The sequence below is a fragment of the Sinohyriopsis cumingii genome, chromosome 11, assembly GCF_028554795.1.
Source record: "Sinohyriopsis cumingii isolate HCF-2022 chromosome 11, ASM2855479v2, whole genome shotgun sequence".
Lineage (NCBI taxonomy): Eukaryota > Metazoa > Mollusca > Bivalvia > Unionida > Unionidae > Sinohyriopsis > Sinohyriopsis cumingii.
In genome coordinates this window covers 92,023,559-92,167,737 of record NC_142971.1, presented here as the reverse complement: position 1 = coordinate 92,167,737, position 144,179 = coordinate 92,023,559, and the positions used below count along the sequence as shown (strand labels likewise).

General features: G+C 34.9%; 4 protein-coding genes across 4 annotated transcripts; 3 read left to right on the top strand and 1 right to left on the bottom strand.

Moving 5' to 3' along the window:
* The first annotated feature begins 6,099 nt into the window (after positions 1–6,099).
* LOC149789002 (uncharacterized) lies at positions 6,100–18,592 on the top strand. Its single transcript, XM_089975158.1, has 3 exons — positions 6,100–6,170; positions 10,480–10,610; positions 13,245–18,592. The coding sequence occupies exons 2-3, from the start codon at positions 10,505–10,507 to the stop codon at positions 13,742–13,744; spliced, it is 606 nt and encodes a 201-aa protein (XP_089831284.1). The 5' UTR covers positions 6,100–6,170; positions 10,480–10,504; the 3' UTR covers positions 13,745–18,592.
* A 21,011-nt stretch (positions 18,593–39,603) lies between these two features.
* On the top strand, positions 39,604–42,505 carry LOC149789001 (uncharacterized). The gene has a single exon (XM_089975156.1). The coding sequence runs from the start codon at positions 39,934–39,936 to the stop codon at positions 42,130–42,132; it is 2,199 nt and encodes a 732-aa protein (XP_089831282.1). The 5' UTR covers positions 39,604–39,933; the 3' UTR covers positions 42,133–42,505.
* Positions 42,506–53,807: 11,302 nt separating this feature from the next.
* LOC149789000 (protection of telomeres protein 1-like) lies at positions 53,808–112,172 on the bottom strand. The gene is made up of 14 exons (XM_089975157.1): positions 112,087–112,172; positions 107,309–107,477; positions 105,912–106,023; positions 104,565–104,704; positions 99,212–99,355; positions 90,435–90,536; positions 89,859–89,932; positions 81,628–81,763; positions 78,844–79,510; positions 71,779–71,941; positions 64,830–64,901; positions 62,806–62,894; positions 58,203–58,303; positions 53,808–54,230 (listed from the first exon to the last, which is right to left on the bottom strand). Exons 2-14 carry the CDS (start codon positions 107,315–107,317, stop codon positions 54,042–54,044), a joined length of 1,998 nt encoding a protein of 665 aa, XP_089831283.1. The 5' UTR covers positions 107,318–107,477; positions 112,087–112,172; the 3' UTR covers positions 53,808–54,041.
* A 229-nt stretch (positions 112,173–112,401) lies between these two features.
* On the top strand, positions 112,402–141,889 carry LOC149788999 (uncharacterized). The gene is made up of 11 exons (XM_089975155.1): positions 112,402–112,579; positions 121,209–121,331; positions 124,586–124,636; positions 126,608–126,710; positions 129,794–129,899; positions 130,107–130,162; positions 135,884–136,065; positions 137,468–137,562; positions 139,152–139,352; positions 139,812–139,927; positions 140,594–141,889. Exons 1-11 carry the CDS (start codon positions 112,414–112,416, stop codon positions 140,844–140,846), a joined length of 1,452 nt encoding a protein of 483 aa, XP_089831281.1. The 5' UTR covers positions 112,402–112,413; the 3' UTR covers positions 140,847–141,889.
* The last annotated feature ends 2,290 nt before the right edge of the window (positions 141,890–144,179 follow it).

The window sequence follows — 144,179 nt, the reverse complement described above, 5'->3', positions numbered from 1 at the left end:
GGTTTTCAATGGTGTTGCATTAATGATGATATGTTGTAGTAATTCTGATGACGACATTATTATTATTTGTTAAGTCCTTCTAAATCATTCGAAAATTGTGACAGTCGTTGCCTCATTGTAAATCTTAATCACTTCTGTGAACTCAGTATCTGATATTATTCCATCGCTAAGTCCTGATGATATCAACGAAGATAATTTGGATTATGCTAGCGACGCTGTATGCAACTTTATTGTATATTCGTGTAGTTTATTTTCGCTTTACGTGGATATTTCTTTTTGCAATTATATTAAGAATACCAGCAATTCCTGTTACAACTGAGACGCCGTTACCCATTTCTGCCATCAATGCTGGTACTATTACATATGTAGCTGACAATGCAGCGATGACCGTTACAGTTCCAGCTATGACACGTATGCGGTATTTTTTATTTTTTGTACTGTATACACATCAATGGTATTTTTTAGTTGCCGCTGCCACTCGCGTACTTGATTTACCTGTAATATTGAACGCCGATTGGGGAGTTCATTATATTTTAAGTAAGTGGTAATTTAGCAACTAATTCAAGACGCCAGTAGTACAACAAACCTAAGTTTTTCCTCAGGTTCCACCACAAATGTTTTCTCGTCGTTATGCTCCAACATCGCAAACATAGATCCGGAAGATCCAGTTAGTAGATAAGGCCGTGAAATTGTAGTAGATATCGTAAATGTTGTAACGCCGAGTACTGAGAATCTGAATATACCGGTAAACCCAGAACGATGATTGATGGATTGATTGAGTGGGTCCCATAATGATAATCCAGACGCTACTGTATATACTACACTGACGGTAAAAAAATTATGTCAGAGAGTTTAATGTCGACGACAGCTGGCTTTCCAAAGAAATCATCAACGATTCCATTCATTCTTTTGCGATATTTCAAATATGTGTTTACGTGAATAGAAAATTCACATCTAAATCTGGTCATTTCATCATTGATTGTCATCAACGAGGTCATCATCGGGATGTTGCTGTTGTCGACATATTTCTTCGTTGCAGCGTCATCGTTTGATTCTGGTTCTTAACACCAGTAAACTTATTATTAGCCATATTGAGAGAACCAGTCAATGTATCACCAGCGGATAGTAAACGATCGTCAATCTCAGTTCTGACAGTTTCGTTGTTGCTGTCTACGTATATTTTTGTTGCCACATCATCGTCTGATTTTGGTTCTCTCATATTGATAATTGTATCTCTGCTCATGGCGAGATCTCCATACATAATATCTCCAATTATTCTGATGCGTCCAACAATCTCTCCCATGAGTATTAAGACTGATTCCTCTGATTTTTTAATTTTACCATTTTTAGCAAACACCAGTAAGTTATCTTCGGTTGCATCTGAAACCCGCAGAATAACATCTGTCAACTGGATATTACTCGTCTTTAACCGTCCTTCTTTATTCTAATAAACAACGACTTTATTTTGGTCCACATTTGCGAGACTCAAAAGATCAGCGAGTTCATTCTTGACCTCGTTAAGAGTTGCATATTTGGATAAGTCGCCTTGTGGCTTGAGACTTCGAGTAGATCTTCCGTAAATATCTACTATTATACTTTAAGATCTATTTAAAATGTTGGATAACGTGGTATACTCGTGCATTAATTTATGAGGTGGTATTAGGGATCTTGACACAGCCTCGAGTACAGCAATTACTTCACGTCCACATATTAGCGGATATGCTATTGCCTGTGTTGGTAATGTTGAATACCAGATTGCAGGAATACTACATATTACAGTGCTCACATATTTTAAGCATTCTTTTCGTCGTGTCAACCCATACAAATCGAAATAAACAATTCCACCTGGATCAATCGCGTATGCAACCCAATGATTTCCTGGCCCAGAACTTCCATCGAGATTACTGATACCAGTTTTAACATTGTTAGGCTTGAAAGGTAATTGATCACGCATAAAAACACCTCTGAAATATTTTATATTTTATCGCGCAGCAGCATCATGTAAATCAAAATTGGACATAGGAAGAATCAACGAAGTGTCTCTGGAAGTTTTAAACCTTTTCCGTACCTTTTCCTGGCAGTCTTAGACCTTTCCTTTTTTTGAAGTTTTTATTCTGTGATCTGTTGTTTTCTTTCATGCCATCCAAGCAGCAGTTCCAACAGCACCAAGTGCAGCTGATTTTGCAACAGCTGGGGCTTCAGCGGCTACCAACGCTGGTATAGCTGCGAGAAATGGAAATATACCACCCATCTTAGCGATGTCTTTAATGGCGTCCGCAGAAAGATTAAACCGTACGCCTGTCTTTGATCGTTTGGCTTCATTAAAGTGCCTGAGTTGACGCTCTGACAAAGATAGTTTATTTGGACTATGTGCGATCTGTTCTTTTTTTGTGATATTTTCATTCCACAGTTCTCTTTTTATACTGATTGTTGATTTTAATCTGACCAGGAGTCAGAGTAACGCTAACATGATGATATTACATTATAATATCATCATGAGTGATTTAGTTACAGGTTACCTGTTTTCTAACGGGGCATCATGAACTCTCATTGGTCCACCAACACCTTCAAGCAGCATTGTTTTGTATGAGAGTATGACAGCGATTGCTCTATAATCAGTAACATCGGCTGGTAGTGCACTTACTCGAGATCGAAAATGTATATCAACGACTGAATATCGAAACAAATCTATATGTTCCAGAAAGAAGTAGTAGATCGGATGCAACGTCGTGAAATCCCGCTGAGATATTTGCAAACCAGAATCAACATTCTGATCACGCCCCATGAATGTCATCAAATGATGACAAGCACGTGCTACGTGATTATTTAAAAAATCCAGCAACACTTCTTTATACTGTTCTTGATGGTCATTTATCCTTACAGAAACTTCACTAACCGCAAGTGGGTCAAATACAAAATGATTTTGTATTTGAGAATCTCGTCGTCATATATCTTGAAAAGTCATAAATATATGTCGTCGTGCTGAAACTCCCTGCTCCCTGTTGTGATGCGATCTGCCATGCAAATGTGCCAACAGTTGTACTCGTGATCGAGTCTGTAGTCATTGTCAACCATAATAACGTTGATTTACCGCCGATGTCCATAAAAGAGAACAGCCGTTGTTCTTCTTTGAGTGGTGGTGACATTACTGGCATCCACAAGTAAAGTTTTGTCAGTGTCAAATTTCTATGAAGTGCCAAGGTTGCAGCTGGATTAACTCCTTCGGCGTACCAGATATCATCGTTGTCCATGGATTTTAGAACGAGAACAACTGTATGTTTCGCCCCGAAGATAACTTTTCGAACATTTCTGCAGAAACCAAAGATATCTGACAGTGGTATTGCACAACTAAATCTCCATTGAGCATCAATTTGATTTTTACGTGCTGAGAATCCCAGATTAAAATCTGCATTTACAAAGAATAAACCTTCAACACCGGCGGCGTCAGCAGTAACTTTATTTGGTCTCCGAAGAGTATGAGGTCGGCCATCAGCGCGATCAGTGTTATCTTTTGCAAACATCACTGACGGACAAGCAGACCATGAATAATCATCGATGTATCGGGATAACCCCAATATCGTCGTGGCAACATCAACATCATTATGACAAACCTCAATTTCCCGACCATCAATAGTATATCGTATCTGTTAAATAACGCTATAATTCTGTTATTTACAAATCCATCCTGCGCATTACCATAAGGATTACAATCGGTTTTAACAAGTCTACGATTAATTTCAAAGAATGGCTCAGCGGGCAATAACTATCTGCTTGTATCGTGATTTTGTAGTTCGATTCGACTACGTTGGTTTGGTTCTCGTGCTTCATAAGAATAATATTGATAATCACGCACAGTCTCATCCTTGAGTACTGGTGCGTCCATGTCAAATGCTGTATCAGATATACGTTTGAACATTTTATTATAATTGTTATCGTCTAACACGAAAACCACTTCCTGCTATCAGACTAGCAGTTATATATTTTTATTTTTCTGATAAGGGTACATCAGCCTACTCTGCTAGTTTTTTGATTTGCAGCTTGATTTATTATTTTACTAACATTTACAGGCATAACTTCAGTGCTGGGCAATTTTATTGGCTGAGGTTTTCGTCGCATTAATCGTGCTGTCTATCGTTGATTGTTGAGAATGCTTTACCGGCAACATCACCAATACCTTTATCACGAACAACCAACACCAATACCTTTATCACGAACAACGTTAATAGCTTTCATTCCCAATTGTTTTGTAATCAATATTGCTTTTGGGGCTATCCTTCTAAATAGACCCTGAACAACATCACCGAGTCCATCACTAAAGATCGCTTTGTATGTTGGTAATCGCGAATTTATCACCCTGACCATTACAGGTCCACGTTGAGCATTATGTTTGATCATCTTATTTTAGCCATTGTATCTAATCTCATACCTCAATCATTGTGTAATAATCGGGCCTGATCAACTCCGTAATCAAAAATAAAATAACAGAATAGGTTAATCCAATTAGAGAAATCTCGATCTGTCAGAGGCTTCGTTTTGGCGTTAATGACCTTGTAATTTTTTTTTTCGTAGGAAGCTTTATTTTCACAAATGGACCCTTCTAAACCTGCTTCTCGTTTTAGAATTTTCTAAGGTAAGAATGAAGGCTTCGTCTAGAACTCAAAACCAAGTAAACATGTTTACACACAAATAATAATAATCTTAATATATAATCTACAAACATAGACAAAAATTAGCTATGTAATATGTCGTTTATAATAAAAAAAATACATTAGTCAGGTAGGCCCAAACTCCTACCCTCAATTATGGACAAGGGTCAATCACACAATACACATTAAATACACATGACATATAATCACTGATTACTGATTATTCCAGGCCTTGTTACATTGAATCCAGACTTGATTAATCCAGGGTTTGTTATAATGAATGAAAGTTGTAATGTATTCTCCTTAAGTTGTTACTGGGATTATCTGACATTGTATCCTAGAGGACACAGTCGAGAAACACGTATGGACTCCATCTTCTGGTATAGTCATCAATCCATACCCTTTTCCTCAGCCGGTTGGTACGAACAAAGACAAGTCATGATGGTCAAGCTTTGTCATGAAGTTATTTTATTGTTAGCAGCCTCAGTTATCTTTATTTTTTTACTTTTTTACTTCACATTTGAATAGTTGCAGAAACCTGACACATCTTTAGTTTAGGTCCCCCTTGTCCTATATGTAAGACTTCGACGCTGATATTTATATTTTGGACGTCGCCCAAAACATAAATATCAGCGTTGAGATCTTACATGTAGGACTGAGGTCCCCCATCTTGCATATGAAATGCATTATTGTCAAAATCGCTTGTCACAAATTTATTTATTGCCTTATTATTCACGTATTTTCTCTGCAAAACTAATTGTAAAATTATCTCTATTAACATCCTCCATTGCAAAAGCGCACGTAGAACTGATACAAAACCACTTACTTACTGGCTTACTTACTTATGTTCGATTTCCGAAGTGTGCGACAATTCGGTCATGTACGTCGAATTACAAAACCAGCGGTTCGGTCTATTTATATCGCTTGACACGATCTCGCAATTTCTTGAGAAAGAGCGCAACAACTCGGGATTCCGTATTGTTGCGTTATTCCAGTTGGAGCTCAATACACATATGAAGTATGGCCAAGCTGTATACTTGAAGACATATGAAGTATGGCCAAGCTGTATACTTGATAACCCATATTACACACACCATTCATATTCTAAAATAAAGGGAATTAAAAGTTCTTATAGTAATACCTAAGATATACAAGGTCCTTTTAAATGGCCAGTATAACAAGTGAGAAAAACGGAGGAAATTCTTTATCATAAAAAATCTAACCTATTCAAAATACGAAACTCTATAGCGCTACGAATTCGAATGGTAGCGTGCAAGATGGGGAGCATAAGTATAAGGGAACCAGGCTAATGTTAAGTGTAATAACTGGAGTTCCTTTGCCTTTTCTGTGACTTTACAAAACGTATTCTGGTTTGTGGAAGGAACAGCGTACCAGACTACTTCAATTTTATTGCATAATAGGATTCGACTTACCGGACTACGTTAATTTACTGCGTAAATGGGTTGGAATATCTCTGTGAACCAGTCTCTAATGTCAAAACAAAAACAAAAACAGTTGAGAAAGGTATGTATAGTTGTATAGTCATATTTGTATATTTATACGCACATTGTCAGTTGTTAATCACGAAGAATACTCCTCAGTCTTTAATAGAAACTTTGAAATGAAATGATTCGTATTTATTTTGTTCACATGATTCAGATTAAATCTCACTTTGGCGTCAGTCCGCGATTACAGGGGCTCTTATCGTTGCTTACAATTTACCTGTCATACATGTAGTATATAATAAAGTACATATATGACAGGTAAATTGTAAACAACGCTACGAGCCCCTATTAGTCCTACATGTAAGACCTCGATGCTGATATTTATGTTTTGGCGTCATCGGGACATAGCACTAAAACAAAAATAACGTGTTATGTCTTACATTGTAGGACTAGCGCACCTGTGTTACTTACAGTAAGGATTTTCGCTCAAACGTCAAGTGTAATTTGGGCATGTGTGTATTCGTCCTCACAACTAGACTCATTCTCAGAAAAACAAAATATACAGTAGCGCATCAAAATCCTTAGTCAGTTCTGTTAATGTCCGCTCTAGCTTCAGAGGTAATGTTAGTAATCAACCAGGGAACATAGTTCTTGACGTTAGGTCGAAAAGAACCACAAGAACAATGTCTAGTGTTTCGCCCAACAACACCCGAATAGTTCTGGTGCTCTGTCACACATTGTATGAAAACCTGACTTTATAGATCACACCTTTGCCAAGTTTGTGATAGTGGTGTTCCAAAACAACTATCTTTTAAATCAGGTTTTATTATTAGAGACGTTGCTTATATTAATTTGCAAATATTGAATTCTGGGATTTTCTGGGTTAGAAATGTGGACACATCTCGATGCTGAACCAATAAGTCCCCACTGGAAGATTAATGAATAGGTAGATACATTTTTTTCCCCCTCTTTTTTGGGGCAAGAGGATGGTGAACTTAACGACAGCTAGTTTGTTTCTTTTATTCATTTTATTGAATCTAGATTGTCAATAACAATTTATACATGTAAACATATACATGTAGAAAACCTGTTACTACTTGATTTCTACATGCAGAAAGCCTGTTACTACTTGATTTCTACATGCAGAAAGCCTGTTACTACTTGATTTCTACATGCAGAAAGCCTGTTACTACTTGATTTCTACATGCAGAAAGCCTGTTACTACTTGATTTCTACAGGCTTGGTCGAGACATATGTATATTAAGAGTAACAATAGTTTAAAGTCAGACATTTGGTTGGGATCAAGATGGTGGTCATCAGGGTCTAGGCTCTAGTAGCCCTGTCATTTTATTTTCTTTTAATGGACTTTAGACAGAATATCAATAGAAAAAAATTAATATTACTAGATGCCATCTTAATCATACAAAAGCCTGGCATTTAATCATAATAACATAAGCCAGGGTCCAAGCTGTATCCTAATAGTTTGGCAAAATGAACTTGCTCCATGCTAGAATGGGGTACATTTGATGAAAATAGAGTGAAGTGGGCACAGAAAGTTTAAAATAGTGGATATTAACTATTATTGATCTGATTTTGAAATGTTATTGAAAGGTTTAAAAAATAGTAAAAGTTTTCTTATTTTCCTTCACCAGTGTTGTTATAAAGAAGACATCAACCTTGAAAATCATAAACATCTTTTAAAACAGAATCCCTCATGTCAGTATGATAAAATGTTGGGTAATGTGGTGGTGGGTTTTTATTTTTGATGGTGGTTATTGATGTCTAGAGGATGACTGACCGTGGTGTTATAGCCCAGACTGGGTGAATATTAAAGTATGAAATTAAGGGATGGAATAAAAAATGAAGATATGAACAGAGATATAAAATAGAACAACATGAGCCCCCTGTATACAGAACAATTTAATAAATTAGAAAAAATAAAATTTTACAAGACCGAGTGTAGGATGCACCTATACCAGAAAAATAACTCAGAGGCCTAAAATGCAATTAGCAGTTCTGTTTTACATAAACATGGCAAATTTCATCTTGAAATCGAGTGAGTGACCAATATTTTAATTGTCTGGCATTTCTTCATGACCTGATAACTGTTTGCTGGTGACTCTCCAGAATCTCCATACATGTAGCTAGCTGGTTGGTTTGACTTGTTCTCTCTGGCCTACTCATGCACTGCCTTTAGTGGCCTCTCCCAGTCATGTAATCGTTTATCCTGGTTGTCCACTGTTACATTCAGTTATGAAATCTCTTACATTAGTCGTAGAAGCTATTTTGCCTTTTTGCTTTGGGATTCGCTCTTTTGTACCTTAAGCAGAACTGTCTCCTTACAACCCTGGTTATGTTTTTTCTCACAGACATCTCTTGGATAAACTTTATGAAGGTTTTGCCTTCCCCTGGAGTACTTACAGTTGATGATAGAGTAAGACAGTTAACATCAAATGCTATGAATTTGAAAGAGGAGGAGTGCTTACAGTTGATGATAGAGTAAGACAGTTCACATCAAATGCTATGAATTTGAAAGTGGAGGAGTGCTTACAGTTGTGGAGGAGTGCTTACAGTTGATGATCGAGAGTACAACAGTTAAGACTAAATATTGTTTATATTTTTTTAATGAAAAATGTCCATCTTACATGAGTAGAAATTTGTGAAATTTTTGATTATCACCATTTTACCACTAGAAGCAGTAAATTTAATTTTGTTATTTTTGTATTTGTTAGAAATATAGTTTTGACAACTTTCATACATAACACCATATATGATTAGAATGGATTAACTAGTTTTATCAAGAACAATTCAGAACTAGATAATTTCAAATTGTCCATTAAGTCATAGCTTTTGAAATAAAGCAAATAAAGAAATTAGAGTTCAGTTATATTTTTTTTAAATGAATAGATTTTTATGATATTTTTAATTTAGAAATTTAGAAACCTTGATCCCTCAAAACCCCATTGGAATTAAGTTTTTATAAACTTGTATGGGTCATCTTGGGTGGGTCACGTGTCGATCGTGTTTTTATTTTTGTATGTATGTATGTATGTATGTACAGTGTCAGTAGTATTAGATTGTTATTTGTATTATTTTTGTTATTTTTAATTCTACTTTATTATTATTATTATTATTATTATTATTATAAACACTTCCAAATAAACACACAAAAATATCAAAATTAAACAGTTCATTTTCACTATTTTTTCCAACATTTACAGCTCCAAAACAAGGCTACTACCATTTTTCTGTTGATTGAGTTTTAGAAGTGCCTGTGTTAGAAATTTAATGATAAAATATGATGTGAAGTATGTATTCCATCATTGTGTACATATTAATCAGTACATGGATATTCATGGTTTAAGTATACAGATATATTATTTCTTTAATTAGTTATTTCCTAAGAATCTTTAAGAAATTTCAACAAGGTTTAGATGACAAAAAGTTTAATTGTGGATTGTTGATAATTTTATTTTAAAAAATCTCCTGCAGTTGACTGCATTGGAAATACAAATATGCTACATTTTCATTTATCACATGTAGTTAGACTTAATATCATATTTTATCAGTCAGCTGTTCATTTGGCTGATTTTTGTTTTGTGTGCAAGATATTTTGCCCTTCATGAGTTTATTAAATCTTTTTAGGGGTAATTGAACTAATTGACTAAGATGATCAATCCAGCTAAAGGTTGCTAATAAAAGCCATGCATCAAATGGTGCATTCACTGTGCATATTAAAATGGTAATAGATTCAACTAACGTTGGTATGTGTTTTCTTCTGCCAATTGATCATGAATAAAAGTCAGTCTATGCATTACCGGTATATTATAACATTTTATTGAATGAGTCATGCCAGAGGTTTATACCCTTTATATATATATATATATATATATATATATATATATATATATATATATATATATATATGGCAGCATCTCAGAGTTTTTGGCATACAGACACAAAATCCTGCTGTTTACATTAGCTTTTTAATTTCCTATCTTGTACCAAAAGTTGGACATGTATAACGACCTGTCATATCTAAAACAGAAGCCGTGACGATATTCTAGTTATTACAGTTGAAGAAGCTCACATTTTTATGTTGTGCATATTCTGGTAATTACAATGCACTTAGAGAAATGTTGGCAGAATGATACCCACCCACACCCACCCCATTTCCGTCTTGGACATATCCAGGTGGTTAACCATGCACATACAGAGATGTCTGGAATTTAAGATTTATATTATACAACTAATTGCAAAGATATACAGTTTACTGATCTTAATATGATCAATTTGTTACATTCAAGTAAGCAAAACGGTGAAAGGTGATTTGTTCATATTTTTTTATTACACTTCTAAGAGTTGTCTACCTTTTCTTTTTACTTCAGGTGACACATATTCCCATGCAAGATAATGAATAATGTGAAAGTAGACAGTCATGCCACAGTTATGCTCAGGTCATTTGCATTTGTGACAATTTTGCCTCCTCTTTGTGCAGGAGTCAGTGTGGAAACTGAAGGTTTGTTTTGTGGTCATTCTCTAATGGCTTATTCTCCATTACATGTGAAATTTCAGGCTTCAGAAATCAGAAAACTGACACTTTTAACTTGTAATTTATATTCTCCATCATTTGAAGATAACTAGGTAAAATTTGGTCAGTCCCAGATTGTATTATGTTGTGTTATGGCTAATGGTAAGAGGTATGAAACAAGTAACCCAGAATTTTCAAGCATATCCTTGAAGTAAGATATTGTTATATAGAAATAGTTTTGATAATTAAATTGTATACAAATATTACTTTTGTTTACAGGAACCTGTTGAAGTGTTAAACACAATCTTTATTGAATTCAGTGGATTTCAAGTTAACATTGTTTTGATTTAAACATATGTCCATATTTTGTTTAAAATTACTGCAAATACTACTAAATATAAGGAAAAAAATTCATTTTTGAATGTTTCTCCAACACCAAGATATATTTTTTTTTAAATTCAGTTGTGATAATGGTGTGATGATTTGTACTGTTAGAATATGCCTGAAACTCGTAAATTACACCCAGTTAGACTTGTAAGGTACAAAGTAAATGATTACCATTTTGAAAACTGATTACCATTTTGAAAACTGTTAAACTGTGCATTTGGATATTCTATTTTATTTTACATCACACACAATTACTATGCTTTCACAGTATATGCATCATCAGTAACGTTTCTTTAAAAACAATGTACCATTTGGCTTATACAAAATGGGAGTTGACAATATTTTTAATTATGGTTTAAATTCTAATTTTGACACTACAGTTAATTGCATGTCTCTTTTTGAACTGATGCGACGTTGAAATGAAAGCAAATTTTGAATAACATTTTGGCTAAATTACTAAGTGTAGATCAGTATTAATGAGAAGATATAAATTTACAGTTTTGCTCAAAATATAAGGCAGTGGTTGAATGAGTAAGACATAACTTTTCACACTTAGTAATGAATGAGCCTAGTAAATGATTCATTAAGTGAATTGTTGCTGATATTTTGTTTAAATAAAGGAAATCAAATACAGCGGTCACAAAAGTTGCAGGCTTTGATTTAAGTAATTGAATACTGTGAACACATTTTAAAATGACAAGGAAAAGAAGATTTCAGTAAGAGCTATCGAATAGCTTTAAAACCTTCTCCCACATTGTTTGATTTTCATACTCATAATTTAATTCCTTTTCATGTAGAGATCATCCAGTTCATCTGTCCGTTGGTTTGTTGGTTTGACAGGTTTCTATCTTCATTCTTAGTGTCTTTTTGCAGATTTTAACTACAGTTCAATTTTTAAACACTGTTTTAGTCAGGTATCATACAGGAAGGAAGGGTTGCTTCACTGGGCTTAATATTACAACTAAATTTACTGACTGGTTGTGGAATCCCTTGCAATATTATGTAGGGGTAGAACAATTGTGAAAATCCATGGTTGTCCCTGCTTTAAAAAACTGGTTTCCTGGCAGATCTTTCTTATTTTTCTGGTAAATTGCTGCAGTTGTCCCAAGATCTCTAAAAATTATTCAACATGTTTTTATATATATATATATATATATATATATATATATATATATATATATATATATATATATATATATATATTACACAATACTTTTAACTCACCATCAGTCCTGCTAGTGGAAAGTGCCAAACATGTCAACACACTTATTTAAATGTTTGAGATCAACCAAAAAAAAAGATTGTATTTTCCTTAATTTAGATGGTGTTCTGTAGTCCAGTAAATCAGCCCCATAACTTACAATGGTATTGATGGATACTGGAATTGGTGTCTTGTTTTCCAGTAGCTTTATAGTAATTGGCTTCCCTGACCAGAAACAAATATTTTATATTTATCTTAGTTTACATAATTATGGTGAACAATATCATTAATGTGATATTATTATTCCTCTGTCTTAACTCTCAGGTAAATGTAAACTTTCCTCATGGGATTTTTGTTTAGTCATTACCCTACAAGCCAATATAGTATGCAACAATAGTTGCGATTGTTTGTATTCTTTATATTTGCCATATTCCTTAGCTAAAGTTATCCAGCATAAACAGCTGTCACATTACTCTAAAGGAAGTTTCTAACAAATGGAAAAGTGTATTACTAGGTCATAGGCATTCAGTTTATTAAGCTAAAGATGACAGATACTGCTACCTTATGTTGGTGTGTTGATAAAAGATGAGCATTCACTAGTCTTGTTTCTTTAAGGGTTCACCCCCAGGAGCTTGTAATATGGACTGTATTACATAATTTGATAAGGAGAGTCTGACCTGTGTAGATTAGTATGACTTCTTTGAGATAGGAATTGCCCCTCACTCAGGCACCCTGCGAAAGGTACCCAAAGGGACAATTTAATGATCAAACGTGTAATGCTGGAAAAATTATAAAATTCCATTAGAACTTTGAACATGGTACTTCTTTATACTAATTTTTTATATCACAATGGGGATTTCACATTTGGGAAAATGGATGACTTTTATTATTTTATTTGGTTGTTCTGGGCTTCTGGGCAATGGCTTTTTCTACTCCTGCTATTTATAAAGAATATTCCAAAAAATAATGATCACAGTCATGTTTGACAGATACTTACTGAAAAAATGGATGACGAAATATTAATTTGTTTTCAGGTATTTTTGGAGCATCTTCATTCATCAAGGACCATGCAGACTTACTAGTCCTAGCTTCTGTTACTGCATTTGCTCTTCTTTCAATTGTGATTCTTTTCCTGTGTGGTGGATGTACAGATATTGAGGTGGGCACAGACACACATCCTGCTTGTGGTGCCAGTCGCTCCAAAAGAGATTACAGTAGCATAGGTATGGGTGGTAGAACAGTTGTTACAGAGATATATGATCCTAATGGTCAGCAGGCCCCACTGCCTTATTCACTGAGTCCTCAGACGTTTAACACAGCTAACACATTCGTTGGTTATGAAAGCAGCACCCAAAGTGCACAAGCTTACCAACTAGGCAGTAATGTAAGACCCACTGCCCAAAGTGCACAATATTACCAGGCAGCCAGGCTTGGCCCAGGATCACATCATCCAGCTAGTGAGAGTGAAACTCCACCGCCATCTTACAATGAAACAGTGGGTGTATCCAGGTCAAATCAGAACTATGGCTTCTGAAATAGTATTGACATGAATATTTTGCTTCCAGTGTTGTCATTGTTTGATTTCATTTTTTTGTTGTTGCATACAATCCTGTTTTGTAAAGATCTTATACTGAAGTCCATAGGATTTATATACAATTTATTAAAGACCTTAATACAGCCATGTTTGTAAAGATCTTATATTAAAGTCCTTAGGACTTAAAATCCTGTTCAGAAAGTTCTTACAAATAATCTTGATTGTAAAGATTTTATTCTAAAGTCCTTAGGACCTGCACATGATCCTGTTTGTAAAGAACTAGTACTAAAGTCATTAGAATTTATATGCAGTTTTACTAGAGTTCTAAAACACTTTAATACAATCCTGTTTATAAAGATTTTATAGTAAAGTCCTTAGGACTTGTATATAACCTTATTCGTAAAGATATTCCAATAAAGTCCATAGGTCTTGTATATAACCTTATTTGTAAAGATCTCATACTAAAGTCCATATATTAAAGTGCAAATTGATTGTTTTTTCTACTTTTAAATGAAAAATAATTGCAAACTTAATGTGAATAAGCATGTTGTGATTATCCTTGAAAGAACTATTGATTTATTCCTCCATTACTGGCAAGTGGCAACCAGTTTATCCCACCTCCTTGCAAAAATAGTTTCATTGAATATGTTGATGTATTGGTAATTATAAATAAATCAAGTGTAACAATTCTCATAGGCAGGTTTTTGGTCCACATTTAAAAATTTAAAAAAATATGATTGAATATTAGAGGATTTAAATTTGACCGTGTATGTATGTAGAGTCCCTGGCTCGGAAATGTGTTAAAATGAGATTGGGACTGTCAGTACTAAAATTCTGAGAAAACCTCTCTGTTAACATGATTCTTCTAAGAATTTAAATGTCTCTAATATGTAATAAAAGACTAGTAATGAAATGGATGTGTAATCAGTTGGTATGCTTTCTTTTGGTATTGTACATGTGAACTGTGGCAATTTTCTTGAAAGAAAATTTTTAAAATGTTGTATCAGCAGTGAGTTACACTGTTTGCATTAATCTTTATGTACCCTCATTTGCATAGAAAATATTTCTTTTAATAAAACTTTTGTACAATTTAAGAAACAAAATGCTTTTAATAAAAATGACCCAAATTCTAAATAATAGTTAATTCCAAGCAATACTTTTAAAGTTTTTAAAAGCCCAGAGTTACTGTAGATTCTGCCTATTTTAGTCTGCTTTATGGAACCTTTTCAAGTTTATGCTTTGCCATGCTAAACTGTGTAGTATGTGCAATCCCTCCTGCCAGGCAGCTGCTTGTGGCAATGCTGTTGGGGAAAAGACAAGGTGCTAAGTAAATTTGATTGTCAACAGTTAAAGGTCAGACATGAAGAAAATCTGCAATAAGTTTATTTTTGTGCATTTTGTTTAGCAATATTATTACAATACCTAGTCTTTGGTTTAATTTGTTTCCACAAAAATTCCACTAATTTTTGGCTAAAGATAGTAAAGTGTTAGTGTCCAAAATTACTGAATGCATTATCTCCCTTCACCTAGCCTCAGTTTGCGATTATGTATGTATGCATGTATAGAGTTTTAATGGCATGTCAGCACAATGCTGGCTATAATGTACACCTTAAATGTTTTTAAAATGTTAAGATAAAAATAGCAAAATCTTTAAGAAGCTTTTGCAAATAAGCATACACATGTGTTTCTGGAAGATATGTGGCATCATTCCAGAACAAGCTACACATTCATTTTGATACAGGAAAATGATGTCAACCAGTTGTCTGTCTGGCCCTCCACATGTCTTACCAGCCATTAACATTTGGTTCTCTACCCCATATCTTTGTAATGGTTGGAGAGATTATTAAGAAACTGCCCAGATATAAGATCACTCCAAATGAAAATGTAATTCTTGTATGCTCATCAGGAGTGTTACCTTCAAACCATTCAGGACTTAATTAGACTTTAGCTAGATATTTATCATGTACAAGCAGTGTGTCACATACCACAATCACAGGCAAGGAAGAAAATATAAATCGGTGACCTCTGTTCATGTACAAGTATAACTTTGTAATTACTGAAGATATTTTAAGGACTTTAGCCTCGTGTGTGTATATATATATATATATATATATATATATATATATATATATATATATATATATAAATAATGGTTTGATACTGTGTCTTGTGTATTCAGTTATATGTCATGTCTCAAGGTCAAGGATAAAGTAAGTCAGTTGCCTGTTTCATTTCCCATGCTGTCAGTTTTGAACCTATTGAGATATTTTAATAAAACCTTACCCAGGTACATATCCTATTATAAAGCTCAGATGTTAATGCATGTAGAGGGGAAAGGTCACTAGATAGGGAATATCTTGTACATTCTGCAGTACATTTATGTATTTTAACTCTTACTTTTCTCCAGTGACCTAGAGGTTAGAGTGTCTGCCTCGGATGCAGGAGGCCATGTGTTCAAACCCACATCGAGTCATACCAAAGACTGATAAAAATGGTACCTGTCATTCGGCATTAAGAGGATAGTGTTAGAACTGGTTGGCCTGGTGTCAGGATAATGTGATTGGGTGGGACTTGATGCCACATGTCTGTGGCATGATGCCCCAGTGCTAGACATCACTATAAACTGCCACACTGCAGACATCATAGTGATATGACTGAACATTTTTTAAAGCTATGTTAAAAATCCAGATCACATACTCACACTTTTCTGATTAATGATAGAGCAGTGAAAGCAGAACATATACGTTAGAACATGCCACAAGATTACTTTTGGTATGGGTTGACATTTAAAGAGGTTTCTCCTGTCCACCCACCCCCACTCCATTATGATATGACACAAATACAGTTTGTACTCAAAGAGATATTGTTCATAATGTTTATTGAAATTATGAACTTGATACTGAGGTAACACATTTGAATGCATTTATATATAAACTATCCAATATAATTTAGTGAGGTAGCACATTTCAATGCATTTTTATATAAACTATCTAATATAATTTTATTAGAACAACAAATATTGGGTTTTGAAGTATGGAGCATTCAGTATGGATGTATTAAATTGAAACGGATGGATGGGTTTGGTTTTACACTGCACAAGCACAACAAGGCCACACAGCGCCAGTAGAATAGTAAAAATAAAAATCTGTTATTTTGGAGTTTATTATATAAATAAAAAAATTCAAAATACATAAAAAAGCAACTATTAGGCAATACAAAAGAAATTAAATGTTCCAGAAGGTACACATTTTGCGCAAAGTATTTCAAATGGTGGGGAAAATGGTGCACTGGTAAAAAAATCACTCATGTTTAAAGATGAGTAAATAAACTATACTTTATTGTACAATATCTAGTATTAGAGATGTAAAAAAAAAAAGCCATTTCATATTATTCAAATGAGAGTTTGATTGTGTGCAGGTTGGAAGGTGACACAGTCAATCAAAAAGTGTTTTACCCTAAAGGGTTCATCACAAGAGATATAATCAGGTGGGTACCCACCCTTCGAGATGAAGAAGTGAGTTATGCAATTCTAAGACATGCAATGACACTTCATCCTTATGGACTTGCCTGTAGGTGGGGTACTATTCACCTAAAGCAGGTTTGACTAAATGAAGCTGTTAAGAATGGCATCATTCCATGATACTAATCACTTATTATTATTAAATAAAACTTAGTAAATGAAGATTTAAAGTCACTATAGGGAATTTAAAAATTGGAAGATTGGAGGGATAATGTCGTTTTTGCAGCACAGTCTTCTTTTTCATTACCTTCAATGTTAACATAACTAGATGGCCAATAGAAAATAATTTTAAACAAACTTCCATATAGTATTTCACCTTTAATAACCATGCAGCTTTCTATTTATGATTGTTAAATGTTTATGAGGGTAATGAGAAATTTGTTTCCTTCAAATCAGAGAATTAATTTTAATTTCTGATATAAAGATAAGTATTATGTATATTTGATTCAATTATATTTAATCTAATATATATTTATTTCAATTTAATTGTTTGTCAGTTTTTTTATTTTATTTTTCATAACATGCTATGTATTGTAAATTTATTTACTGGAGATGATACTTTTTCCAGAAAATAGTTTGACCTTGACTGTTCATTTTGTAAACACCCGGTGTTGATCTAGATCCTGACCTTGATTCAAAATTAGTAGCAACCACGTAAATAAGTTCTGTTTTTCTTTTAAAATGATTGGTTGTTGTCGAGGTCATGATGGGTCTACAATGTTCAAGATGTAAACAATTTTTTTAATTTTTTATTTCTTAGAGTAAATGATTGGTTTTTGTCAGGGTCACAGAGGGTGTACAAGCTTTTTAACAATAATTTTGATGAGGTTCTGGATCATTATCACATGACCTCCCTTTTTGCATTTTAGAATATGATATAACCTTTGTTTTGGAGAGATATTCTCATTAGTTGGGCTTTTTCTTTACACTGGAAGGTGTTGTGTCATTTGGAGTTATTTCAAAATACTTGGATTTGAAAGGATTAATTCTTTTTTCTGGAAAATACATTTGCTCATATGAAATTGTTGAACAAGGACAGCTTTTATTAAAATTTATTCAGATTTCCAAAACCGGAGTGATATTTCTTGTTTCTGCAAGGAACTGTATACTAAAACACACTACAGGTTATAGAATACATCATCGTATTCTATCTTGGATTCTTCATTGGGACTTGAACTTGAAATCATTAGGACATTTTATTCTTAAGACTTATAAAATTTTATTTGTGGATTATTCTTGAATTATTTTTGGATTTGATAACTGTAAGTTTATATTTTTCCATGTTTACAGTATTTTTCCAGGGAAATAAATTATTATATTTTTTCAAAGCTTTTTGTTTTCACTCTTTCTTGTGTTACTGTTTATCTGAGCCTAAACGCATAAAAATTTACTAAAAGTTGTTTTGCAATTTTGTTTTAAAATTGGAGGGCTTGTACATTGTATAGAGAGGTAACAAACATAGCTTTAAACCACCTGGTACTCTTTTGATAAAGTCATGCTTGTAAGTACATTTAAGGCCTGTAAGAACAATTCCAGTAGTTAGCAATGTTGCTACATGTAATGTGCAATATCTGACAGTTTTGACCATAGATAAGTAGTGTACATTTACTGTTTATACTGTATATGGGAAACACATTCTCATATGTAGGGATGTAATTAACATTGAAACCCATATTTTGTGATAACAAGCAAACACACCTAACAAACTTTTCATTTATATTTGTAGATTTCAACTTTATTACATTTTCCCATGCCACTCAGCTTTTGGATTTAAATGTATTTCATTTATTTGCCATTTATACTCCCATATAATTCAAGTCCAACTGCAAATTACGCATACATAAATCTGCAATTGGATAATAATCAAGCAGATCTGGGTCTGTGCTGATTGTTAGGAGTAATTAGTAGAACAATCAGCATTGATCTGTTGGTGCATTATATATCAGCAGATCAGGATCTGTGTTGTTTCAACTTGGACTTGACATAATAACAAGTATAGATCGTTTAAACAATGTAATTCCATTCATACTTTGCTATGAACCAGTGATGTATCTATACAACTTTGTTATCGAGTTGTCGATCTGCATTGCACACTTGTTGTACTGAGCTTTCATTTATAAAATAAGAGATTATGATTTTGAAAGCTTAATATTAAAGATGTATTTTTATCTTGTCTGCCTAAACAAGGTAAGATGTAGAAATCACTTTTGCCAACACTGACAGTGACAGTGGCATTGTTATTATCATTGTCAACATTAACAGTGACAGTGGCTTTGTCATCATCATTATCAACAGTGGCATTGTCATTATCAACATTGATGGTGACAGTGACAGTTGCATTATCATCTTTGTCAATATTGACAGAGGCATTGTCATCATCATTATCAACATTGACAGTAACAATGGCATTGTCATCATCATTGTCAACATTGACAGTGGCAGTGTCAACATTGACAGTGGGATTGCCATCATTTTCAGTGTTGACAGTAACAGTGTCATTGTCAACATTGACAGTGACATTGGCTTTGTCTTCATCATTATCAACATTGGCAGTGACAGTGGCATTGTCAACAGTGATAGTGGCATTGGCATTGTCATTATCAATATTGGCAGTGACAGTCACATTGTCATCATTGTCAACATTGAGAGTGGCATTGTCATCATCATTGTCAACATTAATGTTTTGTGTTACGGTGTTTGCAAGTCAGATAAGGTTGGGGAAAGGATACATCAGTACATAAACACATGAGATTCCAGGTCCCATGGAACACTTGCTATCTCAATTTACTGTCATATGAAATATAACTGTAATTTCATTGTTTGTTTTAAGGAATATAATACCAAGTTTATTGACTGAGTATTAAGAAATACTGGGTATGTGTTCATGTGCTACTGAACAGCTTGCCATTTAATGTTAAAGAATCAAATTCTCTCACTGTATGTACTTTTACACATCCCTCATGCTTCAACTGTGTGTTAATTAAGAATTAAATATTTTGTTTCCTTTTAACTTGTGTTAAATAATGTATGGATTATAATGTATTACATATTTGTATTGTTGAGAAAGTCTCAAGAGTGAATAGTTTAGTACCGATTGACTTATTTTCTAAAAATCAAACATTTTTAAAAGTTATTATTATTTTTTATTACATTTATTATTATTATTGTTATTATTATTATTATTATTATTATTGCTGGCATGGGCATTGTTTGTCAGAGTTTCAGTATGTCTCAAAATTCTTTAAATAACCTATGATTTTAATTGAAAAGATCATATTAATGTTTGTTGGATAAACAGCTGATTGTTGTGTTGACTACTTGAGACAATTTTGCTTGTACTAGCTTTGACTCCAAGCTATGAAATTCAGTGTATGCAATTACCTCATTGTATACTGTATAAAGACTGAATGTCCTGCATATTTATTGTAAGCATTCAGTTTGTTCTTAAAATTATGAAATAGTGTTAGACCTGGAGATCTGTATTTTTCATTCATTCATGTAGAATTATATTTTAATCAGTATTGAATATGTCATCCCACCTTTTGTCAGTATAGGATTACATAGATACATTTTATGTACTTCTACCATAAATCTAGATTAATCTTTACAGTTTAACCAATGTCATCAATTAAGTGGAATGATAGCAAAAAATGTCAGCACCAGTTGATACACATAACTGTTTATTAAGGGATTTATATTTACTGATATTATTTGTTATTTGCAGAATTTTTGAAAGCTACTGATATATGTGCCTAACTACATGTAATTGTATTAACTTTTGACTTCTAGTTTATCAAAAATGCTGCACATTCAAGAGTAAAGACTATATCTTTCTGGTAGCTTGTGCTGGTCATCTATGCACATTCAAGAGTAAAGACTATATCTTTCTGGTAGCTTGTGCTGGTCATCTATGCACATTCAAGAGTAAAGACTATATCTTTCTGGTAGCTTGTGCTGGTCATCTATGCACATTCAAGAGTAAAGACTATATCTTTCTGGTAGCTTGTGCTGGTCATCTATGCACATTCAAGAGTAAAGACTATATCTTTCTGGTAGCTTGTGCTGGTCATCTATGCACATTCAAGAGTAAAGACTATATCTTTCTGGTAGCTTGTGCTGGTCATCTATGCACATTCAAGAGTAAAGACTATATCTTTCTGGTAGCTTGTGCTGGTCATCTATGCACATTCAAGAGTAAAGACTATATCTTTCTGGTAGCTTGTGCTGGTCATCTATGCACATTCAAGAGTAAAGACTATATCTTTCTGGTAGCTTGTGCTGGTCATCTATGCACATTCAAGAGTAAAGACTATATCTTTCTGGTAGCTTGTGCTGGTCATCTATGCACATTCAAGAGTAAAGACTATATCTTTCTGGTAGCTTGTGCTGGTCATCTATGCACATTCAAGAGTAAAGACTATATCTTTCTGGTAGCTTGTGCTGGTCATCTATGCACATTCAAGAGTAAAGACTATATCTTTCTGGTAGCTTGTGCTGGTCATCTATGCACATTCAAGAGTAAAGACTATATCTTTCTGGTAGCTTGTGCTGGTCATCTATGCACATTCAAGAGTAAAGACTATATCTTTCTGGTAGCTTGTGCTGGTCATCTATGCACATTCAAGAGTAAAGACTATATCTTTCTGGTAGCTTGTGCTGGTCATCTATGCACATTCAAGAGTAAAGACTATATCTTTCTGGTAGCTTGTGCTGGTCATCTATGCACATTCAAGAGTAAAGACTATATCTTTCTGGTAGCTTGTGCTGGTCATCTATGCACATTCAAGAGTAAAGACTATATCTTTCTGGTAGCTTGTGCTGGTCATCTATGCACATTCAAGAGTAAAGACTATATCTTTCTGGTAGCTTGTGCTGGTCATCTATGCACATTCAAGAGTAAAGACTATATCTTTCTGGTAGCTTGTGCTGGTCATCTATGCACATTCAAGAGTAAAGACTATATCTTTCTGGTAGCTTGTGCTGGTCATCTATGCACATTCAAGAGTAAAGACTATATCTTTCTGGTAGCTTGTGCTGGTCATCTATGCACATTCAAGAGTAAATACTATATCTTTCTGGTAGCTTGTGCTGGTCATCTATGCACATTCAAGAGTAAAGACTATATCTTTCTGGTAGCTTGTGCTGGTCATCTATGCACATTCAAGAGTAAAGACTATATCTTTCTGGTAGCTTGTGCTGGTCATCTATGCACATTCAAGAGTAAAGACTATATCTTTCTGGTAGCTTGTGCTGGTCATCTATGCACATTCAAGAGTAAATACTATATCTTTCTGGTAGCTTGTGCTGGTCATCTATGCACATTCAAGAGTAAAGACTATATCTTTCTGGTAGCTTGTGCTGGTCATCTATGCACATTCAAGAGTAAAGACTATATCTTTCTGGTAGCTTGTGCTGGTCATCTATGCACATTCAAGAGTAAAGACTATATCTTTCTGGTAGCTTGTGCTGGTCATCTATGCACATTCAAGAGTAAAGACCATATCTTTCTGGTAGCTTGTGCTGGTCATCTATGCACATTCAAGAGTAAAGACCATATCTTTCTGGTAGCTTGTGCTGGTCATCTATGCACATTCAAGAGTAAAGACTATATCTTTCTGGTAGCTTGTGCTGGTCATCTATGCACATTCAAGAGTAAAGACTATATCTTTCTGGTAGCTTGTGCTGGTCATCTATGCACATTCAAGAGTAAAGACCATATCTTTCTGGTAGCTTGTGCTGGTCATCTATGCACATTCAAGAGTAAAGACCATATCTTTCTGGTAGCTTGTGCTGGTCATCTATGCACATTCAAGAGTAAAGACTATATCTTTCTGGTAGCTTGTGCTGGTCATCTATGCAGTGAAATCTTTGAGTAATGTAGACCTTAAGTAATGCCTCGTAAAAATACACTGACTTTATTTTATGAAATGTTTTGTCAATTTTTTTTTAATGAGATGATTTTTTGTAAAAAAATTCTTTTATAAACATCAGATTAGATGGTGTATGAAATTCAGTTTTTAAATTATTAAGTTTACATCTATCATCATGACTCTACACTTCTTTCTGTGAGAATTCAACAGGAAACCAAAAGGTCATGGGTTCAGATTCTACCATTCAATAAGTTTGTATCAGCTACTGCGGTGTGTCGTTTGGCAAGGCATTTTTTTCCAGTTAGCCAAATTGCAAAAAAAAAAAAAATTGAATGAAACTTGTTGCTTATTTTATATTAACAAATTTCATTGATGAATTGGTTGGGTGCTCACTTATATTTACAAGATCACTGATGGTTTGATTGGGTGTTCATTTATATTCACGAGATCATTATTGACTTAAAACTAATTATTCTTCAATATTTTCGCCCCAGTTAAATACACTGTAAAGGGACTACTACAGCTTCCTGTCAACTCCCATACCCCCAACTCACACTACATTTATTTTTGTGTGACCATCAGTTTTGCCACCTACCATACCCACCACTACAGTCACACTACGTTCATTCTTGTGTGACCATCAGCTTTGCCACCTCCCATATCCCTACTACATTCACACTACATTCATTTTTGTGTGACCATCAGTTTTGCCACCTACCATACCCACCACTAGTCACACTATGTTCATTCTTGTGTGACCATCAGCTTTGCCACCTCCCATATCCCTACTACATTCACACTACATTCATTCTTGTGTGATCATCAGCTTCCTGTCATCTCCCATACTGCCTACTACATTCACACTACATTCATTATTGTGTGACCATAATCTTAATCATTGTGATGTGTATACAAGGATTACAATTATGATGTAATGAAATTAGAAACTAATGGATGCCCCATTTATACCTTAATTAATGTTGCCACAACATGTTCATTACTCAGTCACAAGTTTCTGAAGATTCCACTGCATCACAGAAATAAGATGTAACAATGAACTTTCTCATTTTCTATCTCCCTCTGTCCTGATTACAGTAGTTTTACTTCAGAAAGTTAATGTAGTTATTGGTAATACTGAATCATTCTCATAATAATTGTTATTAGAAGTTCCTAATTGTTGTTGATTACATTAAATTTTTTACATGCCTGGTTTCTTTTGCTCTGTTCTATGCTCTAGTGATAAGCAACAAATTAGTTTATAGATTCATGTACATGTGATAAAAATGTGAGACTGGGCCTCATTAATAGTTTGAGTGAATAACCTTGATAATGGTATATAAAAATCAACATTCTACTGTATAGCAATATAATAATCAACATTCTACTGTATAGCAATATAATAATCAACATTCTACTGTATAGCAATATAATAATCAACATTCTACTGTATAGCAATATAATAATCAACATTCTACTGTATAGCAATATAATGTAAATATTTTATCCTTCATAAGTCATTATGTCTTGCTTATTTGTCCGCTTTTATCTGTGTTTACTGGCTTTTTTTGTTTCTTTTAGGTCAGCATTGTTTACCAACTATTCTAAATTTACATACATACATACATACATACATACATACATACATAAATACATACATACATACATGTATATATATATATATATATATATATATATATATATATATATATATATATATATATATATATATATATATATATATATATATATATATATATGTTACATTTTATTTATAAAGAGATCTGAACATTACTCTGACTAATGGTTTTTATTTTAAGTTGATTTAGTTTTAAACTCCCTAATGAATCAGTATTAAAGCTTTGATAATTTTTGCATACCATTCTTTTGGATTTGCTTTCATTTGTCATCTTTTTTATTTTTAATATTTTTTTACATTATTAAAGCTAAGAATTGACAATTTTACATTCTTTCAAGTTTAGTTTATCATAGTTTATTCTACCTCCAAATACATGGGCCTCTGGTAGTCACGCTGTCTGTTGCTCACCTTTGAATATCACTCATACATATAACCTCTATCTGCATGAGTTCGAGTCTTGGCTCAATCAAAGTGAGTGGGTGAGAAAGCCTGCCAGTAGCTTTCTCGGTGGTTGGTAGTTCTTGCTGGGGTTTACCCTGGTTCTTCCTTAACAAAGTACACTGCCTACCATGGATAGCTTATGTGTGGAAAAATGGTGTTAAACTCCACTAAACATAAAACCCAGACATTTTCAGATACATATATGCATCAGTCTTTCTGAAAAGACTGTGTACATGAATGCTTGAGTATTTAGACAGAGGAATGTAATCATAAAATAGTATATTTGTGGCATTACCACTTTAAAGGTTCAAAACGTGATTTATTGAGTAAAAGAGATAAAAGTATGGTAACAGTATATATCTGATCTTGCATAGAAACTATGCACTCTTTTTATTGGTAAAGTTTCTGTTACATATTTGTATTGTGTTTATTGTAAGAATAACCAAGAAATTATTGTTTTTTTGTGAAGACCTTTCTATAAAGCATAATGTTTTTAGGTTGCTGTGGAAATAGTTTTTGTTTTCTGTTTTATTCATATAAAGACAATACAATAATTCACATATTTTTAGTGAACTTACGGTATGGTCAAGCATCAATTGTGCATCATCCAATCCAATAGTTCATATTTCTGAGTTCAGCCAAACTAGGAATATTTCTGATCATCAAAATCTCAAATGATTAGATAATTTTGTATCGGAATGGCTGAATATTTTTCCTCAATTCAGAAAGTTTATTTTTAACAGGGTTGTGATCAAACTTGGTAAATAGGTCCATAAAATCTTGGCTGAGTATGATAATTCGCGAATATTAATCATGTGACCTTGCATCAGATTGTGCTTGTAATCACTCTAGCATCGATATTTCTGGGTAGATTTTGTCACACTTGCTTAATAGCCTTACATTATTATCAAGAGGTTGGAGGAGAATGATCATGAGCTGGATCTACATGTATCAATGATGTAAAAGTTGTCAAATCAGATTAATTATGAGCAAGACGGAAGCATGTTAAGAATATGACCTTGCATTTGATTGGTTGAGCATTTTACCTTGAGAGAAAAATTTTCTGCATAGATTTTGGTCAGCCTTCTTAATTAGGTTAATATAAACAAGGCATTTGATGAGTTTTATTATGAGCAAAGGCATATATCACAATGCTCTTGGACAGGGTAGATGATAGGTTCAGGGGTGGAGTTAGGTTGCGAGAGTGCAAAATATTGCAAAATAGCCTAAAGGCAAAATATCTAAAAGTTCCCTTAATCAGATTAAGCTATTTTTGTGTGTGTCTTGTGTTCACAAATAATGTATCCAAGTATCGGTTTGTTTACATATTAAATATGTGTTTAAAAAACACTCTATTAAAAACATATTTCATGTCTAACTGTATTTTGTTTTGTTGCAGATATTTATTACAAAAAGCAATGTTTGTATGTTTGGCTAAACAGTATCCAACATTTCATCATATTGTCATATTAGAGTGCCAGAAATGTGTGATATAAGTTATCAAATATATTGTGAGTTACTTTATGATATTTCATATATTTAGTGCCATTATTCACAAATTATTTTAAATGTGTATTTTGTATTTTTATATTTTAATAAAACATTTTAAAACAAAAAATAATGTACATTCCTCCGGAAACACTTGGACATTCTGTCCTTAATAGCAAAGAAACCCATGATCTGAAAATAACCATCTCCCAAATCTGGTACTCGATCCAGCTTGTTCATTTGGAGGGAAAAGAACCTGCAACCTACTGGTCATGAGACTAATGCCTTAACCACTGAACCACCATATCACCTGACATAGTGATCTCAGTAGATTCTCAAGTTATGAGTCTAGTGGCAGGGTTCCAGGAGGCTAAGGACAAGCATAGGGCTCCATACTGATTTTACACATTCACAACCCTGTGTAATGTCAGGTAAGTATATATATATATATATATATATATATATATATATATATATATATATATATATATATATATTAAGTGTGGGGTTCTCAGCAGCTTAAAACTTATGAATCGGGGTAATATTCCCCTTGGAGCAGTGAAAGATCCAAGACACTTGGACTTCTTGTTTGAAAGATGGGGGGGGGGGGGCACAATTTATGTCAAATCGACACCGCTGTAAAAATCTGAATAGTAAATAGCAGGTTTGTAATCGGTCTCGGGATTTACAGAAAATAGTTGTACTACTGTTTTCCTATTGTTTGTAACGGTGATGTTTCGATGAGAGATTGACATAAAATGGTACAAAATTGAAAAATCCTGATACCATTTGTCATTTTCCTCATTGCTGTAAGATGTAGAAGTACGCAGCATTATCCACGCATGTGTCTGACTAAAGCATGCTCAGATCTGACAGAGCACAGCAGCAGTACTTCTGTTGTATATGTTACTATTATCAGAAGAAAAAAATGTCGTGTAAAGTTGTATCAGAAAGAACAATAGATTGCACAACTTGAAATTCTACGAAAACACGGTATACTCCATTGGGGATAGGGGTGGGAAGAGGTTCACGAACGAAACGTCCAGTGACACTTTTCAGAAACTACAATAGCTGTATAGTGTCGTTGCCTGTAAAATGTTCTTGAATCTCTCATCCCACCCCACCCACCTCCAAAAAAGATCTTTAAACAACTTTGGGGACGAAGTAAATTCTTTACACGGCATGTGTTTGAAACGAAAAGTAAATATTATGCGCATTTCAACATCGTAACATGGTTAACGTATATACTCGTGTATAAGCCCGTTCGCTTATAAGCCGACCCCCAAACTGAACCGGTATAAACACTAAAAAGTGCATGACCCGCATATAGGCCGACTTACAATTCCGATGCATCTCAAGATGCACGAGGTAAGTTCTAAATGCATTTATTTAGGTCAACTTGTATTTAAAATAATTACACGTATTCTTATATTGAGTTTGGAGTGCATAATTATTAAAAGGAAATAGTATAAACTTTTTTGAAAAGTAATTTATTTAATTTTCTGTTTTCTTATAAAGATACAGAAATAATGCTTCGAAAATTATGCCAATGTCTTAAAAGCTGAGTTGTAGTTTGCTTTGATGTAAGCGACCTTACAACATACCTGTCAACTTTCACGCCGGGAGGAAAAAACAAACTCCCAATTTTGTTGGTCGCTCCACGCTTACCTCCCGATTACATAATATGTTCCAATATTTGTAGAGAACTCCTGATTATTACATGATGTCTTCGAGATTTATTTCTTCTAAACAAGAAAAATCATACATGTTCTGTTGTATCACCTGTGAATTATTGTTGTGACGAAATAATTATTTTAGTATAATGCATTCGCGTCTTCACTAAACAGAATGTTAAGTTTAAACATTATTCACGTAAGTTAATGATTATTTTCACCTCTACTATAATATAAAATTAAAAAATAAACCAGAACAAAAAGAAAGACGAACATAATAGACACCGAAACATCAAACTTTCCATCGTGTGGAAAGTTATGTTTGTTCAGCTAAAACACAAAAATAAAATTGATTGATGTTGATCTTAGTTGATCTCTTGAGAATTTTAGCCTTTATTATTACCACTCTTCGTAAATATGTACATTATAATGGTTATTTGCTTGCACAAAATAAATGTGCGTACCTTTTTTGTAAATATAACCTCAATTTGTAGGATCGCTTATATCATTGAAAATGAGTAACTCGTAAGTGCGTGATTCAAAGTAAATAAAACAGTTATTAAGGCATAGCTGAAATGTTATCTGTAAGAATGCAATTTGGTAGAAACGATGAATAAAGCAAAATAAAGCAAAATCTGCATCATTGTTTGGGAATAAGTAAGTATTTAAGTGACGCTACGCACGCTTTGCACTGCGTAAGTACTGTCCATTATAGTTCAGGATGGTCTCCCTGGTAAACTCAACCGGCTGTATTTACCTTTATTTAACTTTGTGTTAGAGAAATGAGAAAATATGCACATGCAAAGTAATAACAAAACCAATCGTAGTACTTTATAACAGTTTAATAATTATCAGGTCACCGAAAATTACGCTTTTACATGCCAATACTTAGGGCACGGAAAAAATTATTGTTTTGTTCCCCAAGAGTTATAGCCGTTACAGTAGTTAACAAAAAAAAACTAAAAACTGTCAAGTTTAGACATTGGCCCTCGGATAAGCCGACCCCCCTTCTTCCAAGCCTTTATTTTGTTCTAAATTATTCAGGTTATACGCGAGTATATACGGTATGCACAGTTGATATGGTTCTGAAAGGGTCTTCATAGGTGTCGCTGAGTACATAAAAAGGACACAAACTTAGAGATACTGCAGTTGAAAGTGTTATCTTACTAACTTTTGAAGGATGTCTGATCTCGATAAAGCTTTCTGATACGTCCAAACAAACCACACTTACACAACCGTTTCAGACCGCTCTGGACAGTGGCCTAGTAGTTGGAACATACGCGTCGGATACAGGAGGCCGCGGATTCAAATCCAGAACGAGTCATACCAACGACCGATAAAAATGGTACTAGCAGCTGCCTCGCCTGTCGTTTGGCATTAAGAGGTTAGTGTTAGGACTGGTCGGCGTGGTGTCAGGATAATGTGACTGGGTGGGACATCATGATACGTGTCTGCGGCATGATGTCCCAGTGCTAGACATCACTATAAACTGTCACACTGCATACATAGTAACGAAATGACTAAAAAAGTATTAAAGTTACGTTAAAAATCCAAATCACTCATTCCCTTACTCACACAAGTTTTAGTGCAAGTTTCATCTTTTTGCTCCCATTATAATATAATATTCTCTTCCATAGACATGTAGATATTAAAATTTGACCTTGATGCCAGCTTTTTGTATGAATGTGCGTATGTGTTCGATAAAGTATTTAAATAATAATAATGATAATAATAATGATTAAAAACAGCTAGTAATAAGAAGTCTCGATTTGTTACAAGCGTATATAATTTTGTTTTCAATATTCCCACTCGAAATATTGTGTTGGTTGTCGTCAGCACACATGCTCTACACACGTAAATAATTTCGAGAATATGGAAGCAAAACAAAGCCTTCCCTTCAATTAGATATTGCTTTGCAATATTGAATGCTCGTGTTGCATGTAATAACACCTTAGTGATAACTGGATTTAATTCAGCATAGTAGTCAAAGTGTGCATTACGTGTTGTAACAGTCGATAACAAGGGAGCGAGTGGTTAAGCGAGTATTCATTGGTGGGCGGAGGGAGGGGGTGGCGATATCTTATCCTGTGCAACCTATGGGACCTGAGCGGACTGGTCACTCTTAGATCTGTTCAACTTGTGGATTTTTCTTGAGCTTTGGCCAGTTTATAACGCTATTTGCTTTTGTGTTATTATTTCAGTTTAGTTAGTGGTATAGTGTTTGTACTAGGTCTGCTATTAATTAGCTTCATATTACAAGTTGTAACACCTTCATTTCTCAAATACATTGCTTATAGTCTGAAATATCCATTTGTATTTGAACCATAACGTGTTGATTTGAGGTTGATAGAAATTGAGACAATCAACCCAAGAAAGGACCGGTTCAGTCTTTGTCGTATCATGCCATACTTGCTTAAGACTTGTGGCATATAAGTTTAATATACGAGACAGCTATCAGTTAGTGTAATGACGTATAGCGCGACAAAAAGTGTACATAATAAGTCTCAAAGTTGTTAAAATTATATAGCTTTGTTGTTGAATAATCTGTATATCGCCATATTCAAGAACTATCTTTTTTTAAATCATTTTTGTTACAATTGGTCGATTTATTTTGGCACGTGTTTGGCAAGGATTTATATGTGTCAAAATAAATGTATCATTACTATGATCAGCATTATTGCCAGAACTCTTGCAAACTGATACAGTTTTATCGATTGAGCGTTATTTAAACAGGATGGTCCGTTGAACATTTAAGTTTTGGTATTGACAACTGCTTGTCTAGGTAACCAAAACATATGGCAAGTAAAACTCTGTCTCCAAAAGAAAACTTGGATGGGACAAAGGAAAACGGTCCTCTGGACAATAGCACCGGAAATGAGAAATCTGGGAGCTTGAAGTGGAAACCAATGAAATGTCAAAAGACTTACGCAAGCCACGGAAACACATGCCCTGTATGTCGGAAGAGTTTTGAAAACTCTAAAATATTACCATGCCGACATCCTTTCTGTAAAAGCTGTATGAACAATGAAATCGAAAAACTAACTAAGACACTTATCTTAACGACATAAACTTTTGAATACCCTTTCTGTAAAGAATCAATGCGTTCTCCTGTGCATTATCGAAATCCGTCAGAGTATACTTCTCGGTTATTGACAAATTCTAATTTTATTCCTGGCAGTAAAGTCGACTGCAACTCCTGCAAAACGCAGAATGTCAAGACTGCTGTCTGTGAATTCTGCATCGACTGCAGGCAGTTAGTATGCAGAACTTGCATGGACCTCCATAAGCTCTTTAATATAATGAAAAATCATAAAATGATTGAAGATGGATTCTGTCTTGAAAAATGTTTCATTTGTTTCCATATATATGTTAACCAGCGAATGTGAAATGCATGTTGGAAATAATGTATGCTGGAAATCAATGTAAGCTCTTTTGTAGAGACCACATCGTTCTCTGCTGTTCAAGCTGTAAACAGCAACATCGCGCTGCAGAGCCGTACTGAGCCTTGAAGACGCAGCTTTGGGTACAAAAACTGGTCCAGTGATTAAAGAGACGGAGGACATAAACGTTCACAAGTGAAGACTCGAGTAGAAGAGAGTATGTAAAACATCGACCGACAAAAGACAGAAATACTGGAGTCCATTAAACAACTTCGAGTTAATATCAACACAACATTGGACAATCTAGAGAAAGACGTCGAAAACGAGTTGGAGAATACTCATCAATCAGCTACAAGTGAGCTTAACCAATATTTCCAGCAATGCTTAAAACTCACTGCAGCCATCGAGACTTCTCAGAAGATGTTTTCTGGGTTCATTGAGACTGCAAATGAAACCGAGCTTTTCACTTACTGGATGAGAATTTCTTGTGAAATTCAAAATTACAAAATACGGCTTGAAGAAGTAATGGTGAACACTCATTTAGTGAAGCTGGACTTCCAAGCCAACGACGTTATTAGCAGAACCATAAGGACTGCAGATTCACTGGGTACTTAAACGTCTTTAGCATACTCATGTCAGGAATTCATGATCTGTCCAGTTTTATTCACTGGAACAACGAATTTTTCACTGAATTCAATGCTAAAGTTATCGGATACAAGCACACCTGCAAAATAACTGGCACATCATTTATTCCCGATGGTAGGGTGGTTATTGTAGACTATGGGAATAGGCGGGTAAAACTTTTCAATTACGATCTCAAGGGTAGGCTTGAAAAGACAGGCAATAAAGTACACACCAATTATTACACTTATGTTTCGTCCTTAAAGTTAATGGCGGGCCCTAAAGATGTCACAGTGGTTAATCCTTCAACTCTTGTATTAACCCTTCCAGAAGTACAAGACATAATGTTCATCACAGGTGGAAAGACTCTAGCACATAAAGAAAAAATAAAGACGGAAGGAAACTGCCACGGTCTTACTTGCACAGAAGAAAGTCTTATTGTCACTCTACCTTCGAAAAGAATACCAGTTCTGCATGTACTTGATTATAAAGGTACCATTGTAGATAGGTGGTATCCAAGAACAGGCAATGTCGATCCCAGTGTCCGTTTTCTTGCCAAGCCATACTATCTGAAATTGGGTTCCGACGGCCGAAAACTCTACATATCCGATCTGAGCAATGGCATCATTTGCATGGAAATGTCGGGTAACACACTCTTCACCGTTAACGACAGGAGATTCCGTATCCTAGAAGGGATTGCTGTCCACCCTCAAGGCAATGTATTCGTGTCAGACTACATGCAACAAGCAGTTTTCCAAATGGTCCCTGATGGGTAAGCCGTAGGGACCCTCATTGGCAAAGAGAAGCGGCTCCATAAACCTGTCTCCATCTGCTACAGTTGCATCACCAACATCCTGTTGCTATCCGAGCAGGAGGGAGATTCGATCAAATGTTTCAAGGTCGCATGATAATAATTAACTCTGATGTGGAAAGATAATTTTCTTATCATTTGCTTTCGGGAGGAATTACTGATTTATATTTTGCCTGCATAGATTCTTATAATCGCTGCTGTGAAAATAACTCAGATTGATGCAAAAAGACGAACTAAAACTATCTTGCAATAGATGTTTCACTGATCAGGCGTGTGTGAAATATACAACAGTATTCACTTGTATGTAAACATTACTGGTGATGTGACGGGTATAAATTTTGTAACAATATGGAGGCATTGAAGAAGTGTTTTTAATGCCCTGTTCAAATTAAGACTGGTGGAAATAAGAATACTTTATTATTTGCTACATTTGTTTAAAAAGCCACTAGTGTAACTCTCATTTGCACAACTCGCCATAAATTTCTATTTTATGTTCCAACATTGCTGCGTTGGATGAAACAAATCCGATACTTTAAATTCTGCCTTCAATTTTGTGGGAAACAATTTTATTTTTCTTCAACCTGTTTGACTTTTTACCTATAGACGCCAAAATCTACGAAGCTTAGTCATATTAGGACTTGTTATTCCGTATTTTTATTTTAAAAAGCACGTTTTCCTTCGTGCAGTCCCTCTGAGCTTTACCTTGGACTTTTTAAGCCCAGAATCAATATACAGTCGTCTTCCTTGTTTTAAATACATAACATCTAACAAATATACACAACACAGTAGTTTTGTGGAAATCGTTTTCCTTCTTTCAGTCTTCGCGACTTTTGGTCTTTTGCCCACCAAATGAATGTGTTTTTCTTGTCTCAGTTTGCAAGCCGTTCACACGGTTTGGTCATAATAGGTGATAAAGATATTGTGTGGAAACCGTTTTTCCTCATTCAGTCCCTGTAAGTTTGACCTTTGACATTTTGAGTCCAAAATCGGTAGGTTTCCATTTTTCACTTCTAGCAGCCTACTCGAATTTGTATAAGGGTTGAAGCTGGAGAATTCGGTTTATTGTGCGGAAAGCAGACGGAAGGATCGAATGAAATCATATGGTTGTAAGATGGGATTACAAAATACTGAAAAAGTTGAAATCATTTTAAAGGTATTATCAATGGATTACAAATCTGTCGAGATTTAAAACTTTTACGCAATATCACACATTAATTCCTTATCCGAGATTAAAAGAAATGGTATGCTGCACATTATATAAATAATGGAAAAACGTTGTGGAATTTTGCACTTAAAAGACTAAAGTTTTTTTTGTGACGTGTGTCGGATATTTTGTGAAAGCTGTCTGAGAGATATAAAGACCGTAAAAGAATACCTTTAATATGTATGCATATTTTGGTGGGATTGTGGAAGGAATGTTTAGTGTTGATAGAACACTTTGATATTCAAAAGGTTAAACTAAATGTTACTAAGGGTACAAGTTTGAGGTGTAATAAGCATATAATTTAAACCCGAAACAAGCTTGTCCATAAAGAGTGATAAATTGTTTTCGTTTAGAATTCTCGAATATTAATTTCTTTCCCCGATGTTCTGAGCGTGGGTAGTTTTTGCAATCTATCCTAGTGAGTTACAACTCTGATAATTTATATGTCTTCTTCTAATCATCAAATTGATCATTGTCATCATCTACTTCTTTGTTTTCATCACAAATTCTTTGATTATTACGCCAAGCGTAGCCTTTGGGTTTGTAGCAATGTTCCAGATTGAGCATATTCACCTGTCAGATATTGCACATAATTGCAACCAATTAATAAAATATATAGGTTATGATTCTTGAATTTTAGTTCAAAGTGAGTTTTATTCTGCGCGATGTCACAACACTTTCTAATTTTACACACTCGTTATTTTAAAAGAAAAAATATGTATAAACATTTGAATACGCAGTTCTTTTATCTTATGTATACTCTGAATATAGCGCGCTTTTTGTTTATTTCTCGACAAGAAGAATCATAATAAAAACTAATCTCAGATCTGAATGACAAGAAACATGTGTTGCCCTTGTTACAGGGAGATGCGAAGATTTGTTTACCCAAGGCAAGTCATGTTCACTGAGGGCAAATCATAGGTGGGATATGACTTGTTGCAAGTGAACGAATCTTATCTCCCCATAATAATGGCAATGAATTCTTTGTTACGCCGAATCAAACAAGGCAGGTAACGCACCATGTTTTGTTCCCTAACACGTGACATTATGTGCGCCAGTCACTGAGAGAGAGAGAGAGAGAGAGAGAGAGAGAGAGAGAGTTATAAATATACACCAAACAGAACGGAAAGTGTTATCCCTGGATATTTTTATTCGTACTCTACTGAGATTCGAACCTAGGTCAGCAGGTACACGGCACTCATCACCATGTCTGAACGCACCAGTCCATATTCCATCACAACAAAGCACACATCACCAAATAATGAAGCTACTGAGTCAGTGTGAGTAGCAGTCACACTCGCATGGCGGCCTAGTACGTCATTTTCACATATCTACAGTCATTCCGGATTCCTACGAAAGAAATCAAGGTATATAGGATTAATTATACAGAATTACAAATATACACCAACCAGAACGGAAAATGCTATCTCTGGATTATACAGGAGAATTATTGATAATAATTGGCAGAATTAATATTTAATGCAAACAATACTTTCATATACTACTTTAATACAACTTAACCCATCGCCATCAACATTACCAACCGCCAAATGGAGTTATGCTGGCTCCATCTGGAAATGTGAGTTAAATATAAAGTGTGTACAAACATTTCGCCAAAGTAATATATTTTTCAAATGTTTTACTATTAATACATCTCGCTCTCTGGCTTGAAAACTGTTGATTAATCGTGTGTGTAAAAGCATCAGAATGTATTTTCAAAGCTCTACTCCAGCCATTTCTCTTAGACAGTCGCCATTTGCTGCACGTAACCTATTTAAACAGCGCTTGACCATGTGTAGTTAAATGAAGTTATTAATTCAGTCTATACTGGAGTTGATACTTGGTTCCATGTAACAAATCTAAAAATCGGGCATAAATTTCAAGACAAAATCTCAATGCAAAGGCAACGCTCAGTTGTACCTTGAGTTTAGGTGCTCCAGACAACATTATTTGAGTCGATCGCTGACCTCCGATAAAACTCATTTGTTAACTGACATACATAATGTTAAAAGGTTATCGGAAATCAAACGACTGATATCATGTCACTGCGTGTAAACTGTTTGACTCCTTCAATGAAGAAGAATAAACGTTGAAGATGTCTGATGACAAGTGTCCATTATGTCTGCAAGTGTTTGATGCGTCAAGAGTTCTACCAAGTCTTCATATATTCTGCGAACATCACTTGAACACTGATATTAGATCACACCAGACCACCTTCAAGAACACATATTTATGTCCTTTCTGCCTTATTAAGACACGTCCGTCTGTTTTCAGAGACCAACGGAACAGGTCTCTAGACTGCCGTCGTTAACCTCAATAGTCTGCATTCTGATTAGCAATTCAACGAGTTCTTCAGTTTTATCTTGATTGTGGTCGATTCTTGTGCAACATGTGTATCAAGGAACGTGCACGGGCCGGTGACCTCAACCTCCAATAAGTGATGAAAAAGAAGACAAAGTTATGCAAGGTATGTGCAATGGAGGGTGACACCACCCACCCCTACCCCGAGTGATATAAGTTATAAGACAGTTATCTAATGAGGGTATCTTTATGTGGGTGGTCAGTTCTCGACATACTGGGAAGTTATGAGAGCTATTTTGTGGAATACGTGGAAGGGATAACAATTCACTCTCATGGAAATGGCTTTGTTAAAAATGACACAGTACACCAAATCACTGATGATGGGACCGTACTAAACGGCACTACGTTTTGCAGAAGGGAAGCTTCCAACCCCATACAATAATATAAGCAGCCTTCTAATTTGATCAGGACCCGTATTTGATTTCGTCAAGTGCTTTACATTAAAGCAGAAGTAGTCATGAGGTAAACAACAATCACATATGTATGCCACACACAGACACACACACACACACACTATATATATATATATATATATATATATATATATATATATATATATATATATATATATATATATATATATATATATATATATATATATATATATATATATATATATATATAGTATGTTTGACAGTTAAGGAGGGTTCATTGCTAATTATAGGACGTATCAGGTGTAAATATTAGTCACTTCAAAGGCGGAAGTTACATATCCTAATTAGATACCGTTAAGAGTACGCGTCGATAGTTCAATTCTAAGGAGCAGGGCCGGATCGGGGAAGGGGGAAGGGAGATATACTCAACGTTAATTGAGTATTACGCACACTGAGCAAATAGACACATATACTTTTGCTTTGGTGCCCGTTTGAGGAAAGTCAAGGCCCTTTATAAATTTTAGAGAAAAAAATACAACCCCACCACCACCACCCAAAATAACATTTGACCTAATCCGGCCCTGAGAGAGAGAGAGAGAGAGAGAGAGAGAGAGAGAGAGATTCATCTTAACAAAGGTTTTTACCACACTAGCAAGGTAAAATCGGGACAGATAAAAGTTATATTGATTGACTTGTATTATTAGTGACAATAACCACACAAATATAAATCTTGGTTAGAAGGGCTGAGCCTGTATTGTCACAATTCAATTATTACATAGAGCGTGCCGCATTTATTCCGATCAAATCATCTATACAGTTTTTAATACTACAATGTCTTTCAATGTACGACATTATATAAATCATGAACTCGAAAATTGACAAGGTTTAATATTTTACTTTTTCTCAAATTATTTCCTCGTTATTTAATTTTCTTATTTAGTTGTGGGTTGTTTTTCGTTTTTTTTTTTTTTTTTTTGTTGTTGTTGTCGCGACTGCAATATTTATACATAATGGATGTATCTTTACGAATAAATGGAAACAATGCGGCTTTGCAAGGATAAATTGAGGGCTGGGTGGGTATTGATCCCCTGGATTATGAGTTTGACTCTTTATAAGACGAGGATTACTTGAATATAGGTACATATACATCACTATCAAGTTTTGCTGGATACAGTGGCTTTCTACAAATTAAGTAATATTACAGAAAGGTTAATTGTATGTCTGCTGGGCAGGAGGTATGGGAAGATAGGAAAGTGTTCATGGTTTTTTTTTTGTGTGTTGTCGTGGTTTTCTTTCCAAAAAATGCCATAACAAATCAGAATGCAGATACCATAACAGCTTATATCTGAGTTCTTTACGTACTCTCCAAATAAAGCCTAGCATTTAAAAGGATGGAGTATGATTTCAGGTAGCAAATTATTATTCCATATTCTATTTTTGCTTCAAAGTCTTTCCAAAAGTGAAATCAGTGTCTTATTTTCAAGCTGAATCCCGATGAACTATATTAACACATATTTTGGCGGACACCTTCATATAAAGGACACATATTCATAAAGGACGTTTACAAATCTCTTTACATTAGTGTATAATCGTTTTCAAACTATATAAAAACACCGGTACCGAAAGGAGAAACGTTCTGGTCCTTGAGTGTCTTTTGACCTTTTTTAAACGGATTATTCCTTCTTGCATGTACTATGAATACATTGTTTAAAATCTGCCTTATCGGACACAAATATAAAGGTCAGTCACATGCCACTTTTCTTCTCAACCTGCCCATAAAGACAACTTCGCGTAAAGAGTATCCTTCATAGACAGATTATTACATGTGTATCCGGTCTACAATCTGATTCCGATGTTCTTTATACATGTACAATACATTAGTGTGGGATTGAAAAAAGACGGTAAAGCATGAATTTTGCAAACAAATCTGCAAATAGATCAACACCTATCGAAGATATTCACCCCCTGCGCCTGTAGCACTTGTGATCAAGCAATAATAAAGTAACAATGCAATACCGTTCCTTTTGTTCCTTGATTTGTAAGTCTTAGCGACAGATACGGGTGATATATAGAATACTATATTATTAATGGAACTTTAGACCCTTTGCAATGCACAGTTCAAATGTAAGGCCATTACTCTGGTGTTTGACTTGTTTCTAATTACCAACATATACCTTATCAGATTAAATCCCCACAAAACAAAGAATGTATAGCGTGATAAATGTATGGTACAATTCATAAAACCCAAATAAAAAGATTACAAGATTATATAGGTACCTCTATGAACAATCCTTGGCATCTATAGATAATATATCATATAGCTGGCATCAAATTTGATTAGTTTGGTTTTAATTTTGCTACAGATCTCATGGGAACCATGTCATACATTTAAATTTTATACCTTATACACTGGCCATTTAAAGTATGGCCAAGTGAGGGTCAAAGGATTTCGTTTGTTTCCTATTTGAAGGTAGTATTTCGTGTTTCATTGATAACAACAAGATGAAGATTTTACAAACACGGTCTACCTCAGCCATGCCAACATTATATCTAATTAGATACGCCATGTAATGATTGTTACCATGGAGGAAATCAAACACTTGGTCGTAAATATTTGATTGATTCAAAACAGGAGTGTCATTCCCAAATTGTGGAAAGAGGTAATAATATCGTGCCTTATCATAAAATCTACATAGCATTACATTTAATGCATATGAACCGATTTAGTGGAGTTTAAATTGTCGAAAAATACTGGAGAGTGTACGGATGAAATTCTAGATAATTCTAAAACATTGTTCTGACAGAGTGCGATGGCAAGTTTAGATACAAAATCCAAAAGAAGTGGACTTAATGAATTAGGAACGAATGGAAAAGAGACAGATATTATCCAAAAGGTAGATGATGGAATTATTTCGAACAAAGCTGGTAGCCGACCTTTGATGAACTCTCAAACAGCTGGATCAACTCCATTAGGGGCCGAGAATATAGTGAATACCGAGGCAGTCGTGTGTCCCATTTGTTTGCAGGCATTAACCGACCCCAGAATACTTCCATGTCTTCACACATGCTGCGAAAAGTGTTTGAAGTCAGAAATCGAACTTCAAAACCAGCAATACGCACTGAACCGGACATTTGAATGTCCCATCTGTAATATCAATATTCGTTCTCCTGCGCCCAACATTCAACCCTCGGAATGGGCTGCAAGATTTCCAGCTAATAATACTCTGTATTCAAACAACAATGTACAATGCAGTCCGTGTGAAAAACAGGGAAATGTATCTAAGGCGACTGGATTTTGCACAGATTGTGGACAATTCGTCTGCACTAAATGTTCGGACGACCACAAGCGATTCACTGCCATGCGGGACCACACAATCATTCTCGGAGAAACTGTTTTAAAGAATGCCACCTATGTACCTATCTATCTTAAAGCCGGTGAGTGTGAAAACCATGCAGGTAAACAATGTGACCTTTTTTGCAAAGACCATGACGTCCTTGGATGCGCACTCTGCAGAGTAGCACATAATCGCTGCAAAGGTCTGGTGTCCTTAAAAGAGGCATCAACTGGCCTAAAGGCAAGCCCAATTCTGCAAGAAACTGCCGACAAATTTGACAGCTTTCAGATCAAATTTGATAATATTAAGACCCAAGTGGAGGAAAATATAAAAGCAATCGATCTTCAGAAGGAAGAAATACTAAAAGCAATAACAGAATTTAGGGTCAAACTGAACACTGAACTAGACAAGCTAGAAAAAGCCGTAATAGAGAAAATGGAAACCACTCACGCATCTGTTAAAGAAGAGATGAAAAGCTTTATTGACGAGTGTACAAAATCCAAGGCAGCTGTTGAGACTTCCCAGAGAATGTTCTCTGGCTTCATCGAAACTGCTGATGAATCTCAACTTTTTATTTCACTGAGGAAAATTACACAGCAAATAAAACATTACGAAAGTCGACTGAAAGAGGTCGTGGCCAAAACGCATCTTGTTAAGTATGAATTCAAATCAGATGAAGCTGTTGACATGGCTATAAGGGCAGCGGGTGCTCTGGGTGACGTCATGATCCTAGGTTTGCCTTTATCAAGTATCCAAAGCTCGAATGACTTTGTTCCAAAGAAGGCCAATTATTACACAGAGTTTAAAGCTAAACTACACGGAGACAAGCACAAGTGTAAGATTACAGGCACATCCTTCCTTCCTGATGGCAGACTTGTTCTGGTAGACTATGGTAATCAAAGCATCAAGCTGTTTAGTTATGACCCTTCAACGAAAAAGTCAAGTCATACAGATAGACCTGAAAGTAAGCTAACAGAGTCTCACTTCAAGAAAGAAACTTCACTCCGCCTTCATGCAGGCCCTAAAGACGTGGCCGTGATGGATCCTTCTACCATTGTATTGACCCTACCAGAAACCAAGGAAATAGTTTTTGTCACAGTTGGAGCAACTCTAGGTGTTCGAGAGATAGTCAAAACAGAGGGAAATTACCATGGCATAATATGTACAAAAGAAATACTCATCACAACGTGTTTGTCCCAGAAAAAGTCAGCTGTGCATGTCTTGAACCATTTAGGGGAGATTGTGGATAGATGGTATCCTAAATCAGCCAATGGACATTCCCATCAGAGACACCCCCATACTCACTATATGGGGACACCAGCAAAGCCATACTATCTTAAGCTGGGTCCTGATGGCCAGAAAATTTACATCTCTGACCTGAACAATGGAATCATCTGCATGGACATGTCTGGGAATACACTTTTTACCTGTACCAGTAAAAAGTTCTACATCATTGAGGGGATCACTGTGCATCCACAAGGCAACGTCTTTGTGGCAGACTACAAACAGCAGATGATACATCAAATGGCTCCCGATGGGTCAGCCTTGGGAACACTGATTGGAAAGGATAAACAGCTTCAGAAACCTGTATCCATCTGCTACAATGGTGCTACAAATATCTTACTGGTTTCAGAGCAGGAAAGGGATGTCATCAAATGTTTCAAGGTCATCTAAGCACCTGCCCCCACTAAACAGTTTCCAGACAAATTGAATGGCAGACTTTAATTTAGCAAGGACAAACATGGACCGGGTTTTGTGTGATACGTAAGAGATATGCATTATTTCAGTTTTTAATGTTCCAGGAAAGTGATGCAGAGAGATTAATCTGCAGGGAAGTGCATGCATTTGGAAGAAGACAACAAATATAACGAGGACAAAAATAAGCAAACATCTAAAGGTTATCAAAATGGCAAGAACTACTTTAATATTCCCTTGACAACACTGCCAGATATCTTTGAATGGTCACATTTCAGTATATCATGTGCTCTTGAAAAACCAGCATATTTCCATTTTCTATCTTTTGTATATTAAAATCTGATTCAAAACATTTTTTGTTGCTGAAAGCATAAATCCTTCGGTTACCTGATAAATGTTTTTGAATGTAAGAGGCCTTAAAAAGCAATACTATTTTTATTATTGAAGAAAGCCCTGCAAAATTGTTGTTAGGCTTCCAAATTTCATATATTTTGTATATTTGAATCTTATTGTACTGACTTTATTATTATTCAAATCAACAGTTATTACATCTAATTTTTTTTTGTTTTTCTTAAACACACCACTTAAGTGAAATAAAATATCTATGTAATTAATGTGGATTTTACATACTCTCAGTATTCATAACACTGTGATGTTACTGATCTTACATACTCAGTATTCATAACACTGATGTTACTGATCTTACATACTCAGTATTCATAACACTGTGATGTTATTGATCTTACATACTCAGTATTCATAACACTGTGATGTTACTGATCTTACATACTCAGTATTCATAACAATGTGATGTTACTGATCTTAGATACTCTCAGTATTCATAACACTGTGATGTTTTTTTGCATAGTATTCACAACACTGTGATGTTACTGATCTTACATACTCTCAGTATTCATAACACTGTGATGTTACTGATCTTACATACTCAGTATTCATAACACTGTGATGTTACTGATTTTACATACTCAGTATTCATAACACTGTGATGTTACTGATCTTACATACTCTCAGTATTCATAACACTGTGATGTTATTGATCTTACATACTCAGTATTCATAACACTGATGTTACTGATCTTACATACTCTCAGTATTCATAACACTGTGATGTTACTGATTTTACATACTCAGTATTCATAACACTGTGATGTTACTGATCTTACATACTCTCAGTATTCATAACACTGTGATGTTACTGATCTTACATACTCAGTATTCATAACACTGTGATGTTACTGATCTTACATACTCTCAGTATTCATAACGCTGTGATGTTACTGATCTTACATACTCAGTATTCATAACACTGATGTTACTGATCTTACATACTCTCAGTATTCATAACGCTGTGATGTTACTGATCTTACATACTCAGTATTCATAACGCTGTGATGTTACTGATCTTACATACTCAGTATTCATAACACTGTGATGTTACTGATCTTACATACTCAGTATTCATAACACTGTGATGTTACTGATTTTACATACTCTCAGTATTCATAACACAGTGATGTTACTGATTTTACATACTCAGTATTCATAACGCTGTGATGTTACTGATCTTAGATACTCTCAGTATTCATAACACTGTGATGTTACTGATCTTACATACTCAGTATTCATAACACTGTGATGTTACTGATTTTACATACTCTCAGTATTCATAACACAGTGATGTTACTGATTTTACATACTCAGTATTCATAACACTGTGGTGTTGCTGATCTTACATACTCTCAGTATTCATAACACTGTGATGTTACTGATTTTACATACTCAGTATTCATAACACTGTGGTGTTGTTGATCTTACATACTCTCAGTATTCATAACACTGTCATGTTACTGATCTTACATTACATATTCTCAGTATTCATAACACTGTGATGTTACTGATCTACCATTCTGTGGGGAAAATGTTTTAGATATTTTAACTCTGCAAAATGTACAGTGATCTGCAACATTAGTAAAATAAGCAATCAAGTATAGTATCATAGTTACTAACAGAAAATTTGTGACACACTAAAAAATATAGATAGAGGGGTTCCCAAAAGAGAAAGTTTGGCATAGAAAATTAAAACTTCTAACTGAAACTAAAAATAAGCAAGAACTTAATAACATGGCTATTGTAAACAAATTAACATGCCCCAAGGGAAGTATTTGTGAATGTACCTGTATCTGAATGAATGTCATTTTTAGTTATTAGAGACAATTTTTACATATGTCATGTAAGTTGAGCCCTTTATATCAAAAGACAAAGAGGTATATCAAAGATGGAACCGTTGCTATTTTATTTTTGTGACATACTTGGTAATAAAAGGAGTCCAAGCCGATTACTCGGGTCATTAAGGACATCTAGGACTGGAGTTCTAGCCAATTACTTGGGTCTTTAAGGACATCCAGGACATCCGATTTTGCGGTTTCCTTAGTTTTTGATAGGTGCTTCGTAAGTGAATTATTAATATTTTTATAAAACTGAATGATATGTGTTGGGTTTTATGTGGGGGCTTCTAAATTTATTTAGCTAGTTACTGGGTCTTTTGGTTTGTGGGGATAGTAATTATATTTTGTTCCTATGAATTTATTTATATTTTTATATGTTGATTGTTTATTTTTATTAGAGTCCATAAGAAACTCTGGGTATGTGTATGGTGATCCAATCTCTTTTTGGTTTTGATAAATATTTTCCTAGTGGGTTGATATTTTGGGCATATATTGAATACGTGGTGTAGATCTTCGGTGGTGTGGCAGTTAAAGCAGTTAATGGTTACTGGTTTGGGTCCTATAAACCTTCCAACACTGCTTGCTAGTTTAGTTTTTCCAGTTATTATCCTGTTTATGGTTTTCTGTTCTAACTAGGTACCCTTAGGTAGCTGTATGTTCCTATCAACATTTTTTTTGTTTCATGGTGCTTTTTACCTTCTATGGAGGAGTTCCAAAATTCTTGCCATTTTTGGTCTATATATGTTTGTGCAAAGCTTAGTGCTTCTGTAGAGCTATAGTTAAGCTTGACAAAGTTTTCATCAGACTCCTAGTTAGGTTCGTGTGACTTTGTCTGCTGTTTTGTTGCCTGAGATTTCAATGTGCGACGGTATCCACATGAGCTCGACTAATTGATGGGCTGTGGTGATATCGTCGACTAATTGGCATGCTCTGTCGAGGAATTGTTCCCTAGAGTGTGTATTGTGATTTTGGATCGATATGATAACGCTTAGGGAGTCACTTATAATGAATGCTTTAAGCATTTGGCTGTCTTTGATCCATTGTAGTTATTCAAGTATAGCCCAAAATTCAGTGGTGTAAATGGAGCAATAGTCAGGTAATCTGGATCCCGTTTGTATATTGAATTCAGGGATGACTATTGCTGCTGCTGTTCTTGGTGGATTGTTTGTTTTTCATCCATCGGTATATATTTTAACATAGTCCGGGTATTTTTGGTTGATTTTGTTTACCAGTACAGGTTTTAGTAAGTTTTCTTGTCCTTCTTTATTGCCTAATTTGGTAGCTTCAATGTTAATCCTTGTTGGTTTTTGTAACCATGGTGATTTGTTCTGGTCTGTATTGTTTGTTACCTGTTTTTTTAGTAGAGGTATCTTTTCTCTTAGTTCAAGGATTACTTTGCCACTTGGTGTGGTGGGTATGATTTTTAAGACGATATACTCTGGTGGCCCGTGTTCCATTTGCTGTGAGTTTATGAAGAAGGAGTTCATTGCTTAGGTCTTTGTTGTATCCGTTTAGTGCTCTTACTTTTTTTAAAGATAGTGGTTTTAGTGGGTTTAGCCAGATTAGTTGTGGTTTCAGTGTGTTTGGAGTTTGAAGTGACTCGAGTTTTCCTTTGAATGCTATGGTGTCTCTCTACTTTGATCTTTACTGGGCCTATAGTTTCAATTTGGATGAATTTTTCCACCTGTTGAATTGTGCTGCATTGGACAATCAGGTAGTTTTGCCTTGGCCTTATCAGTTTGAATTGTCCAGTGTGAATTTTGGCCAGTGTTGTAATAATACTATTGGTATTTAGACTAGTAATTCTTGGTAAATCACAATATTTTGACATCATTAAAGTTTAGCAAATATTTCATTCTGGCATATTAACCACATACACTTTTAGCAAATAACAACTGACAATAATAATTTGTTGAATATAATGGTTTACTGTTCACAGAATAAAACAGTGGTAAAAATGATTTCCTGATTAAACTTGAGTTGTAGTACTTCTGCCAGTTGAAAATTAGAATGAGTCATTAATCTTAACATTATATAACTGAATAGTATAATCTTATCAAACATATTGTACATACAGTTTGAGGGAAAAATATTTTCCTGCTAATATTGCTTGAACTTTACATAAAAATGTTATTTACTGTATAAGCTACAATATATACCTTTCTTGCATCTGTTTAAGCTTTGTCATGTGATAACTCGTCCCTGTCATTGTGTTTCTGAATTCCCAATAATTTCATAGTTTCAACTGTTTTTATTTATCAGTTTTAAATTTACCAATGCTTCATTTGATAACATCAGGTATGATGGAAGAATATGTGCTAAAAATATAATAAGTCATTGTTTTTTGTATAAATTTTTGATGATTGGGCCATTATGTCCTATTACTTTGTTACTACTTAGAAAATGTACCCAAAAGAAGTCTAGCAACATCATCCATAATCTCGCTTAACAATAGAAAATGTGATAACTGCATGAAGTTGGTTGTGTTCTTGATGCAGCAAAAGAAAGCCTCTGTATCTGTTTCTTTTGCATGATGTCAGCAGTTCTTGGAAATGCTCAGATGCTGTGGGTACATGTATATGACTATGATGTGGTACACTCATCAATAAAATCAACCTTTTTTAATCTTTTCATTTAACACACAAAATAACAATGTTTATATGTCATTTATGCTATTGTGACTGATATTTGTGTATTATATTTTGTTTGAAATAAACAATACTAAAAAAGGTCTGTCATTGTAATTATAAAATGTTGTAACAGGTTTAAAGTTTGCAACACTATTATCTAGAAATATATACATAGAAACTTTCTTGCAGTCATGCATCTGTAACTGAGTTAAAAGCAGGTATTTAATACTGAATATCTTCCATGGCTGAAAACAATTTTGAAAACTGAGAATTCAGAGAATGTAAAAGAATTCCTATACATTTTGGCATTTTGATATGGAACAGTTTTATATTTGACCTCAAGTCATAATAATTTAGGAAAATACACAATACCCTTCTGGCAAGTGTGTGAACACAATTTTTATTATCAAGTCAGAAGATTTTGAAGGCCTTTATGCCAATTGTTTTATCTCAAAGGAGATCATATTCAGTTTAGTTTTATTAAGATATTTTTGTTGTTGTTGGTTTTACCAGTACTGTTGGCACACTATTTTCTATATCATGCCAAGGATATTGGGAGTTAAGTGCCTTCCCCCAAGAACTCACTAAAGTAGCTAAACAGGGCTGTCTTGGGTAAGTATTTAACTCATGATCCTTAAATTACGAGTCAAGCACTCTAGTAACTGAGCTATCACAGGTCCCTTTTCAAAAGTAAAGTTGTATAAATGTTTCATGTACATTTAGTTGTAAGTTGGCATAATATGCACAAATTTCATAGCCCTTTATTCCAGGATGCTGTTGTTAATGCTAGGTAAATTCTGTTGATATAATTTCATCAGAAGTTGCTGAACGATTTTTCTACTTTTAGTGTCAATGGCTACATTTGATTGTGGATTGGCATCATGTTTACAAAACTGAAAGACATCTGTCAAATTATGGTCAGTTTTGAATAAAGTCATTTCAATTTTATCAGTCATATTTGATGGTGGATTGGGTTAATTTGTATAAATTTTAAAGGCCTTTATGCCAGCATACTTTCTTTCAAATATAATCAATATCTTATGAGTGGCTTTGAAGAAGTCAAGGGTTTTCTATTTTTAACAATGGTGGACACATTTGATAGCAGATTGGCATCCTTTGTACAAATATGAAAATTCTTTGATGTATAATGCTTGGTGTCAGGCCTGAGCAAATTCTATTGAACAGTTTAGTAGATCAAGTATTTTAAGTTTTTGTCTATTTTTAGTACTGTTGGCCATATTTCAGGGCAGAAAGCGTCAGTTATACAAAATTAAGTCCTACATGCCTGGTTACTTTGTCAAATGTAGTAAAATTATTTCCAGCAGTTATTTTAAAAGTTGTTGAAAGGTTTTACTAATATTTAGTGACAATGTCCATATTTGATGGTGAATGAGCACCATGTGTACAAACTTGAAAAGTCTCTGTGCTAGTATAAAGTTTTGGTCCAATTCTAGTCAGGAGGTTTGAATATGCCATTTAAATGTTTTTCTATTTTTAGTAACAATGGCATAATTTGTATAAATTTGAAAGGTTTTCATGCCAGGAAGCTCTATGACAAATATCCAATTCTGTTGAGCAGTTTTGAGTTCTTATTTAACAAACAAAAAATTTCTTCAGTTTTAGTAAGTGGCCATATTTGATTGTGGATTTACACAATTTTTTTTTGTGCAAATTTTGAATGGTCTCCATGTAATCATGCTTTGTGTGAAATAAATCAAATTCTAAAGTGTTTTCTTTAAAAAAAATTCTTAAAATGTTTTAATTTTTTTAGTAATGGTGGCCATATTTAATGGTAGACAGGCATCACAGTATTCATGCCATGATACTTCAGTCAAACTTAGTCAAATTCTATTAATTGGTTTTAGAGTCATTTATATATTTTTCTATTTTCAGTTAACAGTGGGATTTCTATTTGTAGTAGCAGGAGCCATATATGAAGGTTGATTGATATCACTTGTGAAAACCTGAAAGATCTTTCCAGGATGCTTCCTGTTAAATTTACTCAAATTTGGTTCAGTGGTTTTTTAGAAAGGGTTTGTAATCTTTGAAGTAACGGTGCCCATACTGGATGGTATGTCTGCATCATTTGTATAATGTGAAAGCCCTTTATGCCAGAATGATCTATTCCTCAGTTCATCATAATTTGTCCAGTGGCTTTTGGGAAGAAGTTTCAGACAGCCGTTGTTGACAGATGCATGTTTTGGGAAGAAGTTTCAGATAGCCAATGTTGACAGATGCATGTTTTGGGAAGAAGTTTCAGATAGCCATTGTTGACAGATGCATGTTTTGGGAAGACGTTTCAGATAGCCATTGTTGACAGATGCAAGTTTTGGGAATAAGTTTCAGATAGCCATTGTTGACAGATGCATGTTTTGGGAAGAAGTTTCAGATAGCCAATGTTTACAGATGCATGTTTTGGGAAGACATTTCAGATAGCCATTGTTGACAGATGCATGTTTTGGGAAGACGTTTCAGATAGCCATTGTTGACAGATGCATGTTTTGGGAATAAGTTTCAGATAGCCATTGTTGACAGATGCATGTTTGGGAATAAGTTTCAGACAGCCATTGTTGACAGATGCATGATACACAAGACATGATGGGCCATACCATAAGCTCACTTGACTTTATGGCAGAATAAACTAAAAATGGATACCTTGTATGGTTTAAACAATATTCATTCATTATCATCATAAAAGCCCAACATAACATAATCAAACCATGATACATATGTGATCAATTAACAATCAAGTTTACTTATCGATGTAATATAAGCTTGGCTCACATGATCAATATCTGAAGTACATGAAATACAAATGTATGAAAATTCAATATAACAGAAAGTAGACAATATTTAAATAAACAAGGGGCCCAAGTGGGCCTAATATTGCCTCACTGAAATAGACTATATGTGAGGTTGTTAGAGAAAATTTTAACATACAATTAAACTGTGGTGTGGAAAGAAAAGTCTGGAGAACTTAGTAGCCATTTTGTCTATTAAGTCTTTAAAAAATTAAATTGTTTCCAATTTCATTTTTTTAAAAGTGGGTGGGGCAAGTCTGATTTTTTCTACTTTTACTCTCTATCCATTTACTGAATGATCAATTGTATATTTCTGTTTTATATTATTTCCTTTTATTAAATGACAGATTATTAAATTTAACCTATAAGGTGTACTTAATCTGCTAATTCATATGAGTTCCTTTAGTGACATTTATTTATCCTGTATCTTACAAGTATATCTTAATCTGTTTTAACTTTTTTCACCCAGGAGAAAACTCAGTTTAATTCTCATATCTATGAATCTCAATAGTCCTCGTTTCCATGGCTATCACTGATGGTGGATCAGGATCATTTGTAAACATTTTAGAGACCTCTATACCCCCAATGCTTACTGAAAATAATGCTTATCCAGCATCACATGCAAAAACCATTATCAAAAATGTAAAACTGCTCAAAAGTATTTCACCAAATTTGACAGAAAGCATTCTAGCATAACGACATTTCAACTTGATACCAATCTGCATTCAAATATGGCCACTGTTACTAAAAATAGATAAACCTTTAATTAATATCTTCTCAGAAATGCACAATTGAGTTTGATCAAATCATTTTTAGTAATGGCTGCCATTACTGATGGCAGATAAGCAAAATTTGTATAAAATTGGAACATCTTTATGCCTGGATGCCTTGTCAGGTTAACTGGTTGAATTCTATTGGGTGGTTTAGAAGCAGTGATTTTTTGAAGTTTTTTATTTTAATTTTATAAAATGGCATTTGTTCTATTTTAATTAATGGCATTTGTTCTATTTTAAATAATGGTGGATATATTTCCAACCATATCAATATCATGTGTATAATATGGCAAATAATGTGTTAAAAGTACTGTTAAAACCCAATAAAAAATTAAAGAAATAAAATCAAATATGTTTTGAAGGAGTATAAATAGAGGCTGTTCCTGATTGCTGCTGGTAGATGGTTCCATTCTGTAATAAATTTTGGTATAAGAATTTCAATTTAAGTTGGGGTCATTACTGAGTTGTCTTTTGCTTACCAGCTGGCCACTTGATGGAACCAAGACCCACAAGAAGTCTGGGGCATTGCTATGATATATTTAGAAAGAAATTATCATTCTACGTTATAACATTTGGTTGAGGTTTTTTTTATTTAGTTTCTTCGTTGACAATTCTGCCAACTTCAGCCTTGCATACATGTGATTCAACTGGTGGTAGGCCAAAAATACCACACTAAAGGAAATCTACTATACATACTCTTTTATAATTTAATTCTACTGGTTTTGAAAATTACAAGAATTTTAAACAATTAATTAAAAACCACAAGCACTGTATTTTATGTGTTCTATCAACACATTAAAGAAACCAGCCAGAACCAATATACAGGGAACCAGAACAACTTTACTAGTACAATGACTGGTGCAACAGTTTAATAACAGCTGACAAGTGTACACATGGAACTATTAATTGATTACCTTACTGTTGGAATATGGGGAGTTTAAGGCCAAATGTAGGATGTATTTTGGGGTATTATGAGCACTAAAGGAATAAAAGGTGGTCATTTGGTCTTTTGAGCCTTTGGTGAAAATCGGCCAGAAGGTAGATAAGATGGAGAGCACAGACACTGTCAGGAAAATGAAAAAGATGAACAGCCAGGGAAAGGTACATCCAGAACAGAAACTGTGGACATGTGGAGAGGAAGGAGCCAGAGAAGTGGACCCAGCAAGAGGTGTTGCAACATTCAGGTAGTGAATCTAAATGGTTATCTGGCCTGGTTGATCAGAATGACCTGTGTTGTGGGACAAATAATCTATCACCTGAGTCTATTGAACAGAGAGAGTCCTCGTTTCTGTCTCCATAAAGTGTGGCATGCCAAACAATCAAAGTAAACTAGGGTTAAAGATGATGGTACAGATGCAAAAGTCCTCACCCAAGTTTGCAGCCACTTCAAACATATTTTAATCATCCTTGAATCAGATCAAACATGATTCTCTATCCTAATCTGGAAAAAAAATATGAGTACAAACACAATTCTCTATCCCAATCTGGACAAAAAATATGAGTACAAACACAATTCTCTTTCCTAATCTGGACAGAAAATATGAGTACCAACACAATTCTCTTTCCTATTAAATCTGGATAGAAAATTAATAAAAAAGTTAATAGCAGGATTAGAATGTCATTCTCTTGCATTACAGGTCAACATGATCCATCATGTAACTGACAACATGGCAGATTCAATTTCTTTGGTCCTTGATGCCTAATGAAAAAGTTCCTGGGGGGAAAGATAAAACTGATAATTATTTTAAATTTTTCTTTTCTTGGAAAATCCACTTATTCACAACCTAGCATAAAAAATTTTTATTCCAGTGTGTAAAACACAAAAATTCTAAGTTAGAAGGGAATACAAACTAGAGAGAGTAACACAATTGAACAAAATGTTAAAAGACGAAGGTCATAACTATGTCCAAAATTATCAAAACCAAATCTATAAAAGTACAAGTAATTCAATAAGACAATGCTTATAACAAATTGTATAAGAGTACATTGAATGGTTCTTGACTTATGAAGGTTACAAGTAAGAATCCATATGAAGATTACAAGTAAGAATCCATATTAAGATTACAAGTAAGAATCCATAAGAAGATTACAAGTAAGAATCCATATGAAGATTACAAGTAAGAATCCATATGAAGATTACAAGTAAGAATCCATGTGTGTGTGTGTGTGTGTGTGTGTGAGTGATTTGGATTTTTAACGTAGCTTTAACAATTTTTCAGTCATATCGCTATGATGTCTGCAATGTGGCAGTTTATAGTGATGTCTAGCACTGGGGCATCATGCCGCAGACATGTAGCATGATGTCCCACCCAGTCACATTATCCTGACACCGGGCCGACCAGTCCTAACACTAACCTCTTAATGCTGAGCGCCAAGCGAGGTAGCTGTTAGTACCATTTTTGTAAGTCTTTGGTATGACTCGGCCGGGGATCGAACCCACGACCTCCCGCATCTGAGAATCCAAATGAAGGTTAGAAGTAAGAATCCATATGAAGGTTACAAGTAAGAATCCATATGAAGGTTACAAGTAAGAATCCATATGAAGGTTACAAGTAAGAATCCATATGAAGGTTACAAGTAAGAATCCATATGAAGGTTACAAGTAAGAATCCATATGAAGGTTACAAGTAAGAATCCATATGAAGATAAGAAGTTAAATGCCAAGGACCATAATGCTAAAATGGAACTGACATGACAAAATCTATAAAAGACACATCTTTGTCTCTCAGACATTGTACACATTGCATCAGAATATATTAAAGTATTCATGAGCTATGCTGTTACAAGTGTCTCCTGTAGAGTATGTTTAACTGATTTAAACTTGATGTAACAGGGCCAATCACGCCATTAAAACTGGACCTGAAAGATGAAAATTTTAAAAGGCATATCTACATGTAACAGACAATTCACCAACTAAATGGTATCCAGTTAGGAGTAAAGGATCTATAACTGTGATGATCATAAGAAGTGTGAATGGATAGACAGACAGATGGATGAAAAAGATGATTAGGGCTGCTGCATCTTGCTGCATCTTGACCTAGAAATGCTTACTTACAGGTTAGAAATGTAATAAAAGACTTTTATCTACAAAAATGCATTGATATTATGTAGGGACATCAGTTTTCATTTTGGATCCAGTCATATTCCAAGAATATCTTTTGCAGACAAGCCATAAGGAGATTCCAATATGAACAGAACACAAAATATTAGTAATTTTTTTAATACTTTCTCCAGTTTAGTCTTCAATACCCTTCTGTGGTCCAATATCAGGATTTGTAAAAATCATTGGTACATATTTCTTTGGGGTTTTCTTCTATATTAAGTTTTGTCAGAAAATATGAGTACAAAAAGATCACTGAATTCCAACAGAATAGAAAAACCATCCTGGGGACTGTGCACTAGGTTATTACAAATGGACCAAAAGTCATCTTCCCTCATTCACACAATAGCTGTGTCAAAGATCTGGTACTGTGTGCCCTGAGCAGTGCTGTAGGACATGATGCAGCATTCTATCCAGAGCCTTTCTCCTTCTGTAGGACTTATCCGTGCCAGCATCTCTTTGACTTCCTGGAACAAGTTTTTACTCTGAAGCAGGTCTGTTGGAGAAATGTCTCTGAAGAAAGTCACCTGGGGATTCAATAATGGAATACCATATACAATCTTTCGAAAGATATCAAACTTCTAAAATTAACTGGATAAAAAGCCTATATGCTTATTTTAAAAGTTAGTGAAGGTCATTTGTTATTACAGGTCAGTTTCCTACCAATAAAAATATGAACTTTCAGGAGTCACTGATGTATTTAACATGAATCATCTTAAGACAAGTCTCAAACATCTATTATTCATGCATTTTTAAAGAAATGCATGGATATGGTAATTCAGTATGTCGATTCATCTATCCATATCTGCAGAATGTGAACTCCTCCAACATCATTTGAGCTGGACAACATGATCTGGGGTCAAAATAATTCTTTATGTGACAGTGTGCCTCACTTTCAGAACTTAGATCACATCCTGGCATGTTGAAAGAAATATAAGAGCTTATAACACTGACTGACAAGGTGATCCATGTGAATCCCCAATATCACACTTTCAGGGTTCCACCTGATTTACATGCTTTTTATAGGATTCAAAAATGCATTGAATTATAATAAGCCCATGCAATGAGGTTTCTAGTTCTTCTAAAGGATACATTGATAGCTGTATTGTGATTTTTGTGTTCTTTTGAAAATCGACACAGCTATATTGGAACAAAACCCATTTCTGAGCAGTAAACTTGAAATGTGAGCCTGGCATGTTGAAAAAATTATATTCTGATTTCCATTTTCTCCACTGAGGAGTAATGTAACAACTTTCATGATTTAAAAATTATACGTATACTGTCAAAATTAAAACTATTTCAAATAAAGAAGATATTTCCTGACTTATTAATTGAATTATTGCATGTGAATCAATGTTAAATACAAGAAAATATGAAGATTTAAGTATCCTTAGTTTTTATTCATGCATATATCTGGGTATACACACATTACCCAGATTTTAAAGTGGTTAAGTATTTTCGTAATCCATGAACACCTTGACGTGAGTGGCATAATATATTATTTATTAAGTTTAAATTATTTCATGTTTCATGCATGTGAAATTGTGATTCTTTGGCGCATAATAAAAATGTATTTAATCACCATTTTGATGCTACTGCACATTAGGAAAGTATTGTAGTATGGCAGCCATATGATATTTATGAAAAATTGTAAAAACTGTACTTGGGTCCAAGAGTTCCTTCAACCATATACATTTAGATGACAAGTTATGCTATGGATAGACACAATTTAGATGAATAGTTATATTATGTACAATGTGTATTCAACAGCAAACAGGTTAGACCCAAACCTACTTCATCTTCACTAGACAAGTGCAATAGATCCACCTCATTTACTCTCAACATGCGTAGCTAACTGAAGTACTGTTCTAACAAGAACACTTTTGCAGATGAAAGTGTCAATGCCCACAGCATTCTAGATCAACTGGCCAATGAGAATTATTGTTATGCATGGCAGTTATTCAATATGATTACATCAATGATGTCCACAATGCTTGACTTGGAAGAAAAATTTGTGTGAATGGTCTCAATGAGAAAAAGTGACATGCCTCATTTGTCAGTGTCTACAGAGGCCAAGATAATCATTTCAATCTTTCTTGGCAAAATGAACTGCCTTAGTGGTTTAGTTTCACTCAGCTGCATCAGATTAAATATGGGGCAGTAGATATGGCTTCTGCTAGAATCCCAAGTTCTGATGTGGAATGAAGAAGACTGATAACGCTTAGTGAAACAGGACCTGCTGATACATAATGTTTTCTACTTCAAATCATATATATAACAAACTTAGTAGACAGATAGAGCTGAATTATTGGAATATTAATGCAGCAGTAGAAGTCATTTCACAGATTTAAAATACTGAACAGGCTCTGACATGTTGGTACAATAATGCAGGTGTAGTCAAATCTTAAACTGAACAAAAACAGAATTGACTTTGACTTGTTGGTCTATTTATGCAGTCAGATCATAGACAGAACAAAAAGAACAGACTGACTTGTTGCTACATTATGCTGCTGTATTCAAGATAGAGAACAAACTAAATAGACTATGACTTGTTGGTATATGATGCTGCAGTTTGACCACTGATTGAACAAAACAAAACTGACTATGACTTGCTGGTACATTATGCAGCTGCAGTCAGACAAAACATACAAAAAGCCACTGGTATGCTGGTGTTTTTATTCAACTGTAGTCAGACCAAAGACAAAAAGAACATCAATATTTTAATATGTTCCACTTAGAAAGAGTCATGATAACATGAGTTTCAAGATGGCTGCACAGGGCCTAAAAATTCTTATGGTCTGAAACCGATTCTTTTCATCTACAGACTGGTCATATGTAAACAGCACTAGCCAGTTGGACCTTCAATATTTCTTATTTGTTAATATAAATTGAATAAAATGCATTTTTTCCCCTTAAAACATCTGAAAAAGAGTTGTAAAAGTGCAATGATGCATGCAGAAGCTGTTCAAAAGTGGGAGACTAGTGGTGTACAATATTACTTAAAATCTGTAAATTTAGCATGTAATACCCTGATCACCAGTCTAAGCCTGATATTAATCAAACATTTGTCTGTTCAAAACTAAGCATTAACAGCATAGGCTTACCATACGTTCTAGATATACTAAGAAAATGTAAGTATGGATTTACCAGCAGAAGGGAACAATCAAGCACAGAAAATTCATCTGTTACAAAACACGTTGCACTGAAGGAATTAAAATGCCCCAGGTCCAAAAAGGATGAACATTATGATCCAAAATAAATGTATTTGAACATTCCAGGATCACTGAAAAATACTTAGCCATGGGCTGAATATGATAAAAAGTGACTGCTTATGGGTTTTTTCAGCATGTACCACATACCCAGAGTCAGCCAATTGTTCCATTGCCACATTCTAAGGCATGTGCAGTTTTATAACTGACACACATTAATATCTCATTAAACAAGCTGACAGCATATTACTTGCATCGGAAAGATTATTGCTAGTGAATAAAACATACCCCTAAAATCACCAAGACCCTGATTGCCTGAGCATTTACAAAGCCAAGTACAGAAGTACTTATTCACCATATCAGATGGACCAAAACTAGCTGATTTCTGTCATGAGATCAATGTACACTGACTGCTTTGTTCAGAGACAACACGGCATTTGACACATATACTTCAGACGCCAATAACACATACATTAGAGGCTGAGCAATCTACAAGTAGTTTCCCCTCTGACATTTCCCACCCCATTTAAGATATTTTGACCACAAAAATGTCTAAATATCTAAACTGGGGTGGGAAAAGTCAGAGGAAACTTGAACTATCAGCCAAATGAATTGTTACTTTTGGGGCCACTGACATCATAAATTGACTTTTTGGGTTGCTTTCACATTCGTTTCACTGAAAAGGCTTTGAATTTCAAATGGGTTCTTTTTTATTTGTTTTTTTATTTTATATCTGATGTTGTGAACTTTTAAACTTGAAGTTTTAGTTATCTATATCACCGAGATTCAAAGAGGATCCACCAGTAAAAGGCATATCATGTGATTTGGAAATTTAAAAATGTTAAGGTTACTAAGATTATTTTATGATTAAATAAGCAACCAGGTAGCTGTCTGAAAATTTGAGTTCATTTTGTTGTTTCTCTTTTCTTGTATTAATGTTAATGCACTGTAGCCAACTTTAATATGTCAGACTTAACTGTTGGACCAATCCATGCCATGTGCATACCTGGGCAATCAACGTTCCTACTGGTCTTGGACCAGTGAGTCAAAAATGAAATTTTCAGGCCCTACTGTATTGAATGTCATAATGGCACCACTTTCAGTCAGAACAGACTAGACATCACAAGATGATAAAAATAAAACTGATCTTATAATTTTTCAGATGTATTTAACTGAAATTCTGTAAATGAATAATTACTATGCCTCTCTGTAATCTTAGAATCTGAAGAGTAAACAAGAAAATACTGTAGAACAAGGTAGGCAATTATTATTAGATGCAAGTGAACCTACAGCATCATTTTTCCAGAGGCTGGCCAGCAGCCGGTCTGTGCCATCATCTATCAGGAATCTCAGCATGTAGATGTACTGAAGAATAGGTGGAGTTTTAAGACCTGAAACAAAACATTTTAAAATTATCTACAAACAGAATTTTATCCATTTTCACTCAGTACACAACGTGCTTCATATGTACAGCGCCAAAAGTTTTGTAATTTTTCTAACACAGATTAATTACTGGAACTATTATAATGCTTAAATTGGATTTTTCTGAATATTAATTTCATGATTTTTTACAGTATTTGAACTTAGTGATTTTTCTGCCAATGCAGCAAAAACAAGAGTACTATGAAATGTACACCTGTCCTGAGTTTAGTAGTCTTCTTAATCAGCACTAGTTGGGCAAGGTCGATTCTGAAGATTATTGACCAATAAGACTCAAAGACCTTTGGTCAAGGTATGTGGTCTTCAACTAAACTTACTGTCGCTATGACCCTAACATCTGTACTTTAGACCTGCAAATCTACAGGTTTCTTTATTAATCTATGTGCACCACTAAGTTTTGTCAAGGAATTTACTTTGGAACAAAAGTCACTGTGCAAAGCCTATATTTTATACATAACCTTGTGGTTATATTTTGGAGTCTTTAAAAGGTCAAGGTCATTATCAGCCTCTACCTTACTTTAAATGCAAACCCTTCATAATCTGTGGTTAAAGTATGTAGTCTAGAACTAAAGATATTATGCAAAAAGCATTTTGGCAGTCAGTGAACACGACCTTTTGACCTCAAACTCAATTGATTTCTTTACAACATAAAGTGCTAGTTATCCACAAACTAACGTTAAGGTACATTGATGAGAACTGAAATTTATGTACAAAAACATATTTCATATTTCAGCCACAGTAACTTTAACCCTAGACTTTTTGACCCACAAATCAATAAGCTTCCCTTACCCCAGGTGCAAGCACTCACAAAGTCTCTGCTGTATAAGTGAACTTAACATACAGAAACCTTTTGCTTCTTATAGTCAGTTACCCTGACCTTTAACCTTTTGACCTCCATATCTATAGGCTTCGTCCTAATCTCAAATGAAAGCTATGTACGACTCTGGGTAATGGTAAATGGCAGAGAACTCGATTTATGGTGCAAAACAAAATAGAGCACATATGGCTGGAGATCATAACTTGACAGACTCTGTCTTATGATATGCTTATTAAAAAAAACCAACAAATATATGCATTCATATGACAATCAGATCTTTTACAGTTATTTAAGTGAAGCGGAAATGTAGAATTCAGGGTAGTAAAACTAAATGTATAGTTTATTTTTCCAGGAAATTCTAGAACATATAACCAGTCTGAATCACTTCTTTGACCAATGTGCATTAGTGCATTCATTCTTTTTCATATGGATGATACCATATTTTGAAGATGTGGAAGAAAAATGCTTGCTTAAGGAAAAAATATTTCACGGATGGTTTGCCGCATATGACCTGAAATTCTTTATAAGCAAAACATTACCTCTCAGTCCTCAATTATCAAAAAATTAATTTTGAAAGTCTGATGACAATATTTCTATGTTTTATGCACAAAAAGCCATCTACCAATCATAATCCTTATGGGTTCAGGACTAGTTGTGTCCAGTATCCATGTTCTCTTGACTCCCAAACTTCATAGGATAAGCAGATCCTTTGGGAGGCCTTGTACTTTTTAATCATCTCCTTCTTTGGTTGACAGCATGCATTATCACTGACACCAATGATCTGCTAATCTTTTGGTTGATAGGATGCATTCAATTTCTCACTAGGAGAGTTGGGAATCTCTTGTGGCATGTTGGCTCTACATCCACTGGTGACAGTGGGTTGCTGTTCTTTTCATGGGCAGGATTTTGTTGGTTTTTCTTCTCAAGTATTAGAAGTATTAATTGCTACATTTGGTGTCATTTTGAGTAACTGTAAATACTTGTTTTGGTGGTATCAGAACTGTGAATTTGGTTTGACCATGTGTACATATGTCTGACTGCGTACAGACAGTATTTTAGTTATCTTCTCCATTTTAGCTGTACTGGAGTAGGATTTGGCAGCTGTATTAAGTGGATCTGTGGTTTCCCAAAAATGTCTGGCTTCAAAAAAACTGATGCCTTTCTGCTGTTTCATGTATTAGATAAACCTTCTCTAGCTTCCCCTTAGGGTAGTATTTTGAGTATGAGAAATGTTCTGCCTGGCAATACACACAAATGATTTTCTCTGGCATCTCAGGCAAAGGATTGGGGGGATGAAGAGGTTGAAAGAAATGTGCCAGCTTTGAATGATTCTGGCAAAATGGTACTGTGGAATGTCAGCATGTATGTGTTGGTGGGAATCAACTTGTCATCATGTTGATTCATTTTACTTGTAAGACATTTTGAGAGCTGAGATTTTGGAGCAACTCATGCTCACTGTAGCGATCCAAATGTCTTGACTGAACAGCTCTTCAAGAGTTGAGAGATTTATGTGGAAACACTGTAGCCATCCAAATCTCTTGACTGAACAACTCTTCAAGAGTTGAGAGATTTACATGGAAACACTATAGCCATCCAAATCTCTTGACCTGACAACACTTCAAGAGTTGAGAGATTTATGTGGAAATACTGTAGCCATCCAAATCTCTTGACTGAACAACTCTTCAAGAGTTGAGAGATTTATGTGGAAATACTGTAATAGGTATCTCCACAACCTGCTTGGAGTGAAGTGAATTATGTGAATGAACTTTGCAGTTACATTCTATTAGTAGTTGGTCCAAACTATAAAAAAAAATTCCACTTGGCTCTCCATCCAAGCCAAGCAACACTTGGCTATCACAAAAGGTGACAGCTTGGTTAGGTTTTAATTCTTTTCATTGATTCTCATCATTGGATTCAATAGTGAGAAAGTGTGGTCAATGTCCCTTTTGAGACCAGGTCTTACAGCACTAGTACCGGTTGGTTTTCCCATAGTGGCATGCTAAAAACTTCATCTCCAACTAGCTCAGTGAACAGCAAGAGGACCAATATTTATGCTAATTAACTGCATTTTTCAACTCTAGCAAAGTTAAATCCTTACCTAGTTGATCCTTGTCACTGCCCTAAGTTGTTATGTCCTTTGTAAAGTCTGGGCCCTATTTACTACCCAACTAGTCGAGTCTTAAGTAGTGTGTTGTATTGAATCAACAACCTTTGCAAGGTTTGGTGAACAAAACTTTATTCATTAATCACAAAGATCACTTTGAAAGAGTATGCAAAAGAGTTAAACTGAAGATCTCTAACATAAATTTTGACTGGGTCCTTCTTACCACCCATCTAGCTAACGTGGAGGTCAAAGCTATGTGCTTTATTGGATCAGCAACCTTTGGTCTACTCAACTACCAGGATTGTTTCCTCCAATGACGTGGGACAAACCCCAAGGCAAACAGGTTAGCTCAACTGAGTCACCTCTTAGGACATAGAGAAAGGTCACATCAAGCCTATTCTACAACTCCTAACCCAAAAGGAGATTGTAAGACTAGTAACCTTGACTTTAAAGTTACTGGCCCCAAAATCAACTGGTTTCTTTGGCAAGGATAGGGAACATGTGTACAAAACTGCATTGAAATCTCTGCACCAGAACGCTTAAGTCATCTTCTGGAAATTAAATAAACAGGCAAAATCTATTTTTAAGCAATTGTAACTTTCATCTCAAAGCTACTGGTCTAAAATCAAAAGTTTTTTTTTTTTTTTATGACAAGTGAAACATCCATACCCCCAAGCTGTGTAGAAATTTATTCTCTTGAACTTAAGTTACCATCTTAAAATGTAGTACAAAAGCTAACTCTATTTTTAACAACAGTGACATAAGACCTGGAGCTAATAACCCCACTATGGATTTTGTTCTCTCTGGGGCTGAGGGAAGCACAGGTACCAAGCTGCAGTGAAATCTGTTAACTACAACTTAAGTTATCAACTAGAAACTAAAACAGATGTCCACCCACCCGGCTACATGGACAGACAAAGGATATCTTTAATACCCAACAATATCCATTGAAGGGCATCAAAAGTGACCGACAATATACAGTTTAAGAATGTTGTCAAACATATCAAGGTTTTTATTTATTTTACCGAATATTGCCATTGGTTGGCATGTATCAAAACAATTAAAATCAAGAAGCGCATAAAAATCTGAACATGGTAAGATTATATATCAGATATTTCCACCATAATAGCAGAAAACCAAAAGTATTCTGATGGGAATAAGTTAGTTATTTTTTTAATATCATTTAACGAGAAGTAAACTGTTGTCTGGGCTGCTATTTTCAATACTTAGAAATACAAATTTACTCAGCATAATCTAAAGAACAGTTATCTGCAACCTGTCCTTGGCTAAATGATGAGAGTTATATTAGTCTATATTTTCCATTACAAAACAAAGAACATTTCACTTGGAAAAGAATATTCTAATGATGTAAAGATATCATAGGACTTTTCAAAACTCATCTTAGTTGAACTGAATATCATTCATTGTAGGGGAAAAAGAAGAGTACATGTGTGTTTATAAGATGCACTTTCAATTTCTTTAACAGTAAAATTCTGTGAAGGTAGGTAATCTATCCCCACCTACATACTTACTATCAGAATTCTGAAAATTGTTTACAACACATTCAGGACAGTTGTAATGCTGGATGCCACCAAATGTACTGCTAACAGGAAGGTCCAGCCTGCAAAACAGAGGTACACTGTAGTAACTAGTTCTCATGGGCATGTTGTGCAAACATTAAATATCAGTTAAGGCTGTAGTGCTTGCTGTAGGCTGTAGTGTTTGCTGTCAATAATGAATAGCACAAGAGATGAAAAAGCTGTCATGGGTTAATTTGAAACACTATCCACATTTAAACAGATGTGTCCATAAAACTTGTCATTACTGCACAGACAAGCACAGTAAATCAAATTACAATTCTATACAAAAGTTAATACTTCATACAATGTACAGGCAAGCACGGTAAATCAAATTACAATTAATTACAAACTCAGTTCTTCACACATTATACAGACAAACATAGTAAATCAAATTACATTTCAATACAAACTTAATACTTCACACAGACAAATGAGAGGAATATGACAATCATATTTGATGAGATTTGGCCAATCAGATCCCAAAGAAGCTTACATTTAAGTTTAAGAAGAAAAAACAAGACAAAGGTTGGACGATTATGAAGTTTCTAAGAATACTCACTTCTTTAAATAGAGTCATGTGTACAGCATAAGATAAATACTACAAGTTGAGGAAAGACCATAACTCTGTCCTATTTTGCTTTAAATGCTTTTCATCAAATTTGTTTTGAGGGAACATTTGTTAATATCCACATACATCATCTGACTGGCAGCTGGCAAAAGGTAGTGTTGACAGAACACTGACTGACAGCTGGCAAAAACTAATGTTGACAGAACACTGACTGACAGCTGGCAGAACTAGTGTTGACAAAACACTGGTTGACAGCTGGCAAAAAGCAGTGTTAACAGAATACTGACTGACAGCTGGCAAAAACTAATGTTGACAGAACACTGACTGACAGCTCGCAAAAACTAGTATTGACAGAACACTGACTGACAGCTGGCAAAAACTAGTGTTGACAGAACACTGACTGACAGCTGGCAAAAACCAGTGTTGACAGAACATGGGATGAATGTTTTGACTTACGCCATCAAATATCTAGCATAGTCAATGAAATTAGAAAAATATGCCACAAATGTATGCTCTTATTGTAGTTCTCAGGATGACTGTAAAAATCAAGTTTCACTACTGTAAATGTCATAGTATTGAAAAACCTAACCTAGTATACAAGGCTGACACCTACTGATATTAAAGTCAGATAACTATAACTATTAGCATAGGGTACATCACAAAGGCCTTACACTGCTTTGTTCAGCATGGGCCTTAAGACAATATCACACTTTTCTGATCTACAACTGTAGTTATCCTAAAACTTCCTATCTTTAAATTCAAGTAACTCAGTGATATGCAAGAAATATTTAGTATGTCACTCATCTCCCATTAAGATACTGTGGCAACATTTATGACTAGTCAAGGAAGAATCCAAAAAAGTACTATATTAATGAATTAAGCACAAAAAAAAAGATGAATGCTTCTGGATAAAACTAATTTCACCATAAAATGAAAGCATATATATATATATATATATATATATATATATATATATATATATATATATATATATATATAATGGTTGGACAGATACTCATCCACACTAAAAAAAGTTGATTTTACTAGTTGTGCCCCTGCCCCCAAAAAGAACAGCATCTTGTTTCTTGGCTGACAAAAATGCGGGTGAGAGATGGGGTAGGGAATCCAGTCTAATTGAGAATAGAGAAACCATACCCAGTAAAAACCGAGCCAGCTGAGTTCCAAGGACAATTTCTCTAACCAATCATCCTTTACATATATATATATATATATATATATATATATATATATATATATATATATATATATATATATATATATGTATGTATGTATGTATGTATGTATACACACACACACATACACACACACACACAGCTTGGACCTGTGACATACACATTTGTTCATGTTAGATCCTGCAGTCTGACAAATGGGTGAAAATGATCCATACCCTCTCCCTGTTTCCATGCTTCTTTCATCTGCTGATTCAGAATCTGGTAATTTGTGACAAGACAGAGGACACCTGTTGACAAGAAATTACTGTATTTAGTCCTTAGAAGGTAGAGAACACTGGCTGTAGGCGAGAAATTCCTATAAATTTGTGTGAACATTTGACATATTTACCTGTGTAAACAAATATGATTATGGGGAAAGAGACAGAGGGAGAGAGAGAGATTGATTACAAAAATGACAAATGAATAAAATAATGATCATATCAGATAAAGGCAGAGGTGTACCTTAAGCATGTGAATTTCTGACGTAGTCCCCCAATTAATGTCCTCTGTATCAAGAAAAAATTAAAAGATATGCCTACTAAACAGTGAAGGTTTGTAGTAGTCTGCCAAGTTGTAATGTAAAGGCATTGTCAGCTGACAGTGTAATATACTTTCAAGGTTAAACTATGGTGGCAAAGATTTTTTTATTTCAAGTTGGAATTATTTGGAATAGAAACAAAATTTAAGAAAATATAAAATTTGTCATTTAATCAATATGCATGTTCTCCTAATTTAAAAAGATAATAATTCAGAAAAATGGGATTACCATAAATGCTGGCAGATAATGAAGGATTATGTTAAATGTGAGCAAGAAAATTCCATACTGGAGTTCATTTCAAGTTAACCAGATATTCAAACATGCCGTTAATTTTCATGAGTTACCTGAACACTTAATAGAATATTTTTTACAATAATGTACAAGGAAAAGATGATATTACAATAAAAAAACACACACAAAGTTAAGGTGGTAAAATATTTCATGCAAATAAAAATAATTTGTGTTGTACACTTATTATATTTAGTACTATTGACTAATTTCCTTTGGCCCTTTAAAATGTTATGTGTATCCTAGATTTACAAGATACTGGACGTAGTTTCTATTGCTCTTGAGATCCTAGGTATAACTTTGTATTGGACTAGAATATATAAACCAAAAATATACCAAACAATCTATAGCAGGGAATGAGTGGGGAAATAAACTTTGGAAGATTCCATAATTATATAAGGCATTTTGTATGTTTAATATATACATGGAATAGGTCACATAAGGCACCCCCCCCCCAATACATCTTTCTGGTTGGCTGACCTCCCTGTTTTTCATTCCCAACATTAGTACTTTTTCCCCCCAGGGTATATTAAAAACAAATTTTATAACAAATTCCTGAAACTGACTTGCGCTTCTAACTGACCCAGTTGTGCCCAGTACTAGTTGCAATTAATAATATATATATATATATATATATATATATATATATATATATATATATATATATATATATATATATATACATTAATCATTATAATATATAATATTTTAAATTTAAAAAAACGTATCCACCTACCCTAATTTTAAAACCAGTGCAATAAGGAAATGCACATATTTTTGTTTTGGCAATTATTGCAGTAAAATCAGATGATCCATATAACAACATATTACTAGTATATAGAGATGTCAGACATTGTTCTATATATTACTTGCAAATAAATATGTAATATTGTTCATTTTATATACTTTCCACAAGCACACAATGGACTACCTCTCCATTGGTTATAATATAATAAAAATAATAATAATAATAATAATAATAATAATAATAATAATAATAATCATGTGGACTTAGTACAGCAGGAAATGCTTTACAATATTAGATAACACATAAACACACATACAATGACAAAATTACAGAAACAAACACCATAAAATTACAAAACAAAAAACTTGCTGACAATAATTAAGGAAGGAAACATTATTAAGCTTTTAAGTCTTTTGTTGAAGTCCAAATATGTGAATTTTAAGAGCACGCTTGAATTAGATCAGTGTCCTTGTGTCTGAGATCTAGGGGCACTTCATTTTACACAACTAGTCCCAGGTATGTAAAAGAACATTGTATGACTTTGTTTCAACGGCGGGAACAGTATGAAATGTCAGAAGAGGAGCACAAGTTTCTAGATTGGGTGTATACATGACTGAGCTCAGGTAGATATCTTGGACTCGAGCCAGTCAACAAAATGCTGCATAGTGAACAGATTTTGTATTTGATTCCAGATTGAATGTAGCCAGTGAAGTTACAAAGCAGAGGGAGGTGATTTTACTTCCTTGTACTCTAAGGATTGTCAGAGGAGCAGTGTTTTAAACTTTTTGAAGTTTCTGTATTACATACTGAGACAAACCAGACAAGTGAATTATAACAGAACAAAACTGCGAATGGAGCCGATGCATCTCTGCTCCAGATATGCTCATTACATGTTGATGAATGAGAACACACTGTCATTACAACGCACAATAAAAAAAATAACATCTGAAATAGAACCATATGCTATGCTATTGGATTTAAAGTAGTAGAATTTACAAAAAATACTGAAAGTCTATTAGACAGTTAGTTGGAAAAACAATCAATAAGACAGCTGTAATTTGTTTTTACCCTTTTGCCAAACACGATCATGCTTAAGAGCATCACGGAAGACCATACACGTGTCATCATTGTTATCAAGTGCCGTACATATACTACCATGGTACGTATCAATCATCCACAATTCCTGTATAGATTTTTACTAATAATTCTTTCCATGCATTTTCCAACCAACAATAGGCTAAAATTTGGAAGACCAATAGCAATTCCCTTTGATCATGCTGGCATTAGTATTATGGTCTTTCCCATGAGATTAGAAACTACTTTATATAATCATGTATAAGTTGAGTCCTCTTAAACACAACATAGACCCTGATCTGCCATAATGTGCCAGCAGATAGATATATGTTGTTTGCTCAACTGATTACTTCTAGTAAAGTGCATAGGTCTAGGTCATCAGTTGGATTAGACTTATGAGTATATATAGTAATAATGAGACAATTCACCATATGATGACTTTTGATTCATCCACACCAACTGTTTTGTATGTGGACAAAGTTTTGATTACATGCAAAACATTTCATTCATGCTACATATAACAAACTATTTGCATTAGCATTCCTGAGTGGCAGTATTGTGGTGGAAAACTCTTTTGACAAAATGATGTACATGTTTCAAAGTCTTTTGAGTCTACAAAATTATAATCTAATTTATAAGTTACTAATAAACCTGTCACTTTGCCATTTGATCTGGCAGGCAAAATAATGGTATACTGTAATGGATTTTTGTCCCCAATAACTTAGACAGTTCCTGCAGACTTTACAAAAACAAATTCTAGGACATTTCCAATACTTTTCACAATCTCAAGGACCACAATATCTTGCACTGTCAACCCTGTTTATCAATCATAATTATGTTGTGTTTGAAACAAGTTTTCTTAATCAGTGCTCAGCACTCTATGAAATTAGTTGTTTTGATTTTTTGAATTGCATTGTTCGAAATTCTGTGACCTTTCCAAAACTTTGCAAGGTTTTGAGAATATCGTGACTTTTCAAGGCCCTTGAAAGTTATTTTTTAGTTCAAAAACTTCTTCAGGATTCCAGGACCTGCAAGAACCCTCTCTGGATTATTATTACTACAGAATTAAATGCTATTTGTTTTTCACCCAGGATTAGTACACTTCTTTATTGTACAAACCATCCACTGAGCTTGACCAAGGGACTTTCTTTAGAACAAAGTTATTCTGCAAAACCCATTTTTCTTCAAGTCACCATGCACCTAATCTTGAACCTTTAAACCCCTAAAATTATGTCTCTTCCATATCTCAACTGCAAGCCATCCACAAACATTAAGGACTATACATGGCAGCCAATATATTACCTGAAGGAAAAATCTGGGGGAAAACCACAACAAGCAACAACCCATGTTGTCTGAGCCTGAGAATCAACCCATGTGGGCAGAGGTGAGATATCATTGATCTGTAAAGGACAGTATCTTAGACCAATCAGCAATCTGGGGCCCTGTTCCACATGTGTACTACAGAAGTAATGACCTTGTGTTTTATTCTTTCAATCAGTGACCCTGACCTTTGGTCTTCTGACCCAGAATAGATTGTCTACATCACTTACCCCAATGCAAAATATCGCAAAAGATTTTAAAAGGTTGATGGTGGAGAACTTAAGTTATTGTGCAGCAACCATTTTTCTTATTTATGTCAGTCAGTAACCTTGACCTTTTATCTTTAACTTTGGAATCAGCTGGCTTCTTCTTTGCCCCAAGTGCTAACTATATACAATGTGTTGGCAACTGTAGATTGTGAAGAACTGTATTGTGCAGAAACCAATTTTCTTCTTTCAGTCACAATGACCTTGATATCTGGGCCCTGAAATCAATAGGATGCTTTCTAATCCCAAAATGCAAACCATCCATCAAGTTTTGTAAACGTAAATGGTGGTGAAATAGAGTTCTTCACTTTATGAGGAAACCATCCACAACGTTTGGAAAGTGAAGATAGTGGACAACTGTTATGGTGCAGAAACTGATTTGGTAAGAGACCAATCAACAGATATCATAAAACAATATGCTCTGCCTTATACTGTGCATATAAAAGGCACATATGTTGATTACCACATATAAAAGGCACAGTTGTCAATTACCACATATAAAAGACACAGTTGTTGATTACCACATATAAAAGACACAGTTGTTGATTACCACATATAAAAGACACAGCTGTTGATTACCACATATAAAAGACACAGTTGTTGATTACCACATATAAAAGACACAGTTGTTGATTACCACATATAAAAGACACAGTTGTTGATTACCACATATAAAAGACACAGTTGTTGATTACCACATATAAAAGACACAGTTGTTGATTACCACATATAAAAGACACGGTTGTTGATTACCACATATAAAAGATACAGTTGTTGATTACCACATATAAAAGGCACAGTTGTTGATTACTGCAGACTGCAGTGCTATCTGCATGCTAATTTGGGTATTTATGCAAAGCAGTACTGGCAATTTTATTTCTGTATATTCCTGATCAATAACTCTGTTGAGATTTCTCTAAAAGTTCTAGTGCATGTCAGCCTTAGTATGGGAAATAACTCCTGTAAATAAAATTCTTTTATATGAAAAGAGAAAGCACTAAAATTAATAATGGACATAAAATCTTTTAAAAACAGTGATTTCTTAAATTCAGTGATAAAAATCAACTATCATTTCTAATATGGAGATGATTATTAAAAACTTGAGTGTTGTTGTTATTGTTGTTGGGCTTAACGCCATTTTTTAGCACATGATAGGCTATACATGGCGGCCAGTATTAATGGTGGAGGAAGAATCCGGGAAAACCCTGGAAAGGACCACTGACCCACGAGAAGCTAAAAAACCTGAGTGTACTTTTACACTAAAATTACAAGTGTGTGTCTGTGTGTGTGATTCACTCTTCTTGTATGCCTGTTGCTAACTTTCTCTCATAAATTGGTAATTAGTAAATAATTATTTTTAGAAAGCATGTTTACTACAAGATATTGGTAAAGTTTGGAGAGTCTCCAGAGGACTCAAAGTTTAAGAGCTATGAGTTCTGGACTGCTCATCCAGATATTATGTTGATTCATGGGGCTTCTTTTTTTCTTCTAAATGATGCTTTTAAAACATACCATTGACTATATCATGCAGAAATAATAGGAGCAAAGTGCCTTTCCCAAGGACACACCAGGGAAGCCAACCTGTGCTGGCCTGGGCCGGTAATGAACCTGCAACCCTTGGATTATTGGTCTAATGCTCTATAACTGAGCCAGGACAGCTCCTGGAACCCTGTTTGTTGGCAAATACGCATTCTTAATATATTCATGCCACTATGCTTCCTGTGTAATTTGACCCAATTGTGCTGAGTAGTTTCTGATGAGTCTTTTAAAGTTGTCCTATTTGCAGTAACAGTAGCCATATTTGATAGCAGAAAAGAATCACTTGTATAAATTTGAAAGCCCTTCATGCCAGAATGTTTCTGTCAAATTTTGTACAAAAAATTTAAGTAATGCCAGCATACTCCATTGGTGTACTGAAATAATTTCTACAAAATTGAATGGCCTGTATGCCAGGATTCTCTCTGACAAAGTTTGGTTAAAATTTGTCTAGTGACGTTTCAGAACATGGAAAATAGCGATTGCTGACTGACGATGGATGCATGGTGGATAATACACAGCAACTACAAGAACATACCATAAGCTAGACATTGGGTGGAGTACTATTTTGAAGTACTAAAGTATAAATACATACACTTTTGTCTTGTTAAGTAAAAATTGTTGGGGCTGTTTCAGCAAAACATACTTGGAATACAGGGAAAACACTTAGGCCAGACCAAAAGTATATTTGTTTCTGATCAGCCTCTTGTCCCTGTTTCTCACTGCTGATCCCTTCCCCACCATGGTAAAAAAATCACATTAAAAATATATATAGTTTTTTAAAAAATAATTTATAATTTTTTTTAAACCAGTGGAACTGGAAACATTTTTTTGGTCTAACAGTCTGGAGTAGTTATCCATAGATGCAATTTAGAATTTTTAAAATAATTTTCATAAGAAAAGGCTCAGAACTTTCATTTCCTAAACTTCTTTTGTGCTCCAAAATGTACTCTGGAGAACATGGTAATTTTCCATTTCAAGCATGAGCACAAGTGTGAATAAGAAGTACTTTAACTCCTTTAAAAACAAGAATATGATTAGTTGGATTTTCAGGACTTCAGAGTACAAAGTAAATAAGCACAGTGTATGTCATAGGCTGACTTGACCTAATGGCCTGGTGAGTTATAAAAAGAACTCAGAGTAAAATTTACCAAGCAAAAATTGAAAATTTTAACATCTCTGCAAACTTTTGCAAAGACACCCTTCATACCAACTCTTTTAAAATGACAATCTTTAAGAGTATGCTCATGCCAGAGTGTTAAAAATATTTCTCATGATAAATTGGTATACTGGGAGTGCCAACATTTGTTGATGGTCAGATAAATTTAATACAGAGTGTAAAAAAACATACTCACAGAAAATGACAGTCTGGACAATACAGCTGTAGAAAATCTCTGACACTTTTGGGTTTGGGGTGATAATCTACAACACACGCCAGCACTCGGAACTTGTATGGAACATTGTGCTGTAAAATTCTCTCTATTTTTGTTCTCTTGGTGTTTGGATGATTCAAAATAACTGAAAATATGATTAAAGATATAAGAATGTTTCTTGATTATGTATCAAATCCTCGTTTGTGATATCTTGATTTATTTTCTTACAGCTGTGAACCAGACTTTATGTTTTAAATATCATTTGCTCCTTTAAGAAAAACAGGGATAAGAAAATAATCAGCAAAAATGAAAGTTTTTACCAAATCTAATGAATGCAGAGGATTGTGATCATGATGATGGTGGTGGTGATGATGATGATGATGACAATGGTGATGATGATGATGCTGATGACATGATAATACAAATTCAAGATGAACATTATATGGACTCTATCACACTTACAATTATGCCCTGCTTATATGACTTAAGTATTATTAACTAAGTCTGAATATACACCAAGAAAACAGACTATATTGGCCTACCTTTTGGTGCATCACTCTAATCTATGCCAAAATGCATACTTGGTGCATGACTCCCATTTATGCCAAAATGTACCAACATTGGGATAAGAATAAAAAAGGTATACAATGCATATAATTTTAAACTAAGCTGCTTTTTCCCCAAGATGAATCAACAATGCAATGTTTTAAATAAGTGAATGAAAATAAGATGAATAGTCTTACGTCATTTTGAATAAGTTCCAAAATGTAGGTCACTCAATAATGTACCCACACTCAAAGTTTGGTCCAACCAGGTGTGAGCAGAAAGCATGTGATATTCATCATGGATAGTGGCTTTGCCTTTATTTACAGCCCCTTTGATCCTCAAACTGCACTATTAAAATGTTTATGTAATGCCCTTTCAAAACTGCACCATTATTACATTTGTCAATTTTTATCAATTTTGTGTCTCCTGTTTAGCTCTGGATGCTTATATTACAATGACTGATATTTTTAATTGGTAAACATTGCATATGGAGCCAATTATTAGACTGATCCTTAAACTTCCAGAAAGTATAGCTTGTTTCTTTACACAACAGTAGCTGGGTATCAGTTCATTAAAAGCTCAACTGAAAGTAACTTGCAATACATCACTAAATACATGTGACCAAGATTGTTTGCAATATTTGTTTTGAACAATGAATGATCATCATATTTGGCATGCTTTTGCAGTGGATTTTGATCTTAAAACATAGCCACAGAACTACAGGAGATCAGTGCAAAAAGAACAGCCTCAGCTCTTAAATCCACACAAACATGGAATGTGAAAATGCAAAAGTGCAAATTGGTAAAATGCGAAAAAGAGAATGCAAAACAGTTGATAAAGTGTGGTAAACAATGGGCAAAATGACGTAAATATACAACAATCCAGATTTGTGAAAATCTGACAGTGGGGTAACTAGGGTTGTACATGTCTTTCATGTTCTAACGAGTACCCGGTTACTTGTTAAATGGCGCAATGGGTACCCGGGTGAAGTTTTTCCATGGTTTTTGACAGCCCTAGCCATGTCATTGCTATTCTGTCTAACGATTTCAAAAGCATGTGTGCATACTAGTATTGCAGGTGCAAGCAAATGAGTGAGCTTGGTGTATTCTGCGACACAAGTTGTTGAATACATTGCTTAACAAAAAAACAAAAAAAATGCAAGAATAATGAAGAACTATGATCTTGACATTTATGTAATTTATGACACTTGCTTTGAACGGCATATGATGTGAAAAGTTAACCATGTCAAATGAAACTTTCTATCCCTCATCAGTCTGTTGACTTGAAATGTTAATTCTTAGGTTGTAGACCTACTCACACTTATGTACAAAACAAACAAGTATTAGTATTCCTAAAAGCCTCAAGGCTCCAATATTTAATTTATTGTTTGTTTGGTCAAGTCAGAAATGTTTTACAAAATATTAAGTTGCTGGGGCATTAGTAGGTCAGGTAATGTTTAAAGCTGGAATTATCTTGTTATTGTTGACTCATTGTAGGATTTTGTTTAGTAAGACTACCTATTGCAGTATAGAGGAAGAAACAGTGATCTACTTTTCATGATTTAGTGAGCACATGTACATTTTTTCAGACTGAGTTGCAAGTCCAAGCTGGCCAGGTAAGTACAGCCATGTTATATCCTATACATTTCTATTCAGCGTACATGTATACAGTACATGTATACATACATAGTTTGTCCATCAAGTTGATGAGGACCACTTTAGTCATCCAGTGTTTTAGTGGGAACAACTGGTCTGTGGGTGCATAGGTGGCAGATGAGGCCAAATGTTCTGTGACATTGTGGACATGGGATGGTAGCAACGCTGATTGTGGGATTACTGGCTCTGGATTTCTTGGCCTGTCTCTGTTGTTCTACTGTGGCTGTCCTGTTGGCCTTGCAAGCTGCACTACCATTAGTGATGGAAGAGCACCACATGACCCTTTCCTTGGCATTCTTCTCCACTTTTCATATCTAATGCCAAAGTTCTTCAATGATGTCTTCAGGGTGTCCTTGTATTGTTTTCTCTGGCCTTTGTTGTATTTACCTTGTATGAGCTCACCATAACATAGTTTTTTGGAAGCCGGTGGTCTGACATGCAAGCTAATGGCCTAATCATCAGAGAAATTGTCAATGCTGCATTGCATGTCAGCTTCAAAGCCAGCATTGAGGGTTGCAGTCATCAGCAAATAGAAAGTCTATGATGATGTCTTTTGTGACCTTAGCTTTTGACTGGAGCCTCCTGAGGTTGAACAGTTTGCCATCAATTCAGTATATGATTCTGATTCCCACATCAAAATCTCTGAAGGCATCAGTGAGCATGGCTGAGAACTTGAGACTTAAAAGTGTTTGTGCCAGTACACAGCCCTGCTTCACTCCATTTGAGACAGGAAAGGGATCTGATGTCTCACCATTGTTCCAGACTCTAGCTTCCATACTGTTGTGGAATTGCTGCATCATGGTGATAAATTTCCTTGGGCATCCACACTTGGCCATGATCCGTCACAGGCCTTCTCTGCTTCCAGTGTTGAAGGCCTTAGTCAGGTGGACATAGGTAGAGAAAAGGTCAGTATTCTGGTCTTGGCTTTTCTCTTGCAACTGCCTAGCAGCAAACACCATGGCAATGATTCCACGCTCCTTTTGGAATCTACAATGGCTTTCTGGTAGGAGTCCATGGTCAACGTGTGATGTGAGACAGCTGAGGAGAATCCTGGCAAGTATCTTGCCTGCAAAGGAGAGCAAAGAGATAACTCAGTAGTTGTCACAAGCCTGAAGATTTCATTCGCTCTTATACAGATGTATAATAATAGCATCCTGGAATTCCTGTGGGATTGTCTCTTTCTGCCACATGCGATGAAATAACTGATAGACATTTTCAGTCAGAGCTTCACTGCCTTCCTTGAATATCTCTGCTGGGACTGAGTCTGAGCCAGGAGCTTTGCCACTAGAGACCAGACATATTGCTTTCTTGGTCTCTAACATGGTTGGTGGGTCATCCAGTGATTCAATGACTGATACTTGGGACAGCTAATCAATGGCTTCATCACTGACTGATGTTAGGCGGTTCAGGACACAGTTGAAGTGCCCAGCCCATCTTTCGAGGATCTTCTCTTTGTCTGTGATCAGCATGTTCCCATCCATACTGACAAGGGATGATCCTGATAATGATGGATCACAGACTTCATTCAGTGCATCATAAAACATCTTCATATCATGCTTGATAGCATGGCTCTGGATCTCATCAGGTTTGTTACTCAGCCAGGAATCCTGCATCTGCCACAGTTTCTGTTGAACAGTCCCACAGATTTGCTTTGTAGAGGTGATGTTTTTCATCCAACAGCTGCCTATGTTTTCAAAGTTATCATCAAACCAGTCCTTGTACTTTCTCGGAGAAGGCCCTAAGATCTATGTGGCAGTGTTGTAGACCAGCTCTCTAAGGGTCACCCAGGCTACCTCCACATTCTAAGTGTCCAGAGGGGTGGACTGAAGACAGTTTTCTAGAGTGCTCACAAAGGTCATTTTGGAGTTTGAGTTCTTCAGCTTGGCAATTTCAACTGTTTTGGAATCTTCTTGCCTTGTAAGCATCTTTTAGTTTGGATATGGATGTTTAACTTGGAGACAACAAGGTGGCGGTCAGTCCAACATTCTGCACCATACATGGACTTTGGTTACTCATATATCCTGCCTGTCCCTTTTCCTGACTATCATATAGTCAATGAGATGCCAGTGCTTAGATCGGGGATGCATCCATGTCATCCTGTTGCATGTAGAGAGGCAGAATACGGTGTTGGTGATGAGCAGTTCATGCTCTGCACAGGTCTGAAGCAACAGAAGACCACTGATGCTGCAGCAGCCAATGCCATACTCTCCAATGACCCCTTCCCAGGAGATGTTGTCAGAGCCAATACTTGCATTGAGGTCACCAAGGACGACGAGCTTGTCAGATTTGGGAACAGAGGTTATGACAGACAGGAGTTCTTCATAAAATTTGTCTTTTGTTTCATCTGGATTGGCTATGGCTGGAGAGTAGGCTCTGATAATCATGACATGCTTTCTTCCATTTGACAGAGGAAGTTTCATGGTCATAAGCCTGTCATTCACACTCTTTGAAAGTCCAGCTAGCTTGTTAATAAATACTGTCTTCACTGCAAAGCCTACTCCAGCCTCACGGTGCTCCTCACTTCCTCTTCCACTCCAAAAGAAGGTGTAACCAGTGCCCCTTTCACAAAGTTCACCCACTCCTGAAAGGCAGGTTTCACTCAAGGCTGCAATATTGAAGTTATATCTGGCTAGCTCTCCTTTGAGGTCTGGCAGCATCACTTCTGTCCAAAAGTGTGTGCATGTTCCATGTGCCGAGGGTGAGAGGAACGATTTTCATCTCTTTATTTGTAGTGTTTCCACCTCTGATGTAGGGTCCTCTCCAGCTGCAGTTAGCTGGTTAGGGAAGGATGAAGCAGGCAATTTTTAAGGCACCTTTTCTATCCCCTTCTGCATGCCATGTAGGTGAGCAATGTGAATCCTAAAAAGGGCTGATCAGTCACTCAGGGGCTGCTGACATCCAATGCTGCTCTGTGTCAGTGAAGAACAACTATATGGCCTGAGCTGCCTATGAGCAGATTTGCGAATATGGCTGCTAGTGTACCCATACCTCATTGTTCATCTGTTACCACAGGACTTTGGGAAGAAGGATGACCATGTGTCTTGTGCATTGACTTGGTTAAAAGTGAGGAACAGTTGCATGTCATTGACCTTACTCTCTCATCCAAGACCATCTGGATCCAGTGGCAAGACAAAGTCAAGATTGCTGGTGAGGAAATTGGATGCAGTGGATGACCAGGACTACCTACATGCCTTGTCCTACTCTATGCACTTCACAGCACGTTGCTGGGAATCACCATACTGCCCTTTGGTCCCCACACGCTCTCAGCTCTCACCTGTGCCTCCAAGAAGCTGTAACATGTTCAGAAGCCTTACCGCAGTAAACTGCTTTTACTGGCAGGCTAAACCAGTGAGGGTAGCCAATGGGTCTTAAACCCTCGGTGAGTCAGGGCTTGCATACCCAAGCAGGTTAAGACTGGATTCGGTAGACTGCACGGAAGAAACTGATAGCTAGTTCAATGGGCAGAAAGGCAATTCCCAGCATACATCTATACATTTCTATTCATCATATATGTACACATTTCTAATTAGCATACATGTATACATTTCTACTGAGCATACATGTATATCATATTTGAAGTCAATCTTACATGCTTAATGTCTGATGACTAAAGCCATTACAGAAATTTCCTAAATGCAGACACTGTAAATTTAAATCCACTAAAAATCATGTTATATGAGATTTTTAATTATTTTTTTTAATATGCAGATTAACATAAACAATGGTTTCATAAAAAGCATGCCAGAATAGAAACCCTATGGTGTGTACAGAAGTAGATATATAGCAATATAATTCAACTTGGATATATACCTTCTTAGTCAACTGAAACTACTGTAACAAAATGACTTCATAACCCACATTCCATAATTATAACAATTCATACCTTAACATGGAACAATAAATGTGGCTTTAATAGCACTTGGATATATTTCATGTATAAATGAACATTATCTATTTCAAAAGTTTTTAATCAGTCATAACCATTTACAGGATTTCAATCAAGAATAGTGGATCTTGTAGAGTTGATTTACCACTAATAAAAATGCAGCTAGAACTCTTTTCACACTATATTACTCTCTAGACTTTGCCTTGTAGCATACCTCAAATCAAGACTCACACTACATCACATTCAGACTTTGCCTTGTAGCATACCTCACATCAAGTCTCACACTACATCACTTCAGACTTTGCCTTGTAGCATACCTCATATCAAGTCTCACAACATCACTATTCAGACTTTGCCTTGTAGAAGTTCTTCATATCAAGGCTCAAACTAAATCAGTCTTAGAACCTGCCTTGTAGCACACCTCATATCAAGTCTCACACAACATAATCTTGCAAACTTTGCCTTGTAGCATACCTCATATCAAGTCTCAGACTACATCACTCTTAAAATCTGCCTTGTAGCATACCTTTTATCAAGTCTCACACAACATAACCCTGCAGACTTTGCCTCATAGCATACCTCTTATCAAGTCTCACACTGCATCACTCTTCAAACTTTGCCTTGTAGCATACCTTATATAAAGTTTCACACATCATCACCTTTCAGACTACCTTGGAGAGTACATGAGATCTGAGTCAAAATTTATTCTGCATGTTTAATTTTAAATATTGGCACCATCTTACAAGACCTGTTTTTGTCTTAATGTTTTGAAAGGTTTACTTTTCATAAATTTTACTTCAAAGCAAGTCACTAAACAACAGCATATGGAAATTTCTTAATACATGGTGGTTTTGTTGTATTACAGCACATGACTGTGTAGGTGTGGAGTTATGATCACAGTTGCCATCTCTCTGTATATGTACATAAATGCAAATTTCAAAACATAACTGTGTGTTTTACCAGTGGCTGTTTGACGCATGCACCTTGTGTCATCCAATGACTGAACACTTCCCTCTGTCTTACTCCCCTCTACACTTGTCTGTCTAACTGGTTGCAATTCATCACTATTTCTTCTACTTTCTCTGGAGTCGGAGAACAGTTCTTCTGAGATGTTTGATTGCTGTCTTTTTGAAACATGCTCTTCATTTGAGTCACACCTGTCACTATTATTTGAGTGGCCATCATTTCTTGCATCTATATTTTTGGAGTCATTTACGTATTTCACATTACAAACTTTTGAATCATTTGATCTTAACTGTTTTACTGTTACACCAGATGTAGAGGGCTGGTTGATATCAATAGCACTACTCACATGTACTTGACCTCCATGTGGCTGAGCATGGCCAGCATCTGCAGTCCTATTGTCTCTGCTGACCAAGTTTGGTGAACCAGCAGAGCTCAGTTTTCTAAGAGAGTCTGAAGACACCTCTGGTGAAATATCTGCTAAATGCCTCCTTAACTTGTGACCGTCTTCGCTCTGTTCATCTAGAATGGCAATTCTCCTTCCAAAGGAACCTCCACGATGAAGAATCAGCTCTACTACTGGAAGTGCAGATAGCTCACTACGGATCTCCAGGTTTCTGTATTCAGCTGCATGAAGATTATACAGCTTCACATACTGGCCAGGCTATAAAAACAAAATATGGTATATACAACTAAAAATTTAGTGCACATATGTTCAGTTGGAAATAGTGTTTAAAGCTGATGCTTTAAAGACATCAAAACAACATCTAACAAGAACAGAGATCACAGAATACAAATGTTACACACTCTTCATACATCTGAAGGTGTTAAATCTATTATTTATGTTAATATCTATGCTCATTGTAACCTTACTAAAGCAACAAAAATTGGAGTGGAGGGGATGAGAAAGCTTTGATTTATCTTCTTAATCCGAGTCAAACTGACAGAAAAGAAAAGTTCTAATGCCCAATTATTAACAGGTTCTTCTTGTTATAATAATAGACTTACTTCAACTGAATACACATTAACAGTTCTTATTTTTGGCATAAGCATGATATGTGAGTGGGTACTGTTGTCATGCACATTGCAAAACCATTCAAAAACGTCATTTAAATCTTGGTACATACATAATTCTCTTTCCATTTCCCACTGCTGCTGAATAACCTCCTTATCAGTTATAATGTTGTTTATTCGAGTCTTTTTAACATAAAATTGTTTTAAAACTGTTCAACATGTCCCCTCTTCCCACCTCTACTGATGTTGTTAAGTAGAAAAACCTACTTTCTTCTAAAATAATATGTCTTTGTTTATGTGATGACATGTTAATATTTGGTAATGATTTATTCGAATGTTGCTAACTGTATGTGATTTAATTATGCAGATGAAGCCTTTGTGGAGTGGATGAAATGCCTTCTTCATAAAGGAAATAATAATGTGTTGTCATGTGATTTTTCAGTCTTTGTCTGGTATCCTGTTTTGTTCAAGGTCAAGGTTAATTTGTCTGTGAGTGTGCGTGTTAATGCACAAAATCTATTTTTAGCCAATGCTGACCCTGTTATGATCTTGACAATTATGCCTGGTTGTCATTGTCAAAGAGAAGAACTTGACAGATGTGTGAAACCTAAGACTCTATTATTACACTGTCAAGCTCATTTCCAGTAAAAGTCGGCTTTTATAAACAATGATATAATATTAATCTTACTGTTACATGTACTTTAGTCAACACTTCCGTCAGTAATGAAAACTTGATATTGGGAGACTTGTACGGACAATAGAGATAATCTGATTACTTACCTTACATCAAAATATGAATTTTTGGTTCTGGATACATTTGAGAGAAAAAAGCGGCCACTCGTGACGGGAACATTTTACATTTTTGTACTTATATGTTGTGTTAGTGGGGTGGCCATTCTTGAGGGGTACTTTTGAATACAAAATCATTGGTGCCAAAGGATTCTGGCTGTAAGAAGCAGGTTGATGCTGGGGGGGGTGTTCAAGAGGGGGACTACTGTATTTAAATATGTGCAATATGGCTATCAATCAATGCATCCTTGTAGACAGCACTGAATACCTTACAATTAATATGTGCACACTGCATTTCAGTTTCCATTAAAATATTATACATATTGCATAAGAGCTGTGTAAAGGAGGTCTAGTCACAAATACTTGAAAAACAACCATCATTAGTTTTGATATTCCCTGCTGAATACAAGATGGTTCATTGACTTCACCAATTTTTAACATAATGGTAACACACACACACACACACTGAAAACTCATTAAAATTTCTAAGTAGTGATAATCTGTACAAGCTGGGTTATTTGCTTTAAAATGCTTATTATACATTTCTGAAGGGGCCACGAGTGGCCGAATGGTCTAAAGCGCTCACCATTCCGGATCACTGCCATCTCACCTCTGTCTGCATGTGTTCGAGTCCAAGACTTGGCTAGCATGGGTATGTGGGAAAGCCTGCCAGTAGTTTCTCATGGGTCAGTGGTTCTTCCCTGGGTTTTCCAGGGTTCTTCCTCCACCAGTTATACTGGCCGCCATGTATAGCCTATCTTGTGCTGAAAAATGGCGTTAAACCCTAGAACAACAACAACAAACACATTTCTAATCATGGTACACAAACTCTGCCTTGACCCTAATATTTTACAATCTCCATGTGCTCCATTTAAAATGATAAAGCAAACTGAATTAGCTACTAACAATACATTTACTTATGAAGAAGGAACATAACACTGCATACTGCAGTTCATTATAATTTGTCCTGATCCTTACCTTGATTTGACTACCAGCTTCAAAGTGGTCATCAAAGAGACATACATCATACAAATAACCTACAGCCCTCCTATGTAGCCCAGCTATACTATGAACTCGGCAGTCCTCCTTCTCTGTATCAATCACTCGAACTGGACTGAAAAAGTACATATGATCAGGTCAAACAAAAATGCAAACACAAGTAATGTATACAATAAATTAAATGTAAATGTATTTTTTTAGACAAAATGTACGCAACAATACTAGCCTTTGTAACTTCAACTATCTGTATCACATTGCCAACATAACACACCATTACAGCTTCAAAGAAATACACCCTGAATACACGCGATTTTACACATCAGCACAATGTTATTGTTTCATCCATCTCTTTATATTTCTCTCACTATTAACAACAAAGGTATTTTAGAGTGTTATTTTTTAAAATTACAATTAGATTCATGAGTTGAAACCAAAATGAGACAAAAACCATGATTATTTGGTACATTAATACTACTAGGTTGGCAAGTAATGTGTGTCATGCAGACCTTGAATGGGTCTCATCCCTTTATTTTTCACATGTGTTCTTTTCTCTGAGATAATAATTATTTTTTTAAATACAATTGTTAATATTCTGAAACAAATAATTATTTTTTTCATCTACAATTTTAAATGATAAGAATTATGGTAATAGGCTTCACTTTATGAGGTTTATAAAATTAGACAATAGAAAGATGTCCAAAAGATGAACAAGAAATATGCTAATCGAGCATGAAGGCTCACAACAGTGATCTACTTTTCACAGCAAGGTGTGTACAATGTTCAGAAACTGGCATAGATGCAATTTTTTAAAAGTCACTGTGGTAGGAAATATAGGTTATGTTGTTGTTGTTGTTGGGTTTAACGCCATTTTTCAGCACATGATAGACTATACATGGCGGCCAGCATTAATGGTGGAGGAAGAACACGGGAAAACCCCAGAAAGAACCACCGACCCACGAGAAGCTACTAGCAAGCTTTCTCACATACCCACATTAGCTGAATCCGAGACTCGAACCAGTGCAGACAGAGGTGAGATGGCAGTGGTCCGTAACGGAGAGCGTTTTAGACCACTCGGCCACTCGAGGCCCCAATATAGGTTATGGTAACATACTTCTGGTGAGAGTTGCTTCACGAAAACACGTCTACAAAGCTGCATGATTTTGCACTCCAAAATGCTTATAGAAACAAACCTTAACATAAAACTTGATTGAACTTACTAAGTTGTGACTTTACAAACCTAGTTTTGGTGGACATTTAGTAAACTCACCCAAAGGCATCTACATACAATATTCTATGACCCTACATACAATATTCTATGACCCTGTAACAAAATATGTTTCTGAAAATGGTCAATTGCAAAATCTTACCTAAGGGGGATGTGGGGATATGGCTCACTAAATTTTTTGTTTTGTTTTGGCATGCAATACAGTGTGGCAGTTAATCCCCTCCACACTTATTCAATGTGCAGGGGTAAATAAATGCAAATCACCACTATTACATGCTTGGATGTCTTGTGCAGCACAAATTATTATTAGATATTACTGATTGACATTTGAATAGCCAATGCAAAAAAGCCACTTACTGAAAGAATGAGACATCAGATTTGCAACTGGATTCCAACTGAAGAATCAGTCTTTATTTTGATTACATATCTGAACAAAACTAAGTCTTAAACGTTTTCAAGAATCACAGCCCCTCACCCCACCTTGGAACTTTAAATGTCCTGTTCCAAACAATGATTTTACTGGAATGGATGTTCTGCAGAAATCAAGACAGTAGCTTTTGTTAACACATGGTTACAGGTTATTGACAGCTATTAGCATTAAACATGGATGCCAATTTCAGCTTGGGAAAGGTGTCATTTATATTACATAAAGCCATCTGATTTGATGAGTCATTTAACAGCTTCATTTATGAGCCAGTAATTAGCAGTAGATTTAATGGTCCACAGTAAAACAGTATTAAATTTATTGATGAAATGAATAATAATGTGGAAGACTAATCCCTCTCTCTCGCTATGAAAATAAATTGCACTCAAACATTTTTACATTTTATTTTCTGACAAAGAATCGGAAATTCCTTGAACCACCAATTATAGCTTGTGTGTTCATATTTTCTTGTTTGGTATAAAATTATATGATGCTCAATACTACCAGATCTCTCTATCCATAATCTCTCTCTAGTGTTAATTCAATATCTGATTTAGTTTCCCTATTTGTAGGAAAGATGTGTAGTTATATACTGTGGGTCATTGCAGATATTAACATTTGAATCTGTTTATGTTTCTTATAGAATAGAAGTCACAGGCAAATAGGAGACGAATGGGAAGACAATACCTACCCAAGAGTCTGAACCCCACCCCCCATTAGATGAAGTAGAAACAATTATGGATGACCTGATTACTATAGGGCAAGGGTAAAAGGGCACTGCTGATAAAACAGGACAACAAAAGCCACCTAAAACTCATGAAACAGGTAATACTGTGCTCAAGTATACATTGGACTGCTAATAAAACAGAACAAAATACCACCTAAAACTCATAAGATAGGTAATACTGTGCTCAAGTATACATTGGACTGCTAATAAAACAGGACAAAATGCCACCTAAAACTCATAAGACAGGTAATACTGTGCTCAAGTATGCAATGGACTGCTGATAAAACAGGACAACAAATGCCACCTAAAACTCATGAAACAGGTAATACTGTGCTCAAGTATGCAATGGACTGCTGATAAAACAGGACAACAAATGCCACCTAAAACTCATGAAACAGGTTGTTGTTCTTGTTGTAGGGTTTAACGCCATTTTTCAGCACGCGATAGGCTATACATGGCGCCCAGTATTAATGGTGGAGGAAGAAACCGGGAAATCCCCGGAAAGAACCACCGACCCTCGAGAAGCTACTGGCAAGCTTTCTCACATATCCACATTGGCCGAATCCGAGACTCGAACCCACGCAGACAGAGGTGAGATGGCAGTGATCCGTAACGGAGAGCACTTTAGACCACTCGGGGCCCCTCATGAAACAGGTAATACTGTGCTCAAGTATACAATGGACTGCTGATAAAACAGGACAACAAATGCCACCTAAAACTCATGAAACAGGTAATACTGTGCTCAAGTATACAATGGACTGCTGATAAAACAGGACAACAAAATGCCACCTAAAAATCCTTAGACAGGTAATGCTGTACTCAAGTATGCAATGGACTGCTGATAAAACAGGACAACAAAATGCCACCTAAAACTCATAAGACATGTAATACTGTGCTCAAGTATACAATGGACTGCTGATAAAACAGGACAACAAAATGCCACCTAAAAATCCTTAGACAGGTAATGCTGTACTCAAGTATGCAATGGACTGCTGATAAAACAGGACAACAAAATGCCACCTAAAACTCATAAGACATGTAATACTGTGCTCAAGTATACAATGGACTGCTGATAAAACAGGACAACAAATGCCACCTAAAACTCATGAAACAGGTAATACTGTGCTCAAGTATGCAATGGACTGCTGATAAAACAGGACAACAAAATGCCACCTAAAACTCATGAAACAGGTAATACTGTGTTCAATTATGCAATGGACTGCTGATAAAACAGGACAACAAAATGCCACCTAAAACTCATAAGATAGGTAATACTGTGCTCAAGTATACAATGGACTGCTGATAAAACAGGACAACAAAATGCCACCTAAAACTCATGAAACAGGTAATACTGTGCTCAAGTATGCAGTGGACTGCTGATAAAACAGGACAACAAAATGCCACCTAAAACTCATGAAACAGGTAATACTGTGCTCAAGTATACAATGGACTGCTGATAAAACAGGACAGCAAATGCCACCTAAAACTCATGGAACAGGTAATACTGTGCTAAAGTATACAATGGACTGCTGATAAAACAGGACAACAAATGCCACCTAAAACTCATGAAACAGGTAATACTGTGCTAAAGTATACAATGGACTGCTGATAAAACAGGACAACAATGCCACCTAAAACTCATGAAACAGGTAATACTGTACTCAAGTATGCAATGGACTGCTGATAAAACAGGACAACAAAATGCCACCTAAAACTCATAAGACAGGTAATACTGTGCTCAAGTATGCAATGGACTGCTGATAAAAAAGGACAACAAATGCCACCTAAAACTCATTAAACAGGTAATACTGTGCTCAAGTATGCAATGGACTGCTGATAAAACAGGACAACAAAATGCCACCTAAAACTCATAAGACAGGTAATACTGTGCTCAAGTATGCAATGGACTGCTGATAAAACAGGACAACAAATGCCATCTAAAACTCATTAAACAGGTAATACTGTGCTCAAGTATGCAATGGACTGCTGATAAAACAGGACAACAAAATGCCACCTAAAACTCATGAAACAGGTAATACTGTGCTCAAGTATACAATGGACTGCTGATAAAACAGGACAACAAAATGCCACCTAAAACTCATGAAACAGGTAATACTGTGCTCAAGTATACAATGGACTGCTGATAAAACAGGACAACAAAATGCCACCTAAAACTCATGAAACAGGTAATACTGTGCTCAAGTATGCAATGGACTTCTGATAAAACAGGACAACAAATGCCACCTAAAACTCATGAAACAGGTAATACTGTGCTCAAGTATACAATGGACTGCTAATAAAACAGGACAACAAATGCCACCTAAAACTCATGAAACAGGTAATACTGTCCTCAAGTATACAATGGACTGCTAATAAAACAGGACAACAAATGCCACCTAAAACTCATGAAACAGGTAATACTGTCTTCAAGTATACAATGGACTGCTGATAAAACAGGACAACAAAATGCCACCTAAAACTCATAAGATAGGTAATACTGTGCTCAAGTATGCAATGGACTGCTGATAAAACAGGACAACAAATGCCACCTAAAACTCATGAAACAGGTAATACTGTGCTCAAGTATGCAATGGACTGCTGATAAAACAGGACAACAAATGCCACCTAAAACTCATGGAACAGGTAATACTGTGCTAAAGTATACAATGGACTGCTGATAAAACAGGACAACAAATGCCACCTAAAACTCATGAAACAGGTAATACTGTGCTAAAGTATACAATGGACTGCTGATAAAACAGGACAACAAAATGCCACCTAAAACTCATGAAACAGGTAATACTGTACTCAAGTATGCAATGGACTGCTGATAAAACAGGACAACAAAATGCCACCTAAAACTCATAAGACAGGTAATACTGTGCTCAAGTATGCAATGGACTGCTGATAAAACAGGACAACAAATGCCACCTAAAACTCATGGAACAGGTAATACTGTGCTCAAGTATGCAATGGACTGCTGATAAAACAGGACAACAAATGCCACCTAAAACTCATAAGACAGGTAATACTGTGCTCAAGTATGCAATGGACTGCTGATAAAACAGGACAACAAAATGCCACCTAAAACTCATGAAACAGGTAATACTGTGCTCAAGTATACAATGGACTGCTGATAAAACAGGACAACAAAATGCCACCTAAAACTCATGAAACAGGTAATACTGTGCTCAAGTATACAATGGACTGCTTATAAAACAGGACAACAAAATGCCACCTAAAACTCATGAAACAGGTAATACTGTGCTCAAGTATGCAATGGACTGCTAATAAAACAGGACAACAAATGCCACCTAAAACTCATCAAACAGGTAATACTGTCCTCAAGTATACAATGGACTGCTGATAAAACAGGACAACAAATGCCACCTAAAACTCATAAGATAGGTAATACTGTGCTCAAGTATGCAATGGACTGCTGATAAAACAGGACAACAAATGCCACCTAAAACTCATGAAACAGGTAATATTGTACTCAAGTATGCAATGAACTGCTGATAAAACAGGACAACAAATGCCACATAAAACTCATAAGATAGGTAATACTGTGCTCAAGTATGCAGTGGACTGCTGATAAAACAGGACAACAAATGCCACCTAAAACTCATGAAACAGGTAATACTGTGCTCAAGTATGCAATGGACTGCTTATAAAACAGGACAACAAATGCCACCTAAAACTCATGAAACAGGTAATACTGTGCTCAAGTATGCAATGGACTGCTGATAAAACAGGACAACAAATGCCACCTAAAACTCATGAAACAGGTAATACTGTACTCAAGTATGCAATGGACTGCTGATAAAACAGGACAACAAATGCCACCTAAAACTCATAAGATAGGTAATACTGTGCTCAAATATACAATGGACTACTGATAAAACAGGACTATAAAATGCCACCTAAAACTCATAAGACAGGTAATACTGTGCTCAAGTATGCAATGGACTGCTAATAAAACAGGACAACAAAATGCCACTTAAAACTCATGAAACAGGTAATACTGTGCTCAAGTAAACAATGCCAATGGACTGAAGGTATAAACACTCTTGGAATATCGAAAAACATATTCTGATGCCACAATAGATTCTTGACATAAGAAAAGGGCAATGTTTCTAAAAACATTTTTTAATTGAACAAATATCAAAATCTGTCCAAAAAAGGATGATGGCTACTGTGCACAGGCCACTATGTCCAACAGGTCGGATCTGTGTTGATTGCAGTTATGAACTTTCCATCTAATGGAATATTTGGAATTTTTAATATATGGATGAAGGCGATTTCAATCCCAAAAAAAGTAAGCTACACAACAGTGACAGGTAACATATTACTGATATATTGTCTAAGGTTTTGATAACTTAGGACTTTCATTCAATAAAAGCCATGAAAAATTAGATGCTTTACTTAATATACAGTATTAATAAAGTCTGTCATTACATTACGTAGATGTTATCTAAAATTTGATTTGGAAGAATACAAATATTTCCTTTATTTACAAGGGTAATGATGTTGATAACTCACATTGTGCTCTATTTCTATCAAGGAAACTCTTTGACACAAGCTTGCTGAGGTCATAAACATTAAACTGCACCACTACCACTCCACCATAATTGTTGGATGTGCAACTCTGTGAGAAAGTGTGGTGCGCATAGCTGTTCTCCAAAAGAAGCCTTGAGAATTCCATCAGGACACACTGTAGAGGAATCTTTTCAAAATCCTTTCTACAGTATCTTCATCCACACCATAGAGAAATGACAAAATCACATGCGCTTTACTGTACTAAATGCCCCATCACAATTTGAGCCAGTATAAATCATACAAACTTAAGCATTGTAAGTATTACCCACTTTTCAGAGATTTTATCACAGTGTCACTTCGATTATTTCCTTCTGATTATCAATAGAGTTAGTCTCACTCTGCTTCTTATAAATGTACTCCATTTCTTATTGTTTGGACAAAAGCTTATAAATGTACTCCATTTCTCACTGTTTGGACAAAAGCTTATAAATGTACTCCATTTTTCACTGTCTGGACAAAAGCTTATAAATTAAATGTACTCCATTTCTCACAATTCAGAAAAAGCTTATAAATGTACTCCATGTTTCACTGTTTGGACAAAAGCTTATAAATTAAATGTACTCAATATCTCACTGTTCTGACAAAAGCTTATAAATGTACTCCATTTCTCACTGTTTGGACAAAAGCTTATAAATGAACTCCATTTCTCACTGTTTGGACAAAAGCTTATAAATGTACTCTGTTTCTCACTGTTTCGACAAAAGCTTACAATAAATGTACTCCATTTCTCACTGTTTGACAAAAACTGAAGATAGGTGGAAAATATTTATAAAAGTTGCCCTTTAGTTCTTTCTTAATTTCTGACAAGAGTCTCATAAAGTGTTTATGATCCATGAGCCAATGCTGGTTGTATAACAATGCACATGGAATTCGATCAGCAAAATGTAATAATTGTATAACAACATTCTGCCTGAACCCTCTGTGTGGTTGGATTTATTCTGAGGGAAAAAAGCAATCTTCACTTCCTACATATTCAGTATAGAAGTTGCATCCAATTCTTACTGGATGTTTGGAGCTAAGAGCTTGCACACAAACTTTAACACAGAGTTGATAACACTACCACTGCTGATCAGAAGAAAATAAGTTAGATGTCAATAATTTCCAATAAACTACATATTCAGACTGTTTTGTAAAGCAAATTCATAGATTTTTCAAATATTTGTAGGTATACAAGTAACAGACAGACAGAAAGACAGATAGACAGACTGAGCCAGTAAGAAACAAAGACTGTTTACTAGTTAGGAACTGTTCCATCCCATACTCTAAGGAGTAGACAGACACCATCTTCTATCACACACGTGGAGACAACCTAAATGACATGAAATCAGATATCACATTAACAGTGTAACCTTGGATGATAATAAATAACATCTGCTGCATTATGTTGTCTTCTATAATTCTGGCATGCCTGTCTATGTAACAAGCAAATTTGGCAGATGAATTAGTTTGGTAAAATACAGAAACAAATAAAGTATTTTAACAAGCTAACTTTATTTTCCTCATACTACTAAGCTGGAATGTAAACTAAATATGTAGAACTATGTCAGTCTGTTCATCGTGTACATGAACCTCCACTACAAATTTGGAAAATATGGTCTGGAAAATTTGAGGACCTGATCATTAAGTTCATTAACAGATGGACCTGATTTATGTTATTGATCACAATATAAACATGCATTTTAGAGAAAAACTTGTAATTTCACATTAATATCCTGTAAACATTTACCTCACTAAGATATTAACTGACAAATTTCAACATTAACTGACAAATTTCTTAGCAGTCAAGAAATCTCCTGACAGCTATAGTATACCTGACAAACAAGATCAAAGTAAAGTCCTGGGTAGAGCTCCTTTAGACTGCATGTCTTATCAGGAAAATTTTTGGACACGACCCACTCTCTCAGATTCTTGACCTAAATATAAAGCATATCACCATATATACTTTACTATAAATTTACCTAAATATGAGGCATAGTACAATATATACTTGCTTATAAGTCAAGTTCAACTGCAAACAATATTGACCCAGATCTGCCATTGCATAATGCACTGGCAGATCTGGGTCTGGACAGTTTGTAGCTGCACTTGACTTACAGGCAAGTATATACAATGACTATGATGCAAAAATTGATAACAAAACCTAAATGGAAATGTTATGCATTTGATAAAACAAGCAGAGATTTACAAGATAAAGGCCCATTGCAGTTTCACATTTCTACAAAAAACCCTAATTCTCAGCTTCCTTTAATTTTTCTCATAATTTCCTTACCTATACATAACAATTTATTCTGAATGGTACCACATCATCATTGAGTCTTTTTATATCTTTTATCTTGTTTCCTAAACAGCGTGTTTAAAACATCATAAGCATGGTTTTCTAAGAGAAAGTCGGGGAGATAATGTGATCCTGCATGTGCAAGCATGTGTGGAATTTTTTTTTGTGCAACTTTTATACCATCTTGGATAAAGAGATTTCATACTCAGGGATATAAATGTGATGGAGGGAGGGGCAGAAGGCACTTGATATGTACACAACAATTTGAGAATTTCAATATATCTCTAAATGGGTGGAGCTTGGGGGTGTGGGTAGGGCAGGAGTGGTATGTGAACACTTTTATAGATATATGTAAAATAAGTGAGGTTTGGAGACAATATGACTGTGTAAAACTGGATGTTCCAAGTAAAATTTTACAATCTATTCATCCTTGTGCCAAGTAGATGATAATCTTCAACATGAGAATCAATCTGTGTGAGTTCCCTATCTTTAGGAAATGCCAAAGTTCAACAGCATTTAATCTTAGCATCTTAAAAATAATATCAATTACTTTTTCTTATTTTGTTGTCAGTATAGAACCAATAGGAACACCAAGTGGCTTTTTGACAAACTTCTGGGGTAAATGGTCGCAAGGCCAGAGCATAGAACAGGTTATAAAGGTAACTTTGCTTTATAACAAAAACATGTGTAGTGTAGCAGAGTGGAAAAATGGAAAGAAAGGGAAAAGTAAGAGGTGGCAAGAGAAGAGAAAGATTACAGATATCAATGCATGTCAGTCCACATCATCTGATATAAATTTTTTCCTTTTCTCCATCGCTTAGTTGTCTGCAATTTTGCAGACAACTAAGCAATGGAGAAAAGGAAAAATATATGAATGTTTACCCCATTGTTGAAAAAGTAGTACCTAATGGATGGAACACAACATTGCCATTATTATCTTTTGCTGATATTGATGAGAACATCCAAACCTTGCAGGCCAAACATCTGCTCTCTTTATTGGATGCGGTTTGGGAGGAAATATGAAGACACAAAAGTGAGAACATGGAAGCTAGCATATATATGTGGATATACATTGGGTAGCTTTCTCAGAGATGAAAAGATATACTGGATGAAAGATTTAAATCCTGAACAATAACAATAATGTAGCCTATCTACAAGAGAGACATGGTACTGATTTGGACACAATGTACAGAAACTGAGACAGTTGTAAACTGTTTGTGTCACATATTGCATTAAGTGAAATTGAACAAGTAAAAGAACAAGCTAAAAATGCCAGATCTGTCTGTACTAGATGGATCTACTAATACATCTGTCACTAAGCAATAGACTATTAGATTTGAAGCTGATGGGTCTATTGATACATCTATGACTAAGCAACAGACTATTTATTAAATATGTAGCTGATGGGTCTATTGATACATCTGTCACTGACCAATAGACTTTATTTATTAGATATGTAGCTGATGGGTCTATTGATACATCTGTCAATGAGTATGAGACAAAATTTATTAGATATGAAGCTAATGGGTCTATTGATACACCTGTGACTAAGCAACAGACTATTTATTAAATATGTAGTTAATGGGTCTATTGATACATCTGTCAATGAGCATGAGACAGAATTTATTAGATATGAAGCTAATGGGTCTATTGATACATCTGTCAATGAGCAATAAGCTTTATTTATTAGATATGTAGCTGATGGGTCTATTGATACATCTGTCACTGAGCAATATACTTTATTTATTAGATATGTAGCTGATGGGTCTATTGATACATCTGTGACTAAGCAACAGACTATTAAATATGCAGCTGATGGGTCTATTGATACATCTGTCACTGAGCATGAGACAGAATTTATTAGATATGTAGCTAACGGGTCTATTCATACATGTCACAGAGTAAAAGAATGTATTTATTAGATATGTTGCTGATGAGCCTATTGATACATCTATCACTGAGCAACAGACTGCATTTGTGCATTTGTTAGATATGTTGTGTATTTGTTAGATATGTAACTGATGGGCCTGTTAATACATCTGTCACTGAGCAAAAGAATGTATTGTGTTAGGTAAGTAGCTGATGAGTCTATTGATACATCTGTCACTGTGCAACAGACTTTATTTATTATACATGTAGCTCATGGGTCTATTTATACATCTATCACTGAGTAATACACTGTATTTGTTAGAAATTAAATGACGAGTATACTGATACATCTGTCATTGAGCAAGACTGTTAGAAAATAATGAAGCTGATGTCCAGCCTGCTACACAACTGTAGATGTTAATCTCACATCAGTAGATGGTGTCTTGAAAGCAACTAACAGTGGGCTTGAAACTATTGATTCATCAAGTGCAGTACTGAAGGAGAAAATTCTAGGATTAATTCTGATGGGGTGGCTTAAGGGGGAAAAAAGAATTACCAAGAAAACTGAGGAGAGAACTGAATAAATGTTAGTTACTATATACTGTGTGGTACACAATCTAGAACTGGGAACATTAGATGCAAGTAAAAATGTTTCTTAACTTACAAAATTTCAAGAAACAGTGCAACAAGTTTACACTTTCTATTATTATTCCCATAAACAACAGAGAAAAAGGAGCAAATCACTGAGGCACTAGAAGCAATATCAATGTCTCAAACTAGATTGCAGAAGACCAGGACAATACAGTCAGCACAGAAAAATTGAGGCTCTACAAAAATCATACCCAACTTTGTGTCTCATTTAAACCATTCCACAGAATATTGGCAAGGGAGGTGGACTAAGTCAAACACAGAGGCATTTGGAAGGGTCTATGCTCTGAAGGCTTCTTAATCTCAAGATGGACATAACCAAAGTTCTCTCTGATGCAAGCAAGTGTTTTGGAGTAGAAACTCAATAAATGATGTGCAACAAAACCACAGCTGACCAGCAAGAGAATTTGTCATGAAATTTAAATTTAAACCTATAACTGGAAAATGTGTTATCATATGGGAAAAAACTAGTTCAAAAAGTGAAATGGACATCTGCTATGAACTCTGAAGCACCTTACAAGCCTTTCCTCACTAATGCAAATTTACATCAGCAACAGATTTTAGTCATTGCTAGAACCTCCTGTGAGTCACTTTTTGGTATTTGGTTTTTCTTACTGGCCTGAAATGTCTGTTCTTGCCAGCTAGGGATCTGCAAAAATTCAAGGGCTGATTTTTGAAGACCATTGCTATCTAACTCTGAAGTAGGTAAAATACCTGGGTTTTTTAAAAAAATACACAGGAGTTTACTTTGTTGCCATGTGGTGTTAAAAACTGATATCTTATACTTACCAATACCTTCTAACTATATAATACATGTGTTATGTTATTTTGATATGACAAATTATACCTGTACAACATACAACATGAGAAAGATTCATTTAATTATTGATTATATTGCAATATTTGAATAGAATTTGGCCTTCCATGTGCACCGTGGCAGCATGCAAATCTGAATGATGAATAATAAAAGACATTATGGAATTTTTAATATTGCAAAAGTTCAATGAAGCTGTACATGCCCAAGAAATATATACACTTTCTGTCTCTGGAGCATGAACCAATAATTGTGCTTGTTTCCAGTGCATATGCATCACTTGACAACTGTGAAGGTTGAAAACTTGCCACTATGGAATAGAAATCCACAATTAACCTGATCAAACATTATCACAGCAAATATCAAAAGAATGTTGCTTAGCCTAGATCCTCTGGGCTGTACATGAGCGTAAGACAGCCCATGTATTCATCCCTTGGCCCATACCCTCTGGGCTGTACAGGAGCATTGAAGACAGACTGTGTATTAATACCTTGGTGCATACCCCCTGGGCTGTACATAAGCACTGAAGACAGTCTGTGTATTCATCCCTTGGCCCACACCCCCTGAGATGTACATGAGCACTGAAGACAGCCTGTGTATTCATCCCTTGGCCCATACCCTCTGGGCTGTACATGATCTATAAAGACAGCTCATGCATTCATCCCTTGGCCCATTACTCTGAGATGAAAGGATAGTCTGTACATATATTCCTAAGCCCAGACCGTCAGGGCTGTACATAAGAAATTACAAAGCATTGTTCTGATGACAAAAATACTGATTTTCATGAACAAATACTGATTTTTACAACTTTAATGCATATTTAACTATTTAAAACATTACAACAATCAGTAAAGTAGAACAATAACTTACTTCATTATCTATCAAAGATGCATGTATTGCTCTCCTGCAGCGTCTAAATGGGCACCCTATTCCATTTGGATGCCCATTCAGAAGATGCAAGAGTGCAACACACTCACACTCAGACACATACTCTTCAAAGGAGCCTTCTTCCACACCTTGTTTTTTTCCCAATCACTATTGACTCCAATGTGCCATCTTTCACTGGTGATCTGAATTCTTTGTGATTTTCAGACTAGCATGCGTTTAATCCTTTGTGACTGTTCTTTCTAGAAATAGTGTGCAAAATAAATTGCTAGCAACACTAGCAACTGAAAGAGGAAGGTTCATTTCTAAATGAAATTTAGTAGAACAAACTTCTGATTGAATTACACCAAGGCTCTCTCTGGTATTACACACATTGTAAATTCAGGCTGTGTTGATGATGGTGAAGCAGCAAGATGATGTTTATTAGCTTTTTCATGCTGTTTTGTGTCACAGGTACCTCATGTCCAATTGTGAAATCACAATTAAACAATTTGCAAAATGCAAGGTTTTCTCCTTTATTAGATGGTTTCACAAATCTAAACAAAATGGAACAACTGTCCTTCCAGTTTTCTTTTCTTAACTTGAGAAAATTCTGGATCTTTTTTCGACATGTCTAGAAGTTGAGTATAATGAAGATAAAATACAGTGATAACAGCAACTGTTTGTGCAATCCAATATGGTGGTTAAAGACTGGCATGGTAGCCTCAATTTAGAATGAGCCAATCATGTTTTAAAACTCTTTATCCCTATATACATGCAACATGTTCACTCTCTGATTGAAATGGGGTGCCTATTCTATACAAGCAATTGCAAGGAAATTTTTAATTTTTTTAATTAAAAAACAGATTTTTAACAAGAAAAAGGTTCAGCCATATTCAGGTCCAAATATGGAAAATACAGGACACTTGACATCTATGCATTGAGTCCCAATTTGCACATATGATGAGAAGGCAAGACCTGGAGTGTTTGGGGATATTGGTGGATCAAACAAAACACTTGTAGGATTTAAGTACAATAACAGGTTGCAAATTAATTATTTTTTGAGAATGGTTCACTGACCTGGAATGTCAGAAAATGCTGCCTATTCTTGACAGCTGACTGGCTGATAGTATAAAATGACTAAGCTAGAATGTGTAGTGGTGCTGGGCAAATAATTATTCCAACTCTTCAATATATTAAATATAGTCAGAGAAACACATGGTTACACTAGAAATATCTGGGCAGAGTATAAACAGGTTCTGTTGTTGTGTGCTGCCATAAATAGTCAAGTGAACTTTACTTGAAATTTGCTCAACACATAATATAAGATAAATTCATTTAACTATTTGATTTATGACAATGATATACAATGCATAAATGAAATTTGGCCTTCCAGGAACTCAGAAACATGTGAGAATAATGAACTAAGAGCGAAAACCTACATTATGAATTGTTATTACAGAAAATGTTGAAGGAGGTATTTCCCAAACTGGGGACATAATTAGGTGTAATGGTTATAAATACAATGTGCCCTGTTGTATTCAAACGTGAAATATGCCAATCTACCATAACTGTACAGCTATGTCCGCAAGCATTTCTGTGAGAACCTAATTAAGTGCCGACAGTGTTTTGATTTGCATAAGTATTTATTGTATTGTTGCAGTGAACTTGAAGCTGACCTCCTTGTATTACCATGTTAATTATGCATTTGTATCAAATAAAGGGGCTGGAATAAATGAAATGTTAAAAGTCATACAAATCCAAAATGTGTAAGAGTTAGCAGCCCTGGTCAAGTGTCAGGTCAACTCATTTCAACTGATCAACTGAACACTGTTAACAATTTTGGGGTGAATGTAATCTAATTTAAGTACCTTAAATTAGCATACTCATTCACGAATGTTACCAAAGATAGCATGACAACAAAGCAAATACTTGAGGACATAAACTTCTGTTTCACAGATACGTTTTATTAATGAGAAGCTAGTTTCAGAGTTTGTAATTAATTTGTAATTATTGAATTGGCACTCTGGGATTTCCTCATGGATGAGAAGTTCTACTATTACTTGCAATGAAATCATGGCATCAATATTTTACTAATAGAACAATACAAAAAACTGATTGTCGACGATGATGGCTGTTTCACAAACTAAATGTTCTGGGAATTTTTAACAAAACGAATCTTGTTTGATTGTGAATTTGAGTAAATAACTAGTCTGGTTCCCTGCTTAGTATTGCATTGCATTCCACTACCACAGAGAGTAAAGCAGGGAATATATAGTTAAGGGAACCAGACTACTAAACAACAACACAAAGCAATGATGTAATACACAAGGTTTTTGTGCACACGTGATGGTTGCTGAAACCAGGTGGAATTATGTTATTGATCTCTCAGCAGTTGGTCATCTTAAAAATAATGGTCATTTTTGCATAAAAGCAATTAACTTAGTTAGAAAAAGCACTTTATTGACAATTATTCCCAATGCGATTTTAAACAATTATTCAACCATTCAACAGACCAGTTACCATATTCCACCCCTTCACAGTTTTCTCTATGTCAAGCAAGGACAGCATCATTTCATATTGTTATGGAGGTCTCTTGATAAATTGCACCCTCACTTATAGTGTGGTCTATGTTTTTGGACCCCGTTGTGCACAAGTTATAGAGAAAGTGGTGCACCACACTTTTTCAATGAAGGGAGATTTTGTAAGTTATTTCAGTAGCTTGACATAATCACATCTCAGATATATATTACCTCATTTCTGCACTATATTTTATTTACACATGACAAGAGTTCGATCAGTGTATGTAATGGCAGCTATTTTACTTCCCATTGCTGCAGAATACAATTCATGTTGGCTAAGTATTTTATAATATTCATGAACTTGCAAAACTGTGATAAAACCATGAAATTCCTCTCTCAGGTCATTGTGGAGTATGCTGGACTTCTATTTAGGGGTACTGGGTTTGATTCCCAAACCATACCCAGTCAACTGCTGTGTTGTGTCCTTAGGCAAAATACTTTACCCTTGACCCTAACACAATCTAACAAAAACTAGCACATTAAAAAAGTGGGCTTAACCCAAACAAACCAGAAATGTTGTTGCAGGTCTCATATGCACACCAACATTCCTTCCAATTTTAAACTATTAAACATTCACAGTGTTTGCACTACAACAAATGGGATTAATATTAATATGAATGCTTATGCATAATAATAATAAAAACATAATTTATTTTCTATTGATGCAACTTTTTTAAAACGATGAACACAAAAATAGAAAATATGACATTCTACAGAAAGAAATGAAAGAGGCTGATATGTCAATAAAAATGTACACATTTCTCATAAAAGCTGCAGATTTTCTGGCAAAGGATTCCAGATTTTATATTTGGGGGTTATTATATTTATGTAAATGCATGAGGTTACATTTAGTGAAAAATTCTATTACCTTTATGCTTTGGTGCTTTTTTTTCCTGACCCTATTTCAAGCAAAGAAAAGCTCTTAAAGGTTTCAACATATGACAACAAAACACACAGACAAAACTGCAACTAAGAGGCCATGTGAACTGTAGTGCAGTTATACCCTAGTGCCCGAGTGGTCTAAGCGTTCTCCGTTACAGATCACTGCCATCTCACCTCTGTCTGCGTGGGTTCGAGTCTTGGATTCAGCCAGTGTTGGTATGTGAGAAAGCTTGCCGGTAGCTTCTTGTGGGTCGGTGGTTCTTTCCGGGGGTTTCCAGGGTTCATCCTCCACCATTAATACTGGCCGCCATGTATAGCCTATCTTGTGCTGAAAAATGGCGTTAAAAACCCCCACAACAACATTTACAAGAACAAATTTCCTATATTATTATTTTTAAAACTGCAGTCAAACCAAAAACCTATGTTAAGCATCTACGGACCTTGATAAACAGGGCTGTTAAAACAGGTGATTGCTTAAATGTGATGAGTGCTCATACTAAGGCTTGGGGTTGAAATAGGGTTGGGAGGTACCATGATTATTAAATTACTCTTTGTTATTTATTTAACTAAAATGGATGGGAAGAAAAATGTCCAGAATAATCTGATTTATCTGTATATCAATCACAAGATACCATTATGTAATTTGATCCCTACCCTGTTTTTATCTTCATCTGTAATTGTGTAGTTCACTGACGAGGCCTTGATAACATCAAGTGAACCCCCAATACTTTGACAGAATATCACCCAGGATGTCCCTGGCTTCATTTGTCCTTGCAGCTCTCCTGCATACTTCACTATCTGTATCAAAACATCTTACACTTCAAACATATGATAATATCAACATAATTAATCAAATAAAGATGTTATTCCATTGTTATCAATACAACATATGATACTACCAGTACAACACAAAATTCATATTTTTGGGTCACTGTCTTACTGCCTAAAAAGCAGCACTGTGTAGCGTGCTCCCTGGTCAACTGAGAGGTGAATGAAAGGCCAAAGTTGTAGGAATTCAATACCTCACACACAAGACAGCCCATATCAACTCTTTTCTACAAGTCACATCGCTTTAACTGGACTTTACTTACTCCTATGTCTTTTTTCTAATAAATCCGAATTCTGACAGAAGCAAATAGACATGTTTTCAAGATCTGTTGACTTACATTTCAACTGGTTGGAATGCAATGGAAGCCGGGAATGCTGAAATTGGTTAAAAGGATGATAAGTATCTTGAACGAAACAAAGCCATCTAAACACTTTCTTCAACATTAGTATACTTTTATTCATTTTGTTCAAGAAGTATATTTTTATTTGTTTTGTTCAACAAGTAGACATCATCTTAATCAGATTCTGGCATTACCCACTTCCGTCTGAATCTGTCAAAACACAATACAAAATGCTGTTATTTAGGCAGTAACACAGAGACCAAAACACATAAATATCAGGGTTGATGTCCCACACTGTAGGACTGCTGCAGCAATACAACATGTGATACTATTAATAAAGATATCAAAATTTGAGGAAAAGTCAACTACTGTATATACTCATTTGCGTATAAGCTGACCCCTCCAAACTGAACAGGTATAAACACTAAAAAGTGCATGACCTGCGTATAAGCCGACCTACAACTCTGAGATATCTGAAGATGTACAAGGTAAGTTCTAAATGCATTTATTTAGTCAAAGTTATATTTTTTTTAAAATTACATGACTTTTGTATACTTATCTCAAGATTAGATTGCATGATTATTAAAAAGAAATGGTATAAGCTTGTTTGAAAAGTAATTTATTTGACTTTCTGTTTTCTTACTGTTTCTGCCTAATTTAGATTTGTGTATAATTTGATCGAACAATAACAAGAATTTAGCATTCACAAGTTGCTGTTACAACACTACCTCTCACTTCTGTGCATGTGTTCGAGTCTCAGAATCAGCCAATGTGGGTATGTGAGAAAGCTTGCCAGTAGCTTCTCAAGAGTCAGTGGTTCTTTCCGGGGATTTCCTGAGTTCTTCCTCCACCATTAATACTGGCCGCCATGTATGGCCTATCGTGTGCTGAAAAATGGCGTTAAACCCCACAACAACAACAACAACCTCTCACTTTTGACTCGATTGTTTGTTTATGCATTATTGCATTGGAAATTATATATCAGTGCACCAGTAATTACGTTTTTACTTTCCTCTTAAGTTGTAAATACCTAACTCATTAAAATGTAATCCCAGTATAACAACACAATGAACAAAGACAATATGGTTCGATGCTAATACCGTAAAAGCTGAGTTGTAGTTTGCTTTGATGTAAGCGAACATACACCATACCTGTCAACTTTCACGATGGAAGAAAAAAAAACTCCAGATATTTGAGGTCGCTCCATGCCTACCTCCCGATTAAATATCTTCCAATTTTTCACATAAATTTATGATTTTCTTTTACCTCTACAATAATACAAAAATATAAAAAATAAACCAGAACAAAAAATTAAACTACAACAATAAAATCATCCACAATTAATTTCAATCCCAAGAATGATCACTACGAATGCTGTAACTTCACATGCTATAAAGCCATTCCCATGAAAGAAACATTTTTATACCATATATGATAATTACCATTGTTAAAATTATTAAAGAAAGAATGAAAATACATACCAAGCAGCAAATGTGTCTTCAAAAAACTAACTCAGAATACATGTTTTATACTAATCATTACTAAATGCTTTACGAGTTTACAATAAGGGAATATGGTCGGATATACAAAGAGGGGAAAATAGTTGCCACATGTATGGTACCATGAGGCTGGCTATTTTGGTATGCCTTTGCCCCCGTTTTACAAAACTATGGTAATCGTGCTAATATTAAGGAAAAAAAGCAACTACACATCAATGTACTTGTATAGTTACCAGTCAAAATTCCCTGTTATCACAAGCTAATTTCAGGGTTTTAATGATTAACTGGCCTGCATTTCTGTCACAAAACTTCACTATCAACAAAGGAGACTAAAACATCAAGCTTTCCATTGTGTGGAAAGTTATTATGTTTGTTCAGCTAAAACACAAAACTAAAATTGATTGATGATGATCTTAGTTGAACTATATGAAAATTTTAGCCTTTATTATTACCATTCTTCGCGAACAAGTAAATTATGATGGTTACATGCCTTGTACAATAAACGTGTGTACCTTTTTAAAAATATTACCTCAATTTGTAGGATCGCTTATATCATTCAAAATGGGTAACTCGTGAGCGCGTGATTCAACGTAAATGAAACAGCTATAAAGGACTAGCTTAAATGTTAGCTGGAAGAATGCAATCTGGTCGAAACAATGAATAAAGCAAAATCTGCATTTAATATGTTTGGGAATAAGTAATGATTTAAGTGACGCTATGCACGCTTTGCATTGTATAAGTACTTTTCACTATAGTTCAGCATGGTCTCCCTGGTAAACTCAACCGGCCACGCGAATTATAAAGTCTGTATTTACCTTTAATTAACTTTGTGCCGGAGAAATCAGAAAATATGCACATGCAAAATAATAACAAAATCAATCATAGTACTGTGTAACAGTTTAATAATTGTTGGGTCACCAAAAGTTAAAGTATTTTTACATGCCCATGTCTTAGGACATGGACAAAATTATTGCTTTGTGTCTCAAGATTTACAGCCATTACAGTAGTCAATAAAAAAACCTAAAAATTGTCAAGTTTAGATATTGACCCGTGGATAAGCCGACCCACCTTCTTCCAGGACTTTATTTTTTCCTAAATTATTCAGCTTATACACAAGTGTATATACGGTAGGTACCCATCGATCCTAATGATAAGTTATCCTGGAACCTGATCAAAGGGAAATTATATTAGATGTGAACCTGAACTGCTTTGTTTTAAGTTCAAACTTGTCAAACCCACCAACCCACCTGAGAGGTAAAATCGCAATTATTACTAATACGAGTGGCAAAAAAGCACCATCTGAGCAGAAAAAGAGTAATCTACATTACATGTCGTATTTACAGAAAACTGTATGAAAACGTCCATTTATTTTGACAACTAAACTCGATCTGCAGTTAGTTCAAATTCTTGTTACAAAACAGCTATAAAATATATTGGATTAGTATAATAATACTAACACAAACAAAATGATACACTATTTAAACACAACATTCAATACAACTAGTCTATATCGCATGCTTAACTTAAGCTGAAAGGTCCTAAAGTCAAGTCCACAAACTCTGAATGATGTATTATATCACTCTCAAATTCCTCTTTCAAAATCTGTGAAGTGCTATTGATTTGTGCTTTTCCTGATGCAACATGTTCTTCAGTTTAACAAAATCCCTCTCCTCTAACATTTTTCAGTCAAAAAACATCTACAAGTCACATCAATAAAGCCTATTTCACTTAATATTTGGTGTCATGGTTTTTTCAACATGGAGTGGTCTGCTACTTAAGTATGTATCAAACTATAATGAATCTGTGACAGTTCCAAATTCAAGAAACTCATCTGCTTTCTTGGAAATGTGTCACAAACAGTTACTATAAATAGAAAATAAGGAAACTATTTGAAATACATAGCCAAATGGTTGCACACTTTAAAACGATCAGCAGACAGAGGAATACGATTGATAAATGCACAGTAGCCAACACTGAAATGACACAAGCCTCGAACTACACTCATTATTCTGTGTCTCACTTGCTCCTGATGTCGCCAGATATAATCTTTGATCAGAACTTGGAAATATTGTGTTTTTTTGTGTGTTTTTTACATGAACTAAATTGGTACCCTGTGGCTAATTGTATTACCTGGGTAATTATGAATACCAAGTACCCATTGACACCTTTAACAATCAGACTATTAATCTTACTGTTGGTCCTAAAGTGGTATCATGATATTGACATTTTATTTACAACGACTTGGATAATACAACAACATAAATTTTAGAATTCCATTTAGATCAATAAAGCTTGCTGACCAAACCTTTCTGATTTTGTTTACATGTGTCAAATCTCAAAACCCCAATACAATGTACATCCATGATATAATACATGATGCAAAGAAAAGAGAGATACATCTTATAGGAGTGCCTATTAACCCTTTACCTCATGCAAGCGTCTTTGGACGCCTCCACATCATTCGCATGGAAGCGCCTTTTCACGCCTCAACTCCAGTCGCACAGAAGCGCTTTTGACGTCAACTGTAGACATCAGCCATTTTAAGCCAGTTTTCGTAGTGCCACCTTCGGGGAAAACCCCATATTAGACACTACATTCATTTCTTCGAATGACAATTATGTCAGATCACATGGTCACTGTTTATACACTGGTCGATATCTGCTATTTAAAGTAACTGGGTCATAATCTCCACTCTCCAAAATGGCGGTCACAGATTTCATTCAGTACTTACGAAGTTTTCACGATTAGAATCACAACTATGAAAGATTCAGTAACTTAGGTAAAGGCTCTGATATTGACGTAGGCAGTAATTAGTTTTTATAAATTATCAAATTCAGATGAATTAGTGATGTAGACACAGACGAAAAATTTTGAGTATGAGAAATGGCAGCTACGGTTGGTCATGCGGCCTCACTGACATGACGGTGAACAAGTTCTCTCAAGATTTCAAAGCACATAAAAAATTCTTCTGTGAAAAATAATTACACAGCTATAACAATCAGATTTTACTCTTAAATTTTTCCACGTATAATAGATGTGTACCAAAAATGTAAAATGGTTAAAATTGCTGTTAAACGTAACAGTTCACAGGCAGGCCTATGTGTATGGGGTCGAATATGTAACAGGTGTTCTATTTATAGTGCGCTGCACTTTGTAACTATGCTTTGTAACAATACTTATGTCCTGTGATTGAATATTTATATACCAATTTGAATCTAGGTCTGATCAATGTCTGATCATGATTGTAAATGAAAACCAAAGACCTTAATCTGCTAATGAATTTTACTCTGGCAGATCTAGATCTATGAGCAGTAATATTGGTGTAAACATCTTACTCACAGAAAGTCGGTGGAATCGAATGATGTCTCCCACTTCAGCCTGAGGAAGTCTGTTCATATCCTTGGCAAACAACAAACATTTAAGTTTCTGGTCTGGATCTGACAGTGACTGATCAAACAGGCTGATCACCAGGCAGTAATCTGCATAACACAATCACATGTACTTGAGAAAGCAGTTTACAACTAAAACAAGTAACAAGTATTGTCAAATTGGTATTGCTGCAAGCAGAATCTCAAGAAAAGATTATACACTTCCATAAATTTAAGTACAACAACATATAAAATTATCGTAATCAATGTCTGAGTAACTTAACTTGCATTAATTCTCTCCCATTGCCAATGTCCTTTTATTTAAAAAGGTTTAAAGTTATTATTATTTTTGCTTCTAGGTTACAAAACAATGAAATCTCTTGTTATAAGGCACATCTCCATGACTGTCACAGTTATTTATTACAGTCTGACAATCTCCGTTCCCATACGGCCATCTTTAAAGAGTGAAATAAAGTTCTAAGACCATTTGTAAATTTCAAAGTTTGAATTCTCTATACCTGAATAAAGCAGAATGAATGTTACAGATAAAATAGGACTATTAGTGATCGTTTCATATGCAGTGCCACACTAGCAACAATTTGTTTAGCAGGGCCAAAAAATTAGTAACTTGTTTTGGGAAACCAAAGTGTGGAGAATTGGCAATCAGGGGATGTAAGGGCATCAAATGCAACTCATTCATGATCTCATCAATATCAAGGTACATACTAAATTTGATAAAAATCCAACATTCCTTGGTAAAACTATGATGTGGAAACCCAAGTGGGACGGTCAATCAAGGGCCATAACTCTTATGACAGATAAGTCTGGAAATCAAATTATTCCACATTCTCAACAATACAAAGCTGTATACCAAATCTGGCTCAAATCCAACATTCGTCTTTAAAGTTATGTTGTGAAATGGATGGTCAGGTCAGGCAGATGAATGAAACTGAATTAGGGCTACACCGATTTCATCCAGTCGAGTATTAATTAAAAAATATGCACACAAATAGATGGACATTACAAATTATTCCATACATTGCTTGAAACATGGAAACAAAAGAAAAAAAATATGAAAAATCCATATGTAGGTGGTAAACCTTATGAGAAAATAAAAATTATAAAAAATCCTTAATGCTTGAAGAAGTGTTTTTTTGACAGTAATGTAATACAAAATCCTTTAGATATATTTTGTACTTATGTTCTGTTATTAAGCAATGAAACTTTAGTTATATAATTGTACAATAGTTAAAACTCTATGTTCCTACAACAAAGTAAATTATGACAATTGCAATGTTTATACTAATGAGAAACATACCACTACCCTTGGTCTTGTATGGCTTTTTCAGGAACCTGACTATTCCGTATATATCCACTACAGTGTTTCCTCTCAAATCATTCAGGGGAATGTACACATGTCCAGCCGAAGTCTTAAAATGATTGTTTAAAAAGTCTATCAGCACATTCAAAATAAAAATGAAGATAAAATGTTTGACTATTTTACAATATATAAATTCAGATTCAATCTTCATGAAAACTTAGATCAAAGTTTTAATGGCTAATGTACATACCATGAAATAAAATAAATGGAGCCAGTGAACTGAAAAAAATCAGTACCAAGAAATTTGCAGTTCTTCTAACTTCAATAGAAACAATCAGTAATGATTAAAAATGTGTAAATTTCTACTAGTATCACTGGGTTTGAAATAAATAATGTAAAAGTGTTCAGTTTAAAGTTGCAATGTTACTATTAAAAATTTATGAAGACAGGATGACATTTTGCAACATACTGCTAGTTTACACTATACAGCATTGCCCGAGACACAAGAGTTGGAAAATATGGACTTCAATATTTTATTTCATTACTTTTAGATGAAAAATATAATAAGGTCCTTTTTACATATCACAATATAAATCTGAATGGAAAAAAAATTTTTTCATATGTATTAAGTGTATTTGCTTATAAGCTGGGTCCAACTGCTCAGCCTAATGTGTTGGTAGATGTGGGTCTCTGCAGTCTGTTAGGAGTAATGAGTAGAACAAACAACACAGACCCTAATCTACTTGCTCATTATGTGATGAAAGATCAGGGTCTATTTTCTTGCAGTTGGACTTGACTTATAATGTGTATCTATGGTAAAAATATCATCCTGATGCTTTATATACAGTTGCTATATTGGCTATTGCCTCCCACAAAAAAATTAGGTATGAATAGTACATACAGTTGCTATATTGGCTATTGTTTCCCGATAAAACATTAGGTGTGAATAGTACATACAGTTGCTATATTGGCTATTACCTCCTGATAAAACATTAGGTGTGAATAGTACATACAGTTGCTATATTGGCTATTGTCTCCCAGATTTTTTAAAGTTATGAATAGTACATACAGCTGCAATATTGGCTATTGCCTCCCGAAACAAAATTAGGTACAAACTAATAGTATCACATCACCTTAAGGATTAAATTCTACCAGTCTAGATCTAGACTAACTTAAATACTGTGAAATCAATCAGTTGGTGGAATACACATTTTCATGGATATCTCATTCCTATAAATCATCAATTTAAATATCCAACAAAACTGAATTTAGGTTTAAATGCCATTTCAGCCAAATATATTCAAAATTATTAATAGATACTAACAACATGCCATTGTTGGTAAAATCATGCAAATTGATCCCCATGAGAATAAATGAATTCATAGCAGTTTTACCTTTGACATTTTTGTTTGTGTCGCTACTGATGCTTCTGTGTATTTTATCAGAGTTTTTATCTCTATTGTCTCCTTCTCTCTTTCAATGGTTTTATGACAGATGGCATATATCTAAACCTTGCTTTATCAGCATATTGGGAATAAAATTTATGCTTCACCTCTGGATAAACTGGAAAAAAGTTTTCAAAAAAGTTATAATTAAGTAATAAAAAAAACAGGGCAACAATATAATAAGCATAGTCATAATACAATCTTCTCATTAGTTGCCGGCATCCAGCTCAAAAACCTTCAACTTGTACAAAAATATTGTAGCCATCTACCTTTACAACACCAACATTTTGTTATACTGTCACAATGACTTAGTTCTGTATTTTTAATTGTGAGTCAGTTACTTCAATATGGTGTGGATAGCATGAAATGGAATAGGCCATCAGTAATCTACAATATACAAACAATATTATGAACATGTAGAACAATTTCAGTCTGATATAAGTACAACAGATGAGGTACATAATAAACTTAAAGTATAACATGTTCTGATGTATATATTAAATATTTGCTAACATTAAAATTTCCACAAGACTTTTAGAAATGAAATAATTATTATAATTTATTCAAAACATGTAACTATTTCAGCACCTGTGCATTTTAAAGTAGGACTGGAAAGTTAGGCTGCCTAGGACTCCCCGACATGAAATGCAAAATTTTAGTTGATATGTTACTAATACAATTGCTCTGGAAATTCCAAAGATCACTAGAACATGAACTATTATCAGTGCACATCAGATTAATTATTATCAGTATTATTGTATTATTATAAGTTTGTCTCCATTTTAATCACACAGGGACTTTCAAATTTCCAATCAAGGAAGTCAAATATATCAATAAATAAAAAATTATGGAACCCTGCAAGTCCTTGTGATATATAAAGTATTTTCTTTATCTGCAGATGTACCGTTACTTTGTGTGTTTTTTTGTTTGCCTGTTTTAAATGTATTGCACTGAATCAACAATAAGTAATGATTGTGTGGCAACTAGTTCCATACAGCCACTGGTGAAATCCCTCTGGAATTACAAGGATGATGTGCCTGAAAGTCCACTGATTAAGTTATAGCTAATTTGGCCATGTCAATATTATATAACAAAGAAAAACAATTGAACACACTTACATATGTTATTTTGTATTTATTCCTGTTTTTACAAACATAATTACAAAATGTAAAAGGTTTTTTTTCAGATCATAAATTTACAACAAATAGACTGAAATTGAATACATGTAAAAGGGTGCAAACAAACCATGCAAAACATACTAAGCACACACATACGACAAGTGTTAATGCATCTGAGACACATAATTAATTAAAGTATTAAAGTATCTTCTAAGAGGGAGGAAAATGCAATAAGTTTGAAAGAATATCATAATGTATAAGAAACTTGAATGGACTGAACAGAATATAACAAGTACAGCACAAATCACAAAAAGTGAGCTGCATAAGAAAACAGCAGTGTCATATGGGAACCTATAGTTATATAGCCACGGACAAGTTCCAATATCTACAGACAAGTTCCAATATTTACAGACTTGTGCTGAACAAGAATGCTTATACTGTAACTAGTATCCATTTTATACATTGGGACTTGGAAAATGTTCTTTTAAATGTCACCTACTAGCTTACAGTGATGCTGGTCCAACATTTCTCTGGTCAATCCATTTAATTTAGAATAACTTTTGTTTTTATTTTATCAAAATACAGAATCAGCTGATATGTCAATATGACCACTGGCACTTTGTTGCTAATCATTACAATATTCCATTGAAAGCTTTACTATATTAAAGTAGTACGGTATATCACTAATAAAATTGTATTTGGGCCAAAACTGCATCTGGGCCAAATCAACCTGTACTGAGCGAGTTTGGGGGCAAAATGTCAAAATGAGCTGGTAGTGTGAATCAATAAGGAAATTATTTATTTCATATAATTTTACATGTAACAATTTTGTTACAAATAATTAAATAGTGATACGATCAGTTATGATTTATTTAACGTCATCATGATTTAAAACAATTCAACAAAAGTTGTAATGAGCTTTTAACTGACATTACATAAAACAAATAAATCATTACAACAAGCATGATTAGCTAGACTCATCATAATACATAGATACAATTGGACAAAACACACAATGAAACATTAGCAAGCAAAGCATCTGAAAAGACAGTGAACAAAAGTGAATTAGAATAAGGAGAAAATAAAACCACAGTTCATGAAAATTTCACCCCAAAAAATATTGGTAAAAATTCAAAATTTAAATTAAATGCAAAAGCACCAAATTAGCATTAAAAAGTATGCAGCAATGCATCTTACACATTCCTTAAAAAGAAAGTAGCAAACAGCAGGGCACAGATAACAAAAAATGCTAATAAAAGCTTTACTTGTCATCATGGCAGGCATGGGTGAGTTATTATTTATAAATATTACATTTGTAGTTTTTACAATTTCATGATGGAACTAAAAGATCTAAATGAATTAAAATTTGATTGCTCTCTAAAGTGATTTGGTAACTCATTCCACAAAATGGCAGCTGCATATGTAAAAGAGATTTTTGTTAGGGTTTTAATTTTTTCACATTTAAAATATTTGACTATCTAAAAAAATAATACATACCTAATATTTTTATAGAAGTGTGGGTTTAATAATAAGATCATTATCAACAGAAGTAATCATTTATTTAGGTCTGGGTCTAGGTTATTAGAATTACCCCATACAAATACATAGTCTACCTGATGTTTACCACATTCTATATTATAATTTTAGCAACAGAATATTCAAGGATATAGAAAATTCCATTAAGTCATAGTATTTTCAGAAAATGCCAATTGTAATCTAGGTCAAGTAGAGGGCTTTATAATCTTGTTTATCTAGAAATTATTTACTCGTGCTGTAAGATCTTCAGGTACAATCATTTGTATTTGTTGTGTTTAGTATTTGATTTGGGTGAAATTATTTACACAAATTATTTTGCACTGGAAACATAAAGTGCTCTTATATAATATTCTGGGACAGAAACATTAACTTGGAATTATTGTGAATTTAAACAAGAATATCTTAGATTATATTATTGTGATTCATCAAAAGACTGTTGTCATGCCGCCATGTTACAGGCCACAACAGGCACATTAACACTTTCAGTGTTGGCTCTTATTTCAAATACCACTGGACTTTAATTACATTTTATTTATTAGAACTGGTGATTGAACTTTTGGAACTATTTTGGGATTTAATTTCTTCTCAAATTTTCATTTTGTATTCTAGGAAAATACATTATTTGTTGAATTTTACAAAACTTGTTGGTCTCACTCTTTTCTATCACTTAATTTAAGACCATATAGTCATAATAATTGCTATGGACTTTAACAATGGTGGCCAGATAATAAACTGGATCAAAAAGAGCATATCAGTTCTAATTGTCACAATATAGGGTAGTATGAATTTGTTTATCAACATGCATAGCTTTTGCTGTGACATCACAGCACATGACATTCAATCCAGATTGTACTGGATCACACCTTAGTAGTTTGATCTCGTCCAAAAATTACCATGTACTTTAACATTAATTTTACCTTATGTCTTTTGGGGCACCTAATAATGATTATCCAATGGAATATCAATGTTTGAGGATCCAAATAGAGTGAATACTTGCCATTTAAAGGTATATAGAATCAAATTCTAAAAAATGACACCTATTACTGAAATAGTCAGTGCTCAATGCCTACATGACCAGCATGACTTTAACTATAGTTAGCTTCTGACCAATATGTTTTAAGACAGAGAGCTGCCTTGAAGCTTTATAAAAAGATGTTTTTACATGAGAACTCGATTGGAGTTGATAGTCAATGTCAATTCCTAGTACAGTATAGCTCACATGTATTTTTGGAAAACGCTGCATTTTAGTGGGGGTGGAGAGAGATTGGAGAGGATTAAGAAAAAACCTCTCCACCATCTCTCTGCATGTCCTGATGGAGTTGCCGCAGTGGCTTATTGACAATTGCCCTGCACACCACACTTTCATGCAGAGTCATTGAGGATGACCACCTTGGAGTGCACGTGGTCTCTATCAAATAAGTGTGGTTTACTGTGCATAACCCCTGCGAGCAAGCTTTTTAGAGATTTATGGGGAAAGAGGTGCCAATTTATCTACATCTTTATCAGATCTGAGATGATTATAAACATTTCCTAGTTCTAATAAAGATTATGTAATATAGTACAGCTCACATATTTTTGGAACCCCATGCATCAAGGTGGAGGTGGAGAGGATTAAGAAAAAAACCTCCACCATCTCTCCACGTGTCCTGATGGAGTTGCCATGGTGGCTAATGGAGAATTGCTCTGCACACCATGCTTTCTCCCAGAGTTGTTGAGTATCACTACTGCAGAGTGCATGTAGTCGCTATCTAATGGGCATGGTTTACTATGACCAAGTGGTGATGCTGAACTAATAACTTTTGGTGATGTAGCGTATATAAGACAAGTACAAGACAGGTGGCACTATGAAGACACAATGCCGAAAAATCTAAATACCATGATACTACAGAATCCACGATATCACAGGAACCTGCCACAAACTTATAATTGTATACACGTCTTCATGGTTAACTTTTTTAAATTCAAAAGTTGTATCCGTGTTAATATTGTCCTTAATAACAATGTTAATATTGTCCTTCATAACCCTGACGTTTTGATGGTTAAAGGGTCAAAGAAATATCCTTGCATACGTACAAATACGTCTGATTTAATTAAGATATTATAAAATTATTGGCTTTTGAATCTCCCACTGGATGAACAGGAAATAAATCTCGATGGATCATTTACAAGTAATGGCTTCTCATAATTTCAAGAAACTTTAAACGCCTAATTAACTCGGATGTAAAGGTTTGTAATCTCAAAATCAAAACACGACTAATTACTAATTAGTTTTTAAAATAAAACTAATATTTTCACAATATAAAACGAAATATAATATTTGTTTTTACCTTGAAATTTTTAGATTATAAAGGCTTTGTAAAAGCCAAAATCAAAATATTAAATGTCTTCGTGGTTACGTTTATGGAAAGCATGGCGGACATAGAAATAGAAACCGTGCACTTGAACGAACAAAAAGTGTGCAAGGAAGATGAACCAGACGAAGCAGTGGAAAATATAGATGGTGTTGAACAGATTTCTGAAGGAGCTAAAAAGAAGAAAAAGAAAAAGAAGAAGAAGAAAAAGCCTTGTTAGTAAAGTCTCGTCAATTGTAAGGGGTGGGGTATGGGGCTATTTTTGGGACGTTGTCAAGTTTTCAGGACTCCAGATAGCGGTGTTACGAAACACCCAAATCCACAGCAAATCCATACCAAATCCACCGAAATCGACAAGATATTGGCATAAATGTTTTTCTCTTGTTCAACATTAATACAATTTCATGATTAATATCGTCCCAAAGTAAGGTTTCTGCGATATTGTAGTTAGTCCTACAGTGTAAGACGTAGCACGTGTTGTTTTTGTTTTAGTGCTATGTGCTACTATCCAAACAACGGCCTTGTATGGTGTGTTCCGATGTCGTTGATATGAGAATGAGTAATAAAAGTTTCAGGAACATCCCACACACTTGGCAGCCTATATCAACACTCTTCCACTATTTTATGTGTAATTAATATACTTGCTGTGCAGTCTTTATCCTGGCGAAATGAAAATATGATACTAGCAAATGGACACATTTTCACGTTCCTTTGATATACATTTGAATTTCTTGCAATGCGACGGTAGTCGAGGTATGCCGAAGTAAATTCAAGTAGGTTCATGTTTGGGATATATTTCTTGAACAAAACGAACCATTGCTTACATTGCCAGTAGGCATAATATATTTTTATTTGTTTTGTTAAAGAATAATATTTCAAGTTAACCTGATTTCGGCATTCCTGGCTTTTATCACTTTTCAGCTAACTAAAATGTAGACCAACGAAACTTGAAAACAGGTCCATTTCTTTTGTGACAGTTTTAATCTATTAGAGTAAAGACATCAGAGTAAGTAAAGTCAGACTAAAACGTTATGACTTTACTTCGTAGAAAAGCCTTTTTTTTAGTTGTCAGTTGTGTGAAATATTCCAGAAAATGTGACTTTCATAACGATGTTAGTCGACATCAAAACATGCTACACAGTACCATTAATTAGGCTGTAAGACCTTGACGCCCACACTATAAATATCAGTGTCGAGGTCTTACATGTAGGTCTAATATTATAGACTGACTATACATCCCCGTTTGCTTGTACTCCCTACCAATTTCAATAATGAAAACATTTAATGTAATAAAAAGTGCATAGAACTAAGTCAACTGAATCACTGATTTTTAATTTCTAACCCGACTGACCAGAATGGCACTAATACTGACATCCCCTGCACCTTGGGAGTGACTAATCACCCCAAGACTGTCCCAAAGCACTCTCATCTACCAGGTATGCATATATGCAATTTTAAAACAGATAAAAGAGTAATCAGTATATTTATGAGTTTTTCCCTTGTCGGTTATCTCCAGAGGAAAGACCTCAAGACTACAGCAAGAGACCCCAAGACTGTCCTTAAACAGTCTCACCTAACCAGTATATATACATATATATATATATATATATATATATATATATATATATATATATATATATATATATATATATATAGAGTGTGACTCCGCTATAACACTGTAGTTGGGAGCCATGAAACCTGACCGTGTTATATACCGAACTGTGTTATATGCAACCAAGTCAGTTAGCTGAAGAAAATGTAAACCCCCCAAAAAAGGGGGGGGGGGATAATAAATGCGGTAAAATACATGCTTCGTGGGCACAGTTACCATCTTGAATTGATGAATATTAAATGAGAAATACACCTGTAGTGAAAACAGAGAAGACATAATATAATAGGTTACTTTCTTCAGAGAACAATAATTTGGTACATATACGTGAATCCCGTTTATATATAAATGTCTAATGTATAACATGAATAGAGTATCAACACCATGTACTCACCTGCGAACCTCATCATATACATTGAATCCACAATACAAGTGATTCCATCGAAAATATGCACACACATCTTTAAAATATTCATTCATTTTGTGACAGGTGATATTGGTCTGAATTCAGTGGAAAAACATAGCACAATCACGTAACAAATGATGAAGCACATTTACTCTAAAGTACGTTCCACGTCGGTAAAAATTAGTTTGTGTTTTAAGCCACCATTGGGATAAACTTTTTCCCTACAAAAACGAAACTTTCACAGCACAGTTAACATGTTCCAGTCACATTGGAAAATGCAAAAATCCATCAGATTCCATCACTTTTATTTAAGTTTGGTACTGACTTCCTTTGAAGAAAAGTTCTTTGCTGTTATTGAAAGATTGTAGTCGGCTTTCTTTGATGAAGGGTGCATGCACTGTTGAAGTCACCGCTAAAGGACAGCTTTGGAGAACCAAACAAATGCCCATTTTATTGTGGCGGCAACATCAAATAATTGTAATGCATGATTGAGACTGGTATTTTTTTCATTTGCTGAACACGTTTTCATAACAGTAGGTGCTTCAAAGGTAATCTGTTTCCTTTGAAATTTCAGCAAACTATTTTATCAGGGTACATTTTTAAAAAGGAATTGGCCGTCGTTTAGACTATTCCAGTCACTGTCCCTCCATGCCTACTGAATAAACCAATAAGTAAGATGTATTTTTTTACAAAAAATTTTCATTTGTGGTAGCAGCATGATGCTGCCTTCCACACATGCGTCTGAAAATTAACAGAGGGTCAACGGATGATAGAGATGCAGGTATTCTGATGATAGGGATTATTAATGAAAACGTGAGCGTTCTGAAGAATTTAATTCTGAGTGAAATGAAGAGGAATTTTACTTACCATCCATATACAAATGTCAGTCTTTATAAATATATATTAATTAGTAGCGAGCAACCGAAAATCCGATGAAAGATAGATTACGAGACAATGCCTCACCCAGTTGATCTCAGTTGCCAGAAATGTCAACAACAAAAAAAGCGTATGTTTCACAACATACAGAACTCATGCTAGATGTCAGGATAAGCAGATTATGATATAACAATGCACTGTTTAAATGGTTTGTCAGTAAGGACAAAGAATTTGTTTATGTAACAATAGATAAATTTCAGTGCATTTTATAGCCAGTTTGTGGCTTCCTTTCATGGGGCCTCTGAATTTCTGCACTCCAAACCAATGGATGTATATAAAAGTTTAAACAGCCAACAATGTTGCCAACAAATAAAAAAAGCCACATGGTATGTTTTGCAGCCAGTAAGGAAAAACAATCGAAGTTTGCGACATTGGCGAAGACCTACATGATCCCAGAATAAACGTTTTATGCGTTATTTCTTCTTCTTGCTTTTAAAAAATACTTTTTCTTGAAGAGAAAATTACTTTTTCATGTACGAGAAAAATACATATAAAATTTTAGGAACCAAGCTTTGTATTATTCATATGTGATCTCTTCCCCAAAATGATAAGCAATGTTTTACGTTTTTTTTTTCGTAATACTTAAGAATTTTTTTTTGTGCACAAGAAAAGTACATGTATATGAAATTTTGGGAGCCATGCCATGACTGCATTATATCCGAATTTGTGTTATAACGGAGCGCGCTATAGCGGGGTGACACTGTATATATATATATAATTTTTATAAAAAATCAAACAAAAATGTAATCAGTATAACTATGTATTGTATATTTATTAAGTTTTTCCCTTGTCGGTCATTGCCAAAGGAAAGACCTCAAGACACCCAAAGACTACACCAAGAGACTCCAAGACTGTCCCTAAACACTCTCACCTAACCAGTATGCATTTATAGATAGGTTCATTCTAGAAGGTCATCGCCAAAGGAAAGACACTGCAAGACTACCCAAAATAAATGAACAATATGATTTTTTTCAGTAATTATTTTACAGGTTTTTGTTTTCAAAAAGTCTTTTTTCTTTGACAAAGAGGGGTACGCTTAATAATTAGATCCTAAGGGCGCTACATTCATATTCTTTTAATTATTTTATTGTGTTTACAAAACCTATAACTTTTAATTTTGAATGAAAGGACAAAAACGCAATGATACCAAAAAGGAAAATCAACAATGAGAAATGTACTCAGTATCTAATAGAAATGGAAGAAAAAATAAGAAAAAAACAAACAAAAATGAACATCAGTAAAAATGGGCCATGAAAGAGCACCTCCTCGTGGTGTGGCCTGGATACATATGGATAAATGAAAATAAAATGAGCATTTAATTGCTTTCCAGTACATTTGATATTCATTTATCCACATGTAATAGGGCACTCTTATTAAGTATTTAGAATTAGATGCACGAACAATAACTCTTTGCCACTGTGGTGGACTAGGTCAGCTGAAAACATCTCTTGGATTTTTTATTTTAGGGTATTTAAGATTAAATTAAATGATTGTTTTATAAAGTGATAAAGAATTTTAACTGTAAAACACGATTTTAGGTGTCTTGGTGTGTTTTCTATAGTCTTTGGGTGTCTTGGAGTCTTTCCTTTTGAGATAACCTACAAGGGTAAAATCTCTACTGATGTTAAATGATAATTATGCAGTGCATAATTATACTTTCTACTTTTTATTTGACCTTATTTAATTGTATATATGTATACTGGGTAGGTGAGATTGTTTATGAACAGTCTTGGGGTAGTCTTGGTGTGTTTAGTCAGACCGCCAGCACCTTTCATGCTTAACGGACTTTCCATACTTACACAGCGCCATATTGTAACGTGCCAAGGGTCAAGGTCAAATAAAATGGAATAGATGGACAGCTCACACCTTTTTCAGTTACTAGACCTCTCCAGTGTATTGTAATGTCAAGAAATGTGTGTTCACTACAAATGTTCTTATATAGATCATAAAAGCACAAAACAAAACAAATATAAATAGTCAACACATTTTATTATATGTCTTCCAGGGTTGACTGTGTTTTCTCACAAAATCTAGTGTTCAGAATAGTGAATTATAATATTTGCCAATTTTCAGAACAGATATTTCATAAAGCATGTTGAAATGACGACAATATTTTCAGTGTTAAATTGCATGTGAAAATCAGCATAAATGTTCCATTTGTCCTAATTCACATGATCTCTAACTCAGATAATACCAATTCCCAAACTAATCCTATACAGAAAAAGAAGTTAATTATCTCAAAATTTGTTCATATAACGTACCGAAGTGGTAATGATTTTGTGCGGGTTTGTGTTTCAGAGTCCAATGGTAAATATGTTAGAGGCACAGTCTGTAACTGGATGTTAATAGTGTGTTGCATTTGTTGGCTGAGACACAGTGTGTTGTTTTGAGCGACACAGGATGAAACCGGATGTCGATAGTGTGTCGCTTGAGTTGAATGCGACAGTGTTTGTCGTTTTGTAGGAACAAAGTGTGTCATTGTGTTGGGTATATTATTTCGACAGCTAAATGACACAACCACTACAAAATAGATGGAAGTTTGTGATTTCAAAATGATACATGAAATTGAGTAGGAAGTTCGAAAATGCCAATCAGAATACTAAATTTCCAATGGACAGTAGAAGGCTGTGTTGATTACGACACAGTGACTGTGTCGTCAGCTAAATCCCTCTATGGGAGTTTTTTTCTGATATAACAAGGAAATAAACTTTGAAACAATTTCAGAGAAACATTATAGTAGTCATTATGAGTACTAAATTTAATGTGTCGGTAGTAACTAGTCTACCTTGCTATTAAGGCTTGAGACTTTTTGCTTGGTCTTGAGACCTTTACTGGAATCCAGTAGAACCACAACTGCCAAAATGGCGGATCTCACCCCTATTTATAGGTTTTGGGGACACACTCGGGAAATTCATGACAAAGTTTTCACGAATATGACTAAATATGGAAGAATTCTGAAAGATTAACCTGAGCGCCTCCTAGTGGAAAGCTGAGTGCCCAATACACACAGTAGTAAAAATGGCGCCCGATTTCAAACGACAAAAATAGCAATTATTTCACAATAAATTATACAAAGATTCAACATTGATGATGAACGGTTTCATGACACTGGTGATGAAAAATTATGAACATACACGAATCTTACCTTAATCCTAGAGAAAAATGGATACAATTGCCTATTTCTCTCGCAAAATAGAACGTAAGTGATAACAGTTTACAGTCCTGTCATGTACACACTGGGCTTCAAAAATCTTTACCCAGATGATAAATATTTAAACAAATCATTGTTATATGATTTACATATTGTATCGGATTACTTTTTCTTTGTGCAAACGTCATATATCAAAAATTGTTACTACAGTTACTATTATTTGCATTGGAAACAGAGGTACGACTTTCCAACATGAATGGAATGTAAACAATAAATGGAGATTATAAATTATCTCCAACATTAATGATATGTACAAATGCACTTTATAAAAATACAAGTTGACAGGTAGTCAGGATTGTTTCAGTATTATGTACACTATCGGGTAGTTTATTTCCATCAGACAACATAATGACGTAGTTCATCCTGTTCAGTAACTGCCGGATAATTCTGTAAATTACATAATGTTAAAAGAGTTTGGAATTATATCCCTTTGCACACATCAATATAGAAATTAAACCACTTGTTAAATCCACGTGAAAGGCAAAAATTTGTTGTTGTCACTCTTTTCCTTTGCTTATTCAACATTGTAAATGTTGGAAGCAGATGACTTATGTTTGTACATCTGTAGTCATGCACACACCCCTTTGCTGAAAATGGACTTTTTCAGGAATTGGAAATGGATCTCGACAATATCCATCTATTATATTGAAAACTTCTGTTAAGCATTAAACATGCAGATGATGATAGTGTTAGAGCCACTCTACTCACAGTTAGGTTAGAAATTATAAATCAGTGAATGAATTGACCAAGTTCCTTGCACTTTTTATCACATTAAAGGTTTCCATTATTGAAATTGGTTGGCGGTACCAATGGGTTGGTACCGTTACACATACTTCAAGTTCAACTTAGCGATGATGCATGAGTAAAACATTAAAAGAATGTGTATTTGTGTTGTTTACCAAGTTCACTTATTTCTGTGAGTTGGACCACATATTGAAATTAGACTTTGAGTCAGAATTGTAACATACATGCACAACATATTGTACATCCATAGGATGCTAGGTCTTGCTGTTTTTGGAAAACATAGTGAATAACCAAGTTCTGTATCAGCCATCTATGGTTTACATTTGCGAATTCGGAATTTGGTATGGACAGCTTGTACTTGGAAATAGGAAAAATAAGTCTATTGATTTTGAAGAATGAGATTTGTTAAAAATGATGAATAAAATAAAATCGGTAACTAGTATTTTGGGGAATAAACAAGGATATACAATGTGCATTGTGTACATACTGTTCAGTGCATGATATATGGTGCCGGTCACCTGGTAAACTCTTAAGAACCCAGTGAATTATTGAAGTTTTTGTTTACCTTTATTTTATTTCATGTTGGAAAATATGCATGTGCAAAATAATAACTTAAAAACAATCATAATAGTTTATAAGTTTATTGATGCAGTAAATGAACAAGAGCTGGTCAAATTTTGTTTTTCCTTTTTTTTGTATATGTCTGTAAGTGTTGGGACACTGAAAATGCTATTGTTTTTTAATGCATATAAGTCATGGGACATTAGGGGGAAAACATTTTTTTTTTCATGTCCCAAGACTTACAGCCATTACGGTATCAAGATAGCTCATTAAAATTCAGGTAAATATATGTAATGTACAGCAGTTTTCAGCCATGGGTATTGCTCTGCTGAGTGTAGAAAATTGACTGAACGGAAATCTCTGTGGTAGCTCCCTAATAATGTTTCACATGTTATTATAACTTCTCTTGTGACATATAAACAAAATAGAAAAATATTAAGATTATTTAGAGCAGTTTATTTAGGGTGCACTCACCAGTTTATTGTGTACTTTCGAGAGAGTGACATGTAAAGTGAAGTTGTTTGCATTTTAAACATGCACAGTGGAGAGAATGCTGGCATACCTCTATACTACTTTGATGTAATATGGCTGACATTTCTTTGGATATTGTACTTGTTGAAATTGTACATGATCTAAGCACAATGATAACTAAAATGACTGCTCCCTTATGCTTAAAAAAATTCAGCCTGAATCTTTCTAAAGTACACTGTCTTTAGCAGCTGTTAAAATAGGGAAAATTAATTTTGACAGACTAAACAATACCAGCTTCTGAAAGTGCATTGAATGAATTACCAAATATATAAAATGTAAAACAAACTTATTGGCTCTTTTTTATATAAAATTTACCGCTGAAGTTCAGGAAGTGAAAAAGTACCAAGTGGAGCTAGCACTTTTTTGAAAGGTGTGCATCTGGTGTAAGGCCAAGCTGTATACTTGATAACCCATACTACAACCATCATTCATACACCAAAATAAAGAGAATTAAAGGTTCTTTGAACTATACCTAAGATATACAAGGTCTTTTTTAAATAGCCAGTATAACCTGTGAGGAAAGCCAGGGAAATTATTTTTCTTTAAAATTTTAACCCAATGCAAAATACTAAACTGTAGAGCACCACCTTATGATAGTTTAAATGAATAGCAGTAACTCTTGAGGGTTGTGATCTTCCATCTGATCTTGTATAAATCAGTATCATTTGAACATGCCAAATTATCAATATTCACAATACTTTTATTTGCTATGTAGTGGATGTTGTTACGTTTTTATTTGATAAGTATTATTTGAAAATACCCAAAATGTTTTATTTTGAAGAAGAAAAAGAAAATTTAATCTTGAATATATTGCTGTACTAAGTACAATCATGGCTTTTTCTGCAGCACCGTCTGGTGAAGATCAGGAAGATGGTGTGATAGAGGGAAAAGAAAACAGTGAAATTAATCACATCACAGACAAGTTTGCAAACCACAAGCTTGAGGCTGATGGGATTGCAGAAGTAGCAGGTAAACATTTGTCAAGATTTAACTAGAATGAAGGCTCAGTTTTAGGTTGGAACATAGGCTTGAATTATATCCAGGCCCAGAAACTGCATAGCATTTCTGTTAAAATTTGGAAAATACGAGTCCTAGGCTTGTAAATATCTTATGCAAATCACACTTGAATTTTAAGCTTTTCAATACAAGTAATTAAGCAGGTCATTTCTCAGTGGGTTCTACAAGCTTTAAATATTTGTAATTTCATTTTTAAGGCAGTAGTTCCTTAAAAAAGCTTAAGCTTTATTCATTGAATTTACATGAGCAGTGTAATGGTGTGTGTATATAACCAGCACACTGTTGTATTTACATAAGCACTATACTGGTGTATAGTATGTAAATACACTTAATAAATTGACTGAAAATGGAAATAGTGCATATGACATTATTAACAGAATAAATTGTAGTGTATGCATTTTAGTATTTTAAAATGAAAACTTTCTTTCAAGATGATGTTCATATGATTTTGTTTTGTTTTTTATAGAAGTCATAATGCACCGAAAGTTAGTCTTGGTTACTAAACCATTTTTGATGCAGTCTCAGAGACATGCACTTCTCTCTCATGACTCAGCATAATTCAGTGAGAGACCATCGGGGAGACTTTAAGAATTTGTATCATGATCTTGAAGCACTGTATTGTAGTTTTTTGTATAACAAAAATAAAGTAGCATTTGCTGTGCTTATAGCTACTGTTATGAAATAAAATTATTTCTATATGTATGTTTAGTAGGTTAGACTGAAAACATCTTTTTAGCTCTCAGGAAACTTGAAAAGCTTATGAAATGTGCTTTCATCTGTCTGTCCATTAGCAAGACTTTATTATTGCTACTCATCCTAATCTAGTTGGAGCACTGTCAAGAAACTTTACACATAGTCATTCCATCGTCCTGTCGGTCCTAAATGAAAATGGTGCTGCTTGAAAATCTAATCACCACTTTTGAATATATGGTCATATATCAATATGGGGTTTTCACTAAAAGACTTTTGAATGTATGGCATATATCAATATGGGGTTTTCACTAAAAGACTTTTGAATGTATGGTCATATATCAGTATGGGGTTTTCACTAAAAGACTTTTGAATGTATGGTCATATATCAATATGGGGTTTTCACTAAAAGACTTTTGAATGTATGGTCATATATCAATATGGGGTTTTCACTAAAAGACTTGAATGTATGGTCATATATCAGTATGGGGTTTTCACTAAAAGACTTTTGAATATATGGTCATATATCAGTATGGGGTTTTCACTAAAAGACTTTTGAATATATGGTCATATATCAATATGGGGTTTTCACTAAAAGACTTTTGAATGTATGGTCATATATCAATATGGGGTTTTCACTAAAAGACTTTTGAATATATGGTCATATATCAATATGGGGTTTTCACTAAAAGACTTTTGAATGTATGGTCATATATCAATATGGGGTTTTCACTAAAAGACTTTTGAATATATGGTCATATATCAATATGGGGTTTTCACTAAAAGACTTTTGAATATATGGTCATATATCAGTATGGGGTTTTCACTAAAAGACTTCTGAATATATGGTCATATATCAGTATGGGGTTTTCATCAAAAGACTTTTGAATGTATGGTCATATATCAGTATGGGGTTTTCACTAAAAGACTTTTGAATGTATGGTCATATATCAATATGGGGTTTTCACTAAAAGACTTTTGAATATATGGTCATATATCAGTATGGGGTTTTCACCAAAAGACTTTGAATGTATGGTCATATATCAGTATGGGGTTTTCACTAAAAGACTTTTTAAGATGACTAGTTGTTCCTAAATGAAAATGTTGTTGATCTGACATCCAGTAAGGCTAACACAGTGGTCATCTTGAAAATATTTGTGTCTCTACTCCCTCTGAATGGATTTTAATATCAACGTGATGTTTACACTAAAAGACTTATGATTTAGAGCATGTCCTAAAATGGTGCTAATCTGATATTACATCAGCCATCTTGAAAATCTTATTATTTTTACAGGTCTTTTAAATTATCAAATAACATTGAGGTTTTTTGACCAAAAGCCATCTTGCGATATCAGTTTGGTCGAAATGAAAATAGTGCTGATCTGACATTCAATGTCTGCCACAGCAGCCATCTTGACAATCTTGTTTTTACCACTGCTCCTGAACTGAAAGTAATGTTGACATGGTGTGTTCACCAAAAGATGTCTTATGTTGTTGTTTAGTTGGTCCTAAATAAATGTGGTACCAATCTGAGATCGATAATATGGCCACCATTGCAGTCATTTTCCAAATCTTTTTATCATTACTCTTCCAGAATGGAAAGTCATATTGACATGCTCTCTCTGGATAACATCTTATGTCAAATTAGTCCTAAATGAAAATTATGCTAATCATATGTCTAATATGAATGTCCAAATCAAGTCACCATAATGTAATGAACCTTAGCATTAATACTGAATGTCCAGATCAAGTCACCATAATGTAATGAACCTTAGCATTAATACTGAATGTCCAGATCAAGTCACCGCAATGTAATGAACCTTAGCATTAATATTGAATGTCTAAATCAAGTCACCATATTGTAATGAACCTTAGCGTTAATACTGAATGTCCAGATCAAAAGATAGTGTGAAAGTGCATCTACAGATATAGTGTATGTCAGCATGCTGGTACATTTGCAGATCTTAAATAAAATATTGATTGTAGTTCTAACATTGAATACTGACATAATTTAACCAAAGGCTATTCACTCCTGATTGTTGAAAGCTTTCTACCTTAGTTGTCATTACAAAACTTCAGACCAAAATTATAGATTAGGGCTATTCCATTTAAACATACCACTACCCCACAGATGGCAAAATTAAAAAACTTCCATGCATGGTCATCAATAAACAATAATCACTTCTGTGCCATGTCATATCAAAAGATGCATGGCTTTGGGTGTCCAAAATTCACTGCTATGACTGGTGGTGGTAGAAAAAAATCACTTCTATGGGTGGTCACCCGTTTTTGAATGTGCCTTCCCCCCGGGGTATGTTTAATTGGTATAGCCCTTACAAGATGTGGGTAATCAAATTTTCAAAATTAAACCTGTTGCTGAAAGAATCACTAACAAACACCTACATGCTCTGTATAACTTGTAATGTAGCAAGTTACTGGAAATTGTAATAAATTATAAATTGCTAAATCCTGGTGATTTATAGAATTTGGCTTATCTACATATTCTTAACTTGCAGGGGTGGAAGATGGTGAAGATGAAAAGAAGAAGAAGAGAAAGAAAAAGAAGGGTAATGATCTTGAATACTTTAAAATATTGTTTCTTTCTCTAAGTTACTTTTGTTTTAATCAGAACAAGTGCTATTTATAATGAATTTCCTTGTATTAGCACTACATTTTTAAATGTCGGCTATGTTACATAGATAAAACAAATTATGAATACCAGTTGAGAAAGAGGGATCAATGCCTATAGATGACAGCATGTTTATGTTCACCACTGCATTCTTTTTTACAAGTATTCATTCTTTTTGACAAGTATTCATTTTTTCAGCTTGTTATTAGCAGTACAGTGTTTTTAGGAACTATTTAGATGAGAGAATCAAGAAGCTACATGGTCTGTTTTAAAAAAAAAAAAAAACGTTTTTTGGGGGTCTTGAATATGATCCACTACATCACAGTCCAGAATCAAATGAGCATATGTGACAGAGTGGTGTAAGTGTGAATTTCTCATCTTCATTTAAAATAATGCAAGTCGTGTCACTTTTAGGAAGTCCATTCTGTTATGTAATAATGTATTATGGATACATACTTCTTATGTGCATTTGTTTCACAAATGCAGAGTGATGATTTGACTCCCAAATATATGCGGATACTACTCAAATATACTAGACAAATGTGCTAAATTATACCCATATAGACTCAAATAGGTTCCAGACACAATTTAAATATACCCAGATGTACATGTTGATATATTTGGATAGTTTGGGATAATATAAAGCATATAATGTTCCCCAGTTTAGCACTGATTCATCACAAGGTTGAAGAAGGATGTAAAATCTAAAGTTGCTAATGAGGATTATATGCTTACAAATAAACAAAAATGTCTGCTGCAGACATTCTACATAGAACATGCAAGGCATCAACATTGGACAAATACCATGCCTTTGTAGTCTTTTCTTGAAGGATTTCAATGTGTCCCATCTGGGGAAAGATGACTGTAGGAAGCATATTTCTACCAGAATCCACTTTAAATCAGTAAAGGTTCATGCTTATACTAAACTTTTGTATACAGAATTTTAAAGATTCTATTTTTCTATTAAAATTTACATTTTTCTAAGCTGGCATAACTGATCCTTGTCTGTTGGGGTTGGCATGTATGTGGATGTATAATCATCGCATTGATATCAGAAATAAATGTTCATTGCATTGATATCAGAAATACATATTTATTGCATTGTTATCAGAAATACATAATTATTGCATTGATATCAAAAATACATAGTCATTGCATTGATATCAGAAATACATAGTCATTGCATTGATATCAGAAATACATAGTCATTGCATTGATATCAGAAATATATAGTCATTGCATTGATATCAGAAATACATAGTCATTGCATTGGTATCAGAAATACATAATCATTGGATTGATATCAGAAATATATAGTCATTGCATTGATATCAGAAATACATAGTCATTGCATTGATATCAGAAATACATAATCATTGCATTGATATCAGAAATATATAGTCATTGCATTGATATCAGAAATACATAGTCATTGCATTGGTATCAGAGATATATAATCATTGCATTGATGATTGACTATCGGCCATTATCACCTTCATTAACTTGAATATTCATAGTGGTAAAGTCTATCTGTGTTTCAGGTCATAAATTTACTCACGATAGGTCTTCTAAGGCATGTTGTAATTTTGATGAGTTAGGGTCTTTTTGCATGATCAGAGTATAATAATCAAGCCTTTTCATGACTTTGACTTGCATTATTGTTGGTACACAGAGCACAAGCTTGTAAATGCTATAGATGTATTTTTGTACATGCTTTTATGATGCATTACCAGTGTCTACATGCACTCTTTTAAATTATAACATGCTGTCACAAGTTTGAAGCATAGAAATAAAATGTTCTTATGTTGGTAATTACTGCATTTTCTTGATAATTAATGTCATACCAGGTGAGCATACTTGGTTGCACTCAAACTTTGCTCCACAATGAAGCTTTCTTTGTATTTTGTAGGTGGTTCCAAACAGCAAACAGAACCACCATCAGTACCAATCAGTGAACTTTTCTCAGATGGAAACTTTCCTGAAGGGCAGATAATGAAGTATCCAATAGTTGAGTGAGTAGATGATGATGATTTTATTTAGCATGTGTGTCTTAATATTAAGAAGTGCAAATCACTTGTTTCCAGCCACAAACAATACTTTGAAAACTGGAATAGAGTGCCACTGTAGTCTGATGGGCTTTTAACTTTAACAAATGTAGATATATAATCCTATTGATAGATATTTGGAGCTTGAATTGTAATTAACCACAGCTTTACTCCTGAGTTATCATTCACCACTATATTAACAAAATTAAATGTCCAGCTCTTAAAACCTCTTTGTTTTATATGTAGCTGAAGATACCCAGAGCAGCCACTGTCCACTCTAGTCCAGTTACTCAGACTAATCAATGATTATGTTTAACATGTCATTTTCCACTTTAACCCAGATACCAGACCAATCAGTGCATGGGTCTAACATAGGCTACTGTCCTCTTTTGCCCAGTTACCCAGACCAGTCATTCATGCCAAACATAGGCTACTGTCCTCTTTTGCCCAGTTACCCAGACCAGTCATGTCCTCTTTTGCCCAGTTACCCAGACCAGTCATGTCCTCTTTTGCCCAGTTACCCAGACCAGTCATTCATGCCAAACATAGGCCACTGTCCTCTTTTGCCCAGTTACCCAGACCAGTCATTCATGCCAAACATAGGCTACTGTCCTCTTTTGCCCAGTTACCCAGACCAGTCATTCGTGCCAAACATAGGCCACTGTCCTCTTTTGCCCAGTTACCCAGACCAGTCATTCATGCCAAACATAGGCCACTGTCCTCTTTTGCCCAGTTACCCAGACCAGTCATTCATGCCAAACATAGGCTATGGTCCTCTTTTGCCCAGTTACCGAGACCATTCATTCATGCCAAACATAGGCCACTGTCCTCTTTTGCCCTGATACCCAGGCCAGTCATTGTCCGTGCCTAACATTGGCCACTGTCCTATTTTGCCAAGTTACCCAGACCAGTCATTGTTCATGCCTAACATAGGCCACTATCTGTTTTAGCCCATTTTCCCAGACCAATCGGTGATCAAGCCTAACATAGGTCATTGTCCTCTTTTGCCCAGTTACTCAGACCAGTCAGTGATCAAGCCTAACATAGGTCACTTTCCTCTTTAGCACAGATGCCCATACCAATTATTAATCACACGTACCACAGATCACTGCACTCATTAGCTCAGTTCTTTTGCTTGTGAATTAGGTGCAGAGTATGATATTATGATGTCACTTGATCTGTCTGTTAAGTCATTCAAGATATCTTTGTGAACATTTTTATGCATATTAGTCTAGTAGTCTATATATACCTTGTGCTATGAGGAATTCTTTGTTTTTAATCTTAATTTTTGGGGTCTGTCTCTACATCCATTCATGTCATTAACACATTTGTTTCAGAGTAAAACTCCAAAACTGTTCAGTAATCCCTATAACATTTGTTATTGTGTATTTGAATGTGAGTTCAACATGACGCTTAATTTAGCAAGCAAGAAGTAAAGGCACCACCACCACCACTTCATTATAGATACTGCTTGGGGATAATCATATTTAGGGAAAAGTCAATCATATCTGTGGGGTTGAGAGGCCAAAAATGTGTCTTTTTTTGGTACATAATGAAATGGTTGGTGTGTGAATGGGTTGGGAAAAATGTGGAGAAGTCAAAAGAGAATATTTTATTTATTTAAGGAGTTACTGTTTGATAGGTGCACCTGGACTATTTCCCTTCATATTTATTATATTTTGTCATGTGATTTAGAAATGGATATTGGCTTCCAGTTTAATTTTCATTGACTTGTATCAGTGGTTTGTAGAGAAAACTTGTAATTCACAGTCTTGCTGTGTTTTGCATTGTTGCATCTAGGGTGTATAATTATGAAAGCCCCCTAAAATGTTGCAGGTACTGTTTGAATTTAGGTATAATCATGCAAAGAATAAGAATTGGGGACAAATTTGCATGAATCGTGCACTTTATTTCCATGAAATGTAGAAAATTCCCATTTTGATCCTGTTTGTGTGGATCACCATTTCACTGGGTTGATGAGTGATGGTAGCCAAGGAATGACAAATTTGGTTGAACTGCCAGTCAAGTTTCTTTAATGAAACAAATATGTCAGGTCACATAAGGCCAAATATGAGTAGACATATTCAATTTTGTCAAAGAAATTGCACCTTTAGTTCCACTGACTTTGGGCATACCTCAGGTACTATAACATTTCAATAAATAGAAATGGTGGTCAACAAAGTCTGAACAATGTAGTCACTAGATTTTGCCTGGATTTACTCAGTAAGAAAATTGCATCAGAGTAGATACATTATTAATAAAGCAGTTATATTCTAAGCTGTATGACTGCATCAGTATGGGCTTCAAGCTACAATATATTTTTTGAAAATTTGTCCTTCAGTTTTCCTGTTGGTGCTCAGCAGGACTGGTTGTTATGGCTATAAGATGTTTACCCCACGTCATGCGTATTAGGGTTGACTTTTATTGTCAGACTACTATCATTTAAAGTGCCAGCAGACCAGAATCTGTGCGGTTTTGTTCTGCTGATGAATTGAATGATATACAACGACACGAATGATAGTAATGCCTTCATGCAATGCATGGTATTCATGTTTGTTGACTTTATGTTACATGTTGTACTTTCCTATCAACAAGACTTTCAATTGTAATTACATGTGACAGTCAAGTACAGGCATTCATTACTGTTTGAACTTGTGGGTGACATAATGAGTCATTGACACTATGATGGAAATGCAGCCTAGTTTATGGACTTTTGACTGGCAAGTGTTTGTTTTTAAGAAGAGAAACCTTTAAAACATGTGCTAAAAAAAAGAGAATAAGGATTTCATTTTCATATTTTGACATCAGTTAAACATTGGATACATTATAAAACCCACTTTCTTTTTCCTTTCATTTTTAGTTACTTTTTAATATTGAGAGAAATACCCCAACTATGACCAGGTTGGACCCTTTTTATATTGGATTTACCCACCCACCCCATTAGGTTTAAGGGGGATAGTACCCAGTTTGACTAAATCTTATATGCAGCCCTGATTTTGTACGTAAAATACCACAGTACTGTAATGTTAATAACACTATTTTAATTTCAGTCAAACAGCTAAAGACCGATTCACAAATGAAGAGAAGAGAGCCCTTGAACGTGCCAACACATACCTGTATCAGGAGATGCGTCAGGCTGCTGAAGCTCACAGACAGGTAATGTATTTGCTTTTGTTTCCAGCTTTAAACAACTTAACCCCGTTTTTTTCACAGTATGCCACCAGATCACAGTTAATTCTTTATGTTTTCTTAAGTTTTTAAATTGACACTAAGGTTCCATATGAGATGGGTTTAGCATCTCTGATATATTTTTAACAAAGGATTTTCTTGTGCAATTACATACTGTTTCTTGTATCATTTCAGACAAGGCAGTACATGAAGAAAATAATTAAACCAGGCATGACCATGATAGAGATTTGGTAAGCATAGGTTTTGTTAATTGGTGGTGTATGTTAATTTCTCAGTTCTTAATTGAAGGAGTAAACAGTTCTGGATATACAGGACTGATTGCCCTTTGAATGGTTCATTGTATTGATTTTATGGGCATTGTCTTTTTCTTCAAATATGCTTCATGCCAGAGTTCAGTGCATTTATTAGGATCTTCATCTCTGTTGCTGAAGCACTGTAAGCTATACTTTATTCGTTTAAGCATTTAAATGGTTATGAGTGAGGCCAATGCATGTCAAACGTGCTAGTTCGACCTAGTGATGAACTAATGAAAAATAAAATAAAGCAATGGGATTCATCATCACTCTGAATAACAGATGTAATAGATGAGATGATCTTAATAGACATGTGTAAAGAGTTGTGACCTAGCAAGCTGCTTTGGCATAGTTGGCAGAGGGGAGCAGCTAGAGAGATATAAATTTTGATAAAGGACCAAGTGTCAATATTATTATAGCAAAACTACTAACTGGTGACCTATATAACAGTCTGAACTTTGGAAAACTACTGTGGGCTGTTACATTTAAATACACATGGTGTCCAGAGAAGGCAGTGTTTTCAAATATGTATGCCATGGTACTCTGATTACTCAAAGAGTTCAAATTAAAATGATACAGAGTTCTAAATTGTATCTATGGGTGACTGGTCTACATTGAAAGTGTCTTCCCTGGGTCCCTTCTATGTTTTCCTGGAACAGCCCAGATGGATGGATGTGAGGTTAAATGGTTCTGCATTTCATGTGCAAGTTCAAGGTCAGTCCTATGGCTCATACCTTGAATATAAATTGATAGCTGACATTCAGACCACTTCAGCTATTTATGGAGCAAGGATTGACTAAGGAGTTCCAAATGTATCAAACTTTTATCATTCACAACTTCTCTGTAAATTGTAGAAATTGTTCAGATAGTCCAAATAGATTGTGGTCAATTTTTGTTAATATATTTCTCATTTGAGTACATTCCCTGATCACATTAAGATTGAATATAAGCCTTCTACCTCCCGAATCCAACCCTACAAAAAATGTATTATTCCTCTTTTCTGTCTATATAGACAGGGGGCAGTAACTCTTTCCCATTGCCCATTTCTATGAAACCTTTTCAGAAACATGTCTCCTAAATGCTGTAAATACAAGGAATATGAAGCAGGGGAAGACGAGACGAATTCTGTCAGGAGTGTACAGAATGTTCCCCTTTTGCCATGTGCAGAGTGTGAAATTTGTGGTCTGAGGACATATAGTCAACATTTCTGCAAAAGTCACCAAAAAGCAAGAGTAGAGGGGAAAAGCATGCAGGACCAGTACAGATGTACTAAGTATTCATCCAAATACAGAATCAATTATAAGCCTGATGACAGACACTGCTGGAGTCCCCACCCACCCACCTATACACATAGAATCAGAATGATGATGCCTTCCACTTGAGATAAATACAAATATGGTACAGAGTTGGGTATGGCAGCCTTTCAGCAGCAGATGTGTTGACTGGTGAAGGAGATATGAATGCATTTCCTAACTTAAAGCCAAATATTCTCTCCCTTTCTATCTTTTTCTGATTAATAAGATACAGTAGGGGATTGTTCCCCATTTTTAGGCTGTCTAGTGGGTATAAGTCTTCCCACAAGGCTATTTTTTGGATATAGTGGATCCAGTGTCTAGTACCATCTTGCCATCCAGAGCTGGCTTAGCCATACTAACAAGGACTCTATTAAGGGATCTTAATGATAGATCTGACCATTTAGCCAGATGTGTGGATTCATATATTTATAAGGATTGGAATCTTGGTGAAAAATCTGTCCATATTGCCAAGCCAATGGTTACACAAGCAGATCGGGTAAAGGAAAGATAGCGGAAAATCCGTCATCCAGCCCTGCTGCCAGCATGATTGGTACTGAACTTGACCAGTCCAGATTACAGACATCTGACAGCGGGACTGACCATTCTTCCAGCTAACATTAGCTGTTTCCCAGATGCGATAAAATCCCAAGCAGAGGTGACTTTTCCTATTTTCACTGCCTACCCACAGGGTATTAGTGGTATTTTAAGGGATGATGGCATCATGTCATCATTACCTCAGGGTATGGTTTATTCTGAAATGGAAGCAGATGAAGACAAGAATATTCACACAGTGAATGTATAGATACTTTTGATCAACCACCCTTTCTGTGACCAGACCATGTAGAGGAAAAAGTTTAATTTTGAGGTTGCTGTCACAGCTGTTTACTGGGTGTGTGCTTTGTCATGTTGTACCACAATGCATTACTGTAAAATCAAAGCATTAGTTGACATCAACAGCGAAAATGAGTCTCCTTTCTGTCCTCTTCACCAGTCAGCAAAACTTAAGGTAATTAACAAATGGTTGTCCAAATGTGTCAACCAGGGAATGCTAAAGCCTCCTTTTTGGAAAGCCAGATACCAGCCATGTTCTCGTTGTGTGTTACAAGATTCATTCCACCATGTACCATTTTCAATTCCCTATGTTGGACAAGGATGTAAAAGCAGTTAACATGTCTGCCCAACATTTTATAATGTGAATAAAAATGTATTTCTTGTCACATCGATGGTGGTTAGAAACATTTTCTGTCTTTATATGTGCCCATCACAAAAAAAAAAAAACATTTTTGGCTCAGTGACTCTTAATTTCCAATCCACTTGACCAGCTCAATATCACGAACAGGGTACATTCATTCCTATGTTAATGGTGCAACCACACTTGGCTCTTGACAGGAATTCTTCTGTCCAGGTCAGGTTATTCATATGGAATGGTCCCTTCCTTTGTTTTTTCATCACAATTGTGCACTTTGGTGTCCAATGATCAACATGCTTCAACAAGGTGGAACCACAAGCTGCCCACCTTTGTCTCACCAGTCTTTGACCCAGAATGTGACTGGGTGGGACATCATGCTACATGTCTGCAGCATGATGCCCCAGTGCTAAACATCACTATGAACTGCCACATTGCAGACTTCGTAGCTATACGACTGAAAAATTGTTAAAGCTATGTTAAAAATAAAAATCACATCACATCATAGGACCCTGTGCGGACTCTGAAGTGGTACCTAAAGCAACGTAAGCAGATGATTTGATGGGGATCTTGATGCTTAGAGAATGAAGGGATCTGTCCTCCTAGTTGTTGTTGTGGGTTTAACTTCATTTTTCAACACACAGTAGGCTATACATGGCAGCCAGTACAACTGGTGGAAGAAGAAATTTCAGAAAAACCCTGGTAAGAACCACCAACCCACATGAAGATACTGGCAAGCTTTTTCATACCTACAATGGCTGAGCCTGAGACTTACACCCATGCAGACATAGGCAAGGTGGCAATGACTGTTAAAGGCAAGTGCTTTAGATCACTTGATCACCTGTGGCCCATCTGTCATCCTTGAGCCGTTATGTTATCTTCTACAAGGGCCTAACCCAAGACCTGATGCATTTATTGCATATTAGCTCTTGGGGTTAGGGCAGTCATCTCCAGCATAGCTTTCTAGTGCAACTATTCCCTGATTGACATCATCCATGCTGTGGGAAGGTGGTCATATTTGGTACTCTCCAGCTTTTGCCTTTGAGATGGCTCATTCAGCCTGGTGGGACCAGCATAGCTGCCAATCCTCACGATTTAGGCATGAATTTCATAACTTTTTCAGCGATTCACATATTCATGCCGCAAGCAAAAAATTCACAAATTCTCAATTATTTTAAATCTTTAATAAAATAACCGTTTTCCCGTTAAGTGCAAGTCATGATATTGGCAGTTGCTGAAACAGTCCAGTACTGATGGTCGCGATATTAGTAGAACTAATGCCAGTTGGTACAGTTGGCCCGGTAGCAAGCATTTTAGCCTATTTTAATCTATATATATCAAGAGTAGTTTTACAAATGCTTTGAGAGAAACTGGCCTAACCAGAATTTTGCTCCACGCATGCATCACCAACACTGATTGGAATTACCGTTCAGCATTGCATGTAAGATCTTGAAAGTTTAATTTGGAATATACAAAAAATTGGCAGTGCATTCTGCCATTAAACATTGCTATACATCATGCTTTTTGTACAGTGTGCCACAAATTTTAGTATTCGGCATAGTGGCAGAGACGATGTGATGAAACACATCTGTTGCAAAAAAAACACACATAAGTTGGGAAAATTAAGAATTTGCAGATTTCAGCTCTGAAATATTTCATAGCTGCCGACCCTCATGAATTTGGTGTGAATTTCATGACTTTTTCAGCGATTCACGCTGCAAGCCAAAAATTCACGAATTCTCCAATCCTCAATTATTTTAAATCTTTAATATAAAAAAAACGATTTCCCGTCAAACGCTTGTCATGATATTCACAGTTGCCAAAACGGTCCGGTACTGCTGGTCGCGATATTAGTAGATCTACAGCTGATTAGTACAGTTGGCCCGGTAGCAAGCATTTTAACCTATTTTAATCGATATGTATAAGAGTAGTTTTACAAATGCTTTTGCGAGAAACTGGGGCCTAACTGGAATTTTGCTCCACGCATGCGTCACCAACACTGATTTGAGTATCGTTCAGCATCGCATGTAAGATCTTGAAAATGTCTTCACCACCAAGGAAAAAGAAATGTATTAGTCAAAAAGTACAGTTTAATTTGGAATATATCAAAATTTGGCCGTGCATTATGCCATTAAACGTTGATATTCATCATGCTTTTTGCACTCGGTGTGCCATCGCAGAGACAATGTGAAGAAGCACATCGGTTGCAAAAAAACCCCAGAAATTGGGAAAATTAAGAATTCGCAAATTTCTGCTCTGGAATATTTTTAAGCCTCGGCAGAAGACTGCAGGCTACCAAAGCTGAAGCATTATTTGTGAGTTTTCTTGTCAAACACAATCTACCTTTATCAGCTGGAGACCATGCTAAACATTTGTTCCGACAAATGATCCTGTACTCAAAGATCACTTCCAAATTTTCCTGTGGAAGAACCAAAGTGCTGCAGCTCCTGTGCATTCCTCACAGCAACATAGACAGTGAAAGAGTATTTTCTCTAGTGAAGAAAAATAAGACAGACTTTATGGCCTCGTTAGGAGCAGAAAATTTGTCAGAACAACCAGCAAATATTTTTTCTGCAAAATCGTATCCGTTCATTGACTGCTGACCCTATCCTGAATCTCATATGAGAGTCAATGCTGCTTCATATACAGTAGGAGACCAGAGCGATCTCTGAGACCTAGTAATGCTAACATCTTCAGCCCCATGTCTATTTTTCGAATTTATTGTGATTGGGTAATTTATTTGATGAAGGAACCAATTTTTGGAGTAACCGATGTTTCTTGATAATACATATCAGTTCATATTATGGACACACACTCTTCCACAGTTGCATTGCCGGAATAGTGTACAAATATATTTGTTTAGGAACTGACAATTGACAGGATTTAGTACCAATTATCAATCCAAGGGGTGATCACCATTATCTGACATTCAGGTCAGCAAGCAGACTTCATTTTAGTATGTTTGTTGCTAAAAGAATCCAAAATAAATGTTAAATGCATGTGTTAGCTTTGTTGGGGGTGGCTGGATATGTGAGATAATTAATGTATTACGAAACAGCAAGTATTATCGTTGAAACACATTTTACTCTAAAAATTTATATCTTCATTTACTTTAGATTGCCAGTAATTCGGTCAGGTTTGTTTATATGGTTGATTTTTTTTCTTCTGTTGTATCAGTGAGACACTTGAAGGCATAGCCAGGAAATTGATAAATGAGAAGGGTTTGGAGGCAGGGTTGGCCTTCCCTACCGGATGCTCCCTCAACCACTGTGCTGCTCACTACACACCCAATGAGGGCGACACCACTGTTTTACAGTATGATGATGTCTGCAAGATCGACTTTGGAACTCATATAAATGGTCAGTTTATCCTCACATTAAAGTCAGAGGAATGTAAATACATCCAAATCTAAATGATTCTTGACAGGAAGGAGATTAAAAAAAAGAAAGATGAAATGATGTCAATTTTTCCGTTTAAATTTATTTAATTTTTATTGTATGGAAGTGAGCAACAAAGTATGATATTTTTTATGTTGAGTTGCACAGCCCAGTGACAATACTAATTGTAATAAATTAGTTGCTTCACTCGTGTATTTCCCTGTTTAGCACATTGAACTGGCTCAAAGTTTTCTGCATAAGTCGGCTTATTGTCAGATTCTCAGCAACTCATTATACACATATTGAATGATTTTCTGCTTAAGCCTGTGTAGTTAACTACTTCAGTACCCTGCGATTAATATGTATTATTAGGAATTTTACTAGTCTGGTGAAATATGTTATATGTTAGCTTCAATTTTAAAACAGAAGACTCTGCAGAGCCACCTTATAATAAGTTAAGAATAAACTTCTTGGAGATCCACTTTGGAAATCATGCAGATTGAACAAAAATATAACTCAGTTCTCAAGAAGCATTTGTTATCAGCAGTTGTCCCCTGGAACTTAGAGTTTATATTAATATACACTAATTTGAATACTCTGCATTTATCAGTTTTTATTGATGTCAGTTTTTGTGGTTTTGTAAAAGATCCCATTATCGTAAGATACCTAAATTCATGGATTAAGAAATAGGATCTCTTTTTTTTTACACAGAAGTATAATGTTCATTGGGTCTTTAAACTTGAGGTTTTAGCAATTGCATAATCGATTAAAAAAAGCTTGTACCCAAGAGATAACTGTATCTACATTGCATACTAAACAAAAATATCAGTTATGAAATCTAAAATGACACTTCTTTATTGCAGAGTTACCAAAGAATCATTTTTGAGAGGGAAAAATTATTCCATTGACGAATATGTTTTTTAAAGGTAGCTAATGTAGTTCCGAGGAATTTTGGTCAGCATTATAGTGAAATCATTCTGATGTGATATTCAGTGTTTTTCCTTGTGATACTTTTGTTGTGAAAATTATCCATCCTTGAAAATATTGAATGAGCTGCTAAATGGTCCTCTTGAACAAAATGTAGAAATTGATAGCTCAGCACATTTGTCACTCTTTAGATTTTGTTTTGATTTGAATTAAAAATTGCTACATTTTGGAGCACTTATCATATGGAAAAATTTAAGAATTTAACAGAAAGGCACTAAATTTGGAGTAAAATAGGAATTTTACAGTATGCCTGTGCCAAGCCATACCCATATGTGCCAAGTCATGCTCAGTGCAGAATAATCCATACACAGCTTACTTACTGTTAATGACTATTTGTATTGGTTCTTTTATGGTCACTTACTTACCTGCATTATTATATGTCTGTGTTTAATTTCAGGTAGAATTATAGACTGTGCATTTACCCTCACATTTAATCCCAAATATGATCGCCTCGTAGAAGCTGTGAAAGAAGCAACAAATACAGGCATTAAGGTAATCTAGTCAGGAAAGCATGGCATAATTCATCCTATACTGCGTTGTTACAACTCTGTAGTCACAAACTAAGTAACAGAAAGAAAAAAAAAAGAAAAACCATAACAAACAATTTAATTATCAAAGTTAAAAATGAAAATGTGAGAGAATATTAAAGTATTATGAAGTGAATCCAGACTAATCTTATGAAAGTCTACAAAAGTCCTAAATGAATGAAAAGTTCCTTATAAATTTAAAACTTCCGGAACTGATGTCAAAATTGCATTATCCAGAATTCCTTAAAATAATTAATAACAGTTGCAGACAAATATTTTATTCCAAATAATGAGCGCTTTCTGTTTCCACTGAACAGTTCAAACTAGTGTTTTTCCCTTCAGATAATATCTATCTACACCATTAAACACATCTGCAGACTTGTAGCAAGAACACAAGAAATGGAAATGATTTCCAAAATCCGTATGAATCTGATGGCTTAGTTCTCTCTTTATATACACCATCTATTATGACTGTACTTCAAAATAGACCCCACGTAACAAATAACACTACTCATTTTGTCGCTTTGACCTGTTCATTGACCTAGCCCAAGTAATGGGAAGTTACATAATTATTCTAGAAACATCAAAACCCCATCAGCCACTGAGAAAATAAGCTATTAAGCCTTATTATTAAGATTATTATTAAAAATTGTCAGCACATACATAAGCATCTGTTTTTAGATCCTGTGTATATACTATGCTCTTAAGATACTCAGATCATGTATATAAAATTTGACTAAGATATTCTGCATGGTTTACAGCCATGATTAAAAATTATACATAATCATGTACCAGGAGTTCCAAAAAATAAAGATGTACATAACACTGCTCCACACCCAAATCATGCAAACATATATTGGAAAGTTAGTTAATATATAGCCCTATGTTTACTGCAGTGTGTGTGTTATTGGATTTTTAATGTGGTTTTAATAATTTGAGTTGTATAACTACGATGTCTGAAGTGTGGCACTGTATATAGTGATGTCTAGCATTGGGGCATCATGCTGCAGACACTTGGCACAATGTCCCATCTAGTCACATTATCCTGACACCAGTTGGAATACTACAAACACTAGCTTCTTAATGCTGAGCTAAGCAAGGCAGCTGCTCATACCAAATTTATAAGTCTTTGATATGACTCAGCTGGGGTTCAAGCCTGCAACCTCCCATATCCTAGGTGGATACTCTAACCACTTGGGCCACTGTAGCAGTCATACTGCAATTTAATTCACAAAATGTTTTATCAGTATTTACTAAATTAGGACTTGTAAAAGCTCTGCCTTGCTTAAGCTTTTTAGAATTTTTGGTCACTTTCCATTGTTTTTCTTTTGTAATTTTTAATAATAATAATAAGAAGGAACTTTATTTATCGAATGTAACTCAATGAATGTACTAGTCCTGTCAAGACCAGCTTACTTGTACATATGATAATTTCTTAATACAAATCTTTTCATTTTGTGGCTTTAATTTTAAAAAAAAAATAATATCTTAATTATATCTAAAGTGTATGCTAAAACACTTAAGTTCCATGTTATTCCATGTTATTGTTCTTAGGAGTCAGGTATAGATGTGAGGTTATGTGATGTTGGAGCAGCAATTCAAGAAGTAATGGAGTCCTATGAAGTAGAGCTGGATGGTACAACATATCAAGTCAAGTCTATTAGAAATCTGAATGGTCACTCTATTGGACCTTACAGGATACATGGGGGTAAAACTGTTCCAATTGTCAAGGGAGGGGATGCAGTTCGTATGGAGGTAAGTAATTCTTAGCATGTGCAATTCCAGGTAGGGGTTGTGCTATGGTTAAGAACTTTGGAGTATTGGGAATCTATATGCATATTTAGAAAACTCCACAACTGTCTTGTGATGCGGCTGATTTTGCAAACCCTTTGGTGAGATTTATTTCATTGTACAATAACTTATCAATAGTGCTACGAGGACGAGTGGTACATATTTCTGTACATGCTTGAGGAATAGTGAGTGCTGACCAGATGGAAGTATTGTATATGCTAGCCTATAAGTAGTGCTAGAAAGTGTTCTTGTCTTGCGCAGTTTTTATAGAATAAGATAAGTTTGCTACTGGTCAAGTTTTGTACAGATAAGCTCTCTTCAGATATCTATAGATTATGATCTTTCCATTATTAATAGATTTTGTTTTATATATAAGATTCTAACATATTGTAACATTCTTTTCTGTATTTTCGGTTTTTATAGGAAATGGAGTTCTATGCCATTGAAACATTTGGTAGCACAGGAAAAGGAGTTGTTCATGATGATATGGAAGTTTCTCATTACATGAAGAACTTTGATGTCGGTCATGTACCCCTGAGGTAAAAAAAAAAAAAAAAAAGAAGGAAAAATTAGATTTTATGCTTGATTTGTGCTGGTGGGGAGTATGTTATGAATCAATTTACTTGAATCAATTTACTTTCATGCTTGCATCACCTGACAACAACACATGAGTTCTACTCACAGATTGTCAACAGGACTAAGATCCTATGCTGATCTGTCATCAAATATGCCCATGGTTGCTAGAAGTATGAAAACCTTTGAATGATTGGTTCTCTGTAACTGCTGCACAAAATTGAGCAAGTCTAAGGGCTGTTCCATTAAAATATACTTGGGACCCAGGGGAGGTGCTTTCATTGTGGAAACGGTCACCTAAAGATGCAGTTTAGAATTTTGTATTATTTTCATATGAACTCTTTGAGTAAACAGAGTATTCTGGTATATATTTTTAAAAACGTGCTTCTCAAGGGTACCATGTATGGTTAAAAGGAATAGCCCTGACAGAAAAATTTCTGTCATGAAGACATGATAATTCATCAAATAAAGCATCCATTATTAAAAATTTACAGACAAAAAAAACAGGAATAGGATTTGTCCATATTTAAAGGAAAGCATGTAGACATGAAAATCTCACAACTTTGTACAAGCTCATCCACCATCAGATATGGCCATATTGTGTACAATACAAAAATACTTTGTCATTTCAGGCTTCAAAAATCCAAGCAGCTTCTGAACGTGATTAACAAGAACTTTGGTACACTGGCCTTCTGCAGGCGCTGGTTGGACCGACTGGGGGAAACCAAGTACTTGATGGCCCTTAAAAATCTGTGTGATACAGGAATCCTTGACCCGTACCCTCCATTATGTGATGTTAAGGGATGCTATACTGCACAGTTTGAACACACATTGCTATTACGTCCGACATGTAAAGAAGTTATCAGCAGAGGGGAGGACTATTAAACTTCCAAATGATCCCCTTGTGCTTTTCAGTGATATTGGTATCAATTGCTGGATTGTAAAATATAAATGTATCTGCTGACCTCCACAAATGGACCATTCTTTAAATATCATTGGTAAATAATGCATAAAAAGAGCTGAATTAGGATCATTGCATTTTTCTGCTTACATGAAAAGGAAGATTCAATTGATAAGGAAATCTGTGTTGTAAGTAACAACAATGTTAATGAGTTTTACTTTCAATTCCTTATTTCATATTTAACTTTATAAATGTTAGCAACACAAATGTAATTAAGTGTGAAAATTTATGTAATCTCTTTTCATTCTGGTTTTTAAGGGACAGTTTTCAATACTCTTTAAGTTATACCAGGTTGGATGTTTCTTTATTGTTTGAAAAAATAAATGTGTAGATCACACCATATTAAATCATTTTAATCAAAAATGGCCCAGATTTTCAGAATGATGCAGGTCTGATAGCTAGCCTTTAAGCAGTACAATATATTCTAGCCAGAGTTTGTCAAACCTGACTGATCTTGCTTACTGTATTGTACCTGAAATTAGGTGGGGTTTTTTTTGTTTGCCAGATTTATTTTCACATAAATGTTTGCAGCAACCAGTTAGCCTTTAGCAATAAGATTAATACAGACAGATTCCTTGCAATTTGTCTGGTACTTTAGTCACAGTCCTATTCAAGATGTTTGGTAGACAAGGAAAGCAGAAGTAAAAACATAAAATTAAATTATGTAGCAGCTATCCAGGTTATGATGTAGTATGCTGGCCGTGTTGCACCTTTTGAGTTGGTGTTGAATTTCTGAAATATTGTGCTTAAAAAGTTCATTTATTTTCTATAAACATGTAACTTTGAAGACAGATTTGTTGAGAAATGCAGGCGCTGGAATGTTGGAGAATTTGTTAGTTCAGCTTCACAGTGACTTGAAAAATAGCCTTTAAGAAGGTGGCCTTGTATATGGTTCATTATGCAGTATTTCTTCCAGTGAAAATGTCATTTTCATTGTACATCTTGAAAGTAAATTTTTGAACTGAAATACATAGTTGTGACTTTTATACCCTAGACTATAGATCTGGCAAGACATACGACACCTATTGAGATGTTGGACATTTGCACATTGGAGAATTAAGTCATATATGTGTGCAACAATGAAAGGTAAGGAGTCTGTTTTTGTTTTCCTAAGAGGAATGTGAGGAAACACTTTGTTCTAGAGTGTGATGCCCAAGTCCCCTGAAATCTGGATTTGGCCCCTCCCTTATTCAGAGTTAGTTTCACATCTGGCTTGTTATTTTATTTGCTGGAAATCTTGAGCACACTGATGAAAAGCAACTGTTTCATTTTTGTTTTTCTTGATGGACACTGATAAATTGTTAATATTCAGCACCCTGCTGGAACATCCTTCGTAGGTCCTCACCCTTGTGAAGATAATCTTCCTAATTTTAGTGTAAGCTATAGACTTAATGACCTGTGAATGGGGAACAATATTTCTCAATATTTCATCAGTAATCAGTAATTATCTTGCTTACACCCCTCATAATAAACAATTGCTTCACACAAGATAATATATGAAATGATCCTTATGTGATTGTTTGACATTTAAGCTAAACTAGGGAATCAGTACCCAATACAGTGTTTTTCAACCTGAAGAACGGAGATAATAGCTAAATCTGTCTCCATGGCCATTCTTATTTGCCCCTGGCAAATTTCCTATATACATTTTATGTATATAATGGTCACCTGCAGTCAGTGACCAGGTGTTTCCTAATCAAATAATGGTTTCTCAATGCTTTAAATGGTCATCGAGCTTACCAACAGTGACTACTCAGTCTCTCCAAACTAAACTTTGCTTCATGTGGAATGTAAAGTTTAAGGAATATCACCAGAATTAATTTGTAAACATTGCTTTTCTTTCTTAATAACCATACTCCAGTTGCATTATCAATATGTCACAATTGAAAATGAGGCAACTTTTATCATTAGGGTGGAGGATTGAGCAATTTATGTGCTGGATGGTGGGAAACATCACCAAGGCAGAAATTAAAGTCTTCATTTTTACTAGAGTGATCGGTATGGTTTGATATCTTCATCTATTTCACTGTGATTTAAGGCTATCTCTGATGAAAAAGTTCATCCTTAAGAACAGATGCAAGTTCTGTTGCTCTTCATTAATGTCATTGGCCATATAGTTAGTAAAATTTGTACAAAAACAGGCAAAGTTTCTGGTCATGGTTACAAATAATAAACATATATAGCTTATTTTGATTTCCTTACAGCCTCATAAAGCAACTGCCTTTGAATACCAGCAGCTGGCCAATCTAGATGTTGTAGATGTGTGCATCTAAGCCTAAAAGTTATATACATTGGCTGATTGAATCCTCTGTTTTACATTCATATGCAAGCTATCAATCAGTGGTAAAATTAGTGTTTTGTCTTGGTGCACAAAACAATCTAAGGCCAGTGGTTATTTTAAGTCTGTGATGATTTAATTTATAGGATGGGTTAAAGTAAGCAGTACCCTTGGGTTCCACATAAATTTGGGAGAGAACAACATGTATATACATGTTATGCTTTGTTTAATAGTGTTCATAACAAATCTTGATAACCTAGTAATAATAATGATGATAATAGTAATAACAATAATGATAGTTGGTACGTGGCATTTGTTCAAAATCCCATTTTGAAAAGTAAATTAACGTACAGAGTTCTGTGCACATAGGTCAGTTCTGCCCTTTCCTATTGGTGGCTGCTATTAACAGGTTTAACATAATACATCATCCTTGTGTTCCATTAGCACAATTTAGTTATCCCTACTCCTAAACTACTTTGAGGATTGCCATGCACCTATACCCACACATTTATCCGTTGGTCTAGTTGGTCCTGAATGAAAATGGTACCGCTTGAACAACAAGTATTGCCACAGTTTTGTTACTGCAACAGCTGCTGAAAGGAAATTTATACTGACATGGGATTTTCACCAAAATACTTGTGATGTCACTACTAAATGAAAATGGTGCCACTTGGACATTCAGTATAGCTGCAGTTATCACTACTTCTGCTCAGTGGAAAGTCATATTGACATGAGATTTTCACCAGAACACTTCCTATAACTTCTAGTTGGTCCCCATTGAAAATAGCACTGATGTCCAACTTGGCTGCCACATTGGCCAATTATATTATCACCACTCCTTCTGTATGGACAGTAACCATCTTAAATAACATCTTATTGCTGCTCATCCTGAACACAAAGAATATTTCTGTGGGAGCTTTGCCAAAAGACTTATTATGCCTAGTTGGTTCTAAATGAAAATAGTGCTGTTTGGGCATCC

Excerpts from the sequence above, each read along its gene's own strand:
- LOC149789002 (XM_089975158.1), top strand. The coding sequence starts at position 10,505 with ATGAATAATGTGAAAGTAGACAGTCATGCCACAGTTATGCTCAGGTCA. Across the intron at positions 10,611-13,244 it reads AGTCAGTGTGGAAACTGAAG|GTATTTTTGGAGCATCTTCA; the intron begins GTTTGTTTTGTG and ends ATTTGTTTTCAG.
- LOC149789001 (XM_089975156.1), top strand. The coding sequence starts at position 39,934 with ATGGCAAGTTTAGATACAAAATCCAAAAGAAGTGGACTTAATGAATTA.
- LOC149789000 (XM_089975157.1), bottom strand. Across the intron at positions 89,933-90,434 it reads ACTTTGATCTTGTTTGTCAG|GTTGTCTCCACGTGTGTGAT; the intron begins GTATACTATAGC and ends CATGTCATTTAG. Across the intron at positions 71,942-78,843 it reads CATGCGTCAAACAGCCACTG|TTATTTTGAATCATCCAAAC; the intron begins GTAAAACACACA and ends TCATATTTTCAG.
- LOC149788999 (XM_089975155.1), top strand. The coding sequence starts at position 112,414 with ATGGAAAGCATGGCGGACATAGAAATAGAAACCGTGCACTTGAACGAA. Across the intron at positions 136,066-137,467 it reads CTTTGGAACTCATATAAATG|GTAGAATTATAGACTGTGCA; the intron begins GTCAGTTTATCC and ends GTTTAATTTCAG. Across the intron at positions 139,928-140,593 it reads GTCGGTCATGTACCCCTGAG|GCTTCAAAAATCCAAGCAGC; the intron begins GTAAAAAAAAAA and ends TTGTCATTTCAG.